The 144,179-nt window shown below is 41.0% G+C and overlaps 3 long non-coding RNA genes across 3 annotated transcripts; 1 reads left to right on the forward strand and 2 right to left on the reverse strand.

Annotated features, from left to right (window-relative positions):
- Window positions 1-246: 246 nt before the first annotated feature.
- On the reverse strand, window positions 247-27,284 carry LOC140706006 (uncharacterized). Its single transcript, XR_013543036.1, has 3 exons — window positions 25,894-27,284; window positions 24,585-24,723; window positions 247-2,056 (listed from the first exon to the last, which is right to left on the reverse strand). It is a non-coding gene; the product is annotated as an uncharacterized LOC140706006 (long non-coding RNA).
- Window positions 27,285-41,670: 14,386 nt separating this feature from the next.
- LOC144587854 (uncharacterized) lies at window positions 41,671-58,525 on the forward strand. Its single transcript, XR_013543038.1, has 2 exons — window positions 41,671-54,305; window positions 54,720-58,525. It is a non-coding gene; the product is annotated as an uncharacterized LOC144587854 (long non-coding RNA).
- On the reverse strand, window positions 43,749-104,429 carry LOC144587855 (uncharacterized). The gene is made up of 2 exons (XR_013543039.1): window positions 88,536-104,429; window positions 43,749-55,489 (listed from the first exon to the last, which is right to left on the reverse strand). It is a non-coding gene; the product is annotated as an uncharacterized LOC144587855 (long non-coding RNA).
- Between the last annotated feature and the right edge of the window lie 39,750 nt (window positions 104,430-144,179).

Genomic DNA, 144,179 nt, shown 5'->3' on the forward strand with positions numbered 1-144,179 from the left:
GGGATGGGGCAGGAAGTACACTCCATTCATTTTCTCCAAACTGTTTTATAAACAATGGTTGTTGTGGGTTTTCGCCATGTTCTGAAGGTAGTTCTTCCTGATATTTCACCAGTCTCTGTGGCCGGAATCTTCAGAGGACTGGAGTAGGAACTCAGTCCGTGCTCTGTTGCTGTTTGTTGGATCGTTGAGTATTTATAGCTGTGGGAACAGCTTTTGTCCTTTTCAGGAGATAGGGTGATCAGCGTGTTTTTGTTGTGGATGCGTTGTTGTGATAAGGGGGAGAGATTATCGGTCACTGTGGTTGATGGGTGTCTTTAGCTGGTCTTTTTTGTGCAATGATCCCTGGTCCTTGTGGCTGGGTAGAGTTCGTTGACCTTCTGCAGGCTGTATTTTTCAGTGCTGGGAGCCAGGTCTTGTTAAGTTTCAGACTTTCTTCTTTTTTGTTGAAGCTCTGCTGATGTTTCTGAATTTCAGTGGCTTCCCTGTGCAGTCTAACATAATGATTGCTGGTGTTGACCAGTACTTCAGTATTTTGAAATAGAATTTTATGTCCAGCTTGTTTTAGGGCATGTTCAGCTACTGCAGATTTTTCTGGTTGTTTTAGTCTTCAGTGTCTCCCATGTTCTTTGATTCTGGTGTGAATGCTGCATTTTGTGGTTACAGTATATACCTGTCCACTACTGCAAAGTATCCGGTATACTCCTGCAGTGGTGAGGGGGTCCCTTTTGTCCTTTGCTGACTGTAACATTTGTTGTATTTTTGTGGTGGGTCTGAATACTGTTTGTAGGTTGTGTTTTCTCAAGTTTCCCCATGCAGTCCATGACCACTTTGATGTATGGTAAAAAGACTATTTGTGGGTGGCTGTTTTTCCTCTTCAGTTTGGTTTTGTTTTCTTGATTTGATGGGTCTTTTGATTTCATTTTTGGAATAGCCATTTGCCTGTAGGGCCCAATTCAGATGGCTGAGTTCAGTGCTGAGAAATTGAGCTTCACAGTTCAGATTTGCACAGTCTACCAGTGTTTTGATTATGCCTCTTTTTTTGTCGTGGCTGGTGGTTGGAGTTTTTGTGTAGATACTGGTCTGTGTGGGTGGGCTTTCTGTAGACCTTGTGTCCCAATAAGAGGACAGTTTTGCGTATGACCATGAAATCTAAGAAAGGGAGTTGGCCCTCTATTTCTTTTTCCACTGTGAATTGTATATTTGGGTGGATGCTGTTAAGATGGTTTAGAAATTCTTCCAGTTTTTCTTCACTGTGGTTCCAAATTGTGAAGGTGTCATCCACATATCAGAACCGGACTGTGGGTGTGAAGGGTGCTGAAGCCAGGGCCTGTTTTTCAAAATGTTCCATGTAGAAGTTTGCTATAACCAGGCTGAGGGGGCTCCCCATGGCCACTCCATCTGTCTGTTCATAGAACTCGTTATCCCACTGAAAGTAGCTGGTCGTTAGGCAGTCTTGGAAAAGGGCCTTGATGTCTTCTGGAAAGGTTTTATAAACCTTTATCACATCCTTCCCTCTTTATAGTCTGTTTTGCTCTACAGAACCTATAGATGGTACCTACCAAAGAAATAAAAATCCTAGGAAAAAACAACCAATACTTAATCCAGTATTTGGAATCCTTTTGCTTGCTAAATCATTTAGATGAAAGTTTCCACAATTGCTTAACATTTGACATGCTGGTTGGGTCTTCTGGGAGCTCAAATGCAAGATGTCTAGAGGACTAAAAGTTCCTCTCCCTGATTTAGTGTATTTCAGTGTTGCAGAGTATATAACTAGGATCACAGTAGAGCCCAGGGGATAGAGGAATAAGAGCAACAAATAAAGGCAAGGAAAAATTTCAACCTTCTGCAATCTGATAGCCTCCAGAGGTGATTGACCACAGCATACACAATCCTGGATCAACATGGCCAACAGTCATTCTGGCTAAGTATGATGGGAATTGTCATTAGGTCCATCTAGAGCATGTTCTTTGTTCTGCTTCTGCAACAGTTCTTGTCCAAGGCTGGGGTGTACTGGATGCTGCTTGCAGACTTCATTAGAAGAAATTCAGAGTTCTTCCTAAGAAGGGGAGAAAATTTTTAGTGGTGGTAGTGGGGAGTTTGCTGTGAACTGTCTTTATTTTAAAATTGTGTCACTGGGAAGCAGGAAATTTGAAATCTGTGTACAGCTAGAGACAGCCTAAGAAGTTTCATTATTAAAATGCTGCTCCTTACTAGTCAGCTGAATGTATGTCTGTGTTTTAATTGCATTATGGGCAAAAAAAAGCCTGAGGCATAATTTATAGATCTCAACCTGAGCATCTGAAATGTTGATGGTGGCGAATGCTGGAGGCATTCAAAACACATGAGGGAAAACAACAAACTTCCCTCTTCCACCCCAGGGTACTGTCTCCAGATTTTTAATAAGACTATGTGCTCCTAAATACTAGCTTACATCTGTGCTGAACTGCTTCTAAACTATGCAGGGGATCTATGTATTTCTAAAATTCTTGTTTCTATATATAGTCATTGAACTAACTTTCATTTAATCTCAAAACATGAACAAGATATGCAATCTAACCAATCTTGGGGTTTGGCAGATATTTTGGATTCCTTAAACATTACATCTGGAACGGAGTGATCCATTTTTAGCTCTGCAGATGTTGTTGGGCTGCAGCTCCCAGCACGGCTAACTGTTGACTATTCTAGCAAGGGCTGGTCAGAGTGTCGCCAAGAACAGCTGGAAGGGTCTGAAATTGCTCAGTCCTCATCAAGAGTTTTGAAAAATTCAAACATACGCAATTTTCCCAACACATTTTTTGAATAATTTGAAATATCCGAACATTTGAACCAACATGAGCCATTCCTTCTTCCAGTTGATATTTATTATTTAATGTCTCTTTGACATGGTATTAATAGTTGTAGTAAGTTACTGACAGGAAGGAGGGTATGTGAGAGCAGAATAGGTGGGATAAAAAGGACTTGTTTATATGTGATAAGGTTTCACATGAAAGAAATTCACCCATTCTAGCTGTTCTGGAAGACGTAATGTCAGTAATCTGTATTGAGGAATAAGGAAGGGATCCTGGTAAAAAACATGTGACATCCTTAGTGTAATAATCACCCATTCTCCCTCCATATAAAGGAATTGTATATAATGAGATCATAACTGATTCACTGTTTTGCTTCCTGGAAGACTATATTTATATACTTCCATTTATAATGTGCATTTGGGGCAACTCCCAGCAATTTCATTGGCATCCATCCCTTCTCTCAAAAGATTTAAAATGTATGTGTTCATTTTGGCATGGCTGACAGAGATAAAACGGAGGGAGGTTGTTCGCCTCTGGAACAATCTCCCTCCGGTATTCATGCGGCCTCTTCACTGGGTATCTTCAAAAACCAACTAAAAACATGGATGTTTGTACAGGCCTTCCCTCCAGTTAATCCTTGATTACCTCTTCTTTCTCTTTTTGCCATCTTGAATAATTTATTAATTTGTTAGCTGATGTTATAATTTTTAGGTATATTTGTATGTTTTTATTTATGTATCTAGAAGCTGCCTAGAGTGGTCGCAAGACCAGATTGGCGGGGTATACGTAAATAAAATAAATAAATAAATAAATAAATAAATAAATAAATAAATAAATAAATAAATAAATAAATAAATAAATAAATAAATAAATAAATAAATAAATAAATAAGGCAATAATATATGATAAATTCTGTCCACTCCTTAATTTTTCTCACTGTTGTTCTTTTCCGTAAACCCAAAAACAAAGCAAAAAAATTATCTCTTTCCCTCTGCACAGCTTTGTTCTACTTCTACCACAGTTCTCATCCCAAATTTTCCTTCTTATTTTTCTTCCCAGTTCTGTGACTGCAAACATATAACCCACAGTCAATAAATAAAAAGCAGAATAATTTTAAATGGCAATCATTATTTTTTTTTTAAATAAAATCAAGACTTCCCTTTCATTCTGCACTTTTAGAAAAGACATTTGATTCTTAAACAACCTGTTCGGAAGGGGGATGAAAATGTTTAGTTCAGAGCAGAAAATGAAAAGTTGATGGTGATGCTGATAAGTCATCTTTGCTAATTTGTTTATTTTCTGAAAGCTGACTCTTACAGTCTCCCTAAATGGAAGTGGGACCAAGGTTGCAACCAGAGGGGGAAATAACCCACATCTTGGACCACTTGTGGCATGGTCTGGTGTGAGATATTTTCCAGTGATCACACGATACACAGTTGATCACATATTAGCCAGGTCCTGCTCTGTGCCCAAGTTGGATCTTTTGGGGCTTCTCTTTTTGAGGGACTGGGATGGAGCAATTCCCATAGGGATGGAAAGTTTGCTTTATGGAAGATCAGTCCTAGCAAAAGGACTCTTTCCAGCATGATCAAACACAATCCTTCCTTTCCAACTGATCTACTCTTGGTTGCATCTGGTGAAACATCAAGAGGCAAAGATGGGGAAATGAATGATAATTTTCCTTTTTTGCTACTAGAAGGAAAAGGTTTTTAATTATTGGTTTTAGGATAGTTGCTAGCTGTTCGATAGTTCTTCCAAACTTTCAGGGCCAAACCAGGGGATACAGCTGCTTCACAAGAAGGGGGTGGTTATTGCTTCAAAAATAAAGTCTTCACATGCTGTGTTTGCACAGTCAATGTGCAAAGTGTGGAGGTGACCTCCTAATGACAACTCACCAAACAAAAGCAAACTAATTTGAAACTTTTCAAACTGCAAAAAAGGAGGATAATCAAACATTTTTTTACTTTGTAAGACAGTTCTGCTCCTCCTAGTGAAGCTGCTGCCTCCTCTGCTTTTTACACGTGGACACCTCCCATGAGAGATAGTGGGGAATTTGTTTGGTTTGAAATTTAATGCTGACTTACCAGATCCATACTTTCCAAACTTACACAAGAACTGATACGAATAATAAGTGAGCATTCACATTTTTTGCAGATTTTGTGATGCAGTTTTACAATTTAAACATGTGCACAGAAGTGTGTATAAATACACAAAATATATAAGAACACGTGTCTACAAGGAAGGACATTAGGGGCATTTTCCTCTTTTGCTTGCAAAAATGTGTTCCTTTGGGAAAGTGTGCATATGAGAGCATATAAAAATATACACCTTAGGAGAAATTCGTATGTAAAATCATATTTAAAAATCTGTTGCAGATACAGCATCATATGAAGTCAAGACTGGAAAAATTAGAAACTAAGTGGGATCAGAATTGTCCATCACTCCTTGCCATTTGTTAAGCATCTTCTGAGGTGATGAAATGGTGGATTGCAAAGTGTACAGGTGTAACTACAAGACTGAGAGAAGACAGCAGGCACAGAGTTATAATAATCATCTTGGAAATGCAGAGCTGGAATCATCAAGTACAGCCTCTGTCAAGAAGGTGCAGTGGGGAAGCAGACTTCCAACTTCTGGCTCCTCAGTCAGATACCATAACCACTGAGCTAGGAGTACAGAAGGTATCCTGTGGGACAAAAGTGTTATGTGTGGCTGCATAAGAGGGTCAACTGACTCTTTTCAGCTTTACATAATTACCGAAAAAGTGTCAGGGAAGTGCATGCTGCATTGTTTCTCTGTGGCACTTCAGACTGTAGGCAGATGTAGGAAGCCTCCTGGTGTATTGTGTTTTCATTCAGCAGTCTTTGTATTTTCAAGGCACCAGCATGCCTTGCCAGGAAGCCACCTGGGTCAGTCTCTTGGCAGCCTGCTTTGTTTGCCTTCCAGATGCTGTAGAAAATACTGAGCCTTCATCAGAAGCGCAGAGTTGGCAATTTTTGATATTGCTGAAACATAATCATGTTTTACTTCTGTAGCAATTAGCATATTATTACCCATAATGTTTAGCATGGCAATTTTGTTGTAAACATTTGTACTAATTCACCATAACCTAATTATTTATGTGATGCATATTTATGGAATGTTTTCCAAGAAGGAATGTTTCCATTTTCTAGCAACATAATCCTTTTTGAGAAAAACCAGATACATCCATAAACATACTTCCTTGTTCTGCCGTCCCATTTCTCTTCTTCCAAATCTCTCTCTGCTGTTTTACCTTCCATATTTCAGTTCAGCCTCATATACAGCTGTTTAACAGTGGTTAAACTGCTATACTGCAGCCAAAACTGTGCTCATGACCCACAGTTCAATCCCAGAGAGTTGGCTCAGGGTTCACTCAGCCTTCCATCCTTCCAAGGTCAGTAAAATGATTACCAAGCTTGCTGGGGTGTGAGGGGGGGAAACAATATGTAGCCTACATAATTCACTTGTAAACTGCCCAGAAAGAGCTTTAAGTGCTATGGGGTGGTATATAAGCAGCATATTTTGCTTCCCCCCCCATTACATTCTTTTGATCCACTGAGCCCCTAAGAAGACAACTTGATGTTTTCCCACAGACATTTGTAGGAGAGGTCAGAGCCATAGGACAGAGACAGTTGTCAATAACTGTGTTGGTAAACTTCATTTGAAAGGTTGTACTGGGCTAGAGATTCCTTTGGAACAAGCCTCTGCTCTCAAAATCAGTTCTTGATATTCAGGGCTAAAGCCATGACCCTACCACACAAACCTGTTGTAAAAACTTGGATGGGGGTGTGTGAGGGGATCCAAAATGAATCACACAGCTGCTTGTAGAGAGCCAGCCTTTAGTAGGAACTGTGTGAGTACAATCATTCATTTTATGTGCAATGATCTGAAAAGGGTATGTGTTTTATGTTCCTGCTACATTGAAATTCTTGCATATTTTGCTTTTTTGAACTATCTGTTATAGCAGAGTGAACAAATTGTGGCCCATGCCCCCATTAGATTCTTCCCCACTAAACACATTTTCCCCAGCACTCCCCTCTAAAAAAGAAAAAGAAAAAGAATCTCTACCCCAAGAAGATTCCAAGAGCAGTGCCTCACATTTTAAAATAAATCTCAGGTCCTCACAGCAATGTTTACATTTAAAACAACAGCAACAATATTGGAAAACAAGAAGTAGATTTTGAAGCACTTCCAGTTTCTCTCGTTTTCCCTCCCTTCTTGCATTTCTTGTGATCTGTGCAACCCATGAAAGATCCAAGAGATAGGAACTTCATCCCTAGACCTGCCAAAGGTGCCCAATGCTGAGCTACATCCAATAGTTAAAATGGCTGAAGAACATGCTCATTAAGAGTTACTTAATGACACTCATATATAATGGGCTTCCTAGAGCAGGATCAAGCAGACCTGGTATTCCCTCACAGAAATTATCCATTCATCATGTAGACCTGAGCATAAAACCTGATAATCCCTATGGTCATCCATTTTATGTTTAATTATCTGAAACGTTGTTTCAGATAAGCATATGTTGTGCTTATGATACGTAATCCAAATTAGGAACCATAGTTGCAGTACAGCGGGTGTTATTGGTAAAGAACACAACGAACAGGACAGACGCTTCAAATGTCTAGTAGTGTAGCTATGATACTGGGTAATGGATCAATAATAATGTCAGTCAGCGCCAACCACATCCATAGATACCATGTCACTAACATAAATTGGAAGCTTCTTGCCTCAGGTTAATAACTGTTTTGAAGAAATTTCCACTAGAACTTTACTTTATCTGAGGAAGCTTAAATCTCCTTTCTCCATGCATTCTGGCAGCCTACTATGGTTTCGTCACAGCTGTTATTTAGAAAGCAAAATACCTAGATTTATTAAATGAAAGTGAATCATTTAACCCTTTTCCATGCACTGAAATATAACAGGAAGAAATATAACAGGAAGAAATATAACACCAAGACTTCCTGCCAAGAAAGATACCGGCAAGATTTCCTGGCTTCCTGTGAAAATTAGATCCTAGTTCATTTCCCCTTTTTTTTCTCCTCTGACCATTGTTCTGTACTGGAAAATGTCAAGATTTTGTGCAGTTAAGTGTCATTTCTGGGGAATCCTACAAATGAAAAAAAAAATTATGTACAAGATTGTGCCAATTGGCATTTCTTGCAATTTTTTTTAAAAGGACCATAAAACAAGAAATTCCACAAGATTTCCCATGAGATTTCTTGGAGAGCAAAATTTCATGGAGAGAAATCTCACTATAAGAAGAAAAGAGTGATCACTCCCCTTGAATTGTCTCTTAGAGTGAGAGTCTGTGAGACACTAGAATCTCCCAGGAAATTCTCTGTTTGCAGTCCAGTGCATCCTGGAGTGCATGGGAGCTGATTGCTATTTTCATGGTTTCCTTCGAAGCATATTTTGCCAGGAGGTGGCTGGACATGAGCATCTGGCCAGTAGGTGGACAGTCTGGTTGGGCTAGGGCAGTGGTCCCCAGCCTTGGGCCTTCAGATCTTCGTGGACTTCAACTCCCAGAAATCCTGGCCAGCAGAGGTGGTGATGAAGGCTTATGGGAGTTGTAGTCCAAGAACATCTGGAGGCCTAAGGTTGGGGACCACTAGGCTAGGGGATAAGCTTTCACTATGGTCCGTAGGCAAGTATATCAGTAGCTCCGCTGCTTCTCTCTAGTAGTCGTTGCTGAGAATTCAGCAAGCCATATTCCTTCCTTTTGTTTTTTGGTAGTCCTATCAAAGGCTTAGTTGGAAAACTTGCCAAGAAAAAAGGGGATTGGGCTGTTTTGTGATGTTATGGAATAATTGAGCACCTCTTTGTTCTCTGTCACCATTTCTTTTATTGCAGTGGAAAGTAGTTCTGCATAAAGGAACAGATTCTTGGTAAGAGATAGGCATGTAGCTCTATCCCCTCAGTGGATCCCCCTCCATTATGAAATTAAGAAATGGTTGACTGACAAGGGTGTATCCTGCTTGAGAGGGACCCACAGAGGGTCAGTGGGATTTCCCTCCCCCAAAGGTCTTGCACTTGATGAGAGTATGCCCAACTCTGGCTCCTAATCCTTGGCTGCAGTCTGGGAATGTGGATATTGGATGATAAGTACATCAGTGGATGCATGGTTCTGCTCCTCATGCTGAATCAATATTATTCTGCAATAACCAATCAAAGTTGTGGCTTTTTAATCATCCATCAATACATTTATCTGTATATGCACTTGTTAAATAGTTTACTGGTGTTGCTTGTTTTTTTGTTTTTTGTTTTGGTGGGGCTGGACAGTAGAGAACAGAACAAGTCATCTCACCTGGGTCCTCATGCCTAGTCTGATGTTTGTTCCCATTTAGGATGCAGAGGGGAAAAAGTATAGTCATGACTTAGACAGGAAGTTAGAAGTTGATTAACTCATGCAAGCTTTTCTCCACTTAACCCTGCATCCTGTCTCTAAACTTGACCCTTTCTCCCAGTGAAGGAAATGGCCAGAGCCTCCTTGACACTGACAGTGTCCAGTCATGCCTGCCAGCATTTCAGAGGAAGGAAAAGAAATGAATTTGTAGGAACAATTGCAACAATAAAACCCCAGCAGTGTTTCTAGCCAGGTGTGCAAAGAGGAAATCCCTCCCCAGGTGACCAGCTAACACACTGAAGCATGACGTTTGATTAGCCCTGTAACATTTTATAAGCTTGCATAGCTGCAAATGTTATTAATGCTCATAAAGTTTACTCAGGCCTTAAAAACTCTACTGGGCCAGTTTGAGTCTCATTGGCTTCCTGGGGAAGTACATTCTCAGGTCGGCTGGGGGGAAAAACAGTGCCACAAAAAGTCATATTTTGGTTTAATATCTTTTAGCTGGACTGGCTTTATTTTCAGACTTATTTTTGTGTTTAATTATGTGATTGGCAGGGAGGTGGAGGTGGTACCTCTTGCTGTATCTTGCTGCTGTTTATATGGTTACTGGATCATGAAAGGAGTGAGTCAAGCATATGGATGGAAAAGAAATTTGTTGCATTTGTATTTCCATATGAAAATATCCACTTCCCATCTCCTGAGTTTGGGCATGAAACAAAGTGGGTCTTGCCTTATAATGCTATATACTTCTGAGGCTTGCAGTGAAGAAAAATGCATGCAGAGCCAGGGATATAACTGAAAATGTGCATGTTTGAAAAAAATGTGCATTAACATGCTTTAGTCAATGCTAGAAATGTGCAAAAAGGCATGGATAAATTTTAAAAATGCATACCTACTTACCCATGTATGTGGAAAGTGGGGGGGGGGGGAAGGGATGGGAGTATTTCAGTCAGATCCAGAACTGAGATGAGAAGATCCTGAGAAACATAATGCAAATGAGCCTGATGGATTTTTCACGTCTTTAGCCAAAGGTCTCCCAATTTTGTTTAGGATGAGGTGTTAGGCAGCATCAGGAGAGACTGTACACATTCAGACCCAGTCTCTGGATGCAGTGATTGGATTGGAGGAGGGTGAAAACCTGAGACTAAATAATGACAAGATGGAAATGTGGACATAGGAACTGGAGAGTATTTCTCTCCTGGATAGCTGCGCATTCCCTAAGATGTTACAGATGCATAGTCTGGGGATGCTTCTGGATTCATCACTGCCATTAGAACCCTAGTGAACGTTGTGGCAAGAAGAAATTATTACCGTCAAGGTGCCAACTAAGCCCTTTAGTGGGGAAGACTAGCCTGACCATTGTTAGCCATGCAATGGTAACCTCACTTCAATGTGTGAAAGGTCCAATTGTGCTTGGTTTGGAAGCTACAGCAGGCGATAGCTGTGAAGCTGAGTGGTGTGTTAAGCTATATACATAGTACACTGGTGCTGAATCAACTGCATTTGCTACCAAATAAGTTCAAGGTCTTAATGCTGACATATAAAGCCCTGAACAATATGGGACCAAGCTTGTTGGTGGATCACCTTCCCTAATACAGGCCTGTGTGATCCCTTCTCTCCCCCACAAAATATCACATGGAGGCGCCACAGCCAATGGCTGGAAAGACAAGGGAGCCATGAGTCAAAAAAGTTTAGAAACTACTGGCTTATGGATTTGAGGCCTGTGATTACCTCACTCTGCCTTTTGTCTGCAGGCATCTTCAGCGCTTATTAGGCTGGCTACTTAGAACCAGCAGCAAAAACAAAGGACAAAGAGAGGGATTCATGTTTGTCAACTCTAGCAATCTCCCTCTCAAAGCTCAATGTATCATCTAAGATGGCAGCCACCCCAGTAACCTAAGGGTAGCAGGAGAGTTATAGAATGAAACTGGAGGTAAAATGCTGCTGCCTCGATTAGTTTGGCCTTGTTCGGTTCTGGGCTTGTTGGTTTGTTTTGTTTTTCCTGTAGCAGTTTCTTGGGGAAGACTATTCCCCGACTGTCAAAATTGAGGGCGTTACAGCACATCTCTTCCCTGCTTCTTTGCAATCCTTATATTAGCATGAATTAATAGCCCCCTATGCCTCACCAAAAGAAGGAATGCGTGCCAGAGTTAATAACGAAGCCAGCCATTCAGTTAACAGCCGGTGGAGAGGTGACTGGAGCTGTCCCTAGCAGCTGCCTGACAGCCCTGCCGGCTGCTGCAGCCTTGTAAAATGAGAAATGCACATGGCACAGCTTTGTGCTATGAGCTGTGAAGGCTCCTGATTCCAAAGCCTGCAATGTGGTCCTAGGGGGGTGCTCCAGTTTATGAAAATAGCCACCTGCTGTGCCCTAGATTACTAAACCTAATGCTGAGTGCTGGAGTCTATATTTCACTTAGCATCTCCTCTCATCTGGGCTAAGCTGCCAAGCTCTCCCTATTTCCCACATGGCATCTCACATGCTTGTAAGAGCAGAGAGCTGGATTCATCAAAGAGAAGGCAGCTTTTCCTTCTGAATGACAATGACTATGGGATGATCCCATTTCCTCTCTATTTGTCTTGGAATAGCCACAAATCTTTCTTGTGACAAATGCATTTAAATGTACAAGAGAGTAGGAGCAAGAGTCACACTGAACAGCAGCATCCGATCACCAAGAGGAATAAAGTCTCCAGTGTAAGACTTTTTAATCTGGAACCTATATATTCTAAAAGCCACATTTACATACATGGTGGTGTTCCAACAAAGAGTTTCATGTGGCTTTTGTTCATGGAAACAACTACGGTTGTTCATATCCTAGTGAATTATCACCAGCGTTATAACATCAGTAGCTGCTAACTGTTCTAAGGTAATTGCTGTTGCTTGTTGACACAGATAAGAAGCTTTTTGAACCTTTAGAGATTAGTGGGCCACACATTTAAAAACCTTATGCATGTTATGCAGATACATATGACACTCCTGCTTGCCTTTAATGGCTTGGCCATTGAGGACGGAAGTATATTGGACACATACATCTAAATATCTGGAAGATGGGTGGATGATGGTGGCCATCCAGATGTTGAAGAACTACAGTTCTTATCCTCTCTAGCTAGCATAGTCAAGGACAATGGAGCGTAGAGGTTGCAGACTAACAACTTCTGGATCACCACAACTGGCCATTCTTGATCTAGAACATGAGCCATACCCATCTTCCAACGCAAAGCTGCAAGAGGTTTTTTACTGGCTTGAGCTCCTCTTGAGAGCCTGGGTGACCAGATGCAAGGGAGGACAGGTTTCATGTAATTTTAATAGAGGACAAGGGCATTTTGGCAGGTGGTAGTTGTCAAGCAGAGGGAGAACAGCTACACCTGCCAAGTTCCCCCTTCTGTGCAACTATTAAAAGGACAGGAGCATCTGTTCATCCTAAAAAAAAAAACACCCAGTAGCAGTAGTTTGGGAGATGGATGGTAGAGGACTGATTTAGGTTCTGAGGAACAGGGCTAATGCTTGTTTTATGACTCATGATGTTTTCTTATATGATTTTTTAAAACAACAACATCTGGATAATGCTGTTCAAGGTATACATTTATAAATAAACAAATAAACTTAGGCCTTCAGTGTTTTCCTTTTCTTCACCTCTGGAAATTGAACTTGAACTTCCTAAACTTCAAGGCACTTGCATACATTACAGTTCTGGAATCCTGCAGAACTGTTGCATTTGATCAGCACTTCTCGAAGTTTTTTCTTCTTTCTGTGTCCACGTGAAAAACATTGCTGTTCATCTCAGTGGACCACTTAATGAAGATGTTTGTCCTACAAGTCAAAGCTTCATTGATGGCACTATAGTCAAAGCCTGTACCGCAGTACCATATGATTATTAAAATACAGGTCCTGAACCAGGCTGCCAAGAAAGACTCTGTTAGCTAAGGGAGGATGATGGCCCAAGCAGCAGCAACCACCACACACATATCCTAATAAGACAACAGCTTGCATATGCTTTTAACTATTAGGTTTTTGGAGGAATATTGGTAGACTACACCAGTACTGTACTATGAAAGTCTCAGACCCTCAGCAGGGACTTTGCTAACCTATTTTTAAATCTAACCCTGATCCAAATGGCTTCAATTTCCATTAAAAACAAAAAATATGACAGGTGTGTAGCTACAGTAAGTACTTATATTCGAGACAGAGGAAAGCAATCTCAGAGAACTTTCCAAGAATTGCAACCCTGTGGTTTTCTGATGTCTGAGCAGTCCCTAACCATCAAGACTTGATAAAGGAAATAACAGTCTCCAGTGAACACGGCAGGAAATCACATTGCAACAAACAGAGATACTGATTGAAGACTTTCCTATAAAGTTAAGACAATTAAGGTGTGGAGTTGCCATTTTAAACATGAAGAAAAGTGATAAATAATACTTATCTAAACTGAAATGAATAAGATAAGCTGAGCAGAACATTGCCGGAGCTTGGAAAGAAGCTAGGCCACTGATTTTCAGAAGCTGATTGCATTGTTGGGAGAGCATTTAAAATCATTATTTATGGTGAGCCTTTGGGATAGCAAAAAGGCCACAGGCCACATACGGGCTATGGCCTACACATAGCCCACTACGTATAACTCTAGATTGATCTGCAATCCCCTGAACTGAGTTTGTGGAACACCAATGCTTAGGGGATTATAACTTGGTGCTATTCACATATGACACAGTGAAAACAAACATATACAAATAGAAGGAATTTTACAAATTGCAAGGTAAACGGAATCGTAAAAATAAAGACATGGAAGACCTCAAGAGATGCCAGTTCTATAATGCAGAATGCAGCTATCGCATCCAGACAGATGGCTATCCAGCTTCTGTTTAAATACTTGCAGCAGAAAGGAACCTGTCATTTCCTGAAACAGTCTATCTCTTATCATTTGGAAGTGTTTTCAGGTATTACACTGAAAATCTGCTTCCCTGCAATTACCACTCTTTGGTTCTAATCCCGCTGTCTAAACAAGAAGATCCTGGACAGCAGCTTTTCAGACATGGGAAGATTGCTAACATGTATACATTTTGTCTTAAAGCACTAAACTGCATTTTAAATGGAAGATTTTCATAATTCCGGAATGAGTTATGCCAGGGCAAGGTAACATGGAACAAGTGATACTTAATCTCATTGCACATGTTGGAGGGTTGGTTTAAATAAAGGAAAGAAAAATAAATGTAACATTTCCATAATTAAATTTGTCTTATTCTGTCTGTGTATATGAATCTGATTTAAATGATTCACACTGAATTCCCAATTTCACCTCTTTCCCCCTTTCAATTTGGGATCCTACTGTTTGACAGAAAAAAAATCTATTTGTGCACTGATTTAGGGTTATAGTTGAAATAAAATTAGTAATGCTAATTGCCGTAATTAGGCTTCTTTAGTCTCCATATGAATTTTACAGCTCTTATCACACACAGGACAGAAGAAAGGCCTTCCCAAGAGACTTAGAATTAACTGGTATAGCAATAAAATCCTTCGCTTATTAACAGGTAAGGCAGCAATGTGCTAACGTAGCATCTCCGTCACCATCTGGTTGGTAGATGACAGTATATTTTCAAAGCAATGGGCTCTGAAATCATAGTAGGTGATGCTCTGCTGTAAGTTTTCAGATATAAAGTAACTGTTGTGATTTAAGAAATTCATCCACCACCACCACTAGAGATGGGCACAAATTGGAAAAACAATTAATCGGGGTGGTTTGTGGTTCATGGCTACCCATGAATCATTTGTGAACCACCTCTGAACCCTGGAAAAATGGTTCATTTTTTCTGGTTTGTGTCTGGAGGGAGGGGAGCCTAATGCCTCTGCCCCCTATGCTGCCCTCCCACCCCCTTCTCACTGTCCAGATTTCCTCCCTACCTGGTCCTTCCCATTCCACCACTTCCTCCTTCTCTTCCTCTGCCACTGCCCTCTTCAGAGATAGCAGTCTGACTTCACTTCCAGGAGCCAGGCCACCTGTTTCTGTGCATGCGCCAGCCTATCAGCTGATAGGTGTGCACATGCACAGAGACAGCCGACTAATCTTCCCTTCCATGAACCAGGTCTCCTGTCTCTGCGCATGTACTGGCCTCTCGGCTTTATTTGGAACAACCCATTCTTAACAGCTGAATGTCTCATGGGGCTTTGGAAACAGAAAGAAAGCTTACTGGACCATATAAACTATGGACATTAAAATCAAGTCAGAATGGTGTTTTGTGATTTCATTTTGTGATTTCATTGTCCTAAAATCATTTCACTCCCTGTCCAGTGGGGTGTGGGGTAGAGGACTGACGTTGGGCAACAATTCTAGAAGTATGTCTTCCCTCCACCCCAAAGCACTGGTTGGTAGAGGTTGGAGGCTCCTGTCCCATTACCTCTTCCTCTGCATGCCGAGTCTGTGCTAAATTAATAGTGAACAGGTCTACTTCATGAGTCACTAAGTTAAAATTGCACCTGAGGTAAAACAGATCACAAGGCTTTCTTTGAGGAAAAATAATGTTGAAAACAAGGCAGTGCTATGGTGAGGTTAAGTGAGGTAGCCAAACAAACAGGTGATGTTGGATGTGATGAAAAGGCAGTGAAACATTTGCTATTTGTCTTATTTTTATTGCATTTTTAATCTGAGAGAATGAGACTAGTTTTTGTTGTTGTTGTTTTTTCCTCAGCAGTTACCAAAATAACCTGGCCAAAACCTGAGGGGACTGCAGGCAACCAAATACCTCGTGCCATCCCACCCCGAAAAGCTTATTAAAATTCATTTTGCCTGTTAATTGTACAATATTTTTTAAAAATAAACAAAAATAAGTAATTGGGGAAGCACAGAACTCCATTAACACCCCAGATAGCTGTCTAACAAGTAATATGGAGTATATATAAAGTTAAAGGTTCCCCTTGACATTTAGTCCAGTCATGTCTGACTCTAGGGCACGTTGCTCATCCCTGTTTCCAAGCCATGGAGCCAGTGTTTGTCTGAAGACAGTTTCCGTGATCACGTGGCCAGCACGACTAGACACGGAACCCCATTACCTTCCCACCAAGGTGGTACCTATTTATCTACTCCCATTTTTACCTGCTTTCAAACTGCTAGGTTGGCAGGAGCTGGGACAAGTGACGGGAGCTCACTCCGTCGCGTGGATTCAATCTTACAACTGCTGGTCTTCTGACCTTGCAGCACAGAGGCTTCTGCGGTTTAGCCCGCAGCCCCATCACGTCCCTAGAGTAATATATAAGAGTAATATAAAAAGTTAAACTTTCATGGTAATGAAGATGAATTTTAAAATATATTGAGAATCAATGCTAAAGGCACCACATTCAGAAGGCATAGGGAACAAAACCCTAATACTGTGTGTGCGAGTTTAATGTTGTGGGCAAAAAATACATGGTTTTTAAGGGGCATATTGAAGCAAGCCATTTACGTATCTCACAATTAATGGACTGGCAAAGACATCACATGCCTGCCTTGCTAGTCATCCATTTTCCCTCACGGGTGAGAAAGACAGAAATAATAGCTTCAGTCAATACTGAATGGTAATTTTAAAAATAATTTTTATTGGATTTCACCTTTGAAAATTTCATGATTCCATAGCAGCTTCACTCATTATTTGTGAATTCTAATTTAAGGCTAGCTGCAGGAGAAACGTAGATAACCTCTACCTGTCGGGGGGGGGGGAGGAGAGAAGGAAAGCAAAGATAAGTTGTTCACTTAAAAAAAAAAACAGGTTAGAGTGTAACGGTCTGCATTGCCAGACAATTTCCATATCACAGAGACAATGAATTAAAGAAATGCAAAGTTAGCAAAGTTTCTGAACGCACGCGCGCGCGCGCGCACACACACACACACACACACACACACACACACACACACACACACACACACACACACACACACACACACACACACACACACACACACCCCGCTACCATGATGACAGAGTCCAAGGAGGAAGCTGCATGAATGAAAAGTTCTTTTAAATATGGGCTTTTTCCTTATGCAATGAATTATTTTTAAACTTTGTGGCAATTCACATGCTAATCAATTTGCATATATTAACCCAAGCCCTCCCCCTGCTTTGCTCTGTACTTTTCCTTTCCATGTCACATTTCATTACGGCTCTTTTGGGACCAAGTAAATCAAGACTCTGGAAGCACTATTAGTTTATCCAATCTATGCTGTGTCTGGTGTTTGTGGTATGTGTATGACTGTGTGTTTAATCACTAGCTGCACATTGGACATGGTATCTCTGAGGTGGTTCACTTCGTCATCTTTCTGCTCCAGGTAGTAAAAGGAGCAGGGGTAAAGAAGGGGAGAAGGGAGGGAAAAGAGAACGCTGAACTAATGTCATGTGAAAGAAATGAGACTGCTGTCTTTAGGCAAAGGGGCACAGGCCAGCAGAAGAGTCAGAAGAAGGGCCAGGAAATCAACCATAGTTATACTTCATGCCTCTGTATTGGAAAGACTGAATGGTGGCATTGGTTGGGGATGAATGTTCAGGTCCAGCCTGACTGAATGCATTTCCTTAAGTGGCAGGACTCCTCATCCACCACTGGCAGAAGCAGTGGTGTAAAAATGAAACAGAAGACAACAGTTTTCAGAGAGATAGGTATGTTTGTTTCTTTTGGCATGTATTACAAAAATAAAAACAAAACTATGCCAACATCTTGCAGGCTAACAGATTTATTTCAGTATGAATTTATTTCAGTATGAATTTATTTCAGTATGAATTTTTGTGGATTACAGACACATGGAATATAATATTCAAGTTACAGTTCACATATACAGCACACACGGTTGTGTGATTGAATAGACAGGGAATGCATTATTACCACTGCGAATGAATTTTCAATGTGACAATACTATTTTCAACATGAACTTTCAGAGTTTTAATTACATAAATATCCTAACAATAGGTAGAATGATTTGCTTGTGTGTCATTTGCCAGACAGTTGGTAAACTTGATGCAAATAACTTTTTTCCCCTCAGGAATTGGTTGGTTATTACAAGATCAGCGTTTTGCCAAAGGAAGCAATTCTTTGATTACATAGAAGGTTGAAGAGAAAACCAATTTATTAATATATATATATTGGGGCAAAAAAAAGCCCCAAGCTCGATTTAAGCGTTTGAGTGCACCCTGGAATTTATGAGTATACATAATGCACTTCAGCCATCTCTTATGAACTCTCCATTTATAATGCCTTCTTTCTACAATAGCCTCTTAGAGATCAGTGGCAGAGTATCCTGGAAGATTGAAATGTTCTGGCAGTGGCATTTGTGTGTTGCTATTTGGGAGGTCAATTTGCACCCATTTATTCTTTTGTGCAAAGATTGCCTTAACTTGTCTGTGCACAATGCAGTACGGCATGTTTGGGAGGGGTTGCTATGTATCACATTAAAAGACAAACAAGTAAATGAGCCCCTAATGTTGTGGATGACATTGTTGGGATTTGTAACAATACTGCCAGATCAGATGTGTGGACACAGTTGGGATCTAGGTTTCTAGGAGAGTCTTATCCCTGCCTCTGTGCCCATGTTTTGTTGTCTATTACATGTAATTTGTTGTTTAAGATAGGGGTTTGTTAATAAGTGAACACAGAACTCCCACACCAAACCTTTGAAGCATTTGTGTCACAGAGTTGTACCTGACTTATATGTGAATGGTCTCAGGTGGGAGAGGTAGGTGAGAATCCATGGTATTTTGCCATCCTCTCTTTTCTATCTTGTAGTAGTTTGTTCTGAGTTCCAAGATTTGCCATACTGATTTCTTATTTCATCTCTTTGAGTTGCTTCTGCAATTTAAGAAATCCCTGCTGAAATGCTATGAATATTGAATCTCTATATGCCAAACAATGAATCTGGCAATTTCTTGTGTGGAACAATGGGTGGAGGGAAAAAGCTGGATGAGACCAAGGATCTTGTTTTCATGAAAAGCCAGGAAATCTCACTGGTACAGGAGGAAGTATCAGTGGGGAGTCTTAGCATAGCGAGAAACAGAAAATCACACAGAAAAGAATATGGTGATGGTTAGTGAACAGATTGGTCCAGAGTGAAGCTATAAGCATCAGGAGCATGGATACTACCATCTGGAGCATAGCAACTGGGTGGAAGTTCATTGTTGCAAGGTACCACAATATTCTGTTTAAAGCCTGCTCTGGACAGCAGCCCAACTTGGCTTGGACATCTTAAAAGGCTACAAAATTATATTCAGGTCCAGATCAGAGCCTAATGTAGAGAAATAAAAAGCTTTATGCCTCCACATTGACAATCATTGGGAAAGGTTTGTTTTTTCAACAGAACTGAATGTTCTCTTCAGACAAGTTTTCTCTTAATGTCTGGCTTCTTGAGAGGGGCTTTAAATGGATGGGTGTACAATTCTGCCTTGACCATGTTTTTGGTGTTGCTTTTGTTTGCCATATTTTAGTTTGGCATTTGTGTGATCCTTTTAGTATTTCTGTACTTACTGAGTTCAGCTTTAAATATTGTCTTTAATAATGTAAGCCACCTTGGGCCCTTTTTAAGAAGAAAGGCAGGGTAAAACATTTTAACTAACTAACTAACTAACTAACTAACTAACTAACTAACTAACTAACTAACTAACTAACTAAATTGATTGATTGATTGATTGATTGATTGATTGATTGATTGATTGATTAATGATTTCAATTCCACAATGTGTTGGTTTTGTTTAGATTATGCACAAGTTTCAGGTGCAAGGTTTTGTGAAAGTAACAATCTAGATGTTTTTAAATAGGTGTATGTTAAAAAAAAACACTAGGCATAATTAAGTGAATATTGCAGGTGCTTCCTGTTCTCAGGAGCAGAAGTGTACCAACTTACACTCAAATACATGGGGATTTCAGAAAAGATTTGTCATTTGTGGGGCAATTTGTATGAAAAGGCCACCATCATAGAGATGCTCTTAAGAGAGTTGCTGGCTACTGTATCCGGCTGGATGCCCCGGTAGACCAATGATGCTACTGGTCGCTCTGTTTTGTCCTCTGCCGGCAGGATGCCAAATTTGGTTGCTAAGTCCTGAAAGAGCTTCAAGAGATTAGCACAATGATTCCCAAACTATGTGCAGTGGAGCCCTGGGAATCCACCAAACCCAGCCAAGAGCACTGAGGAATTGCCTCTTACCCCCTCCCACCTCTCACCATGAAGGAGAGAGTGTGGGTGATGGAGTCCACCAGACCTTTAGTTTGGAAACAGGAACACTTCTAAGCTCCTATCCCAACCAGAATAATGCTCAGTATCCTGCCAACTCTGGGGGCTATGGACACTCTTCCTCACTTTGCCTGTGCCACCAAAGGGAGTGTTATGTGCAGGGACCAAGAAAGGCTTGAAAGGGGCAGAGGAAGGAGGTGGGGAGGAAAGAGGTGGCCTGTGCCAGCCTAATCTTGTGTGTGTTTCCTTGGGAGAAGGTGTGTTCAGAAGGGCTTATTCTCTGGAAAAGATAAGCAGGCTTGCAGGCCTGGAAGAAGAAATGTAGGAAAAAAGAAAGGGAGGGGGATATTATTCTTTGAACTTAATACTCCCAGAACGTGGCTGCGGGTTTCAGGACGTTATGGCCTGCACATCTGGCCATGAATTTAGGAACTTTTAGGTTTCTTTTGCTCCACTATAAGCTCTGTAAGAGCTCCTGCAGAGCTAAATGGTCGCTTTTGCTTGTGTTATTGTAGGGGGTCTAATAAAGATGTCACCCTTGACTTTGGATTGTGCACAAAGACTATGTGCCATTTCCCACCTCTTTTTTGGTGATCTGAAAAGGAACTTTTCCATCACCTGGGTGAGGAAGTGAGAAAAGCCAAGGGATAGGTTTAAAGCAGTCTTAAGCATACTTAATGGAAGTAGCCCCCCCCCTTTCCCGTATTCAGTGGGGCTTTCTTAGTGTACATTTAGAAATGCAGTCTTAATTGCACAGGTGCCTGAGAATATCCATTGAATGCTTTGGTCTTATTTCTTGAGTAAATATGCACAACGTTTTGTTGTATGCAATTCTATGGACATTTTACTCAAAGTAAGACCTACTGGACAGTGTGGAGCTTGTTACGTATCAGTGTTTCCTAACCTCACAGGTGTTCTTGGACTGCAACTCCCAGAAGCCTTCACCACTAGCTGTGCTGGCCAGAGTTTCTGGGAATTGTAGTTCAAGAGCACCTGGATTGCCCAAGGGTGGGAACCACTGGTAGATACTGTACGACTGCTTCCAAGTGGTGGTGATACAATGCATTAATGACTTCCGAAAGATGCTGTCATTAACAGATCTGTTGGGGTCTTACAAATTAAAGTTCATGGCTTACTTTATTGTATTGATCCACCTCATGTTGGGTCTCCCTAACTGCCTTCTACTTTCCTAGCATTGTTGTCTTTTCCTGTGAGTCTTGTTATGTCCAAAGCAAGATATCTTCAGTTTAGTCATTTTAGAGAGCTTTGCTTTCATGTAAATGTGTACAGGATTGCTCTGAAAGGACATTTTCTGGTTGCAAACCTCAAGGTACACTGAAGTCATTCTAATTTTTTTTCCTACTATTTTTCCACAGCTGGCAACTTTCCTGTAAGGTGGATCATTGGAAGAGCTCCCTTCTACCTTACATTAAATGTAAGCTTATGAAAATATTTTTTTTGGAACTAATTGCTGCATTGTTTCTTAACCAGTTAAACATTTATTAAACAAATGTTTTATTTCTATCTTGTTCCATTTTATAATTGTAAATTATTTTCAAGGAGAAAAAAAAGGAACTACTACTCAGACTGGACTCCTCCCCCCCCAAAAAAAAACATACCATATTGTGGAGCCCCAGCCATTGGTCAATACGTCAAGGGAGATGTGGGTCGAAATATTTTGGGAACCACTAGGTTAGTACATTCAAAAGTGCCAGCCCTCTGAATGAAAATCAAACCATCCAGATAATATGTGATTTCCACAGAATTAGCTTTGCACTTCAACTCCCATTTCATGAAAGTACTAAACATTTTAAATGCCACACGTGAGACATAGCACCTCATGGGCATGGCCTTGTCTATATACCAGCTACCCTTAAATTTAAAATCTAATACTGAGAGTGGTATATGACTTCAATTGGTATCCACACCCTAGAAAATGTGGTGGCATTGGTTGGTTACCAAGGCCCCAGTATTTCAGCATGGCCAAGCCCTCCTATTTATGATTTCAGCTTTTAATTGGGTATACAGACAGATACCCAAAATGGATATGCCTATATACCCCAGCTCCTTTGCTCCTTTGTGCAGAACTGCCAGACCTTGAAGCGGCAGCCACACCAGGAGGCAAAATGGCAGCATCTCCTTCTTCCCAGCTGGTCAAGCCTCATGCCCTCTTCTGTGCTGCCTGTCCTCTTCTGGGATTTTTGCTGGTCTTTGGTCTCTCTTGCCACTCTGCTCTGCCACTCCTATCCTCTTTCCCCCTCTTCTCTCACTAGTCTGCCTTTTCATCACTTCTCTCTTCACCGTTCCATCACTGTTTGCTGCCTTGTTGGTTGCCACTTTGCCACTCTGCCACTGCTTCCTCGAACGCCAGCAAAACTACATTAGGCTCCAGCTGGCATCTCTCCCGTGCTATGCTGGGCAGGTGGACCAGAGTGAATCCTCTTCCACTAAGGTCTGCCAGCAAGCAGTATCTCCACCTGGTGATCATGCTGACCAATTGCCTTGTGCCAACACGATCCAGCCTATGCTTGGTTCCCAGTATAACCTGCAGTGCTGATATGTGGAACTGCCATGCCGGGGACATTGTTGACCAGGAGCTCTCAGACCATGCTGCTGCTCTAGAAATAGACTGGGTCCCCAGGTAGGTCTTCATCCCAGCCTTTTTGAAGACATTCTTTGGAGTTACATAGATTTTCTTCTGAGGAATTTTTCTGTGCTTTGGATACTTTTCAGATTTGTCTGAAGCACCCCAATTTGGTTGGGATTGGTGTGAATTCAGTGCACATCCAAATAGTCTCACTGTTGTATAGATAAACTTTAAAAGAGAAGATTGATACATGCTGAAATCTCAGCAATGAAACTCATCCATAGAGGAAAAAAAAAAACAAATTCCGTATGCCTTTGAAACATCATAGCTTTAAATTAACATTCTAATGCAAATCAAGAGACAAATTTACATATCTTGTACTTAATGGACTGGGTCATACTTTTGCAGGTAGATTATGCAATCGTAACAATCTAATACAGAAATAAGCACGCATAAACCATTTTCATGGGTTTAAATTAAACCAATTCTTCATTCCACTATGCCCAATTAATTTGACATGGGATTACTATATACCTGCATATGATTTATGTGCCCACAATTATCACTTGATGACAGCAATGTCAAGGCATGAAAGATCAATCACAGAAATAATGTTACCATATGGTCCACATGCAAGGAATTGAATGAGAGTGTAATTGCCCTTCTCACCTACCACCCCAGCATGCCTGATCCATGTACAACTTTCCCAGGCACCCGTGCTGGGATGTAATATTCAGCTATGCTCTACACATTTTTTTTAAAAAGGCAATACAGTACATAGGGCTATTCTGCATTAAATCCCTAGACAAAATTAGACAGGCCATTCTGAAATCTGCGATTGGATATTGTGTACAGGGACCACATATGAAAGCTATGACCCTGACATCGAAGGAGGGCAGAGGTGACATAGATATAAAAGGACAGGTAGGTAGAAGTGGCCTTATTGCTTTTGGTGCATATGTGGAGGTTAGAGAGAGGTGTCATAAGATTTCTTTGAACATCAGGCTTTCATGTAATGTCATCTTCCAAACACCAAGGACGTGTTCATACATGCATATCTATTTCTTGATTATGGTACATTTCAGTTATAATTTGCATGTGCCAACTGAGCTATTCAAACCTTTATATCGTGAGACAACTCTCATGCTGCTTTTTTAATAATTAGAGAGTTCTCTATAATACTTTGTAAATGGAATAAAAAAAACCACATTCATGAGGATATGAACAAATGCACCGTAATCAAATGTAAAGAAATCAAATGACATACTATGTGTGTGCTGTTGACAACTCACACATGAATGTGTGGACTAACTGAAAGTCAGCATAGATCATAGCAGTTCAAGGACAATCTAGAAAATCTGAGGCAGTCATTTTGCTATTCTTCCATGTGCAAAACTGTACATCTTCTTATGTGTAAGCTAAATGTACCAATCACTTTCAACAACTAACTCACCGGGTCACCCTAAGCTAGAAGGCACTAGATGACACATAAGAACATCAGCTAGTATGTGCATTTCAGATTGCAGCCACAAAACTGAAAGTGACTCATCAACAAAACACTCTCCAAGCTTCCAGTGTGGACTCAATCACACATGTTGTCAAGTCAGTTGTGATTTATGGCAGCCCTTCTTGTGGTTTTTTGAGGTATAAAGTACTCAGAAATTACTTACCAGTGCTCCTTTTGGGGACACCCTGGTACCATGTAGTTTGCCCTAGGCCACACAGGATGGGTCCTTTCCAAGGAAGCACAGTGGAGAATCACACTCCCTACTCCCATCTCCACAGTCAGGTGTTCAAAGCCAGCTGAGCCTGTTATTTGAAAACACATAGTGGATTTGCAGAAAATATTACATGTTACATGTTAAACTACTGTTTGCCCAGAATATGCCTTAGAGCAGTCACTGAACTTCATAGAGTACAGAAAAGAATCCAGTGACCACAGGAAATAATAGGGTGAGGAGGAAAAATAATGAAGGGAAGAATTTAGTTTTCAACAGAATATGAAGGTTCAGAAATTATTGCCTTCTGAGATAAAAATCAGATATACATAGTCTAGTGCTGTTGTCTCCATCTTTGGTATCTAGTCAATCTCTGTTTTCTATCTCTGCACTAAAGCATACACTGCTATTTACATTTTTCCAAATATCAGGACCTTTTATTGAAATTACATAGGAAAGCATTTGCCTTATTTCCCTTTGATCTCTGTTTAATGTAAAATGTGCAGACTCCTACAGCTTTATCGTAGGTACATAATGTTTTGCAGGTGCTTTTATTTAACAAATAACGGTTTGAAAATGCCAGGTTTAAGGGTGTTTTTTTAATTGAATTCTGCTGCAAACCAGATGGAGCTTTGCACACATTGCAGGTTAAAAATGATTTAATAAGGAAGAAATATATTTCTGTGCATATCCAAAGCATGGGGAAATGAAGAGCATGAATAAACGAATATTGGGCTATATAGTTGCTTTATGCAATGAATGAAATGTAAACTTTCTCACCTCTTGGTTAGCAATAAGAATTTCTGTATAAAAGGGCTTCAGAAAGTAATCATCAATGTGTTTAATGGTTATTAATGAATAATAATATACCTTTGGGGAGTATAATTTTTTTAAGGAAAATAATTATTTTAAAAGAAAGAAACTGGTTTACTTTAGACCTTTTACCTCAGCCATTTATATCTTGAATGCTGAGTTTGGTCCAAATTTAACACAGAGTAGCAGCCCAACGCCAGAAAGTTTTGTACCTGGCACAAACATTGGTTGATGGGAATAACACCTCTCTTCATCGTACATTAAGACTTTGCCTTCAGAGCTTAGAAAAGTTACTTCTTTAGACTACCTTCTGGATCCCTCCACCAGGAAGTCTGGCTGCAGTAATTCAAAAGAGTAACATTCCCAAACATGCAGCTTTGTTGCTGACGAAGCAGCAGAACTTAGCTGAAGCTCTTCTCATTCTTGACGCCCCACCCAGAACTCCTACCTTTGCCAAGGCTGACTCGTCAAGGGCAGACTGTCGTCCTGGGTCTGTGGAGGCCAACTGGCTACAAAGGAGTTGCTGAGTGAAGTCCCTCAGCCCCATGGATAAGGCTTATTGCCAGAATTTCAGAACAATACCCCTTCTTCCAGCCAAGAACCATTTATTATTACCCTCAGCATTTTATGTGCTCTGTAGGGAGCAAAAGATGCAAAGTGTGACACACACACACACACACACACACACACACACACACACACACACACACACACACACACATTTTCTTTCTTTCTTTACAGTATGCCCAGGACTCTTCCATCACATCATGTGATAATTAGCACAGCTTGCAGGCAGGGAGAGAGGAGGGGTACATTTGGAAGAAGTGCCAGTTCTGTGCTCCAAACCAAACAGTCATGAATTTCCAGCATTTCCCCCCTCAAAATAAACCGGGCAATTAATTCATAAGGAAAGTTAATTGTTAATTGCTGTTTCTCTCCTTGCTTCCTCTCTCCCTCTGTTTATGTTAAACACTTGGATGCCACAGCGGCTGTTGTGTCTGAATCATAAAACAGCGCCTGTCAGCTTTATTGCCTGCCTGCCTTCCTCTTCCCTTTTTGCCTCTTTTCAGGACTTTTGAGGTCAGAGGTGTTTCCTGGTTCACTCTTTCGTCCCTGAATAAATATTATAAGAGCCAGGGCCTACCCTGATGTAAATCAGCATTGCAGTGTTGATTAATCCCACTTGGGAACTGGTCTGAGGGTGATTTCAGGTGGATGGCTCTGAGTGCTTCCTACTAAAATGCATTGTGTAACTATTCCATTTTTTCTGCCCCTTAATAGATATTTTTGTAGTAAGAAGAGAGTGACAAAACAGAAGGAGAAACACAGAAGGTTACAAGTGAAATAAGTCACTGGTATCTTCTATAAAACTCTGTGAATGTGGCAGAGCTGTTGTATTTGTGTCTTAAGGGACTAGATTCTATATTCTGGACTATATGATCTTTTTGGTCCCTTTCAGTTGTATAGTTCTATGATTCTTGATGAGAATAGCCTTGGCTGGAAGCACATTTTGCAAGCTGCCAAAAAAAAATGAACAGAAACAGATGTCCATGCCTTATGAGGGAGAAAAAGCCTACTGAGAGTAAAGGACTTATGAAGAGTCCTGATGGTTCAGACCAAAGGCCTATCTTGTCCAACATTCTGTTCACATAGCAGCCAGGTACTTCCTTATGGGGCAGACACCAGCAGGATATGAAGGCAATCATACCTTTAACCTCATGTTCTCCAGGAATACAAGAGGAAGAAACTCTAAGGAGCTGTCTTTCTCTACAACAGCAAATTAAATAACTAACAGCTTGCTGCCATTTCATGACTCCCAAAATCTGATGACTGAAACAAATTCCCCACTCTGCTTAATGGTGGGACTGGCTCTTGATAAGCTATATTTCATCTGCATCTTCACTTGCCAAAGTTCCAGAGCCAAACTTAGCGTAAATTAAACTGGCTGTTTTTACAAATAAAGAAGGTAGGCCAAAAATTTTGTCATAACTAAATAAACCAACCATGAGAGAGGTGAGATGTTGAATGTGAGATACAGTTATGATATTCATTAAAGAATGTTGTGGTACTAATGTCGTTAAAACTCTTCAGATTCCGGACTTTTTGAATGTGCATATTAAAGAAAAATGCAACATTATTTTCCAGCAATAATGGGAGAGCGCCAGGTTTGGGGAACAAGAGCAACATGAAGTAGATGATATTCTTCATACCGTTGGGCAGTGAAAATCTGCAGTACTTGTAAGAGAGAAATATGGACATATTAACAAAAGACAGCTACACAGCAATCTAAATGTATCATATTTACAAGGGAGACACAATGTTTTATCTTGTGGGTTCTCTTCCTTCTTACCAAGCTCAGCCCTGGCTCCTCTGCCAGTGCCCATAAAATAATTCAGAGGTCATCAACCCCCAGTCCACGGCCCGGTGCCGGTCCATGGCCTGAGCCAGACCGGGCCACGAAGACAGACCTCCTGCCCCCCGCACATGCTCCCCTCCTCACAGCTGTTTTGCCCACGTGCATGCATGCCAGCGCCAGCCTGCACACTCCCCCACCCCTTCACACATGCCCCCAAGTGCCTGAGTGCCTACGCAAAGGGACGGGTGGGTGCCCCCCACCGCTTCGTGCATGTGCCCAAGAACACGCACACACCCGTGCACACCTGAGGGGTGGCCCACCTTCCTCAGAGGCTCAGCTGGTCCACAGTCCCAAAAAAGTTGGGGAACGCTGAAATAATTTATCCTTCTTCCAATAGTTTAAGAGTTGAGCCAACATTCTCCAAACCACACATTTCCCATTAGATTTAATGTCCATCCATGGTTTATAAAAACCCCTTTCCCAACTTTCAGAAGGGTTGTACAAGAATTTAATAGTTGTCAATTCAACAAAAACCAATTGCAGTCACATGAGAACCACACATGATTTTGGAAAGACTGGAGGATGTATGTAACATTAGGAAAGTTTGCAGAACCAGAATAACTAGCCTTGGATTTTTTGTTTTTGCTTTTGCTTTAAAGAAAACTGCTGAAGCACCAAGAGCTTCTTGTCCGTAAAATGGTTTTACATGATTCCTTGCATAGCTTCATGCTGCAAGAAGATGATTTGCTTGGCTGAAGTGGACAGACATGTTTCTAAAACAGGCATCTTCTTTTACTTAAAAACCGCCTTGATGTCCTCCTCTTCTGTTCCCATCATTTTTCTGTGAAATCCTTTTCAGCAGCATAGAACAAAAGCAAAATGTGACAATGCTGTCATTTCTTCATTAAGGTTGGTTTCTGTGAAGCATGCCGTAATCTAAGGAGCCTCAGAGTAACCAGCCAATGTATTTACAGAGAGCTCCTTGTCAGTGTTATTCTCCATCATCTCTGCAAAAGAACCATGAATGAACCATTAGTCATAACAGCATGCAAAAAGACATATCCAGAGACTCACAAGGTATACCCTTATCAGAAGAAGATGGAATCAATGAAGGCTCTTCCTAGTTTGCTAGATAAGGTCAAAGATGCTGCTTTGCAGATGTCTCAGGCTACAACTTCCATAATCTTCTTCTGCAGAGCAGCACCTCAGTGAAGGCTATCTAAAGTTCTCCGTAACGCTTTCTGTCTGCATGATGCCACTGTGGCACAGATTCTTTCTCAGTTTGGTTGTATTTAAACATGCAACCCTGACCCTACCTAACAAACCAGGAAGTGCCTTCACTGGTACCACCTGTGACAACCCCAGACCTACTGGGATATGCCACAGTTTCACTAAGCTGCCACCAACCATTCCCTGTAAGGAGTCACACAGACCAGGAATGGATTTTTAACAAACAAAGGAATAAGGTTTATTTAAGTAACACACAGGGAAAAATAAAATGATCAAGTGAATAAGATACAGTAACGTGGCTTAGTCTCAATCATACATACAACAGTTTGGTTCACACAGAACACCTTTAAATGAAGCACAGACCCTGAACCTATCAGTTCTGGCTAACCATACAGACACCTGAACCTATCAGGTTGGTACTGACTGACACACAGTAGTACCCTGTCTGACACACAGACTCCCACACCAGCTTCTTCTCTCAGCTCTCCTTCAGCTCTCCTTCTTCTTCTAACTTCTCCACACAAACTCCACATATATATACAGTACAGCCCCTCCTCCTGATGTCCCGCCTTCCACTCCCCATAGGATGGAACTTTCCCTCCAAACCCATGACAGACAGGTAACATCAGTGCTGTATGTAACACCTCCCCTCTTTATAAGTTGTTTTGTAGGGGGAAAGCTAAAGTGCTTTTCTCCAAAAAACAACCTGGATCCAAAACATACAAAAACAGTTATACAATGACATACAATACCATACTTACTCTAGGATAAACCTATCAATTAGGCATTTAAACATTTACCATTTACAATACATCAAGTTACCTTTATTCATACAAACCAAGCATGTTTAATAAACAAGTACATTTAACCTTTGGTCACCAAAATATATACATAGTCCATGTTTCTTTCGCCGTCTTCATTCTTCAGGTCTTCTTGACAAGGCGTCAGCGACACAGTTCACTGACCCTCTGACCACCTTCACTTCAAAGTCATAGTCTTGCAGGTTTAAAGCCCACCTCATAAGTTTACTATTGTGGGTTTTCATTGTCTTTAACCATTGCAGTGGTGAATGGTCAGTGCACAGAATAAAATGTCTTCCCCAGATGTAAGGCTTGGTCTTCTGGATCGCGTAGACTATGGCCAGGCACTCCTTCTCCACGGTTGCCAAATGTCTCTCACCTTTCTGGAGCTTCCTACTCAGGTAGGACACTGGATGCTGGTCACCATTTTCATCCTCCTGGCAAAGAACTGCTCCTACCCCGCTGTTAGACGCATCGGTGTAGATGATGAACTCCCGGTCGAAGTCTGGAGCACGCAGCACTGGATAGTTGATGAGGGCCTCCTTCAACCTCTGGAACGCCTCCTCACAGTCGCTGGTCCACGGGATGCGGTCATCAGTCTTCTTCCTCGTCAGATCGGTCAGCGGAGCCGCAATCTCGCTAAACCTCGGGATAAACTTTCTGTAGTAGCCCACCAACCCAAGAAATGATTTGACTTTTTTCTTGGTGTTGGGTCTGGGCCAATCACGAACAGCTTCTATCTTGGCCTCTAGGGGTTTGATCACTCCTCCCCCTACCATGTGACCCAAGTATTTTATTTCTGGGCTACCCAGCTGACACTTGCTCTCTTTGCAGGGCCTAGGCCAAAGCACTCCCTCCCCTGGGTTAAAGTGCCTCTCCCTGCCTTCCTGGTCATCCCAAGCTTTCTTTCTGACCTTTTGAGCTTGCAGGGTCTCTGCTGCTAGCTCTAGGTTTCTCTTTAGGTCCTTCCTTAAAGAGTCTATATATATCACAGCATCTTGTGGGTCATCCTGGGTGATCTGCTCCCAATTTTGTTTGATCAAATCAAGGGGCCCTTTCACCCTTCTCCCAAACAAGAGTTCAAACGGACTGAACCCGGTACTGGCTTGTGGCACTGATCGATAAGCAAACAAAAGGGATTGCAGCTTCTGGTCCCAATTGTTTGGATTCTCAGCCAAGTAAGCCCTAATCATGCGCATCAGAGTCCCATTGAACTTCTCCGTTAACCCATTTCTTTCAGGGTGATAGGCAGTGGTTTCCTTGGGTTTAATTCCACAGATTTGCCATAACCGTTTCATGAGCTTCGATGTAAACGACGCGCCCAAATCTGTGATTATTTCTGAGGCAAATCCCATCCTGGACATATACCCCACCAAGGCATCTGCCACTGTGTTAGTTTCAATGTTAGTCAAGGGTATGGCTTCAGGGTACCTCGTGGCATGGTCCACAATGGTGAGAATGAACCTGTTCCCCCTCTTTGTGGCCTTGGGCAAAGGTCCCACAATATCCACCCCTATACATTTGAACGGAGTGTCAATCACAGGCAAAGGGCACAACTTTGCTTTGGTCCTGTCACGGTTATTCCCCTGCCTCTGACACACATCACATTGTTTACAGAACTCCTTGATCTGCTTCCCTATTTCAGGCCAGTAAAAATTCTGTGTAATTCTCTGTTGTGTTTTGTTCACCCCTAAGTGCGCAGCAAACATGTCAGAGTGCCCCCTTTTTAAGATCATGGGGCGATACTTTTCAGGTATCACCAGCTGACTTCTGATCCCATCTCCCCCTTTTGAGATATTCCTCAGGGTCTCTCTATATAAAATTCCCTTTTCCTCTCGAAATCTCACTGGGGTTTCAGGTGTTAGCTGGGCGTCTGTCACCTGTTCAAAACACTTTTGGAGAGTGGCGTCTGCCTTCTGCTCCTGGCCAAATCGGCTGTCGGTGGTTAAGGTGTCCACCACAGCTTCGGAATTCCCCTCTGCTTCCGTCTCGGGCTCATCAGTACCCCCCCTGAACTGTCCCCGTGGTGGCTTGTGAACATGTAATCACTAGCACCCGTTTCACATGTTCAGCCAGGTCATTTCCCACGAGCACGGCTGCTGGCAGAGTCGATGAAATCGCTAGCCGCCAAACTCCCCTCCAGCCTTGAAAGTTCACAGGTACCTCAGCTACTGGCAGCGAGATCACCTGTCCCTCAATCCCTGCCACCTTTAGGCTCTCATTTGGGATGATATACTCCCTAGGAATAATATCTGGATGGCACAGGGTCACCTGGGAACAAGTATCCCTCAGCCCCCTATACTGATGGTCAAGTATTCCTACGTCCACCCCTGCGGTCTCAAACAACTGCAAATCTGTTCTCACTAGCAAGCAGCGCTTGACCTCCACAAGAGGACCATTTTCCTCAGCCTGATCAGTAGATGTAACTGTTCCAGATTGAGTAGCCATGGCAACAGGCTCCCTCAGTGACAAGGAGCTTTGCTCTTTCTGGACACAGAACACAGCTTTTGGCTTGGTTCCACTCAAATCATGAGGCATATTTCCTTTTAGCTGCTTTAATTTCTCACACTCTGAGATTAGATGGCCCTTTCCTTGACAGAAATAACATTTTCTGCTGTATTTTGAGTCTTTCTCATCTTGTTTTGGTTTTCCCTCCAAAATCTGAGGTCTTTGTTTCGTGTCTGAGGGCTTCCCTTCACCATGGGCCCCTCCCACTTGCTGGTTTTTCCCTGGTCCCTGAGAGTACTTGCTGTAGGTTTCTTTAGGTTTACCTATAGATTTCCCCTCACCTAAGGGCTTTCTTATTTGGGAAATAAAATCTGCGATTTCGGCCGCCTCTGCCACAGATTTCGGTTTCCTTTCCCTCACCTGGAACTTCAGTTCCCCATGCAGGACTGAATAAAACTGTTCCAGCGCTATCAGGTCTTTGAGCTGCTGGTAGGTCTCTGTCCCCTCCTGAGATAGCCATTTCTCTAGCAGCCTCACCAGTTGGGCCCCCACTTGGGTAAAAGTCTGCTCTGGTTTCTTGGTGAGTGACCTGAATCTCTGCCTCAGCTGTTCCGCATTTATCCCATGTCTGGCAAACACCAGCTTTTTAAACTCTGCGAAATCTCTCAGCAATTCCTCTGGCATCTCTGCATATACTTCTGCCAGGCTGCCACTGATTAAAGATCGCATGATGGTCATCTTCTCAGTTTCCCTTACTGAGAAGTCCACAAACGCTCTTTCCACTAGGGAAAAGAACACCTCAGGGCAATCTCCCTTGTGGTATACAGGGAATTTCTTCAGGTCAGTTTTAGACAATTGGCCTCCCTCAGAATCCCTATTGTTATTATTGTTCTGATTCATCAGTTCCAATTTTCTTAACTCAAACGCCATTTTTTCTTTTTCCAGAGCAATTTTCTCTCTCTCCCTCACCCTCAGTTCATGCTGTTGGACTATGAGCATTTTCCTGAGTTCTGGGTTCTGTTCTCCCGTGCTCTCATCCTGCACTGAGCCAAATTCATCCTCAGAACCTTGGTCCACCTGGGGTTCCCTCACTTCACCCATTTCTGCCATTTGGCTTCGAGTCAAGGGCATAATCCCCCCCCAGATCAGGCTGCTTTCAAAAGTCAAGCCTCAAAATAAAGCGACCACTTTTTTTTCTCTTTTGCCTCAGAACCAGCCTTCTATAGATTGCTGCTGTTCTTCAGCACTAACTTGCAACTGTTGCCAGCCAGAGTCCACCCCCCTCTGCTAGGCCTCTCAGCAGACAAGCTAGATCACTGCTACTTCCCTCAGCTTTGCCTCAGCTTTTTTCCCGCCAAAACAGGTTGCCTCAGAGCTCCCTAATCTAGTCCCACCAATCTGAGGTCACACGTTCTTCCACTAGCCTACCTCCCCGTGAGGTAAGCCTAGAAGATTACCTACGCGCTCTCAGATTGTCCCTGACTAGACCCCCCTTGCTCTGGGCACACTTGCCAAGGCTTTGCTGGACCACTGGACAACTGGACTAGTCGTATCCCACACGCTGGACACCAATCAATGTGACAACCCCAGACCTACTGGGATATGCCACAGTTTCACTAAGCTGCCACCAACCATTCCCTGTAAGGAGCCACACAGACCAGGAATGGATTTTTAACAAACAAAGGAATAAGGTTTATTTAAATAACACACAGGGAAAAATAAAATGATCAAGTGAATAAGATACAGTAACGTGGCTTAGTCTCAATCATACATACAACAGTTTGGTTCACACAGAACACCTTTAAATGAAGCACAGACCCTGAACCTATCAGTTCTGGCTAACCATACAGACACCTGAACCTATCAGGTTGGTACTGACTGACACACAGTAGTACCCTGTCTGACACACAGACTCCCACACCAGCTTCTTCTCTCAGCTCTCCTTCAGCTCCCCTTCTTCTTCTAACTTCTCCACACAAACTCCACATATATATACAGTACAGCCCCTCCTCCTGATGTCCCGCCTTCCACTCCCCATAGGATGGAACTTTCCCTCCAAACCCATGACAGACAGGTAACATCAGTGCTGTATGTAACACCACCTTCTTGTGACATGGCTAATCTGACTATCCATAACTGGCCACTCCATTTATCGGGTTAGTATAGCAAAGAAAAAACAAGGTGCAGTCCTTGTAAAGGTAAAGGTAAAGGTTCCCCTTGACAATTTTTGTCCAGTTGTGTTCGACTCTAGGGGGCAGTGCTCATCCCTGTTTCCAAGCCATAGAGCCAGCATTTGTCCGAAGACAATCTTCCATGGTCACATGGCCAGTGCGACTAACGCTGTTACCTTCCCACCGAAGTGGTCCCTATTTATCTACTTGCATTTGCATGCTTTCGAACCGCTAGGTTGGCGAGAGCTGGGACAAAGCAACGGGACAAAGCAACTCACTCCGTCATGTGGATTCAATCTTACGACTGCTTGGTCTTCTGACCCTGCAGCATAGGCTTCTGCGTTTTAGCCCGCAGCGCCACCACGTCCCTAGTCCTTGTACACAATCCAAAAGGAAGGATCTGTGATGCCTTTATTATAATAATCAGGTGCCATCAATTGAATTCTGACTTATAGCAACCCTTTTCAGGATTTTCCAGGTAGAGGTTTATTGTTCTCTTCATCTGGGGGTGTCCTAGGACTGTGCAACTTGCTCAAGGTCACACAGACTGGCTCTTCTCACAGGAGGCACAGTGGGGAATCAGACTCCCAACCTTTGGCCCTGTAGCCAGATACCTAACTCACTGAGCTATCCAGCTAACTAATTTACAGATAGATGTTGAAAATTCAAGAGGTAAAGGAACACTTATTATCTTATTGCCCTCCTCCAATTCAGATTACTTGTTAGATTAACTGTTGCTATACTTTCAATATTTTCTTGGACTAGAAATTCTAGAAATCCCTAGCCAATATGGCCATGGCTATGATCAAGTTAACTGAGAGTTTTGGGCTAGTTTTAAAAATGAAATTTCCAGACTTTGCTCCCCAATGAGATATTTTGCAATTATTGCCTCTGCATCAAATATCTCCAGACCCAACTCACTTGCTCAGGGCTCCTCTCACACATGGATGTGTAGGGAATATGCATTTCTGAAAGCTGCAACTTCCGACATGGAAATTCTGCTGTCTAATTTGAAATGTGTCACATTTGTTTTCTGGTGAAGGCACTTTCCACATGCGTCAGTGTGCTTTCTTCTTTAATACCACTTCACCTGTTCACAATAAAAGCAGGTTCAAAAGACTTGTTTATATACCTATTAGTGCTAGGTAGGATTGTTCACACTGGAAAAATCCAATAACCCATACTATTAGAGTATTGTTATTTAAGGCTTTAGAAATCACTCAATTGCTTAATGGATATGGTACAGAGTAAGAATGGAAATTGATTTTTCTTTGCAACAGCATCCTTTTATTTTATTTTGAAAATAATTATTTTGTGCTAAATAGATGGATAGTTTTGTATTTAGAGATTAATGGCCATTGAAAATATGGAATTTTATCTACTGACTGTAATTATGTAAAAGAACAGCAATTTTAATCAGTGGCAAGCTTCTCCAACTAAAACATGGTGAATTTGAAGTCAACCAAGTTTTTGCCCATATCCACTTCACACATACATTACAATAGCATCAGTTTTACTGATGTTTTAAGAAGAAACATGACCTTACTGAAGTCCCTATAAAAAGTGAACATTACAGAAACTGACAGGATATAAAGTAGCTTACAATGGTGAGAAAGTGATAATGTAAGAGAAGGAAAACCACAATATTTTTCACAATATTCATTTTTGGCTTTTCACAATATTCATTTTTCTTGGGAAGTCTTCCATGCCTCTGTGTGGCTCTGCACTGTGTTAAGTTGGATTCCACATTGTGGGGGGGATTTCACATTTGTGGAATCTGTCCACATTTGCCATTTATGAACACATTTTCTGAAAACTTTCTCTGTAAATGAATACTTTCAGTGGAAACTGGGCTGGGATGTAGATCTTGATCAACTGCATGTGTTCTAAGGTACGTTTACCTTATGGATCTGCATACAATATGTCCTAGAGCAGATCACAATGTCTCAAAACTTGATGAATGGTCAACTGAAGTTATATTCAACCTTTCTAAGTAAGGGTTAACTAAACATCTATGGAATGGAGTGTGAACACCACACACCCGCTGTTGCTCCTCTGCTCCTGTGAAAAGGGATGAGGAGAATTTCCTCTGTGTGTGGAAGATCTTCTGCAGGAGCCTGACAGTCTGAGTTTTGGCTCATGTGAAGACCCTCCAAGGAACAAAGCAATGGCAGAAGGGATGGGCTAGTACACAGTCCCCGTATTTTCAGTAAACCCTTTACAAAAAAATATCTAGGAAGGACTAAAATGGCAAATGAGGTGGAAGGTATCATAGCTATAGTAGTAATTCTAAACAAAAAAAATGCTGAGTTCAAAAATAAAAAGTGGGATAAGCCACAGGTGATATATTTGATTCGTGGCAGAGAGCACAACTGAAGCAGCAGCTTACTATAGTCAGCAGTGAAACATGGGAATTTCCACTCTAGGAAGATCCGTGTTGAGCTACAACTGCCAGGAATGCAACACACACACACACACACAAATCAATGGTGGAGCCATATTTGGGAGGTTGTGGCCATTTGGGTCACCTCAGAGCAGCAGAATTGTATTGAGAAAAGGTGTAGCAGACGAAGCAGCTCAGTGGGGTTCAGCATGTTTCATAAAAGAAAAGGCTGAAGAGCTGGGGACATTTGCATTTAAAAATGGTATCAACAAACTGCTAGGCTGCTTCAGAATATATCTGCTAGTCTTTAAGGGGACAAAATTTTTCAAAAGGGTGGTGATGCTGTAAGATGTATAAGCCAATGAAAAATGTATGAAATGAAGGACATAAAGAAAGAGATGCCTCCTCTTATAACCCTAAGATTTGAGATTAAGGCTGATCAGAGTTCCCCACCCTACACCAACATCACCACTCTATTCACAGACCATATATTTGAGAACCATTCCATTGAGTTTTGGGGGGTGAGGGTGGGGGAGTAAGCCTGACATTTGCCTCTTTAATCAAACAGGAGCAATTTTGAGTGGTCTGTCCACCATTTTCCTAGCAACCAGGTTGTTGCCTGCCATATGCTTCCACTTGAGGCAGGAGTAGGAACTTGCATACTACCCTCCTCCCAAGTTCCTACATTTCCAGCTCTGCTTTAGATCATCATACATTTTATGATTCATAAATTGGTAGGCTTTTGAATGTAAGTTTGCCTGAATGTAGTTCTATGCTTTCCAAGTAGTAGGAACCCTGGAAAGCATGTAGGATAGAAAGGGGCCTGGAAACTGAAGGCTTGACTAGATCACTCATTTGGAGCAAGCTGGTGCAGGTTAAATAGAGTGAGTTTTCTGGAAAAGAAAGGCAGCAGGAAAAGAGGAACATACAAATACAAGATGGACTGACTCCACTAAGGAAGTCACAGGCTTGAGTTTGCACGAGCGGAGCAGGATTGTCGTGGATAGGTGATTTTGGAGATTGCTCATTCATAGGGTCATCATAAATCAGAGGTGACTTCATGGCACATAACAACAACAAAGGTTAGGAAGAGATCTGTATGCCATGTCAGGTGATCTTTGCATCCACATAGTGTATGCACCTCAAGTGATCATATTTGTTCTCCCTCCTTTTAAAAATGAAAAAAAAAAATCCCTTTCTTTGCTCCCTCCTGTTTTCTCCCACCTCTGGGAGGAAGCTTTCAATGTTCTTTAATTTTCTCTAATCAGTGCTGCCCTGACTGGCTTTAAGATTTGTTTGTTTGCTTGCTTGCTTTTTAAAACTTCTTTCTGCTCTGCAGAGGAAGGAAATTTTTAACTTCCTATTTTCTCAATATCATTAAGTGGCTAAATTGTCTGTTTAAGCCACTAGTGATATTAGAAAATTGAAGCCAGTTCAGAATTAAAGCAAGAAACTCTACTTTGGTTTGATCCCAGTGATCATACTTCCTGGAAATGAACTGTAACAGAGTGATCCCATCCCCCTTTAAAAAAGAGTAGCCCCTGACAGAGACATAGAAGGGTGTGATATGAATACTCTGAGGGCAAGCTAGTTCACTGTAGCATTTACATCATCTGATTGCCAGCAAAAGGAGCAAACCAGCCCATCCCCACAACAGATCAAACAGCAGGCTAAACGCCTGTGTAGTCACCCCCTGAGTCCTCTGTGGAATGACTAAATAACTCACTATATTTAGCCTCGGGGGAAAAAGAAAAAGAAAATAGAGACATGATAGTGGTGTTCTGATACCTAAAATATACAGAAATCTATCATGCAGAAGCAGCAACTGTCTTCTCTGTTAATCCTGGAGGAACAAATGGAAACAATGGGTGGAAAACACAGGAAAGCCCATTTTGGCTAAATATTGGGAGGAACAACTTTAACAACTGCTTGACAATTGAACAGATTGATTTGTAAGATAGTAACTGTTACAAAAGCAGAGCTGGGAGGCCATCTGCTAGAGATGTTGTAGTTGCCTCCACGTGTACTTCCATCTCTGTACTTCAAACTCTTGCAATTCCAATTGACCACTAAACTACAGCTCTTAATTCCAGCTGTGTTCTTTGCGCTTTGGTGAGATTTTCTTTATAGATTTCTCTATTTCAGTTCAATTCGCCAAACCAGCACCTTCAGATCTCTTCACTGGTTCTCAGTCCTTTCTTCTAGATTAAATATTTACTAAGGAAGTGAATAAAACAATTCTTGAAAGGGATCATAACACCTACCAATAACTTGCTAGAGAGTGTTCAGCTACATCCATCTCTTCATCTGAAAACAGATTTTCTCTGCTTCTTCTCATTGCCTCTTTGTAAGGAGAACTGAACAAGCGTTGATTTGACATGCAGAAAAGGATACTTTCAGCCTGTTAAACAAACTATAATAGTGGGAAGAGAAGAAGGAACAAGGGGCCTCCTGCATAAAGGAGACGTTATTGTCACTCAGCCCTTCGAGTTGCTGGAGGAATTAAAGTGCACAGTGGTGGACCACATCAGACTTAATGTTGAACTGATGAGCTGGAGCTACATTCTTAAGAACACATTAGGTAAAGGTAAAGGTTCCCCTTGACATTTTTAGTCCAGTCGTGTCCGACTCTAGGGGGCAGTGCTCATCCTGTTTTTCAAGCCGTAGAGCCAGCGCTTGTCCGAAGACAGTTTCCGTTGTCACGTGACCAGCTTGACTAGGGAATGCCGTTTTACCTTCCCACTGAGATGGTACCTATTTATCTACTTGCATTTACATGCTTTAGAACTGCTAGGTTGGCAAGGAGCTGAGACAAAATGATGGGAGCTCACTCCGTCACGTGGATTCGATCATACGACTGCTGGTCTTCTGACCCTGCAGCACACAAAGGCTTCTGCGGTTTTTGATCTCTCTCTCTCTCTCTCTCTCTCTCTCTCTCTCTCTGTTACACACACACACACACACTCACTCACTCACTTACTCACTCAAATCTTTCTGTTTCTTTACTCTCATTGTTCCACAAATCTAACTTTCTTTCCTGCTTGTATCTTTGAAAATGAAATATTTATTATAATGTCAGTCCATCTACACTGAAAATGTATGCCCATTACATGGCCTTGTTGGGGATGGATGAATCTCCCTGCTGTGCTTACTGCAAAATTCACATTTTTAAAGGACAAGTTCATTCCATTCCTGTATCAGTTTGTGTGTATGTGTTTTTAACAATTCCCCCCTCCAAAAGGTGCCTTTTTTCTATGCAGTTTTTTCCAAATATATCCATTGTTTGCACAGGATCCCTCCCCAAGTATGCATTTTTATATGTAATTATTTTCTGTAATTTGTGCATTGGGTACACATTGGGCAAAATCTTGTTATGTAATAACATGGTCGCAACCTGACATTGTGTCCATGGTAGCCACAATAACATTGAAGTAGAAGTCTTATCCACAAAGCATTTCTGCCGGCACATTGTGCAGTTCCTTGTTGTTGGGTGTAACACCTGGCACATCTCTGCAGACATAACTTTTCATTACACCTGCATGAACAGGATGATGTCCACTGTTTTCAGAGAAACTGCATGAAGAAATGTCAAAAATTAAGGATAATTGCATTCCTCTCTGTTTATTAGTTCAGGAAATATAAAATAGGTTAGTTTGTATCGAGATGCAAACTAAATGCTCCCTAATCCATAACCATTACTATAAAATTTAACTGAATAATCATGTCAACTATAATTTGATAAGGATTTAATAATTCTCTCATACGCTATCATCTCCTATAGATCTACAAGTTCTGTAGCGGTCAAGAAATTATATTCTCACCGATGTAAATTGATGATAGGCATGACCCTTTGTGATCCTTCATCTGTTTTAGGGCTGTTCTTCTCACTGTTTTTCCCTTTCTTCCTTTCCTCATTTCTGTGGTTTCATTCAGACCTGGTAGGTTTGCCCTCAGCTAGAATAGGAGCCGAATGCAATGGAGAGCAGGGGGACTTCAGTTAATTAAGGAGTTGGAAACAGTTCTTTTTTCTCTCCACATTTTTATTATTTTTTGTTAAAAGTCCAGTTCTTCCTATTTTGCTTTCTTAGCTTGCTTGCCTTCTAGCTTGCTCACTTTAAAAAAGAAAACACGTTCTTTTTTCTTTCCAAAAGGAACCACATGAACATCTCACTTTTCTGGACAGATATAGCTAGGCTGAACATGGGAGGACCAAGTGGTACTTCCCTGCCAGCTGTTAATCTTCCTTTGTGCCATGCTGTACCAGAACTGCATGCAAAAGCTGAAGAACGAGAGAGAGAGAGAGAGAGAGAGAGAGAGAGAGAGAGGTGGGGAGGGAGGGAGGGAGGGAGGGAGATGAAAGCTCCAATTCAGCACCAAAAATGTGGCTCGCTATATCAGGAATCAAACTCCTTCATGAAAGAACTCTCTCAGCTTTGTTTTCTCCCATTCATTTTCTTTTTAAATCTCAATTTCTTTCCCTCTAGCAAATGAAGTTGTTTGTGAATTTTGGAAGGTTCTTCCAAACAATTGAAACAAACAAAATCTTTGCCCATTACTAGGTTCAACATTCTATTGCACTGTCATGGACCAGGGTTTAAGGATCAGGATCAGGCTTTAGGAATTATTTATGGTGGCGAAAGAGAATGTCCGAATGAGGCACAAAGGCCAATATCCTGGTGAGTTGCTCCCCTGAGAAAACTGATTTCGGCAGGACAGCTGAGAAGAAGACAATTCCACCTCTCCCAGCAGCATCGTATGTGCTCCCAAAACCTACTCTGGAAGGCTGTCAAACCCCTGGAGCAGGTTTTGGGGCTGCAGGTGTGGACAGGATGAAATTCCCCTCTGTCAAGCTGACAACTGCTCCCATAATGTTGGACTTAGGTGAGTAATGATGGCTGGAGTGCTACCAGGGTGTTCCAGGGGGCATAATGATAGAAGAAAGGGCTAGTTAAAAAAATCCATGCAGCTTATTCCAGATGTAAAAAAGGGAGAGGCTGCAGCGAGCATACTGCCACAAGGCCAGGCAGTCTTTTTCACTTATTTTCAGGGTGATTTTAAAAGCTGTCTGAACATTTAGCAGTGTCATCTCTCAGACTGATTTGCTGCACAGCCCAAGCAGTATTCAGAATTCTCACCCTTAAATTTTAGGTTTGAGGTTTTTAAAAAATCAAAAAAGTAATTACTTGGTAGAATCATTAATTACTGGCTACTGGACAATTCTGAATAGTGTGCGTAGAAAGCCTGAGGCAGCTGTTAAAAGCTGCTTTAATGGTATTGATCTATTTGTGTTTATCATTAAATTTCTCTGCTATTTATGACATTTTATTGAACTTACCACAAGGAAGGGTGGTGGTGGAAGCAGAGCATGGTACCCTTTGCCCTTTGCTCCCAAGAAAGATTTTCTTGTTGGGTTGCTGAAACCTGTGCAAGACAAGGAAAAGGTGTTGGGGCTCAAATCTGTTAAAATAACACTTTTTGCTTCTTCTACACATCTTCATAAACAGGCTCAGGTCTGTCTTTCAGGATGGAGAAAACAATAATAATTAATACTGTACATGGTATGGGAAATGTCACTGGAAGGACAGATCCTGAAGCTGAGGCTCCAATACTTCGGCCATCTCCTGAGAAGAGAAGATTCCCTGGAAAAGACCCTGATGTTGGGAAAGTGTGAAGGCAAGAGGAGAAGGGGACGACCGAGGATGAGATGGTTGGACAGTGTCATTGAAGCTACCAACATGAATTTGACCCAACTCTGGGAGGCAGTGGAAGACAGGAGGGCCTGGCGTGCTCTGGTTCATGGGGTCATGAAGAGTTGGACACGACTTAATGACTAAACAACAACAACAATGGGAAATGTAGGTTTGGGATTATCAAAGTGTCCTTCTGAATGGACTATGATGTGAGGGAGCCATTCCTGAAAATAATTTTTAAGCTGCTGCTGATGCTGTTGTTCAGACACTGAGTCAAGTCTACTCAAATAAATAATGGCATTGTTATATTGTACATATAAGGTCATCCTTCAGGGCAATGGGATTATTTTGTTTTTTGCTTTTGCTTTTTTATATATTCAAGAAAATGAGCAACTTTGCCTAAAGATACACCTAATACAAATTAAACCCATTGGACAAAGTGGCACCTACCTCCAAGTAAATAGGTGTAGGATTGTGGTGAAATAATGGTGTTGGTGCGGCACTCTTTTTGCTGCAGGAAAGACATGCCACATTCTGCAGTGATAGGAGGCTGGGATAAGTGAGTTTTGGGCATATCCTCGGGCTCTATAATTCTTTGAAATCCCAACATATGAATCAGTTGCAGGGTTAAACACTCGTACAACTTTAGGCACCCTCTATCATTTTTTCCCTGACTGGTGCACTCAGAACCTCTCTGTTCAAAAGAAGGTGAGCCATACAGTCCCCTTTGTGCTTGAAATATTAGACAAGCAGTGCAAGGTGCCAGAGAAGGCATGGGCACAAATAGCAGAGAACAGGAATGTGCAGTGGCTATTTTCTCAGCTAGTCAATGGCAGTGCTAGAGGTGGGCACTGAGTTTCTTCACCTCCTCAATCAGTGCTTTCCTAGAAAGTACACCATATGTTCAATAGCCAAGAGCTCAGATGTCCTTTAAAAGCAACAACAACAACAAAAACCGAACACCCAATTTGCAGTTTGTGCTAATCAGAGAAAGCTCTCTCTTTCACATTGTTTGTATTTACTTGGGTTGCTGGTCTTGTCTTAATAAGAAAGGCACATTTCTGTGGTACTGAATGGCAAGGGCAGAATGAATTATGATGGTGAAACAGTGAGATTTTGTAGCAGTAGGGACTCAGCGTACCGTATACCAGGAACAGGGAAGAAGGAGTACCCTTGGAACAGCAACTGGTTCAGAATACCTGTTTCTGGTGTTTCAGACTTAGAATTTTGTATGTATATTTTCTACATATAATTTGAGGCTGTCAAGATCTTTGGCAAACATAGCTACTTGTTTTGTAAAAACCTTGGTGCAAAGGGAACGCTGGTGGTGAGAAGGAGTGAAATACAATGTCATCTGGCACATATTTGTAGATGCACTTATTGTTGATACATTGGTGGCGACTTAGGACTTCAGGAATTGTAAAACTCCAGTAGGCCTCATTCTGGGCCTTTTGAGATGTGCTGACTTTGCTTTAATGCTGAGTAAATTTTTCTGGCCTACCACATGATTGGCCTCTGACGGAGAGGTGGCACAACCAGGTTAGCCACATCCCATTATCTGAGATTTCAGGGCCAAAACCTGAGATCAGGGGGCACGTCTTTGTGATGTCATGAAGGGCAGACCCTGGAGCAGCAGTTGCAAAATGGTGGATGTGTGATGGTCAAATGCACAAGGTGGAGGCACAATGATTAATTTAACGGCCAATGAAGTTGATGCTGTTTATGATTTTACTCTTTGTGGTCTTCAAAGATGAACGAATTAACTTGTACAATTGGAAAGTGCTCTGTGAAGTTTATATTACAAAACCAAATCAAACCACCAACAACTAGTTGTTTTCAGTACAATAAGTAACTGATAAGATAAAAAGGCAGTAGTAAACAATTCAGTGCTTACAGTATGCAAACAGAGAGGACAACATAAAAATGGAAGTGCATTTGATTTCTGCTTGAATTATGTTTACCTATAATGTGAACTAACAAAGAAATACCACATAATAGATATAGAAATCTGTATTAAACAAACCTTGGTGCAAAGGGAACAATATATTGTACAAAAAGAAAAAGCTTTAACAAATTGGTATACAAAGAGAACAGGATTAAGGTTATATTGAGCAGTTTGTTAAATGATAAGCAAGTAGAAGAGAAAAACAAAGATGTCTGTTTCATAAGGATTTAGCCTCATTATTAATAATAACTGAGTTTTGAAAAGAGTATGAAATCATATATATTCTATGGTATTTATGAATGAAAATATGGATATGTATTGTCCCAATGTGTTGTATTGTCAGTGGATTACATCATTCTAGTTCAAGGCAGCGACAATTTTACACCAACCTTGACAGCCAGGAGCTTTGCAAGCCAAATCTTGATGATGCCAGGAGCTTTGCTTCACTCCTTCTGAGAGGAAAGAGTCTTGAGATAAGAGGCTTCCTGACCTTAAACCTGTAGGCTTCTAATTGGTTGAAAAGTATAGACTCTGGTGGAGTTTTGATTAATGATGTTTCACATTACTTAACAGGAACTTGGATGGATATCTATTTAACTTGCTACTGTTATACGCTCTCAATTTGCTTCCAATTTATGAATTAACAGCACCAATTAAATCTTGTAAACTAAAGGCCATAGCTTCCTTTACCAAGTCAATCCATATCATGTTTATCCTCTTCTTCTACTACCTTCCATTTTTCCTAACTTATTTCCCGCAAGTTTTGACTCATTCTGATGGGATCAATTTAAGTCATTTTAGCTTCTAGTGAGAGTTCAGACTTCATTTCGTCTATTACCTACATATTTATCTTTCTGGTGATGCATAGTATCTGTAAAGCTTGAACACCACATTTTGAGTGGATTGATTTTTATCTATTTATCTATATGCTGTCAGTTTTATTGTTTAGCTTTCACATCTATATGAAGTAACTGGAAATAACAGAGTATGGATGATCTTGACCTTGGTCGGTAGTATCACATCCTTATGTTTAAGGATCTTTTCTAGTTCTTCCATAGATGACCTTCCAAATCGTAGTTTTCTCTATTTCTTGGCTGTAAACCTCATTTAGATTAATGCTTGATTCGAGATATATCATTTTGACCAATTATTTGATTCAATTATCATTTGAATCAAGCTGTATATCATTAAAGTTATGTAATTCTTCTAATTCTTCTATTATTTTGTCTTCTTAATGTGTCAACTTTAGTTCTTTTTTTACATTTTCTTCTTTAAATTTCCTCAATAGTCATTTCAGGTCATTCCTATTTTCTACCATTAATATAATGTCATCTGCACATTTTAAATTATTGATGTGGGAATCTAATTCAGTTTTTTGTACTTGTTCTGCATATAGATTGAACATATAAGGAGATAAAATGTTCCCTTATCTAATGATTTTACCCGTTTGAAACCATTCTGTTTCTTTATTCTGTCCTAAGAGTAGTTGCTCAGCCAGAGTACAGGACAATGAAATATTGTGGCACAATGGTCCTTAGTTTTTCACGGTTATATAATCAAAGACTTCAGTGTAATGAGCAAAACACAAACTGATTTCTCCTGAAAATCTTTGATATGGTTTGGTAGCCAACACATATTTGCAACACAATTTCTAGTGCCTCTTTCCTTTCTGACTCTATCTTGAGCATCTAGCATTTAATGTTGCATATACAGTATGGTAAAAATCTTCGTTATGAAATCTTGAGTGTTGCTTTGTTTGAATGGAAAACTGATGCAATAGGCCTCCAGTTACAGCTGTCTGGTGGGTTTCCTTTCTTAGAGGATGGGAATGTATATGTAATGTTTCCAGTCTGTGGACTGCAGTTTTCTTTTCCATATTTGTCAACATAATCTTTTTAGGATTCTGATAGATTCAGTCTCTGTAGCTTGAAACAGCTCTGCTAATATCCAATCTACTCCCTGTGATTTATTTATTTTTGCAAGTGCTTTATGTTCTAAAAATGCAAGTTCTTCCTCGGAATATTAATCTTTCAAGGGATCTACAGTACTATCCTTTATTTTCTTCTATATAGTTCCACTCTATATCTTGTGTTTATTTTGATTTTGATCAAGATATAGCCTTGCTTATCTTTCAGCATCCCTAATCTTGATTTGAAGTTCCCTTTGATTTCTTGAATCTTTTGGAAAATAACTTTTGTAATAAAGGCATGTGTCAGCATGGGTAGATCAGACATCTCAAGGCACAGGCACTGCTGGCATGCTAGCTTTAACTGTGCAAATGCATTTCTGGACTCTGCTTAAACCTTTGCATCCAAGCTCAGTGTTGAGTCCAGGAGAATACTCAAGTTGTGGACCTGATTTTTCCGGGCAAGTGTAACCCCATCCAGTACAGACTGAACCCCTGTCCCCTGATTTGCCTTGTGACTGACCAGGAACACTTCTGCCTTGTCTGGATTAAGTTTCAGTTTGTTAGCCCTCATCCAGTCCATTACTGACAAGGGACACTTGTCTAGGCACAGAACAGCTTCCTTGAAATTAGATGTGAGTTGAGTGTCACCAGCATACTGATGACACTGAATCTCAAAACTCCATACTCTCCCAGGGGTTTTATGTGGATATTGAATAACATAGGGGACAAGGCTGAGCCTGAAGGGACACCACAGGGTACTAAACTGGATAACAACTTCTTAGTTTGGCTATTCAGGAAGGATCGGCATTATTGTAAAATTGTGCCTCTAAGGCCTCCCCCAGAAAGGCACCTCTGAAGGACAGTTTGCCTTATTGCAAGAAGGCGCTCACCACTTCTCTATCCCACTTACCAGTCATCCTCTGGCTACTGTTATAAGCCAGGAAGGGCTTAGGTCCAGCAAACATGTGCTCATTTTTCCAAAGATCCTGTCCACATCCTTAGACAATGCAAACTGTATCCATTCTTGAAGGGCCAGCAGGAGCCAAATGTGGTGAAACACAGGTTTATCACAGAGGGGATCCACTTATCACTCAGTCATGCTGCCCTTCTTCTACTTGGTTTGGGTCATGCCCAGGCAGGTCAGTGCACTAGTGACTGGGATATGCCTCTTGTTTTTCCCAGCACTCTCTGAGTCACCTGTTCCTGGGTGCTTCAGGGAAAACTACACCGGCAGGTTGTTGCGTCTGGTTGCAAACCAACTCTACACAGAAATCTTAAAGAACACCCTAATGCTCTGAAATCTCTGAGCATACAGACACCAAGTTTAATATCTTGAACCCTTCAGGTGTCTGAATGAAACCAGGCTTGTATAAAAACTGTTTACATTTATTTTAAACAGAAAATTGGCAAAACATACCAGCTTAACAAAGAGTTTGTAAATTTCAGTACCAGGATTGATACATAAAAAGTATCATCTTGTGGAACAAAAGCAGTTTCGGAATTTGAGACATTGTAGGGATTTCACCATAGAAAGTAAGAAAATCTATTTAAAGCTGACCATGCTCACAGAGCATAAGCAGATTTCAACATTGTTATTTGCATGATGAAGCATGATCTGAAAATCTTAAGCCATTCTCTTGCACTTTCCTTCCATCTTAGACTTTTACTTTCTAGCATGATTTGCATGTTCCACCAATCACATTGACTCTTTTAATTGCCTTCTGCTGTACCACCCAGAACTTCTTAATTGGCATCTCTGTGCTTATACACTCTATCCTGTTACATGTGCAAGAAATCATGAGGAGAATTATTTCTCCCAGAACATGTCAAGGTCATAGATAGCAGAATTTTATAGCATCAAGATGGCTCTACCCAATTATTAAAACTATGTTTACTTAGCCCATTCAGTTCAACTATTTTTTACAGAATTTAGGAAAGTGATGTTTAACCCAGTTTCTGCTGATTCCATCACACCAAAGTTACACCAAAGGACCTACGTACATCAACTACAGCAGTGGTTCTTAACCTTGGGTTGCTCAAGTGTTTTTGAACTGCAACTCCCAGAAATCCCAGCCAGCACAGCTGGTGGTGAAGGCTTCTGGGAGTTGCAGTCCAAAAACACCTGAGTAACCCAAGGTTAAGAACCACTGAACTACAGCATCTAAGTCAGAGTGTATTCCATCAACTTTATCTGCAATGTGCCGTGCAAAATCATCACAGCTGTGGTCAGCATCCTTTTCCTGTGGCTATCTGTGCAATGGGCTCTTGACTACAAAAAAAGCTCCACTCAATGGCTCTGTTAAGACCCAATGATGACAGAGAAGACTAGCTTCTTTGCTTCCACCACTGTCACCAAGTAGGTTTTCCAATTAGCTCTATCCCATGTTTGATTGGATCCACTCTGAGCTTTCTGCCGTCTTCACTCTTGTCACTGTTCCACTTGTTTCATCATCCCCAGCTCTTTAGCAGTTTGGCTAAACTTCATGAACATGCTTAGAAGCAAATGCATGAACAGGCCTGCCATTTCCTCATTCCAGAGATCAGCCAAGGCCTCAACAGGATCACCTGCCAAAACAGCAGGAAGAGCTCCTCAAGAGTTTTCAGGAAACCATTTGCACCCTCAGTCTCCCAGGGCAGACCATTTTAATTTCCCCTCACCCTGCAGAGGCTTAGAGTTCCAATAAACCCTACCAGACAGTGATCTGTCCATGACAATTGAACTTCTGAGAGTTCCTCCATGCCCAGATCATCTCTATCCTACCCAATGCATCAAACCAGGTCAAGGGTGTGCCCTGCAAAGCAGAATACCACTTATGAAAGCCCCAGCCCTGAAGTTGTCATGATAGACATGAAGCCTGAACCACTCCTGATAAACTGGTCTCTGCATGGATGTTGAAGTCCCCCAGCACATCAACCTGAGGCAACTACAGTACCACACCTGAGACTAGCTCAGACAGCTCAGGCAGGGAGACTGCTGTGCAGTGGGGAGTGCGGTACACATACAGAATCCCTATTCTGTCCCTGGCACATACTCTCAACTTCATGCACTCAAACCTAGCAGTCTGTGGGACAGGGCACCTAGTAAGGGTGACTGAATCTTCATAGACTATTGCAACTTCTTCTCCCTGCCCCCCAGGTCTAGCCTGCTGCTACACAAAGAACCCAGATGGGAAATACTAACTCCTGCAACTTTATCCAGCCAGGTATTAGTAATGCAAACTAGGTCAACATGTTAATCCTGGATCAAATCCAGGATGTTAGCTGCCTTACCTTTCACATTTAGCTCTTCAGTTTATTGGCAATCTGTGAAGAATCTGTAGAAATACCCATGGATAGGGTGCCAAAGGCATAATAAACACATCTTTTGGGTAAAGGCAAAGCACATATTTCAAAGCTTCACACATGGACTTGTGAGAAATCCAGTTTGGTGTATTGAGGGGAAGCAAGTCACCTTTACTGGTGACTGTTTCCTTTACATGCAAAATGTTTTTGCCTTGAGGCTGGATTAGCCCAAGTACCCCATGGGGCAGTTCAAAGGCCCTTAGAAGTGGCCCAGTGTCACATTCCCAAGAATACACAAACTGAGCAGGTGAGTTTAAGTAGGACACAAGGAGTAGAATGGGTGTCATTTTCTATCTTCCAGCAGATCAGAAGAAATGTAGCCTTAAAGGGAATCCCCACTCTGTGTAAGTAGACCTATGAAACTTAACCAAGCCAAGACAGCTAGGGAACTTAACTAGCTTAAGAACAGATGCATTTGTACAGTAGATGATCTTTTACTAAGTCTGTACCTTGCCTAAAAGATGGGGGAGCAGTCTGATTTTACTGTTTAACTTTCAGGACATGTCTTACCTGCTCTGTCTTTAATAAGGTTAACTCATTTTAAACTGTCCACATGGTGTGCATGCATGCAGAGCTCCTCTGGTTCAATCTAAAGCCAAGTGCCTCTTCATTATTGGCCCAGACTACCAGGACACGTGCTTCTTGGGAGGAAAGCGATGACGAACCTTGACAGCATCTTAAAAAGCAGAGACATCACCTTGCCAGCAAAAGTCCGAATAGTCAAAGCTATGATTTTCCCTATAGTGATGTATGGAAGTGAGAGCTGGACCATAAAGAAAGCTGACTGCCAAAGAATTGAAGCGTTTGAATTGTGGTGCTGGAGGAGGCCCTTGAGAGTTCCCTGGACTGCAAGGAGAACAAACCTATCCATTCTAAAGGAAATCAACCCTGAGTGCTCACTGGAAGGACAGATCCTGAAGCTGAGGCTCCAGTACTTTGGCCTTCTCATGAGAAGAGAAGACTCCTTGGAAAAAACCTTGATGTTAGGAAAGTGTGAGGGCAAGAGGAGAAGGTGATGACAGAGGATGAGATGGTTGGACTGTGTCATCAAAGCAACCAACATGAATTTGACACAACTCTGGGAGGCAGTGGAAGATAGGAGAGCCTGCCGTGCTCTGGTCCATGGGGTCACGAAGAGTCGGACACGACTAAACAACTAAACACACACACACACCAAGGCATTTTGTCTATAGAGCATGTGCAGAATGCTCCATTACTGTGAACAACAGAGGGATGGTGGCAATTTCTACCTATAAACATTTCAAAGTGAAAAGACCCTTGGGGCCACTGGGTTCTCCTTCTCCATAACATTGCCTAGCTTAGATCCAGACTCTGAGAAAAAATCTTGACAGAATCTTTCTCCACCTTTGCATTTTGTAGCTTCTGATTGAAATAAAGGACATTTTCACCATGCTAATACTAACTTGGTTCTCAAGAAACATATATAGAAAAATACAAATTTAACTCAACCTTTTTCATTAAAAATGCTGTATTAAATTGCTCCTTTCTGCTAGTTAATTTCCATCTTCATGATATGACTGATTTTAGAACATTAGGTGCTCTCCCTGGCTTGTGTAGGAAAGGTGAAAATGGTGGCAGCTTTCTGGTGACTGGCATTTCCCATTGTTTTCTGCTTAGGGTCATAAAATCCAAGTGGGGGATGTCGATGACTTCCAGGATTAGCCGGGTTTACCTACTTAGAATTGTGAAGCCCCAGGATTGGAGAGAAGCTGTTTCCCTATAATTCAATTAGTTGACACACAAGCATCAGTGATCATTTAGCTGCCCCTCTACAGAACAGACTTGATTAAAGTCCCGAAAGGCAAGAGGTCTGCATGTAGAGCTCAGAGCCCTCCCATCCCCCCTGAATTGATCTCTTTTACAAATAAATATGGCTTAGTTCAAGCCGTTCACTGATGTTTTACCTTTTTATTTCCTCCTCTGCTTGCAAAATATTCTGCCTTTGGAAGATCCATGAGCTCTTGCAATAAAATATTCATTGTTAATCACTTCTATAATTTGAATCAGATTACAGAACTTGAAAACAATTTATGCTACTATCCAGGAGAATTATTGCACTTGTGTGCCATTATTCATTATTGTATTATTTATTGCCAATTCTTTTATCATTTAACTCCAATTGCATATCATGGCTCAGGGAAGTATTTGTGATGCGTTACATCCTGTATTTGGGAATTAATTTTTTGGGGGGAGGGGAGGCAGGAAATGATATGCTAAGAGGTCCATAATATCTGCAAGTGTTATGATGTATGTTCTGTCTTTGTCTAGGGAGCAATAAGATTTCCTTTGTATGCCTTACATTTGCAGATAGCTATGAAAATATTGCTCTCATCATTATGGCCTTGGCCTGATTTTGGATAATACACAGAAGCAGTGACAATGGAAGAATAAGTCCCATTTCTACAAGACACAGCTTTTGGTCTGGCTAGTTTCCATTCCTTTTTTGGGCACTTGCTATTGTTTGGTAATGAGAGATTGTGGGATCCACATCCTGTTAACTGAGCATGGGAATACCTCATTGCTTCATTGCTCTGTGAGCACTTCCACTGTCCACTAAATCTCCTCTGTTGTTGACTTCCATCTTCTCATTTCTCTTTCCTCTCCTACCAGGATCTTTGCTGCCTCTGAGTGACTGCTAAGCTTTTCCTCAGCTACCACCTAATTTCTGACAATTTAATAGCATGTGAAGGGGACATGCTTCTTGGCATGAGGTGCAGAAAGGAGCAGAAGGGCTCCTGGTGAGAAAAAAACCAAGAACCAGAGGAGAAAGTAAGTCTATGAGGCACTGGCGGCACTGGTAGTACCACTACTGACATCCAGCACATTGCATTTTTGTTTTTGTTTTTCGTAAATCATTCCTTGTGGTATTAGTGCTAAATTGAGTGATAAAGGCCATGACTTTCTCCACAGTACAAAGTGGTCGTTGTTGTTTAGTCCTTAAGTCGTGTCCGACTGTTGGTGATCCCGTGGACCAGAGCACGCCAGGCTCTCCTGTCTTCCACTGCCTCCCAGAGTTGCGTCAAATTCATGTTGGTAGCTTCAATGACACTGTCCAACCATCTCATCCTCTGTCGTCCCCTTCTCCTCTTGCCTTCACACTTTCCCAACATCAGGGTCTTTTCTAGGGAGTCTTCTCTTCTCATGGGATGGCCAAAGTATTGGAGCCTCGGCTTCAGGATCTGTCTTTCCGGTGAGCACTCAGGGTTGATTTCCTTTAGAATTGATAGGTTTGTTCTCCTTGCAGTCCAGGGGACTCTCAAGATCCTCCTCCAGCACCACCACAAAGTGGTACCCCCCCAAAAAGAAAGCCCCTGAGATTTTGGGAGGGACAAAACGGTTTGGGAACCTTTTTTTAACACCAAAGCTAGATTTTCAGAATGTCCTTTATATTCTAATTGGATCGAGGCATAAACTTGGTCCTCAAGATGGAATAAATGGTTCACCTGGAAGAGTCCTCAGCAACCTTTCTTTGCACAACCTGACTAAGCTACAAGGAAGAAACCAGCAGTTCTTACACAATTAGAGGAGACATGAGATCCAAGTTCTTTCAAGGGCTCACCCTTCACTTTGGAATATTTTTCTTTTATATATTATGCAAGAAAGGGGGGAAAATATCACGTCATTTGCATTTTTGCTGTTTCCACTTCCTTTTGATGCAAAGGAGCCTGGTGTGCTTTCTTTGTTGCATGCCTGCTTGCTTTGTAATTGTCAACGTGCATGGTCAGGACACGGCATACTGCAATATAAGCAAAGAGAGATCAAAATGATTTCAACCTAAACAACAGAAACAGCATTGTGAAGTAACAGAATACGGATGGGAAACATATACAATGTATTATTTATATTTGCTTGTGACATTTATATGATTTTCAATAACAAAATGTTAGCTGGGCGGCTTGCAATAAAATGTGGGTGGTTCGCAATAAAAACTGGGTGGTTTGCAAGGTTTTAAACTCAGTAAAAACTATAAATATGCATGGCAATTCTTGAAAAATGTTGTAATTGATGCAATGAGCTCATAGTAGCCATGCAGGCATTTACTTAAATGAAACTGAACTTCTCTTGGGGTTGGATTGTTTGTTAGCTGGCCTAGCAGCCTGGCTATCAGAAGAGCAGCTCTCCCCCCAGTGGGCAAAATTGTGCCTGTAGATGTTCGGGTTTAAACAAAGTCTCCTCATTCCATTGAACCACCTATGTTCATTCAAGCAGCTTGCTATGGCTAGTAGTGTTCCTTGCAAAATTTGTTCAAGAAAGCATTGGGAAACTGCAGTTCAGGGTGGAAAATGTCAAATTACATTTCCTTCCTCTTGTGTTTCTGACAACTGGGGGGAAAAATGAATACAGTGCCGCGATCCGGAAGGGACATGTTCAACAGCCTTCTCTCCTTCCCGCCTCCCTATCAGGTATGCAGTGTCCAAGAACTCTCTTGTTCCTCATATGGTCAGGAAGGCAGCCTTTAGATCATGCTAAGGCAATTGCAGATGATGTTCAAGAGGGGAGAACCTTGATGAAACAAGATCTGGATCAGTCCCATGGGCAGCCAAGATTTGTCAGTGAATTTCCAGGTAGGTGTTAAGTCATGCACATTACATTTTCTGGCAGATAGGCTGAACCAAAAAGGTAGAGGTGCAGATCTGAATTCTGCAGAAAACCCAGTTCTCTGTGTTCATAAAAAATAATGAAGCCAAGGCAAATGCTACATACATTTACTTCATGCACTTTGTTTGAAGTAAATGTAATTCTTGTTGTTATTGTTGAATTATGAGACTTTTGATCATGGGGTTGGCTAGAGAAGGAATGGTGATACTTAGGAATGAAAGAGTAGATGTAGAGAAACAATACTGTAATGCTAAGGCACTTCAACATGAATCTGAGAGCATAATGGTAATTGTGTCCATTTTGAAAGCCATGCTTCTTGGCATCTCTTTTCATAAGGGTCACTAAGAACTGATTTGAACCATTTATTTATCTGCTTTCAGGGTCACCATTGAATGCTATTAATGAAAGAGGAAATTCGGGAACCAAAACCTATGGACACACCAGCCAATATAGGTTTTGTGTGCATTGCAGGAACCAATTTCATTCCCTTCTGCCTAGGTCTCCTACCTAGATTTCCTGCAGAAATATCACTTTGAATGTGCTTCATGAAAATACAGTGTTTGTTAGAATGACCAGAATATGAGAAGGGGAAAACACTCTCTTCTTGATAGCTGAAAAGTCGTATTCTTTCCATTTGGGGATGGTGTGGAGAGGACAAATGTCCTCAAATTGATCCACACTTTTCCTAATTGAGACATGCCATGGTGTGTTTTTTTCATCATGCTGTCCTCTAGCCATATTTTTCTTCTCACAAACAGGATGAAGAATGATGGATAGATTCTATACTTCTACTCTTTCAGTGCAGAACAAGTTGTTGCAAGGACTCTACTTGCAGTGACTCTTGATGTGAACATGGACTTGGAGTGTGACACTTAAAACAGCTGTTTTATAGTGCCAGTATAATGCAGTAGCAGCAGACTCTTTCAGAAAGTATGTGCTTAGCATGCTAACGACCCCTGATCCGATCTGTACCATGGGGCCAGGAAGGACTCTCAGACTCTAGAAAGCTAGTGCCAATGGGTGAAAAAAATGGAACTAAATATGGCCTCACTTGGAACAAGGCATCTTTTGTTACATGAGGATGGACGGTATGGGCCATGTCCACATCTCTCAATGTTGTCTTCTGTTTTGTGGCACTCTCTCAATTTCTCTGTAAAGGTAGATTAAATTTCAACATCAAGGTTATTGACAAGGGTTGCTAATTATGGAACAGATCCATTATGTCCAGAAGGTTTTTTTTTAAATCAATCAATTCATATCCCAAATCGTTAATCTGAGCACACAGCTTTTCTTTACCCTGTTGTGCCCTGATTTGTGTATCTTTCCCAGGATGCTGACCTTTCCAGTATGCTTTTTTTTTTTTTTTTGGCTGAAAAGGTTTATAATGATTTCCCCCCTCTCCCCCACCCCTTGGTTACTTGTTGCTTGCCCCTGTGTCTCATTCTCTTGGAAAAGAAATGCACACAACTACCCTCCTTCTCTGAGCTAGGCAAACCATCCTGTTCCCACAGGCATCCTGTGAGAAAGGCAGATCAAACAGAACAATTAATTCAGCAAACAATGCAATTAAGCCATGATCCCAGTCTAGTTTCCAGGCTGAAACAAAACAAATAGCCCTGGCAGCACGGATAAATAAGATCACAGATGGAGGGATTTCACACGCAGCTAACTTTTCCTGCTCTGAGACTTCAAGAACATAAAATGTTGAGCATGAGGCTCCTTTTCCAAATCCTCTCAGCCCTTCGGCGCAGAGTGTGTCAACCTGCTGAGAGACACCATATTGGATTCCGGCACCCCTGGGATCCTCCAACCACCAGCTCCAAGGGGATAATTATGCAAGAAAAACACATGCAAGACAACTGGTGTTATAGCAGCATTTTCAGCATCTCCCACTGGGCTGGCCTCTGTCACTCTCTTGACACACGGTACAAAATGATAAAGCTGTAAAAAAGAAATCTGCTGTATACCCAGTGAGATTTACTTGCTGTTCCAGAAATTTATAGAAATTCCAGTTTCTGGACAAGTCTGAAACTTCTTTCTTCCCCAGTCAATGTATGAGTTGTGTGTAGTATCATAAAGTAAAACATGATGTCACCAGAACTAACCAAATAGGAGCATCCAAAGCAGCTCTGTATCAAATCAGAGCACTGCTCCATCTAGCCCAGTATTGTCATCGGGAACTGATAGCAGTTCCCTTGGGTTTCGTATAGAAATCTTTTCCAGCAGTGTTTGGAGATGCCTGGGATTGAACCTGGGCCTGTCTTTACCATTCTTTACCATTCCGGCTTAGACTTGCCTTATATCCACCATGTTTTTAGTAGAGGTGCTTCCTCAAGTGGTGAGACACATTTACATGTTCTAGCACATGATTTTTTTCCTCAACTCTGTATCTTGCATTTAGTGTTTGGTTTTGGAACTGGTCTTTTGGAAAATAAACATGAATTTAATATATAAGTTTGATTGCTGAGACACATATCTATGCGAAAATCCCATTTCTAGCTTTACCCTTAAGCGAAGTCCTTCAGAAGAGGAAGAGAGAGGGAAAAAGGAGAAGACAAGAAACTGGAGCAGGAGGAAGATCTCATAGTTCACTCCAACATGATGGGTATAATGACTGATTTTGAAATGGCTGAAGATGTGTCTCTACCAAATTTAAATACATTATATACTCATGCCATCACAAACCAGCCTGTCCTTGATTGATGCCTATCCAGCACCTTTTTGGGTTCCTGTCAGGGGTTGCTGAGGGTTTTTTTTGCTTGCAGGTTGGATTGGTCTGCTTTGGTTTGGTTTCAGCATGTGTCATCACTGGAATCAAACCAAAGTAGCTTAAAGATATTGAAAAATATGAAGTTTCCTTGCCACTTGCCTACGGAGAAGAAAGGAGATGAAGTTTTCCATTTCTTTCAAATTGCCGTTACTGTTGTTGTTGTTGTTTTAAAAAATCTTTCAAAGCATTGCTGATACTCTGTGTCAGTTAGCAGCAATTTAAAAGAAATGGAAAGATTTGACTCCTTCCCTTCTGTGGGAAAGTCAGAAGCAAACTTTCAATTTTTCAAGATCATTAAACAGCTTAGGCAAAGCACAAAGGAGAAGACAGGAGGGGGATTCTCCTTCTTCTCTTTAAAGAGATAGATCAGTCTAGATTATGCTAAAGAGGGTCTCTTGAGGTGTGGTGTGCTCAAACCTTGCATGTTAATGCAAGGTACAGCCCCAATGACATAACTCACCTCAAAGCAACCCTCTTTAGTACAATCTAGACCAATCCAGGCTGGGACAATTGGGCAATCTAGTTACATCCTTAGTTGTGTCAACAAGCTTTCTCCTAATAGTGATTCATCATTTACATATCATGCTGTTGACAGTTTTCAGGTTTACACAGAGTTTCATGGTCTATAAATAACTTCATGGTCTATGATTTCTTCAGTACAGGTAGTCCTGCCATCAATGCAGATGGCAAGTATTTTACACTCTTGTGGTGTTCATAGGTGGTGTGACCATTTTTTTCATTTGGCGGGAGGAATCACAAATCTGATAGCTCAGTGTTTGTCAGATTGTTTTCCACTTGTAACCCACTTCAAGATGTGCAATGTCCTTCATACTATAGTTCTCATCTCCTACACAAGCTTGTACACCAGCTACTGAATGTCTGCAGCAAAGTTAAGAAAACACATTTTCCGACCTCTGAACTCCAGCAATAAACAGTATGCACACAGCCTTCTCCATTTTGAATAGCAGCCAGTACTCAGTGTGGCTCCTACAATTAAATTAACTAAAGAAGAGGGCATGGGAAATTTAAGTTCATGGACAATTTCATATCTGTATGTTAAGTGTTTAGGTAACTCTGCTTCTTTTGTTCCACTTTGATTTGTCTGAATCCTGTTGTAGTAATATGGATTTTGTGGGTGGGTGGAGGGAGAATGTTCACTGCCCATCATTCGGTAGCCCTCCAGGTGAATTGAATGTGATGAGTCTAGAAGTCCTGTATTTATAAAGTGACATGAAGAACCATCATTTGGTTGAGATCTTTTTCTAATAAGATTGAAGTGTTGATGCTGGGTAGGAGAACTGATCACATAACTATCCTTTCTTCCTGGGTTACATGACAAACCTATTCTGTAGCTCTAACTGAGCCCTGACTGATTACTCCCAGCTGGCTGCTATTATGGGATCCCATATATCTCTAGTCAGAATATACCTAGAGGATTCAATGCTACAACAACCTGCCAGGTGTGCTTTGATTAACAGGCCAAATTTGTTTCCGGGTTCAGAAAGATTTTCTGCCGTTTTTTCCCAGAGAGCCAAATAAACATAGTCATGCTGATGTCCAGCCTCTGGTGTGAAAGCAACAAGAATAAGGCATCATATAGGAACCCTAAGTATCTAATTCTCATATCGAAAGCCTCTTTTGTTCTGGAAGACCCCAATCTGTCAGATTTCTTTCACTCTTCCTTTATTATTTTTGGCTTCTTTTCAACTTCCTTCCCTCAACCCTTGCCTCTATTTATCCCTTCCTTATGTGTTTTTCACTCTCACCTTCTATGATTTCTGCCCCCAACCTAAACCTGTATTCTCTCATCTTGCCTTCCTTGCACTGCCCTTATTCACTTACACTTTTTTTTTGGTTCCTGCTGTACTTCTACCCTCTTACCATTATATTCCATTTCTATTGTACACTTAAACCCATGCAGAAACAAATTATTTATAAAAGAGTATAATTTATGATGCGTTCTTAATGTCTTGGAAGACACAGATAATTTATTTAATGAGTAAGGACATGATAATTCATAGAAGATGATTCCAGTCAGAAAATTAGTTTCATTAATTTGCTGTAAATTCTTTGCCTTGATTTAGTACAGCAGGAGCTCCTGCAGCCAATGCAAATCACTGCCAGAGTGTTTTTGTCATCCCATAATCAGAGCCCAGGTGCTCTTTTCATCTTGTATCTCACTACCCATCCCCACTTCCTTTACTATAAGCATGTTGTCACGCTGAGGCATCTTGCTGTTCCTTATCTAATGACGTTTAGAAAAGTAAGGGATCACTTTTCATGAGAAGGCTTGGCTTGGCTACAGTGAGGCAACAGAAATATGGGATACTATGACCGAGCAGCTTTCTATATGTAGTAAGGGAAATAGAGGGAGGAGAGATGTCTGTCTAAGAAGAAAGGACTAGAAGCTCCTTACTCTGTGGAGCAGTAGTCTCCAAACTTTTTACAGAGAGGGCCACACCGGATATTTTCAAAGTTTTTGAGGGCTGAAGGAACAGGGATGTGTACGTGCAGGCATGCACGTATATATGGCCACACACACGCCCAGCCCTTGCATGCATGCCCCCTCTGCCCTCCTGCTCCCCACATGCACCCCCTGCCCATCTGTATACATGCATGCACCCCTGCCTGGCCGCACTGACAGATGCCTGCCCATCCCTCCATGCACAAATGGACTAAAGGAAACGGGCTGGACAAAATGGCAATGCAGGCCAGATACGGCCCGTGGGCCATAGTTTGGAGACCCCCTGGTGTATATCAATGCTCTGTGTGCCCAAAATTGTACATTTGCAGCAAATATTGGCATATTCTATAGGCTGAGGGTAGGCAATTTCTGTGACTACCATGCTCCTATGCTTAATACCTCTGCCAGATTTTCCACTAGAGCACATGAAATAATGCTGCTTTCCATTAAAAAGTAGAAGCCAAATTACTCTTTAAAACAAGGCACATCCTCTAAGCGTGCCTTGTTTTAAAGGGACAGTAGCTCCTTACAATGGAAACACTACTTTCCTGTCTGTGGAAAGTTCATAAATAACAATGAACTCTTCTGGGGGTGCAGTGGATAGGAGGAATTTATAGTCCATAGTTCACTTGCTACCCATATGAATGTAAAAGAATTCCATTGGATTCAACTATTGTGGCAAAAACAGTATTTTTGTACCTCCCAATACTGGCTGTGAGATGAACCTTACCAGAGAAATTTACACAATAATGGCTCTTATGTGGTGTTTCTCAGAAAAACAATGTGCACAAAGTAATGTACATGTTTCAATGGGAGCAGCTTAAATGCACACACTTGACAGAAATATGATTAAGTGTGCTTTAGTCAATGGAGAAAAATACACAAATTACATAAAATGTGTAAGCAAACACACAAACGATGAAATATATATAAAGACATTGTGAAATATATGTAAAGACATTTCCATGTGGGAACCCCCCCCCCCCCCCAATATCTCAGAACTACATATGTAGGAAGGATGGGAAGGAAAACCAGATAGAATTAAAAGAATGAATGAAACTGAGACTAAGGGACTGTCTCATATCTCGTTGCTTATGCCTGCCATAGAACTGCATGAATCCATCCTAGAGATATTGATAGTTCTGCCTTCTCTATGGTCCAAGTACTATGGCAGGCTACGTTAAGGCATGGATGGTATCACATTTTATCTGTACTGGACTTTATCCTGGATTTACATATTCTCTTTGTTATCTTACATAAGAATTAGCCTTGAATGGACTGACAGGCAGTGTACACATTTTTCTTGTTTTTTTCTCATTGCAGACTTCAGTGAGAGAGCTACTGGTCTGTGCATACATACCACCAATAAAAACACTGTTATTAACTTTTAACGGGTTTGTTGAAAATGAATTGTGCACAATCTGGCTACAGCTAAATATTATTGGCACAGCATGAGGATCCCTGCATTGGGTGACCCATATGCCAGGTGATGCACGCCCATTTCCACACCCTTGATGTTTATCCAAAGGATGGCAAACAGATTTGGGTATGCCCCTGAGTATATGATGACCAGGAGGGCCAATTGTATCCTTTGTGTGTGTAGCGTTGCAATGACCCTCCCCAGCTGGGCACACCTTCATCAGTTCCCAACTCCTTGATTCTCAGATAGAAGCATCCCAAGTCTGAGACAGGGCTGAATGCCTGTCTCCCTCAGTGAGGATCCAGTCCTATGCAGAAAACCGCCCCCCCACCCCAAATAACCAAAGAAGCTGTGACAGTATTTACAGACCTATATAACCCCACCTGCCCCAACCCCTTTACAATCGAACAACACATATCACATGGGGAAAAAAGGGAGTGAAGTCTCAAGGAAAACTGACCAGGGAGAAGCCAGGGAGCTTCTTCTATGCTTTTTTGACACACCAGATCGAAAACTGCTTTTCTCTGGTCTGCGAGGCAGGATTTACTCCCCAGCCATCCTCTGACCAGCTGAAGTTTCTTCCTGTTTGGCCAGTCCTGAATTCTGCCTGCAAAGAACATCCTGAGCTAAGCTCCCAGAGATCTCTGGAAACATGGACCCTAGCCTTCTCTCCTACTGTACTGGAGAAAGGATATCGTTATGGCTATTCTGACTTTGGTTATAACAGTTCTGAATAATGATATTAATTAGAGATGGGAATGAACTACTGGTTTGGTACAGTTTGTTTACTGACCACACAGCTGATTTGTAGCTCAGCACCTTGCCTCCTTCAGTGAGCACCCACTCAGAAACAGTGCCTGGAGTAAGTGGGGCAGGGAAGCAGAGGAGGTGGGGCACTGAACCACACCAATCCACCAAACTGCTGGTTTGTGCCCATCTCTAAATATTAATCCAATCCTGTTCCTAAGCTTTTTCTATCAATACATTCTATTCGTCCCTCCACTTCATACATACAGTTTATTTCTTTCATACATATTCTTTGTGGTCAAGGAGAAAAGCCAAGGACAACAAGGATACCAAGCATGCTAACTGATGCTAACTGAGATAATCACCACTCACTAAGCAGCAAATTTTTGAATGTTAGCAGATAATTTGCTATAGTTCACAAGATCAAGAGAGAGGGCAAATTCTCTAGTGGGAATGGAAGACGTAACTCTCTCTCTCTCTCTCTCTCTCTCTCTCTCTCTCTCTCTCTCTCTCTGTGTGTGTGTGTGTGTGTGTGTGTGTGTGTGTGTGTGTGTGTGTTTAAAAAAGGGATGTGGGGCAAGATACCACCCCTAGTATCCAGATATATTTTAACCATTTCCCTGCACACAAGAGTTTATTGTAGATAGATACAAAGCAACTATCCTGAGGGTGTGTAGCACAAAGTTTTTCTCAAAAAGTATGAATAGCGCTTGTTGTCAGACAGCCCTAAGTAGTTAGGACTGCCAATCTATAGCTCTGGGAGAGCTAAATTTCTGTTTCACTGCCTCTGCCACCCTGCCACACTTCCCAACAAATTGCTTCCTGGTGGCGGTTAATCTCAGCCAGCAAACCCAAACATTTATATGAACTCGGCTGCAGTTGCTCACATCCCTGATGCCTTCTTTGTTCAGCAAGCGACAAGAGTTGGCAAAGCCCACTTAAATTCATTGTGGTTTCACTGTTCCAGACATAATGAGGTAAAATGAAAACAACTCCTCCCACCACAGCTATGTGAGCTGGGAACTCATAAAGGCTAAAAAGCTTTTAATTATGAGCTTGTTCCGATTATGCCCTGCCTCTCTGTTTCCTCCCAAAGAGCAGACAAGCACTCAGGGGTCAAGCTGAACTTCAATTACTAAACTTCTGGCAGTAGAAGCTTGGAAACCTGGAGAGTTTCTCCTTCCTTAGAGCAGACACCTGGACTGTGTGATCTAGTGCTCCCAAAGGCCCCATTCTCTTGGCTGTAACATTGCTGAAAGCAGAACAAACACATTCCTTTTTCTGAGCCAAAATAAGGCATTATTCTCTCTCTCGTCTCCCCCACCCCCTTCAACTTTCTTCTTCTTCACATGCTCTGCTACAGCTTAGCGCTCCCCTGGCCCCTGTAGCAGCTGCAGGCAAACAGGAATCCTTTCGTAAAATGGAAACCTTTATAACTAGAGCTGCAGACTCCCATTTGCAGTTTCTAGGGAGTCAGGTTTCCTATGTCCTTAAACAAAACCAATGAGTGAGATTTTATTTTCACATTTGTGTTGCAAGCCCACAAACTCAGTCTCTAGCCGTTGCTCAGAAATTGTGAGCCTTGAGAGGTTCTGTGTAAATGTGACTAAGAGGAATAAAGTGCCTGCATTAAGACTGCTAGATCATAAATAGGGGTTGGAAAAGTTTGTCTCTGTTCTTGGACTACAACTCCCCAAATCCCCAGTCAGGAAGAATTATGGGAGTTAAATTCATAAGAATATATTTCCCCCAAGCTCTTGTGCTCAGGCTGTGTTGTCTACCGGAGATAATTTGGCTCGCTGATTTTTCTCTCCTTATTTTGTGACAGGAGTAGTAATTTGCTCGACTGTTTAAGACTTCTGCATCATGTATGCTATTTCATAGTGAAGGAGATTCCTGGCAGTGCTGGAGACAGAGACATGCCTTCCAAGAGTTAAAGGTAAAAGAGCTATCACACTACTCTTGTTCTCTACCTCCTGCTCTCTTAGTAGAACAGGCCCAATTGAGCCCTGAAATTGACTAATTATGGGTAGCATCTGAAAAGAGTGACAATGTTTTCATTTCATGACTTTGTTCCCAGAGTTGCTGGAATGCAGCCTGATTGTTTTGAAAAGACTTGTGGTCATCTAGTCGTTCATGTCCGACTCTTCGTGACCCCATGGTCCAGAGCACGCCAGGCCCTCCTGTCTTCCACTGCCTCCCGTACTTGTGTCAAATTCATCTTGGTTGCTTCGATGACACTGTCCAACCATCTCACCCTCTGTTGTCCCCTTCTCCTCTTGCCATCACACTTTCCTAACATCAAGGTCTTTTCCAAGAAGTCTTCTCTTCTCATGAGATGGCCAAAGTACTGGAGCCTCAGCTTCAGGATCTGTCCTTCCAGTGAGCACTCAGGGTTGATTTCCTTTAGAATGGATAGGTTTGTTCTCCTTGCAGTCCAAGGGACTCAAGAGCCTCTTCCAGCACCACAATTCAAAAGCTTCAATTCTTTGGTGGTCAGCTTTCTTTATGGTCCAGCTCTCACTTCCATACATCACTATAGGAAAAATCATAGCTTTGACTATTCGGACTTTTGTTGGCAAGGTGATGTCTCTGCTTTTTAAGATGCTGTCAAGGTTTGTCATCGCTTTCCTCCCAAGAAGCAGGTGTCTTTTAATTTCGTGGCTGCTGTCTTCATCTGCAGTGATCAGGGAGCCCAAGAAAGTAAAATCTGTCACTGCCTCCATATCTTCCCCTTCTATTTGCCAGGAGGTGATGGGGCCAGTGGCCATGATCTTAGTTTTTTTGATGTTGAGTTTCAGACTGTTTTTTGCACTCTCCTCTTTCAGCCTCATTACAAGGTTCTTTAATTCCTCCTCACTTTCTGCCATCAGAGTGGTATCATCTGCATATTGGAGGTTTTTGATATTTCTTCCGGCAATCTTAATTCTGGCTTGGGATTCCTCCAGTTCAGCCTTCCACACGATGTATTCTGCATATGTTAAATAAGCCGGGGGTTTGAAAAGACTAATGTAAACTAATTCAAGCAGTACTTTTAAACACTTTCATTTTCAGGGCAGTTTCTCTGTAACTCCTCCACCCCACCCCCATCATTTTAACACTCTATAGACACGAAACTTCAAGTATTGATAAAGTCAGAACTGACTTACAGTTACCCTAACTGGGTTTTCAAGATACTGTAAGTACATAATGTATTTATTGTGTGGTTCTACCAGTTGCACGTGTGCATTGCGTGCACACACAGAGTTTCCAAGGAAAAGCCAGGGAATCAAACCCAGATATCCTGAGCTGTAGTCCATTACTCTATCCAGTACACCACACTAGGCATCCTGTCCTTAACAACAGTCTTGTAAAATAATTTAGGCTATGTAATCTTGTCTGTTCCAAATCACTTTCAAGTAAGGGTGCAGTTACATGTGCTAATACTCCAGTTTTTGCATTGGGTTTAGCATATGTGAAATTGATTTTAAAATATCAATCTACATGATGTACATCTAAGAGCATTTTTTTCGGGGCTGGGAATTGTTTTGTTGTTGTTTATTGTTGTTGGAAAGCATTTTTTTTTTTAAAAAAAAATCCCGCTAGGGGCTTGTTTATTGCAAACCAGTTGTGACTGCAATTTAGTTTGAATCATTTTGGCATATATGAACACCTCTGTTGGAATAAATTGTGTGGGGTTTGTCAGGAATTTTATGCCTGGATCACAAATACCCTGCAGTCTGACCTCTTAGTATTTTTTTTCCTGTTTCTACTTTATCACTGCATCACTTAAGTGCTGGAAACTGTTGACCGCTGTCTCACTGGAGATTTATCTTATTGTACCTTATTGGTCCCTTACGATCTAGCACTACGTCATTTCGGAATACATTTTCAAACTAAGTTAAGGGTAACTGGAAACATACCAGAGGAAGAGAACAGGAGAAACAGCAGAACCTGTAGTGGGAGTCCTTGAGGAGTTCCCTCTTCACCTGCCTACATAACTGTGGATGGGAACAGGAGAAGCAGCAGCAGCAGGAGGACCTGTAGCAAGAGTCCCAGGGAAGTCCCTTCCTTGCCCACCTCCTTCAGCATTGATGCCTGCTCCAATGAAGGACTGCTGAGGAAAAGGGGAAGAGAGAGGGTGGCTGGTGATTCCACTGCTAAAAGGCATGAGTGCCAGTGCGCCAGTCTGCTTGTAAATGCAAGGACTTTAAAGCCTATGTAATTACTGGGATTGTTATAGAGCTTAGAACTGAACTAAAAGTTGTCCCAAGAAGATGAACAAATCTATATAAAAACATGTGACTGTAAATTGATTTTAAAAACCTTGACCCATATATTCCAATAGTGTAACTACATCCAAAGTTTCATAGCTGACTTGACTTTATCTTGGATCTGTTACATTCAAAGAAACCAAACACCACATTAGCTTTGACACATCGGCTCATAGTTGTCATTGGTGCTGTTATTAAACAGAAAGAATAGTGGTTACAAATCTGCTTTCCATAGCTCCGAGTTGAAATTCTCCAGAGGTAACATCTTTTTTAATGTTCTGTCTCCCACCATTTTTCTTTCCTTCTTTTTCCTGAAACAAAAGCTGAAATCAGAGATTTTAAATGCAACACCAACTGTAAAATTGTTTCCAGGAAACCACTCCCTGGTTAGCCTTAAATAATCACACATAATTTATCTGCACATTTATATTAGGTACACTTGGGACAGTTCTTTACATTTCAAAAGCAATAGGAAAGAGTGTCAACATTTGAGCCCCCTGAGAAATACCCTGGAGGTCCAAACATTGATTCTTAGTTTGATTTCTTTGTTATGAGAAGGGAAAACAGAAAAGTAAAAAGCTGGCCATATGTTAGTATATTTTCATTCTAGTTTTTTAAAAAATCATACTACCAACAAGTGGATATTTCCTCATAAAAATGTCCAGAGGCTATTTTGTCAGCTTTGAAGAGGAGAACAACGAAGGTTGCAATGAAAGGAGATTTAAAAACAAAAACAAAAATGAACATCCAGGCGTTTCTCTGTCGTACTGTCATCCTCAAACAGTTACCTTCCCACCTTCCCCAAGTTTTCATCATACTTCTCCCCCTCCTTTTAATTAAAAAAAAATGGAGTGTTGGGGGGGGGGGGACTCTCGGCCTTTCAGCTCTGAGGAACATGCAGACAAATAAATTAAAAAGTGGGAGAAGTGGAACTAACCCAATAATCCGTGAAAACCTAATTTCCCTCACCAGCGTTGCTGACGCAAGCGTGTCCCTTCTCTTTTCCCCATCTCCAGTTCTGGGGCAGTGATTGAAGAAATTGGCTAACAAGATCAGAAAATTTAATTACTGTTATGCTTCCCCTTCTCCAGAAATTGGATGTCACAGTTCCTTGTTGCCTGTTTTAGAGATGTGCTAAAACTGATTTTCATAAGGCCTCATTCCTTCTTCTTCTTTCAGCATTGCAAATGAGACTTAAAAGTTCATCCTTTGGGTTATAAAGTAGAGGTGAGGGTGCCAATTCAAGGAAGGACATGGCTTTGACCTCCACAAACATTATTGTTTGATGTCTCTTCTTTTAAATTCCTTAATATAACATATATAGCACAAAAGCACTTAAGCAACATTTGGGCGGTTGGATTGGGGAGCTGGAGTGCCCATAAATTTTATTATAACAAAATTAAGATTGAGATCAGCAGTTGCTATGGAATGGACATATCCCTACTGAGATTTTAAAATCTCATAATAGAAAAATAACTGAGGGAAAATGCTTAAAAAAAGGTCACATGTGGTCAGCCGTTCTGGGGGCTTGAGCAAACATTGCATTTTCTGTATCAGATATTAGTCCGCTACTAATAGCATCTCTAAGATGAGTTCTTGCCCTTGTAAAATCTGAAATACTTCTCTCATAATATGGCATAGTCACATTGTAGGCTGCCCAATCAGTATTTTTGGTTGATAGTGGAAAGGGCTGTTCCTCAGCTGAAGGGGAGAACTTGCCACAGGGTTGCTGTTTTTAGCATTCTTATGCCTTGTTCTGTGTCTGCTCTTCAAAGCTTAAAAAACCCTACATTTTGGACTTGAGCTGCTAGAATTCTCTAGTTGACACATTACTTTTCCAGGTTCTGCTGTTTTCTTTGGCCCTTCTCTGAAAAGAAAATATATCCATACTTAACAAATTTGTGAAAATGTAAGATAATGCAGTGGTAGCATTCTGAAGCACTAGTAGGGCCTGCCTGGCCATTTGTTAAAATAAGGTTGTCTTAAGAAAGTTGCCTTGGGTAGTGGAGAGCTGGGGGCAGTCATAGAGCCCCCACCAGTACCTACTCATTTCACCCAAGGTGACAGCTGCCTAAACTGGAGCATTCTTTCTTCAAATCACTGTGTTCATAGTGTATCTATTTCTCAGCCAGATATTTTAATCATGCTTCCTCTGAGGTCTTGGGTCTATATTGGGTCTATTTTAAAACAAACAAGAGGTAGCTGTGCTATGGAGAGGGTGATTCCAAAAAGGAATCCTCCAATCCTGCTGCTGCATCATCCTCTTCTTCTCCTCCTCTCTCCCAATAGTGTTTTCATGTGACAGTGGCAGAGCGTGGTGAGGAGAAATGGTAGCAGAGCTTGTACTGGCCCTGTGTGCCAGGACAGATTATCTGAACACAAACTGCAGGTGAAAAATGTGACATTTCTTAATGTCTCCCTCATATGTTTACAATAATACCAATTGATGCTAATTTTCAGTTTGCAGGAACATTTTAAATTAGGGTAGAAATCAAACATGATGTCCCTTCATTGTGATACAATTTACCCTACCAGATGTACGTATCCAGCTTCTCACTCAGACAAAACGTACAGTTTTGTCCCTGTTGATCTGGCAGGAACCCTTTGTCATTGGGGCTGAATATACCCTTCTCTGGCGCCTCAATCAATCTCTGTAAGATTCCTTGGAAAGCTACAAGTTGTTCCCCATTGCCTCTGATGGTTTTCCAGCACTTACACAGACTTCCATTAAATGTTTAAATGCCTCTAAGAGAGGCTTTGTTACTGGCAATAAGACATTTAAAGCTAAAAAAAAGATCACTGACGTAGACTACATTCACAGATTCTAGTGTATATAATAGGATTAAATAAGGACCAAGGATTCTTTGCACACTATATATGTGAAGAGTTCACTTTATCCAGAACTTTTGGTATAGCATAGATAAGGGTACAATTGCACTCATTCCCCACGCTAGCAAGGTTATGCTCAAAATCCTCCAAGGTAGGCTTCAGCAGTATGTGGACCAAGAACTCCTTGAAGTACAGTCTGGATTTGAAGGGGCAGAGGAACTAGACACCAAATTGCTAACATGCGCTGGATTATGGAGAAAGCCAGAGAGCTCCAGAAAAATATCTACTTCTGCTTCATTGACTATGCAAAAGCCTTTGACTGTGTGGACCACAGCAAACTATGGCAAGTCCCTAAAGAAATGGGAGTGCCTGACCACCTTATCTATCTCCTGAGAAACCTATACGTGGGACAGGAAGCAACAGTTAGAACTGGATATGGAACAACTGATTGGTTTAAAATTGGGAAAGGAGTACGACAAGGCTGTATATTGTCCCCCTGCTTATTTAACTTATATGCATCATGTGAAACGCTGGACTGGAGGAATCCCAAGCAGGAATTAAGATTGCTGGGAGAAATATCAACAGCCTCTGATATGCAGATGATACCACTCTGATGGCAGAAAGCAAGAAGGAATTAAAGAACCTCTTCAAGAGGGTGAAAGAGGAGAGTGCAAAAAATGGTCTGAAGCTCAACATCAAAAAACCAAGATCATGGCCACTGGTCCCTTCACCTCCTGGGAAATAGAAGGGGAAGATATGGAGGCAGTGACAGATTTCACTTTCTTGGGCTCCCTGATCACTGCAGGTGGGGACAGCAGCCATGAAATTAAAAGACACCTGCTTCTTGGGAGGAAAGCGATGACAAACCTCAACAGCATCTTAAAAAGCAGAGACATCACCTTGCCAACAAAAGTTTGCATAGTCAAAGCTATGGTTTTTCTTGTAGTGATGTATGGAAGTGAGAGCTGGACCATAAAGAAAGCTGACCACTGAAGAATTGATTATTTTGAATAGTGGTGCTGGAGAAGACTCTTCAGAGTTCCCTAGACTGCAAAGAGAACAAATCTATCCATTCTAAAGGAAATCAAACCTGAGTGCTCACTGGAAGGACAGATCCTGAAGCTGAGACTCCAGTACTTTGACCATCTCATGAGAAAAGAAGACTCCCTGGAAAGACCCTGATGTTGGGAAAGTGTGAAGGCAAGAAGAGAAGGGGACGACAGAGGATGAGATGGTTGGACAGTGTCATTGAAGCTACCAACATGAATTTGACCCAACTTTGGGAGGAAGCGGAAGATAGGAGGGCCTGGCGTGTTCTGGTCCATGGAGTCACGAAGTGTCAGACATGACTAAACAACGACATAGATAAGGGTGTGTGTTTTTTGATGTAATTCCACATTACAACAACTATTTGATTTTTGATGACAAGATGTCTGTAGTTGTCAGCATTTGACAGATCATTATTAGTCAGTTGTTGTTCTAGATGTCTGTTAACAATGTAATTGCCACCCTCTTTATCCTTTCTCACTTGGTCCCCACCCCTCCATCATGTACTCTGTGTATACAGACCTGTAGCTTAATTATTATGCTCCATTTGTCTCGGGAAGTGGGTTGTAATCCACGAAAGCTCCCATTGAAATCAATCCATTAATCTTCAAGTGTCACAGCTCTTTTGTTTTGCTTTTTATCTTTGCCCTACAGCCTGACATGGTTACCTCATTGAAAACATAAGCTAAAATATGCTGGCATTTTTGTCCCACCCTTTTGTGTGTCTTTTTGGCACTGCCCTGCCCTATCCTGTGGCCCTCTTCCTGTGCTTCTCTGAAATGGAATACAGCCCTTTATAGCCTTACTTGAGCCTATGACTCAGCCTGTGGGAACAGCAGGGCTAGCTTGAACCACTGACCAAAGGCTATTGCCTCTCTCTTTATATTTTTTTTCCAAGTTTCAGACCAGGGTGTGGCTTAGTCAAAGACAATTAAAATGCATGAGTTGTTATATCTTGTCTCCTTCTTTTCTCCTTCTTTGATGTAAGATTCCAGAGAATACAGCTTTCCCTTCGCAGTTGGGATGTCAGCAGCAGAGCCCCTTGATAAACTAACAGCTTTGCTAGGCACAGCTGAGCCATTGACTGTACCTGGTCATTTATATTCTACCCATGCTGCTTTTCCCTTAACCATAAGCTTCACTTAAAATGCAGCACAGGCTTCACATCAGATAAAGAATAATGATTTATTGAACATATTGGTAAACAGTGCAGATAAGAAAGAAATGCACTTTAGAAATGCAGAAACTGTTATAAGAACATATTCTGAACTTCACCAGTCAGCTTTCATCCACTAGCTTTCTTGCCATAAACAAGAATACTTTTTTTTAAGTGTGTGTGTGCGTGCATGCACACACATTTACCTGGACAAAAAAAGAGCATCTAATATGAACATTTATAATGATAACCTAGGAATGTGTTTGTACTTTTATAAAATATTACTTCACCTTTCCTGTTAAAATGACATCTTTGGCTAGAATCAGCTGAAACATACAGTACTTGTGCATTCATCCCATTTTTCCATGAAGGGGTTCAAGATGATGCACATTGTCCCCTCCACATAATTCATTATCACAATGGCCCAATGAAATAGGTTAAACTTAGAGAGAGTGAGAGAGAAGATATTTAGTAAACTTCATGGCTGAATATAGATTTGATTCCAGTCCTCTGCATTCTCACTCTGAGACTCACCAGCCCTATTCTGACTTAATGCTTGAAACCTTGATGAGTACTAGGTGGGTGGTGGGGACCAAATCATGCAGCTAAATCATACCTAATATCCTCCAGATCACTCAGACCTTTCCATGTTCAGGGCAAAGACCTGCAAAAGACCTTGTAAACATGTCAACTAAATATGTTTATACAGCTCCTTGGATCAGTAGATCTTCTGAATCAGGAATCCTGATCATGAAAGCTCTGAAAGCACATTCGGTTGCAGCTTCTCTGCAGAACTTTGCACTTGACCCTCAAAAGTCAGATATCTGGATGGGCAGATATGGTGGTGGTGGAGTACAAGTGTCTTGGTGAGAGCTCTTCACTACCCATTTAGCCCTCACTATAATTTCATATCTAACACTTGAGTAGGGCTTCATTCTTAACCAGAATACCTTATACTGAATAGGAGGCCATTTGTCCACCTAGTCCTATGCATTCTATTATGATCAGCAATGATTTTTCAAGGCATGGGTTTCTTCCAGTCTTGATGCTGCTGATAATTTTCATAAGAGAAATTCCAGGGACTGAACCTGAGATCTCCCTCATATTGCATAGTGGAGAAACTCTGTTTGGTACTTAAGCTGTGGTCCTGATGTCATCAGGCAGTGGGCAACACTGCTAGCATCATTCATTCTATAGAGGGGTGGAGTGGGGAGTTTTGGTCTCACACCCCTGCACAAGAAACAACATGGAACATTCACCTTTTTCCACCCACCTATTTTAGGAGCTAGCCATGATGCTGAATAGTAATCCCTTGTGCAACACTATAGCATGCGATTAGACCAAAATGTTCTAGAGCAGTAGTTCCCAACTTTGGATCCCCAGAAGTTCTTGAACTACAAGTCCTAGACATACGAGCCAGCACAGCTAATGGTGAAGGCTTTGGGGAATTTTAGTCCCAGAACCTCTGGGGACCTAAGGTTGTGAACCACTGTTTTAGAGCTTACTGAAAACCAGGCAGAGTTAATCATATTGCAATAGCACACCAACTACCAGAAGCAGAGTGGGGAAAGGCAATGCGAACCCGTTTTAAATATCCTAAGGGAAATCACAGATTATGACTAGCATGGCTTTAATGGTAGTGATCATCTACATTTCCATTCCAGTACAAGAATATTAAAAGAGGAAGGGGGAAAATACATGAATTAGTGGCATATCCTAAATTTCTTAAAAGTCTTCGAGAGAAATAAAAAAAGGTTATGAAACAGAAATTCCATTCCCAGCCTCACACTCATACATGTTCGTATTAAATGAAGAATTACTCAGCTGCTCACATTGCAGTAATTGAAAGCAAGGGTGGGCAACCTGGGGCTCTCCAGATGTTGTTGGACTGCAGCAGATATTGTTGTACTTCTTCAGTCACTAGCTTATGAGGAGAACGTACAGACAAGAAGCTATGAATAACAGAATCACACTTCTGCCGGAGTCCAAAGGGTAGCTTCCTTTGGTTAAATGAGGATATTTTAGGCAGCAAAGATTTAGAGAGCAATAGCTAATTTTGCAAACATCATTTAATTAGTCCCGAGTCCTTTCAAGAAACATCAAGATCAATATACAGTTTTGAAACCTTAGGTAAGGTAAGCATATTCATTCTTGAAGGAATGTAGCCTGTCAATTATCTTTCCAGTTCTTTCTGACAAGAACAATATTCTTCAAAAGCTATCGGGAAACAGCTGGGGCACACAACTGCAAATACTACAGCTTTGACCCTATGCTGACTACAGATGAATACACCAGCCTGATGTCATGTAGTTCAGCCTGAAGACAACCCCTCTTGATAAAAGCAATTATTTAGCAGGCATTACACCCAGTGCCAAATGGAGAAAAACAGCAGCTAATAGTAAAAGCATTCAAAAGTCTTTGAGATTATTAAGTGGCAACAACAACCTAACTAAAACCCTACTCATGCAAACATATCAGGAAATCGAATGGCCCATTAACTGCTCATTGGTGGTAATCTGAACATCAACATAAGAAAACCAGAACTTAAAACTGAAAGAAACAACGTAGGCATCCTTCAGTCTTGAGAGACTATGGTATCGTGCTCTGCATGGAGGTCTTGGAACAGTGTCTTGTGTGGCTGAGAAGGCCAATTCGAGAGTGACAATCCCTTCCACACTGGAGACAAATCCAATCTGTCCCCTGTCCAGCTCCCTGGTTTTGCTTGTTTCGGGACTGCCTCTTTGCCTCGGTCTGCTGTACAAGTGTCTCTTCAAATTGGGAGAGGCCATGATGCACCACCTGCCTCCAGGCTGAACGCTCAGACGTCAAGGTTTCCCATCTGTTGAGGTCCATTCCTAAGGCCTTCAGATCCCGCTTGCAGATGTCCTTGTAACGCAGCTGTGGTCTCCCTCGGGGGCGGCTTCCCTGCACTAATTCTCCATACAGGAGATCTTTTGGAATCCGACCATCAGCAATTCTCATGACGTGCCCAAGCCAACGTAGACGGCGCTGTTTCAATATTGTATACATGCTGAAAGTTCCAGCTCGTTCTAGGACTACTCTATTTGGAACTTTGTCCTGCCAGGTGATACCAAAAATGCGTCGGAGACAACGCATATGGAAGGTGTTCAGCTTCCTCTCCTGCCGTGCACAAAGGGTCCAGGACTCGCTGCAGTATAGGAGTGTGCTCAGGACACAGGCTCTATAGACCTGGATTTTGGTGTATGCCGTCAACTTTTTATTAAGCCATACTCTCTTTGTGAGTCTAGAGAACATGGTAGCTGCTTTGCCAATGCGTTTATCCAGCTCGACATCTAGGGAGAGAGTGTCAGAGATTGTTGAGCCAAGGTACACAAATTCATGAACAACCTCCAATTCTTGCATGGAGATAGTAATAGAGGGAGGTGAGTCCACGCCCTGGCACATGACTTGTGTTTTCTTCAGGCTGATAGTTAGTCCAAAGTCTTGGCAGGCCTTGCTAAAATGATTCATGAGTTGTTGGAGGTCTTCAGCAGAGTGGGCAACAATGGCTGCATCATCAGCAAAGAGGAAGTCCCGCATGCATTTCAGTTGGACTTTGGTCTTTGCTCTCAATCTAGTGAGATTAAAGAGCTTTCCATCTGATCTAGTCCGGAGATTCACACCTTCTGTTGCAGTTCCAAAGGCCTGCTTCAGCATGACAGCAAAGAAGATCCCAAACAGGGTCAGCACAAGGACACAGCCTTGTTTTACTCCGCTTCGGATGTCAAAGGGATCTGATGTTGAGCCATCAAAAACTACAGTGCCCTTCATTTCCTCATGAAAGGACCTGATGATATTAAGGAGTTGAGGTGGACATCCAATCTTGGGAAGTATTTTAAAAAGTCCATCCCTGCTAACCAAGTCAAAGGCCTTTGTGAGATCTATGAAGGCCACAAAGAGTGGCTGTTGTTGTTCCCTGCATTTCTCCTGCAAATGTCTGAGGGAAAATATCATGTCGGTGGTGGATCTATTAGATCGAAAACCACACTGTGATTCTGGATACACTCTGTCTGCAAGCACCTGAAGTCTCTGCAGCACAACACGGGCCAGTAGCTTCCCTACAACGCTGAGAAGAGAGATACCACGGTAGTTATTGCAGTCGCCCCTGTCGCCTTTGTTCTTGTACAATGTGGTGATGTTTGCATCCTTCATGTCCTGTGGTACTCCACCTTCTCTCCAGCAAAGACAAAAGACTTCATACAGTTCAGTGGTGATGATCTCTTTACAGCACTTCAAAACTTCAACGGAGATGTTGTCCTTTCCAGGTGCCTTGCCAGAGGCAAGGGAATCCAAGGCCGCTTTTATTTCTGCTAAAGTTGGTTCACTGTCCAGCTCTTCCAAGAGAGGCAGGCACTCAATGTTATTTAGTACCTCTTCCGTTACTACATTCTCTTTAGAATATAGCTCAGAGTAGTGCTGCACCTAGCGTTCCATCTGCTGTGCTCGGTCCTGGATGATCACGCCTGTAGTAGACTTCAAGGGAGCAGATTTCTTCTGTATTGGACCTAAAGCCTGCTTGATACCGTCATACATTCCCTTGATGTTACCTGTGTCCGCTGCTATCTGTATCTGAGAGCAGAGCTGAAGCCAATAATCATTGGAACATCTCCTGGCAGTCTGTTGGACTTGGCTACGAGCAGCTCGAAGAGCCTGCAAGTTGTACTCACTAGGCTTTGTATACTGCTAGAGCTCTCCTCTTATCCTCGATGGCTGGAATCAGCTCCTCCAAATGGGCTTCGAACCAGTCAGCCGTCTTTTTGGTCTTCTTGCCAAATGTGGACAAGGCAGTGTTATAAACAGCGTTCTTGAAGTGTTCCCATCGTTCAGGTGCATTTGCATCAGCCGGGCCTGGAAGGGTTTCCTGAAGCGCTTGGGCAAAATCCTCCACTTTTCTTTGATTGTGAATCTTGTTGATATCTATACATGGTCTTCCTTCCTTTTTAGTGTGATACAATCTCTTTGTTTGCAGTTTTATTCTGCTACACACCAGGGAATGATCAGTTTCACAATCAGCACTCTGGTAACTGCGTGTGATCGTAATACTAGATAGGCTAGAACGTCTAGTGAGGATCAAATCAAGCTGATGCCAATGCTTCGATCTTGGATGTCTCCAGGAAATTTTGTGTTGAGGCTTTGTATTAAAGAATGTGTTGGTGACACAAAGACCATAATAACAGCAAAACTCCAGCAAGCGTTGGCCATTTTCATTCATCTTCCCAATGCCAAAATGGCCTAGACAGGTGGGCCAGGAGTTGTGATCAGTACCAACTCTAGCGTTACAGTCTCCGAGAATGAACAGTGGTTCTCTCTCAGGGACTTTTTTGATAGTAGCTGCCAAATCATCATAGAATTTGTCTTTGACTTCTGTTGTGGATGACAGTGTTGGTGCATATGCACTGATGAGGGTGACCAGGCCCGCTGATGAGTGGAGCTGCAGAGACAGGATTCTTTCACTCCCCACAGTAGGTGGAACAATGGATCTCAGCAGAGTATTTCTGACCACAAAGCCAACACCATATTCCCTGTTCTCATTCAATGGTTTTCCCTGCCAGAAGAATGAGAATTTTTTTTCTTTGACAGATCCCATGTCTGGCAATCTCGTCTCTTGCAGGACAACAATGTCCATCCACAGTCTACTCAGTTCAATGTCGATAACAGCTGTCTTGCGCACGTCATCTATTTCCTGCAGGTTGTGAGAAAAGCTAGGGGTCATTGTCCGAACATTCCAGGTTCCCAACTTTAGGGCAGATGTTTTCTTCTGATTGTTGCATGGTGCAGGGTTATTGATCTGTTTTTCGGCTCTCCCACCATCAGAAGTAGCCCCTGGCATCATGCTCTATGCCAATCAAGCAAAACGTATAACCAGTAACTGCTAGTTCCTGTGTTATTTCGACACTGTATGCAAAGCTGGAGTGTCCTCTCCAGAGCACGACGCCTGGGTACAATAATATGGAGGATAGGGTGTTACCCAAGCAGCAAATCCCCCCTCTCCATGTCACTGAAATAGTCCAATGGAGAGGCAAGAGCCAATACAACTGGTTCCAGCGACGTTGCAGGAGTTGGCAGAACACAGGACTCCGGCTCTGGATTTTGCCTCAAGGTTATCTCCTGAAGTCTTTTCCATCAGTGGATATAGCCACAAGGCAGTGGAGGTTTGAAATCAGAGTTTTCCTTCTCCTAGATGGGCTGCCTTACATGGCTGATGAGTCACACCTACCCGGCCTGCTCCCTAATAGTGCGGAAGTATGATCTTACTCCTGAAACATTCCTGCCCTCAGGTGTATGAAATAGTATTTGGCTATCCTATTTAGCAGATTAGAGTAAAAAAATAGAATGAGAGGATTTCGCACGCCGTCAGGTAGGCGCTTCTGCAGGCACTAATTTATAGCCAAAGCCCCGCCCCCTCAGACCATGTGGTCAAAGGGTCAGCCTACTAGGAAGATGTCACCAATTAAAATGTCCCCCAAGCACAGCTCCCTCCTGCCTCTGTTTTCTCTTCAGGAAAGGGGCTTGGCGCTTCTGCAGGCACTAATTTATAGCCAAAGCCCTGCCCCCTCAGACCATGTGGTCAAAGGGTCAGCCTACCAGGAAGATCTCACCAATTAAAATGTCCCCCAAGCACAGCTCCCTCCTGCCTCTGCTTCCTCTTCAGGAAAGGGGCTTGGCGCTTCTGCAGGCACTAATTTATAGCCGAAGCCCCGCCCCCTCAGACCATGTGGTCAAAGGGTCAGCCTACCAGGAAGATCTCACCAATTAAAATGTCCCCCAAGCACAGCTCCCTCCTGCCTCTGCTTCCTCTTCAGGAAAGAAACAATGAACTGGAGACTAATGGCCTTACAAGACCCATTCAGCATAACCAAATTTGAAAAAGCTATTTGTGGCTGCAAAAATGGCAAGAGAGCAGGTCTGGATTGCATCTGCATAAAACAGATAAAACATACTGATACAAGTGGCACCTTAATTTCCCTAAAAAGATTCAAGGTGTGTCCTTCATCTGGGAAATTAGCAGGCATCTCTGAAGCTTCAAGCAACCCAGAAATGAGTGGAACTAGACCATTATTTTTGTCCTTAATTACCTAGGTGTTACTTTGGATCTATAAGAAATACTGCCAAAATTCAAAAGGTCTGTACAAGAAACCATATTCTTGGAAAGCTATCAGGAACCAGTTAGGGCACAGAACCACAACCTCTAAGAACTACAGCCTTGATTTTATTTTACCTTCAGATGAATACAGCCTGGTTTGATGTAGTTTAGCCCATGCAAAACAGGAGGACGTAGTACTTAACAGAAACTGCAGAATCATTACTGGATGCCTGAATCCCAATCTTTTTGTTAAAATCAATTACTTTGCAGGCATTTCACTCAGTGCCATACAGAGAGAGGTGGCAGCTAATGATGAAAGATTCAAAGCATCTACATCCAGTGCACACCCTCTCTTAGGCTACCATCCCACCCCTCCCAGATTGGAATCCAGAAGAAGGTTTTTCTGTACATCTGTCAATCTTGAAGGGCCAGCAGAAGATGTCAGGGCTATGTTGCAGAAAGAAAACAGTTACCCACCACATCCTACCTTGACTGTTGCTCCTTTGCTATTGGGAAAGTTCTGCCCATGCTCTCTGGAATGACTCTGATAGTTACAATACAAAAAGAGAAAGGACATTTCCAAACCCTACTTTGTGCCATGCTATCTCTAAATTCAAAAGTTTTCCACAGAGCCTGTCCTGCACAATTCTGATCACCAAATGCCACAGTTCAGAGGCTGGTTACAACTAGCCTTCTTGTTTTTGTTTGGATGACAGTGCCATTTATATCAGTGTAGATTAGGCTTTCCAATCTAATTGGATGAGTTTCCACATCTATGCTGCACCGTATCCCTCCTCTGCCTGTGCCGGATCCACCATGGACCTACGGAAGCAAAACACTTAAAGATAGGCACAAATAAGGACCTGACCACTTAAAAGGATATGGAGACCCAAGTTTAAATCTCCAGGATTCAATAACATAATCCCCAACTTTTCCAGATTTGTAGCCTTGCCTGGCTGCTGCTCATGTAATAGGTAATTCTGGCATTCTGTTTTAGCTCCCTAGAAGTGAATTTCCTTGCAAGAAGAAAGAATTAGAACAGTGAGCCTGACTGTCACATTTGTATTTGAAAGATTAAGGCAGAATCTAATGAGCTCATTAATTTCATTTCATTAACCAAACAGCGCGGTGGAGAACTGCAAATATTTAAAGAAGCCCAGCAGGGTCAGAGATGCATTTAATTAATATTGTCACATGACACCGAGAACTCAAAAAGGAAAGAAAATAATACTGTTGATACATTGTTAAAAATAATCTTTATGTCAGAGTGACATCTCCTTTATTGTTCAAAGGTTACATGGTTTGGAAAGGGTTCCTGAGAGTTGGAGAAACCACTGTGACGATGACACACACACCTATTGTTGCGTTTCAAGTTTGAATGATTGCTTTGCATTATGCTCTCTATTTAAAGCAGCTTGTCATTTTGTATTCCACAGGTAATTTTGCTACAATTCTAATGTCTTGCATGGAATCTGGATTCCTATGTAGTCCTTTTCATGCATTCCTCCCTGCATACCAGCAGTCAGTTGGGGACAGAGTAGGGCAATGCTTCCTGATCCGACCTTGATATGATGGGTGATGCCAGTCCATTCCTTCCAAGGCTACATACAGTACTGTAGTAGAGCCAAGGCTCGCAGGGTTGAAGTGCTGGTTCTTTTTTATGGGCAGAGATTGTGACTTCATCTGGCTTTACCATTGGGCTAGGCATGTAAATGAGTTAATATTTTTATGCTAAATGATAAAACAAAAAATAATTTCTTCTTGCCTGTGACACCGTGAGATTTTCTTAATTAGTCACAGTGAGAATTTGGGCATTTGTGAGGCGATTCTTTTGCACATCTGGGTAGATGAAGAAAATGCAAAACTGTAACTGCTGCCTTTAGCATTCACTACTAAAGACTAGAAATGCTGGATGTTTTTATATGTATATTTATGAGCATAAGATTGGCATGATGTGTGTGTGTGTGTGTGTGTGTGTGTGTGTGTGTGTGTGTGTGTGTGTGTGTGTGTGTGTGTGTGTGTGTGTGTGTGTGTGTTTAACAGAGGTAAAAGATACCAGAGATAATTTGTGTGAATCCCAAAAAAACTACTTGGTAATTTATTCTCATGCTGAAGGCAAAATTTCTAATAGGAGCTTGGTTAAGAATTGCCCATAAATGAAACTCTGGCAAAATTTATACATTAAGCTTAACCTCTTTTAGCTGCAAATGTCAAACCAGCTGAGAGGAAAATGGTTTTTTATTATAGTAGTGTGTTGTCAACTGTATTTGTTGCAATGTAAAGTATTTTGGGCTGGCTTAGTAAATTAAATTGAAAATGAAGATGTAGTAACTTTACAAAGTGGTTCCTGATTTTTTTTAATTGTCATTTTTTTAAAAAAAATCCTACTAGTTTTGGTTTCTTGGATCAGTAATGCTACTTGTGATCTGGGCTTCATTTTGAAACTTAGTTATGGAAACAATCACAATAAACACATGCAGTTCAATATGTACTGTTAAATCATGCATTGAGCGTATAGACTATATAAAGGCTATGCATGTCCATGCAGCCAGCATGGAGATATGAAAGGATGTTGGTCACACAGGCAATTTTCACCAATCAAACAGTGGTCTTGATGACATAGGGTACTTATGTTAGAGCATCTGCCATATGGTGGCACTCTTTAGCAGATATCTACATCATATGTGCTGGTGTTAAGGAGAGGGGGGCCAGTAACACATTCTTGATCCCCTTGTTCATGCATGAACAATGCTTGAATAGATTCTTTGTAGTTATGGAAACAAAGTATGTAAGCATGTGCTAGCAGCAATTGTGACAAATGTCAGTGTTAAGGGACTGGAATTTTCAGTAAGGCAGTCACCTGATTGGTTTTTTTTTCCTCTTTTTTTAGTATAGTTGGTAATGGTTTGACCAATCAATAAATTAATTGCATAATTTGCCTATGCTGGATGCCTATGAGAAAAAACAATTTGATGTAAAAAAAAAATCTATTATGTTTTCGGGTGATCCACATATGTGCCACAGCAGGCATAATCAAGGAAGCGGCACTTCCCATTTTCTCCCACTGTGGGAGAGAATGCCTTTTTAAAGATGGTGCCCACAGTATGCAAATCTATATTTAAAACATTTTAAATCATATACTCCATAATTGGGAACATCTTTTGTGTTGATCACTTACATTTACTGGTTAAACATTGTAGCTCTGATTCTCACAGACAGGCAGGCAGGCAGACAGACCAATAATCTGGTCCAACTTGATTATCTTGCTTCACCTTTCGAAAGAAATGTGGGTGTTGTTATGGGTTTTCCAGGCTGTTTGGCCATGTTCTTAAGGTTTTTCTTCCTAACGTTTTGCCAGTCTCTGTGGCCGGCATCTTCAGAGGACAAGAGTCAGAACTCTGTCTGTGCTCCGTCTGTGCTCTGTTCTGACTCCTGTCCTCTGGCCACAAAGACTGAGGAAACATTAGGAAGAAAAACCTTAAGATGGCCAAACAGCCCAGAAAACCCACAACAACCATCGGATCCTGGCCATGAAAGCCTTTGAGAATATAATTGTGAGTGTGTTGTCTCTTTTGTGACCAAAGCACCAAATATATTACAGGCTATACAAAAATCCAAATTCAGGATCAGAATAAACATTCACAGGAAACATTTGTAGATAATCAGACACAGCATATATCACACCAGTTTACACAATACAACATGCCAAGGATTTTTTTTTGAATGGGCTTTGGAGTTTGGGTACAAAGTTATGAGTTTACCCTCCTGAGGAAAACACATTAAGGCACTTTTATATTTTCATGTGAATGTATTTGCAATGTAGCAGCACTGAAGCATTCAGTGTTATGTTTTCTTCCAGATGTATTAGTCTGCACCTCTGGTCATCTGTAGCCAAGACAGTCAGTGGAATTTGTAGTCTAATCTGCATGGAGGTCTGTGCATTGGAAGAGACTGCGGGGGAGAGGGGAGAGGAAGATCTTGTTCTGAAGGCCTATAATTTTATAGAAAAACACACACCACATGGATCTCACAGGAAGGAAATATAAGTACAGTTAAAAGCAAGACTGTTAGGAATGGTGCAATAAACAGTCATTGCAGTACAGCAGCTGCTTAATTACCATCAGATGCTTTATAGGCAGCATAGTACAGGTGGGCTTTCAGGAGAGAGTTTAAATATGCAAACATTTACTGCAGAAATAGATGATCAGCTCAGTGGCTTGATTCAAGCTCTTTCTAGTATTCAGTAAGGAACGAAAATTGTTTCCATACAGACTGTGCTGCTGCTGCTGCTGAAAATTCTGAAACTGGGGGTTCCATTGGAAAGAAAGCTGTTAATTCATTTCTGTAGCCTTTTCCAAACTCAACCTATCAGCCCTGCAGCAAAGCCAGTGAGGAATGATGATGAAAGTTACATCCCCAAAACATATGGAGGCCAAACATTGTCCATCAATCTGGAAGCTGAGTCGTGGCAACTGGACTTCTTTCTCATAAGGTTGAAACTTTTCGCTACTCATCCAAGTAGCTCCTTCAGACTGAAGATGCTACTTGGATGAGTAGCGAAATGTTTCAACCTAATAAGAAAGAAGTCCAGTTGGCATGACTCAGCTTCCAGATAACCTCACCTGGACGACTGAGAAGCTTCACAGATTACCCACCAATGTGCCACTGCTTTAACGCTTTTCTTTTCTGGCCCTCTCAATGAATTCTTTTTCTTTCAAAATAGCTGCGTTTAAAGTCCATCTCTTGTTTTTCCTCTGGATACCTCTCCATTTAATTTTGTTTGGGTTATGGTCTACCCATAAATTAGTATCTATTTCTACTTCTTGTATCTCTAGCTTCAGTTCTGCTGAGGTCCATACCATGTCTATTCTGAACCAGGATTTGTGTCTGTTTGAGTAAAAGGTAAATTGTTGTTTTTCCCCGTTCAATTCTCGCCATATTTTAACCTCAGTTCTTCCACCATCTGAAAAAAATATTTGTGATAGCTTCCTTCTTCTAGTTGTGGTCTTGTTTCCTTTCTTATAATCCAATCTTTCATCTGCTATTGTGTTGAAATCACCCAGTAAACAAACATATTGGGGTTCCTTTTCTGCTATTTGGGCATATAGTTTCTTGTAAAAGTTCTCCAGGTTATTATTGGGTGCGTAGATTGCCACTAATAGTGTTTTTTTTCTGGTTTATTATGGTTTCAACCATTAATATCCTTCCTTCTTTATCTGCATAGACACATTTGCCTTCTCTACTGGGTTTCTTATATATGGCTATCCCTCTCTTTTTCTTGTCCTGGTCAGCTGAGAAGAAGAGTTTTCCCAATTTCTTACATTCTAGTAGTTTATGATATTGTTGTTTAATATATGTCTCTTGAAGGCAGATTATCTAAGCTTTTTCCTTTTGTAATTTAGCAAATATTCTCTTCCTCTTCATTAGAGAGTTAAGTCCGTTTATATTAACTGAGAAAATTCCTACATTTTTCTCCATGTTTATTTATATTTGGGGTTTATTGTCCTGGTTCGTCTCTTCTCTTTCATGGGTGCATCTCGTTCTTGTCCTGTCTCTTCCAGTTCTTTATTTGTATCCCTCTGTTCTTGTTTTTCTCTTTCCTTACTCTGCGGTCTCAAAAAATAGTCATATTCTTCTCTCTCTTTCAGGGTTTCTTATTCTTCTGTTGTCTTAATATATCTTAGAATTTTTTTGCCTTTATCAATGCTATCCAGTCTGAATCTTTTAGTATCCCAATTCATCAATATTCCCTCCAACACTAGCTATCTGAATTTTATTTTGTTCTCATTAAGCTTATTAGTTAAGAATTGATATTGTTTCCTCACATCTCTTATCTTCCATGGTATTTGTTTCATTACTACTATATCTTAACCTTGACATCTCAATGGTTTGTCATTTGTTACTCTTAATATCATATCTCTCATCAATTTTCTCAAAATGTTCACCTGCACATCCTGGGGTGACACTTATTTATAATTCCAAGTTAAGGGGTTATTTGTAGCCCAAATATAGGAGGGTATCCAGATGCAAAAAAAGCAAAAAAAAAAAAAAAAAAACCAAAACCCACCAATAGCCTATAATTAAGGATCTAGATAGTTTCTCGATGTCTTCGAAGTCTTCTAAGATCAGGAACCAACTAGAAACTTCAAAGTTCAATCTTCTGTTGTCTACATGGGCAAGTTTATTTGTAAGCCACTATGTATATTCCAAAATGGACAAAACAACAAGAAAATGGAAAATTCAACAAGCTCTTTAAAAATTAGAGAGTTTCCTTTGCAACTCCTCCTCTCAAGCCATTCCAAGCCCTGTAGTTTGAGAATTGGGAAGATTGCCAATTTAGCAAAAACAGTCAAAACAGTCCTCTCCTCCAATGACAAAAAACCTCACTAGTTTTTAATAAAGGGTACATATCCAGTGAGAAGGCCAATTCGAGAAGGCCAACTCAAATTGGCCTTGTCAGCCACACTAGACGCTGTTCCAAGTCCTCCATACAGAGCACATTATCATAGTCTCTCGAGACTGAAGGATGCCTAACTAACATCCCCAGTGTAGTGTAGTGGATAGAGTGACAGTCTAGGCGTTAGGAGGCCTGGGTTCAAATCTCTGCTCCGCCATGGAAACTCACCGGAGAAGTGGAACTAGTAAAACCACTCCTTAAATATTTCACTTACTTTGAAAGCCCTATTAAGGTCAGTTTCAATTGGATCCAGCTTGACAGTACGCAACATAGATACTGCAAAATACTACAAAATTGTCAGTAATTGAGCTTTTCCAAGACTTGGACCTCCAACCCCCATTATTCCTGATCAGTGATAATGTTGACTGGGGGTGAGGAGAATTATAGATTTACAACATCTAGGATCCCAGATTTGGGGAATGCTGTCTCAGAACATACAGTAAATGTGACTCATTCTCCAGGTTTGCTTGCAGCTGCTGATGTGACTAAGGATGGGAATGGCTAGTAATGCTGTGTCTGACCAGGAGAACTAAATCTATTCTAGCCACAAATAAGAGTGGGTTACAGGATTATAGGAAATGAGTGGGCTTGCATTCTGAAGAAAAACAAATGTTTTAGGGCAAAGAGGTCTTTTTGTGAGGAAGTACTTACCAGATGGCAATAGGTATCTTGGCCAATTAAATGACAGAAACAGAAAGGTAGATAAGAAAGTCTACTCTGAATGGCTATGGTGCTCCTGAGGTAATGTGAGCCTCACATATGTTGTGGGCAAAGAAACAGCTGCAGAAAACAATAGTCTCACTTTCTGCAGAGTAATTCAGGGCAAGATTACATTGCATCCATTCTCAAAGATGGGACTGCATTAGGAAGTAGATCTAGAGCAGGGGTGGGCAAAGTGTGGGGTCTAGGGTCACATGTAACCCTCACAGGAGTTGATGCATCTCCAATCTCTACCAAATATTTTCCCCCTCAACCCCTCTGCAAGCATAGGGGATATTTATACTCTTAGAAGCTCTAGGAGCCTGATTCACTTTTTACATGGGCTACAAGGCCCCGTGCAATGTTTAACACCCCCTACCCACTTTTTTAAAATGGGAAGTAGACTTCCAAGCATTTCTGATTTCACTGGTTTCATTTCTTAGCATTTTGTACAATCTCTCTGTAGCTTCCAAGGACAGAAAACTGTTCCCTTGACCTGTAAAAATCACCTTTCTGTACATTAGAGGGAAAGTAATAGGAGATTTGAGATAAATTGGCTCTTGCAGAGAGCCAGACTTACATGCTCTTCATACTGGGGAAGAGGTGTGACAGAAGAAAGATCTGGACCAAGGACATGGTGGTGTTCCAGAAGAGATGCCACCAAAGCTTGGTCTAGATGAGAGAAATACTCCTCTCACTTTGGTATGCCCATCCTATGTAGGAAGGACAAGTCCTAAACACCTGCATAGAAAGAGCGAAGGCCAAGTATAATGTTTGGTTAAATGTTGTATAAGTACTATATTTGTCTGGTGATGCCACTCCACTTTTAAAATAATTCTCTGTGTGCATTGCTCAGTAATGTTGTGAAGTTTGATACCAAAGCAATGAGAAAATATATTGTGTCTGCTAGGTTAGGAGAAAAAGGTAAAATAATGTTGTTTCCTCTTATCAGAAAACATTTGCTTCTGAAATTTTTGCATTAGCAAAATTGGAATCTGCAAGTCAGGCAAAAATATGTAAACAACAATAAGGATATATAAACATAATTTGCCTATAAAAGGCCTGGTGTAATGTAAACAGGATGCCAATCAGCACAGAGTCAGCTAACCTAGCTGAGCTACTACACAGCCAAGCCCAGCCCAGAGGCTGGGGAAGGAAAAGGATAATGAAACAATATTAGCTGGATACAATAGCTCAAAGACAGCACACAAAAATCATGGATTTCCCTCCATAGATTTAAACTGGCAAATGGCTGCATGGGTTCTTAGAAAACATATTATTTTTCACAATTGTGTTCAAGTATGTTAAAAATCTAAGAAGTGCATTTCTACTTCTATTGATTTTTTACAAAGCTTCATGTTTTCAACAATTTTCAAGTATCTTCATGCATATGAAATACAGAAGCAATGTAAATGAATAAAGCTTGTAGAATTAGACAAGCTGGTGTTGCCTGGAAAATTTTCCCCCTGTTTACTTTACCATAACTCAAAACAATGGTTTATTTTCATCTTATGAAGAAATATGGAACAAGTTTGGAAGCTATATTTCTGTGAACCAGGCAGGAAACAGTAAATGACTTGTACATTTATGACCACATGGACTTTGATATATTTGTCATGATTATTAGGTTCACACTGGTATTTAACTCTTTCATGGATAAATGTTAGCTGTGACAGAACATCACAGTTTCAAACTACCAAAGGGTATTATGAAGTTCTATAGTGCTTTGAGGACTTTGTATGAGCATCACATTTTTGACACTTGGGAAGGCTGCTCTAGGATCAGATCAGTCCATTTTTCATCACAGACCGCACTGTTGCTGTACCCTTTTCTTCGTGCTGAAATTGTTAGGCACCCTCCTGGTGGCACTTCTGCAATGCAGTTTTTCTGCTTTCATAAGAAAATATGGCAGCACTACTGAACTTGGAACAACGACTTTTTCAACTACAATGCCCAGAATTGCTTGGCCCAGTCAGCAAGATCACACCAGCCTTGGGGTTCTGAGAACTGAAGACCCAAAAAGTAAAAGGTCTAGGTTCTGCTGCAGTGTGTAACATGTAGCCTAACATCCCCACTGTATTTGTTCTGAATATGATTTTTTTGTCCTTTGGTTTCTACCTGACATTTCAAGTGATTTTTTTCTGTAAGAACTGACAAAACAACATGTAAGCCACCTGGGATCCTTTTAAAGGAAAATGGCAGGGGAAAATATTTTAAATAAATTAACACATGTAAGAACTGCTGGATAGCTTAGTAGTTTAGGTCTCCGACTGTAGAGCCAGAGGATGGGAGTTTGATTCCCCACTGTGCTTCCTTAATAGGAGTTGGACTTGATGATCCATTGGGTCCCTTCCAGTTGTGCAGTTCTAAGAGGAAGATGACAATGATGACCAATCTGTGAGCTTATTTATTTTATGTGATGTCCCATTTCTTTGAAACAATATATATGAAAGTAGCATCTTCATATAACATCCATTCCCCCCTCCCACAAAGCATGTTTCCAGCCAGGATCCAACATGCTGATCAGTGACCTGGAGATGTACTCAGCGGGAAGCTTCAGTGAATGCTGGGCATGGAGATGTGGTGTTGTGATTCAGAAACAACAACAAAAATTTGTTTGCTTCATAAGAGAGAGCAGCTTGAAAGAGCAGGAAATACCCTCTATGGATTCAAGTTATTTTAACACATCTATATTGGTGCACAGCAGTCAGGTTAGGTGAAAGGTTATCCAAAGAAAGCAGGTGGGTATGCACTTTTCACTCTATAAGAGGCTTCTTGCCGAAGGGTTCCACTCAGGATGTTCACACATAGGTCTGTGCCCATGGCCTCTTCATGCCCAACAAAGGGAAACAAACATTTAACAATCTAAACAAAACGCAGGTGGAAAGTGGGGAAGTCACTCATCCTTGCAGAAAATGTCACAAAAGGAAGGAAAGCTGGAAATAGAAAGGATGATTTCCAACTTTTGAAAGGTAAACGTTTTGTAGACACTGCATGTTTTTAGGGGCTTTGCAGTCATACATGTGGGGCTGAAGGGCAACATTGTTAGGATTTTTTTCACATCAGAAAAAGCCACAATGGGTTACACCATAGTTCTCTTGAGTGGCCACCCACATATTAATGGGAGGCCCTCAAGCAGGGCATGAGGGCAAGTGTGGCCTCCAGCTTGGGCTCCCTCACAAGTGGCTTCCAGAGGCATTCCTGGGGGTAGTGGATCCCTATCATGACTCACAGTGATTGATTCCTTACCTTCCAGGAATATGCCTTGTCACTTTTAAAGCTCTCCAGGTTGGTGGTCCTTGCTGTATCCTGCGTAGTGGATTCAACAATTAAACTACATTCAATGTGAAAAAGTACTTCCTTTTGTTTGCCCTCAGTATTCTCTGGTTGTCAGGTTCTAGTACAGTATTGTGAATGGGGAAGGGAGGGGAAAATTTTGCAATTTGCTTTTTCCATGGCCTGCATACCTTTGTCCTCTCTTACTCAAATTCTTTTTGAGCTAAAAAGCCTACAGCGTGTAACCTTTACTCATATGAGATTTGCTCCAGCCTTTTGATCATGTAGATTGTCATTTTACATGCCTTTTCCAGCTGCATTATTTCTTTTCTGAGATGCACTGGCTAGAAATGTACACAGTATTCCAGACCTAATTCCACCATAAACTTTTACAAAGGTATATTAACTGTTCTGCTTTTTATTCCTTTCTTAATGATCTCTGGGATGGAATTTGACCTTTAAAAAAACCCAGCAGATATATTTGGATCAATGTTTCTATTGAACAGTTTCAAAATCCTTTTCCTGGTCAGGTAGTGCCAGCTTAGTGTCCATCATGTATGTGTGGAAAATCAGGATTTACATGCATGTGTAAAGTCCCACCATCACTCCAGTATGTGTCACTGTACACTTACCTGCATTGAACTGTATTCACCTTTTAAATGTCCATTCCTCTGATTTGGAGAGTTCCTTTTCAAGCTGTGAGTATGCATATGTATGTTTACATGTACTTGGAAAATAATTGCGTACAGATGTATTCCAGTGATTAAAGTGCATGCTTTTCTGCAAAAGTCTTAACGGGTAATCAGCAGGATATCAGAACTAAAGTACATAGAAGGGAGAGGGTATGAGAAGATGCTGCACCCTAACTCCCAAAGGGATTGTCTGGTGTAACTTTTCCATTCCCATCAAGCAATGAAATATGCCGTTGAAGGTATGTAAGAAAATATTAACTTGCATCCAGAATCACTGAAAAACAAAACAGAACACTGGAGTTTGATCAGATATGGTAGTTCTCTCACTTCAGAATTAAGGTGGCCTTTTTAGACACAGGTACACTAACATGAATGAGCATTCCACATTTGTGCAATAGCTATATTCTGTGATTGATTTTTAAAAGAAACCTTATGCATCCCTGAATATTTGAACATTTTCATGCCAAGCCATTCTCATGATATTTAATTTTCTGGTAAGAAAGCAAAACAGATCTGAAAGGGGCAGTAGAGTTTCCATTGAACACCCACTATTTCTGAGCTGGCATGTTTAGAACCACATTATGCAATACTACAAAACCCATTATGAAGTGAGACTGTAAGTAAAATGTAGGAGTGAGCGAAATGTCATGCTTTATTTTGCGGAGATCCTTATTTTTCCATCTCCATCCCCATTGCTGTTCAGGTTCCACTAAGGCTGGACTTCCCCAGCCCAAAACAAAAATAAACTCTATGCATTTTCCAAAATGGACACATTTTAATATATGCATTCCTCAAATACTCCTTTTTTTTTATTCCCACTGACTAGAGCTTGTTTGTGTGCATTTTTCAAATGTACATATTTTTCATAGGCACTTTTCAGATGTAAACAGAATTTCTTCCATGTTAAAATATGTATGCAATTAAATATCTGGGCTCTTTTATTATGGAGATTATGGGTTAATATTGATATGTGGATGTACACTGCCTCTTCCCTTCCCACACAATACCTTCAGTTGATTTCCTTTCAGGTTCATATATTACCACAGATTAAAAATATTTAATACCTTCAACGGCATATTTCAGTGCTTGAGAGGAATGGAAAAATTTCACCAGATTAAATATATTTAATCTGTGGTAAATATATTAATCTGTGGTAATTCTACCACAGATTAAACATATTTTACCACAGAATGAAAGTAACTTTGGGGTGGAATCAAGCTGGCTACACTGAAAGTAAAACAAACATTTTTACTTTCTCCCTGAAGAATATATAGTATCTGTAGACCACACTTTGTGGTGCTATTAAGTAAAATACTGCAGTTCAAAGCAGGAGTAAGGTATGCAAACTGAACTACTGTTGTGTGTTTGCTCAAGCACACAAGTAGTTTAGGTCCACTTGTCTAGAGAGCCTGGATTCTTGTGATACTTCTAAACTGGTGACTTGAGAGAGCATTTAAGATCAAGTAAATTCAGCATCAAGGTGCCCCACACTAAAGACACTAAGCTAGATGGAATATTGCTCTGTTAATTTTCACCTGACAGCACTGGGTTTATGTTTTTGATGCTGCTGTATGCAGTGGCGACTAGTAAAGGAGAGTGATGTGTTCTGCCAGTTTGGCCTGAGCATGTTGATCTGGGAAACAAAACAAAAAAGTTGGTGGATGCTGGAAAATGTGTTTTAATACAGGTTAATAATTTGCATTGGGGTTTCCATTAAAATGTTTTAACATTGCCTTTGTAAGGGGAACTTACACCCCCTATTAGATAAGACTACCGTGAGCTGGAAACATATCTCTTTGTGGCAAATGATGAGTAGAAGCCTTTCGTGATGAAGACAACACAAAACAGCATAAGTATTTGTAAGGAGTTATGGAACAGTATTAAGCCTGATGGCTCAATGGTTTTGCTCTATTTCTACATATTGAGGATGTACCTCTTTTCTTTCATGCTGTACAAGAATAAGAAGATGGCATCTCTTGCCCCTTCTACTTAGACCAATCCGCCTGTATGTCTGATGGCTGAGATGAGCATGTGGTCATCTGTCCAACTTGAACAGTGGGTTCTCCCCTAGGACCTGATTCTCTGATGGCATCTGTCTTTTGGGACTTACTTCTGAGGCAAGCTACACCTGTGCACCCATGGGAGCCTGGCGAGGAGGGAAACCAAGTCTGTGTGCCTCTCAGTTTCTCTCTCCCAATCTTTCTCAGTCTCTTTCTTTCTGAGGAACACATAGATCTCCTCAGCAGCTCAGAGCAATAGCTTCCCTCAGCCCTTCCTTTTCTGGTAAATGATGTCTTCATTTAGCAATAATATTTATCCTCTTATTTATTATTTATTAAATGTTTAATAATTAAGCATGGTAAATCATTAAATCAAACACTCTGGATCAACAAGACATTTGAAAAGGCAGAATCCCAGGGTCAGGGTCAAGCTTGGCAAGAGATCTAGAGAACGGGAGTAACAGAATGTCTGGCAGGGAATTAAAATTTTCATGGCTGGCACACTGTGTTAAAATATATATTTGTCTCCCTGTGTGTCTACCCTGGCAGCCCTTTGTAGGGGCACACCTTTTTTGAATTAATGAACTCTCAGGGGATTCCAGTTTCCATACATCTCTCTGAGCTCCGTAGATTAACAGAGGATAATAGAACTTTCCATATTCAGTGCTGGTTATTAATGTTATGTTATGTTTGCCATCAGCTAGAAACGTGGGAAAGGCTAAAAATATGGAAACTTGTTAGAATTACAGAAAAAAAGTATTAATATTCTTTTGTTGTGTTTTTTAATGCTCTTTCAATAAAGTTATTTTTTTAAAAAAAGATAATGAGTCTAAATTTATATAAGCCTATACACATGCACACATGACACTGTAAGCTAAAATAAATATTTGGAAGAAGGATGCAAAATTCTATCTCATTTCTAAAGTCAGTTTTGTTGCTTATTTGCATATGTAAACTTTATGGAATGTTCGGATGTCATTTCAATTCATTTTGTATTAATAAAGATGAAAGGCACCGTGGAACATTTTCCTCTTGCAAAATTTAATTCAAAAGTTTTGTTTTGTAAAAAAAAGAATATTGAAGAAAGACAGGGGGGAAATCAAGTCATTTGAAATGTGGTGTTGGTAGAGATAGAAAAGACAGCAGAAAAGTGGGTGTTCAATCAAGTCAACTCTCACCCAAGCAAAAATGAGTAACCTGAATCTGTTGTATCATGCACATATAATATAAATGCAAACATTTTAAATGATTGAACTATTTGCATATCATAGATTTCTGACCAATTAGAATGTGTATGGAGTCATGATTTCTGTGTTCTAATCTATGGGCACAACTGGGGCCTATGACTTGCCAGTGGTTCAAGGATCATCCTGTGTGTATGTCGGGGGGGGGGGCTCGCAGAGGAAAGCAGAATTCCTTGGCACTCAGGTTAGCATACATTAGTCAGTATTTGTAAGACTAGGCTGCTAGGTTATACAGTAATAAACCTCTCTTCCATAGGTCCTCCATAAATAATGCAGACCCTATAGATTTTGAAGGAGTCTAGGATTCACCCCAGCAGACATTTCTTCCCATATAGAAGACTTTTATTTGCTTTAGATACTTCTGAACATTTTGAAATATAATTCATCTGGGTACCCTTGTATACATGTTTCATCCCTCTTCTGGGCAGAAGAATAAGTTATAATTCATGGTGAATTAGTTCTATCTTCAGACTCTGTACCCCAACTATTTTTGAGCAGAAAATTGAATCTGCCAAGATAATACTCTTTTATATGCTTTTATTTCATATATATTTAATAGGCAAGAAAATGATCACTCCAAAAATATAAAAGCTTTTAATCATAAAGAATGCAACCAGAAGAAGATACTTTAGCTACTTTCTAAGGTCTAAAGAATATTATTCCGAGCCTTAAGCAGTTATAACAATTTGATGCACGTACATTCTAAAATAAAAATCTCCTACCCAAAGAATTAAACCAGCCAGCTTAAGTTTCTTTCATTGGTGACCATGTTGCTTCTTTTCCCCTTTGTCTCTCATCTACTTTGTCAAAAATGGGCTGTAGTTATTTGATTTTCTTCTGTCAATAAACTGAATCTTATTTATTTGCAAGACTAGCTTGTTTCTGTCAACATCATATGATTGTTGACATTAAGATCCTTGTGTAGCAGGAATTTCTAAACAAAACTTTATTTATTAACACTTATTTATTTATTTATTCAACTTATATGCCGCCCACTCTACCCAGGGCAGCTTACAACAATTAAAATACAATTAAAATACAATAAAAAGATAAAACAATTGAAATACAATTAAAATAGATACTCTAAAAATTGCCATCAGGACCCACAGTTGATATTATTTCAATTAAAAGCCTTCTGGAACAGGAAGGTTTTGACCTGGTGCCGAAATGTCATTAGCATCGGCGCCAGACAAATCTCAGTCGGGAGGGCATTCCATAGTCTGGGGGCAGCTGCCGAAAAAGCCCTTTGTCTACAAGCCATCCCTCTTACCTCCTTGAGAGATGGCTCTTTCAAAAGGGCCTCATGGCTAGATCTTAACCGCTTAGTAGGCTCATATGGAAGGAGGCGGTCCTTCAGGTATCCAGGGCCCAAGCCGTTTAGGGCTTTATATGTCAAAACAAGCACTTTGAATTGGGCCCGGGCAGCAACTGGTAACCAATGTAATTTAATCAGAATTGGCTTAATATTTCTCGTAGCGGCCCCACCACTCACCAGCCGCACAGCTCGATTCTTGACCAGTTGCAATCGCCGGACTGTCTTCAAAGGCAGCCCCACGTAGAGACAGGAACGCCAACCATATCAGACAGATAATCTCCCAGAGCATTCAGGAAACCATCCGGATCCATTAGTCTCCGAGGGTGGATCATCTTAATAGATCCCTCACCCTTGCAGAGGGAAGAAGAAGCTAATAGACTAAACTTGACCAGGAAGTGATCCGATAATGGGGTCACAATCAGCCCCTCCACATCCAAACCACCATCTTCCAGTCCCATTGAGAAAACCAGGTTCAAGGTATGGCCCTTCTCATGTGTCGGACTGATGATATATTGATACAGCCCTATGGTTGTCATGGCAGCCATGAAGTCCTGAGCTGCCCCGGTCAAGGCAGCCTTGGCATGGATGCTGAGGTCCCCTAGCACCAACAGCCTGGGAGTCCTCAACACCAGGTCCGAGACTACCTCCATCAGCCCAGGCAGGGAGACTGTTGGCACGCAGCAGGGTGGGTAGTACACCAACAGAATCCCTAATCTGTCTCGTAAGCCCAACACACAAAACAGGCCCTCAAGACCTCCTCTCAAAGGGATAGGAAGCCTGGTCAAGGAGATAGAACTCCTGTAGACTATAGCAACCCCCCCTCCCCGACCCTCCGAGCGTCATTAGTGCTAGACTGAGTACCTAGGCAGACAAAACTGGGAGAGGGGGACACCACCCTCCTCTCCACCCAGGTCTCAGTAATGCACGCCAGGTCAGCACCCTCATCCAGAATTACATCGTGGATGAGGGCAGCCTTATTTTGTACTGAGCTGGCATTCATCAACAGCACAGTGTGGCTCAAGAGTTTGCTGATATGGTCACCCGATACCATCTGGTTGGGGGTAGGACTAGAAGAGGGGATAGATGTAAGATATCTATCCTCTCTTCTCCTATGTGGGCATGTTCTACACCCACCGCCATTCCTTCCCCTACCCAGCACCTCCTCAATGGCTGCCCCCTCCAACACCCTCCCCATTTCCTGTTCCCTCAGATCCACTGTGGGTCTCGATGCAATCTGATGGCAATTATTAATAACAACTAAACAATAACAACACACCCTTCTAAAGCCCCTTCTCCCCTCTGAGCCAGGTGGCTGATGTTGAGGATGGGGTGGGGCAGCCAGAAGCAGCAAGGGCCCAGTCCTGCAAGGCCAAAGGAGTCCAGGCCAAACTCCGCCCAGGATACTGTCTCTCACCCAGTGCCTGAGGGATGGCAGATGACAAAGAAGACTCCCCCAAAGGCAGGAATGCTGGTCCATCTTTCATGGACATCTTTCATGGTTTTCCATGAGACTGTTCCAAAAGACTGTTAATCACAATCTTTTTATCCTGTCTGAAAAAGGCACCCCAAACCTTGGTTGATTGTCTTGCTGTACCAGTGTTATTCTCAGAGAAAGAAGAAGAAGCAGTTTATCTTGCTATCAGGGCAGAATTAAAAACATATAAACATATTATATTTTATTGCCAGCTACCATCTAAGCAAAATAATGAAAAAAACTCTACAAGTACCGTATATATTCTCTAGGTTTTGCTGCTGTCTTGAGCAGTTTTTGGAGCATGTTTACATCCAAAAAAGTTAACTTTGACTTCTTCCCAAGTAGTTTAGATACTAGCATGTTTATGTTTGACATATGTTGTAAAAAGGAGCTTGCTTTCAGTACTTCTAATAGTAAGAAAAACTGTGTTTTCTCTCATGGTGACACTAAAACAATTAGTAAACTTCATACATGTTCTCAGAAGACAGCAGAACTTTTAACGGCACAGAAGCAGCTAAAATGGCTCAGAGATTCAGGATCAAAAACATTCTGTAATCTTGACTGTGGGCAAAAGCCAAGCTGCTTGGGGGAGGGGGGGGAGCAATTTTGAATAAACAGAATCTCATTATCTTTGACAAGACCAAAAAGTTAAAAAGAAAGAAAGAAAGAAAAAGGAGGAGGAGAAAATGGTGTTGACTCTTAAGCAAATGCAAGGGATAACATTCAGAAAATTGTTTCTTCTGATGACAGGGCTTCCCCTCACCCCAGTAGAGGAGCCTCTCTCTAGGAGAAAATTGCATTATTTAGATTGGAGATTGGGAACATGCCCCTGTCCAGGTGCTTTACACCACAGATCCCACAATCCCTTACTACTGACCTTGTTTGTCTTGGCGTGGGGTCAACTCCAGAGGCTTTATATGGCTATTGCCTCTCCAAAAGCTTGAGTCAGATTGGATACGAAACTTCGAAGAGCACTCTGTCTGGGAAAAACAAAACTTGGAGCTAAAGACAACAAGTTACACAGAGCCTCTTCTCTAGCTGCTTCAAATCCTCCTCTTCATTAGCAGAGTAAAGATGCAGATGTAAGAAAATGCAGAGAGAATTCTGATACAACCTCTATCATAGTATATTAGCCTTGGTTAGACATAAATACATGGCAACATAAACATTGCCATAGACTTCTCAGAGCAACATTATATTCACATTCAAGTAAAGCAAATGACTACCAGACTCACAACTGAGTGGCAAAATGGTGCTCTCATGCACTTGCTTATATACTGAGAGCAGCCTGTCACTGTACACATGGCAGCCGAACATGTTTAACAAGCATTACCTAAGCTTGTCCTATCTGTATACTATCAGTCATCCATTGGCTTGACGTTACAGGAAGGATTTTGCATTCTCTACTACAATATTACATTTAACCCCTTGTTCACTTAAAGGAACAAATTCTGACAGTTTGCAGAGACTTCTGCAGGTTGAAGTCCAAAACATCTGGAGGGTCAGACAAATCCCAATCCTGCTCAACAGGATATTCTCTCTTTCAAAACAATAAAATATTTAGATGTGACTCATCTGACGTTATGCTTCCTGGGGATACAAGAGTACACCACTGTATGATCTGGAGGAATGATTGTGTTTAATTGGTATATAAAGTTTTTTCACCATATTCACTGCTATTAGTATGTCAGAGATAGTCAACAGAGTCCTAATATTGTTAAATCTAGATTCAGAGATAGAACACAATCCTGTTATGAGAAAATAAACAATACTGTAATGTAAAGGGAATGGATGGGATATATTTTAGCAATAGATGTGTGTACAAATAAAATAAGGGACAAATGTACCACTGGAGGATCTCATTTTCTATATTACTGGTTTGCACCGCTTTTTAAAAAACCCTGAAGATTCTGGGATGATAGAACAAAGTATTGCCCTCACTCATGATGATGCCACTTGGTAGCATTTGAAGCCAGGAGGGAAGAGGTTTTATTAAAAAAAATTGCTTCAACAGAGGAAAAACTGAAAAAGTTACTACAATCCTGGATGGAGGATTCTTGGCATCATGATGAAAAAAATTTACTTTTCAAAGTGCCATCCGTGAGCCCCTGTTCCACTGAAGACATTTTAACAACAGCTACAGACTCAGCTTTTGAAGTGTACAATAATATACACCATATTTAGTGTCAGGAAAGGAGCACAAGGCAGTAGAAAAGAGCTAGATGCTGGATATTTTATGGTTTCCCCCTATCTTTGGCAAAATGGCAAAATCAATGGAAGAGAGTTGTAACATTCTCATCAAACATGGAGTTCAACTTACAGGCAACTTACAGGGAGCACTCAGGATTTTGAGTCATCATGGGCAGGGCAAGAGCAGACCATGATTTCCTCTTCTTCACACATGATAGAACCATCAGCACAGTGCAGAAGTACACTTAGCTAGCTGTAGGTGAGCAAGTGCCCACTGTATCTACTAACGATGCAGAGATTAGGGCTTTGTGAGGTAATGGCAGAAGTGTTTATGATGCACTGACACAGCCTATGACAAGTACCTATAAGCTTGCATGACAAGTCTTAGCAGTAACTCTTACTTCCTGGTAGCATACTGGCTCCATTTCTGTGGATTCCTGCCTGTCTAGCAACTATCACACAGAAATGCACTCAAGGTATTAGGTTTACCTCTAAAATAATGGGCCACGATGGTGTTCAGTAATGAATTACTGGAGGACATTCATCAGCAATCTGATACCTGTTTGTTGGCTTGTCCAATTGAATGAAAGGCCATCATGTAATATTTACCCATCAGCTGGGATCAGAGATGGTCAGTCCCTGTTAGTGGATATAAAAACATGCCTTTTCTACAATCCTTGCTAGAGATGGGGACAATTTGGTGAGTCATCCTGCTTCGTGAATCGTCAAAAGTTGATGACTCACAAAGCACAAAGTTGCCCCCATGAATCGACGAATAACGAATTTATTCATCAATTTGTGGGGGGTTGGTTAAAAAAACACCCCAAATACCCTGTCAACCTTAAGTGATGTCACCAACTGAAAATGAGTAATTCTCACCGGACAAGACAGTGTGCTGGATGACTCGGCTCGATCTACTAGTTTCAAATAGGGGATTAGGTCCTGGCAGATGGCCTCCACTTTAGTTTTAAAAAATGCTTCAAATTGGTCAGGTGAGATACTAGGGGGAGGCCAATCACTGTGCCCAATTCCAGATAGATTGCATACTATGCGAAATAATTCCTCCTGCTGATTGGAAGCTTTGCTTATCCAGACAGCGAGGTAAGCGTTCTTTGCAGACTTTATCTTAGAAAGGTAAAGGTTAGATCCTAACAGCTTTTAGGTTATTTCCCACTGGGTTCTGCCTCCAAATGCTCTCCAGTCTTCTCCTGTTCTGCTTCATAGCTCTCAGCTGCTGGTGAAATGAGGGTGCTGGTCAAGCTCTGCAGCAAGAGGATGTTTAGGAGCGATTGTGTCTACAGCCCCGATGGTGGCAGCAGACCAGCCATCAACCAGAGCCTCAACAGGAGTGCCAGCCAAATCAATCGGTATCCCTCTCATGGAATCCTCGAATCCTATGGGATCAAATAGCCTGTGAGTGCGGATCAATAAAACAGATCCCTGCTCCCTGTGGGGGGGGGGGGGAGAGAGCCACTGTGAGGTTGTATTTTATTAGGTGGTAATCCGACCATGACAAGGGAACAGACACAGGGTTAGTCACCATCAGACCACACACTCTCTGCTCAGAAGAGAACACCAGGTCTAGCATATGACCACTCACATGAGTGGGGACGTTAACATGTTGGGACATGTCTAAGGAAGCCATGGTTTCCAAGAACATAAGAGTTGGACCAGAAACCTCCACCTCCATATGGATGTTGAAATCACCCAAGACAAGTAGCCTTGGGGATCCCAACAAAGCTGCGGAGACTAAGTCCGCCAGCTCCAGTAAGGAAACGGCTGGATCGCGGGGAGCATGGTATGCCAGTAAGATCCCGATACGATCCCTGGCCCCAATCGACACATGGAAGGCCTCCAGACTGGGTGTTGCCACAGCAATGAGCCTAAAAATCTCCAGAGTGTTTCTATCACCAATGGCTACATCCCCCTGCCCCCCCAGTCTACCCTGGTGTTGGACAGCATAACTGGGAGGACAGACAAAGGACAGAGGAATAACCCCATCACTGCCCATCCAAGTTTCAGTTATGCATGCCAGATCTGCATCCTCATTGAGAATAAGATCATAGATCAGCTGGGACTTATTGGATACAGATCTAGCATTCAACAATGTCAGGATATTGTAATTTTTATAGGCCTGAATCTGTATAAAATGTGTTATTAATGAACTGCCATTATGAACAGATGTGTGACTGCTGAGTCACTGTGACTGATGAAGAGATGATGCAATGTCTGAAGATGAGATGACACCCAGGTGCAGAAGATGATGTAATGTGTCCTGTGATTGGACTGAAGAAGCCTTGTATATGTATATAAGAGAACAGTGTGTTCATAGATTTCTGTTCTCTCTCTATCATTTGCTACTATCCTCTATGCCGGATTGTCTAATGATTTCCTGCCATGCTGAAGTGCTGTCAGCCTGTATATATTTGTAAATATTGTAAAATACACCCGTCTTGCTAAAGAAGAAGAACGTGTCAGTGTCTTCAATTAACTCTGTGTATTTTCCTGTCACCAAATCCTGACAAACAACACCAGTTTTAGAGCAGAGGGCCGACTGAGCGGGCTACCTCAAGCCTAACAGGTGGTCACAGAACCAGAGCAGTGGGCAGCCTTCAAACATTTGTCCACTGTTCTTCTGGAACAAGTGGCTACTGTGCAGTGCCATATCTCCCTCTACCCATAATCACCCGAAAAGTTAAAGGACCCTGGCTGGGGGGGGGGGGGAAGCCTTCCTCTCCAGTCCAGAAAAGAAAAAGACCATGTAGGTCTAATGTTGAGTGCCTCCACCTTCTAAACTAGAGGATTGTGCTTCAACTTTAATGTCCCTCCCCCATTTCATGGCCATGGCTCACTTGAAATTTGAGAAATGTTTAGGCATTAGGGAAAGAAGATCATTTTTATTTCCCCAGGATGGTTGCTTAAGACTCACATTTCAAGTATTTTCGATACCATTCTGCAATTGCAAATTCCCATGATGGTCCGCATGCCTAATTTTAAAAAGCTAGAAAAAGTATAAAAGAAAAGAAAAATAATGATTTTTAAGTAGCTTAGCACTTCTGATCATTTTAAACTGTTCCTGGTCTTTTCAGGATTGAAATTTTGTTGGCATTTTTGTTTTCAGTTGTTATTGTTACTAATTTTAGAAACACTTATAAGCTGCCCTGGACTTTTATTTGAGAGCGGGGATGGAAATATTTGAAATAAAGAGCTCTAACTCCCTTGATGATAGGGTAATTGTTGAAATGACAGTGTTTTTTGACAGAAGCATTAGAAACTGCAATGCATCCTACGTGTAGAATGTCACAGAAATGTAAATGTTGGCTGCACATTATTGTCTGCATTTCCGCATAGGTGATATGTAATATACAAAGCAGCCCTAAACTGTATTTTTCAATGGCCCAGTATGTGGTGCTCAGAACTTTATTTGTGAGTCTGAAAAGTCCCTCAGATCAGGCAGCAAAGTGGATGCTCCTGCTGAAGCATTACCCTGTTTTCTTCTCATTTAAAATAATTAAATCAGTTGGTATGATGTGCGGGAGGGGGAATAAAACACCTTCCAACAATGGGAAGAAAATGTCAGACAGTTCTCCTTGGGTGGGCTCCTTGCTCCTTTTGCCTCTCCACACAATGCAGCCTTTGAAAAATCACCCTTTTTTGTTTTATTTATGAATAAATAATTGCCTTTGCGAAGAATACATCAAATTGCTCTCAGTGAGGTGACACTTTAAGTGAGCTTGTTACTTCTGCCTTTATCCAGCTTTGATTGATGTTTGTGAGAGCTAGCAGCTCCTTCTTCCATTCTCTCCTCACATTGTTCTCCACAGTCACTGGCTGCCATCTCCAACTTTCTTTCAATTTCTTGCTTTCGGCCAGAGTTCAGACCACACATGTGAACTATCTGGAACGTGAGCCAAGGGCTGGGACAGAATATGGAACTGTTTTCATGCTGGCTTGAGTAGAGATGGGAAAAGACATTTTTTTATAGACTACGATGCCAGGAATACTCCAGACATCAGGGCCAGGTTTTTGGACCATGTGTAGTCCTCCCCCCCCCCCCCCGAATCTCTGGTCTCAGGACCATATTCCATAGCAGATCTTTTTGTTCCTTTGAATGGAAGTTCCTTGGTCTCTCTCTCCTGCTGCACTCCTAAACAGCGGCAAAAAACCCTTACTGACAAATGCAGAGCATGGGGAGATCCTAAGACGGAAAACACCATATCCAAAGCTTTACTTGAACTAGCAAAGCAAAAGGGAGGAAGAAGTGGTATCATCTTGTTTTCCTTTTAGTTTGTTCTTCTTTCATAGTTTCTTTTATTATTAATTTAATAATAATAATCTTTGAACTGCAGAGCTGGAAGGGACTCTATGAATCTTTGAGTAGAGCCCCAGTCAAGGAGGCACAGTGGGAAATCGAACTCCCAACCCCTGAATCCACAGCCAGTTACCTAAAACACTGAGCTATACATGGGAAAGTGAGTTACATCAGTCCCATCTCCTTCACCTTTCCTCCTGCCGTCCTGAAATTGCCAGGCATGCCCTACTATGCTATACTTGGAAAACTTCCTTTCTTTTTGCTGTCTGACACAGGAATCTAGGAAGCTGTCTCATATGGACTCTTGATCCGGCTAAACCAGTCAACTGTGACTGGCAAAAGGCTCTTTGGGGTTTCAGGTAGGACTCTCACTTATCCCTTTCTAGAGATGCTGGATATTCCCTGGTGGTATCCTATTCAAGCAGTAACCAAAACTGATTTTGCTTAGCTTCCGAAATTCAATGTGTTCTAAGTCTTACAGTGATATTACACCAGAGAAGCATAGGATGTAGATCCAGCTTGTATAAGACTTTCTGTCTGGACTGTCTCTTTCTCTAAGTGTGTCCATGGTGAGAGGATCTGCAGTTTGTTGTTGTCCCTGAAAAGCCTTTCCAGGGGGCATAGGCTTGCAGCATCACCAAGGAGTGAATTCTATTGAATATAGTGGGGAATTCTAGTTAGTAAGTATGCATATGCCCAGTGTGGTGTAGTGGGTAGAGTGACGGACTAGGACTAAAGAGGTGTGGACTCAAATTCCCACTCAAGGATGGAAACTCACTGGGGGAGCAAAATTGATAAAACCACTCCTTAAATATCTGATTTACCTTGAGAGCCCTATTAAGGTCACTATAAGTTGATTCTGACTTGATGGCACATCATGACAGCATTAAAAGTATGCATGGCACTGTGCTGACAATCTCCCCACCTTGATATTTGTGTCCACAATTTATTAATTCTTTCTTGCATTTATATTCTGCTTTTCCTCCAAAGAGCTTGAGGCAGTGTACACAGTTTTTCTCCTCCCTATTTTATTCTCAGAGTAACACCAGCCCAAATCCTCTTCCTTGGTGGAAGCAGCCAGATTGTAACTTCCAGTCTGTTCCTCTCCAGTAAACAAAGAGTCCCTGTTGTAATTCTTTGGGGATACATGCACACCCTGGCTCGGTGCATGCACACGTGCACTCCAAGAATTGCACCAGGGATTGTGCAATGCCAGTTATCTGCCACACCTGGTATTATCTACGAGTTTAAGGTATTGGAATAGGGTGTTGATACAGTATTGTCAATATTGCAACTTTACCACCTGGCTGCTCTAAGAACAAAGCATTCAGATCAAATTACCGGTAGATATTAGAAAATCAATAAATGGAACAAGGAATTCCTTAAAGGCTTATTGTGTACCATTGTCATAGTGGTAGCTTTTTGCCTCCCATTATTAGTAAATCCCTTTGTTTTCTTTTGTGAGTGGTCCTGGACCATAAACATGTGCTGCCTTTGCAAATTTGATTTTTTTGGAGACAAACTCAAACTTGACTCTCTTGAACACGAATGTGATTTCAGCTGCAGTAACATGTACTTTGGCCAAGGTACGTGTATTGTAATTTTTTTTCTTGCCAAGAGAAAACCAGAAACACTCCAGAGTTACATTTCCTTCATTACAGTGCACTTAAGCATGTTGCTGCTGCAGTCTGAAATCATTTCACAATTCAGTGTTTTTAATTTACATTCAGTGTGCTTAATTGACGGTGGACTGAAAACAAAAGAATAAGTTTTGGCCTCACTGTCTAATTAACAACCGTGTACAGTAGTCATGTGATGGAACAAACGGGATGCTCAACCTGATCAAATACACCCTTGGTTTGAATTGTATGTTTAGTCACAGCACTTGTTATCAGACACTTAATCCAGGTTTAATGGTCTTGGTCTCACACCCACTAGTTTTCCCCATGAGCAGATAGGTCCAAAAATAACATGGAAGAGCAGGACGGCTGGCGGGGGGGGGGGGGGCAATGAAATGAAAGATTTCTGTTCTTTCATTTGTTTGTTTGTGTATTTGCTGAATTTTTAGCCTACTATTCCAGCAAAAAGGCTCTTAAGGGAATGAAATGGAAGATACTTGGCACAGTATTGTTCATCTCTCTCTCTCTCTCTCTCAAGAATCTTCTTGTCATAGCATGCGCAGCTGACATCTTTTGTTTTCTTCTCCCTATATTCCTATCCTGTCCTTCTTACTTGCAGCTACTAGAATATGCCAATGGATGTGGATATCATTATTAAAGCTGAACAGTCACTGCAGTGGGGTAGGTTTGGAGAGTCAGGTCTCCTAGACTGGAATACTTGTAAATGATTGTAACTTTTTTTAATGAAAAGAGATCATTATTACTAGTGGGAAGCAATCTGTGAAAGTGTGTGTCTGATACAACGTGCTAATGTTTAAGGTGCCAGATAACTTTATGATTTTCACAGTTCAAATGTGCTTTTTCTGAGATAGCACCTAAGGAACATAATTTGCTGTAATTATATATATATATATTGAATTGATGCACTGTGAACAGCAGGTGGAAAGGTGATTAAAACTAGTGAGAGATATTCGCTAACATTATGGAATACAAGGAGATATTTTGGGTTTGATAACATGGTGTGGACTGGGGATTTGGACTAGTGATGAAGGAACACTACTGGAGAATAGTGACCTAAATGAAAGTTAAAAGCTGAAATAAAGAATCAGCTCTAGTTCTGACCCAAGGGATCCTACTTCCTTTGATGTGCTTCCTATTGCCCCAAGTTCTGATTGTAATCAGGGAATTACAATGAGTTTGTAGAAGAAGCCAAGCTATCTAACCCACTTGTGGGATAATGCTTTCATAAGAAGCAGGTCTTACTCATTGAGTGGAACAGTTCCAGTATAAAAATCTTACATATAAAAAGCATGGATTTATGTGTTCACTAAGAGTTAATCAATGAAAAAACAGTTGCCCCTTATTGGAAGGAACTAGCTGATTAGAAACTTGATGAATGGGGCATTTTTTTCATAACCATAATTAAAACACTACCTGTTTTTCTTCTATAACTGATTTCAATGCTTTAGCAGAAAGTTTAGTCATCTACAAAAAAATCCTCTCCCCATTCCTACTTATTCACTTATAGGTTCAGAACATTGCTGGTGCTCCAATCTCCGTTCTGTCCATTTGAGAGAATGACTAAAAGCAAGATTTAGAAATAAGTTCTGTGTTATCAAGGAGCTTATTTGTACTTACTTTCTAGAATTCTTAGATTTTAGGGGCAAAACCTTTTGTACTATCTTATTCTTGCACAAATCATCCTCTCTGTCACACACACACACACACATCTGGAAATAAATGCAAATATGTGTGTCTTTTATGCAGATTGATGCATAAATCGAACAAGTTTATGATTGGATACATTTGAAACTGTTATGGAGTTGAAATAGAATGATTTGTTAGTTTGAATCTTATTCTCTGGACCTAGAGAAAGCAAATTTGTTTTATCAGCTCTGTGATAGACCTCAGAAATACTTGAAAATGGCCCTCATATCTCCTCATCTAGTCTGTCCTTCAGTTGAAAAGGATCTAGCTCTTTTGAGGTTTCCTCAAAGGACAGAGATTTCCAAATCCTTCACCACCTTCATTGAATGCATTCCAGTTCGTTCATCTCTTTCTTAAACTACAAGGCCTAGAAGTAGCAAAGTATTTCAGATGATGTATGTAGTGTAGAGGAGGGTAGCGTTCTCACAGTCTGGATGCTATCATTCTGTTGATAGGGCCTAGAATTGCATCAGCTTTTTGAGTCACATCATTGCACAGCTGAGTCATGTTCAACATGTCTAGTAAAACCCCTACAGCTTTTTCATTTTTGTTTCATCATTCATTTTGTATTGGTGCAAATAAAGTTACCGAAACTCAGATATTTGTGTTTCTCTCTGATGAAATTTATTTCCTTATTTTTGCTGTAGTCCCCTATATTTGTTCTGTAGACCTAGAGTCACTCAGCCATTGTTGAAACTCTTATAAAAAAAGGAATCATTGTAGACTCATTTCACCTGCTTGAACACATCTTCAAAGTTAAGGGTTTACAGGATAGGTAACAAGGCTTCTTCCCTATCCCCACCCATTCCAAGCCTTGTCTACTTAGAAATTAAATATTGTCTCCCTGACTCCTTGCAAATTTCCTGTGCATAGTTCCCCTACCACCACAACCCCTCCCCCAAAAGTGTTTTCCCTCTCCCCACAGCATATGAAATAAAATAAAATAAAGAGTTGTTCCTCAAGGCAAATTCCTTTTTGTCATTACATATAATCTGCAAGTTAAATAAAGCAAATCAAATGTTTCTTCTTCCCTTCTTGCACAATGGAGCAGCAACAGTATAAACCTACTCCAAGCATCAGTACAAAGCTGAAAGCAAAGGAGCAACTTCCCAACACAACACCCCTCACTAGCAAATTGGCCTGGGACAGAACGCCTTTTCTGAGTCCCTGATGAATGAGCTTTCCATAAGGGTCCATTAACTGCGCTTGACCATCTTTCCCAGTAAGCTGATTGGGAGTAGTGAAGACCTGGTGTGGCAGTGTTCCACATCTCATGCTTATCTTGAACCTTGTTAGTGGCTTTGGAATCCACTTAATAGATCCCAGTTTTATTAATTCATCCAAGTCATTTATCAAATCCTGGACAGAACTATACAGTATACTATCTGGCACCTCTGTCAAGGTTGATGAGAAGTTCTTTAGTGATGCAAAACTGTGCAAGTTGTAGTCCAAAACAGTAACTTTTCCCTCTCTGTTACATCTGCTCCTTAATCTAACATACCGATAATTTCATTAGAGAGGAGATAAGGTGAATTTGACAAAACTTTTCTTGAGACAGCCATGCTAACTTTGGGATCATATAATTTTCTCCTTAAACGTTCACACACTGTGCTTAGTGATTTGATCTGGAATCCTTCTATGTATGGATGCCATGTGGATGGGTTGTTAGTAGACATGGGGACAAATATAAAAATGAATCGGCTTTTTCGACAAAAATAGCCAATTTATTAAATATTTGTCCCTTCATATTCATGGGTTCCAGATACCCCTACAAATATGAAGGGATGAATATTTACCCGTTGTTATTCATCCTTTGTACTACATTAAAAAAAAACCCACCATTCTGCCTACCAGTTGCCAATCAGCTGATTGGTAGCGATAGGCAGCTACCCGCCCCACAGCTACCCAACCCCACAGCCTACCCCACCCCTTCCGCTACCTACCATAGCCCCCACCCCATCCCCAACAACACCCCCTTACCTTAATCACTGCTGCCGAGGTCTCCTTCCGGCCTCCCAGCCATGGCATGTAAAAAGGAGACTGTCTGCCCTTTGCAAGGATGCGGGCTACAGCTTTGTTTAGGGTAGGGAAGCTGCAGCCGCCATCTTTGCAAAGGGCAACCAGTCTCCTTTTTACATGCTGTGGCTGGGAGGCTGGAAGGAAACCTTGGAAGCAGCATTTTGTGTATTTGAGCTGATAATGGGAGAAATATAGTGATGTTACCTTTCACAGACACCACTGTGAAAAAAAATCAGAAATGCCACTTTTACGTTATTTAAATGTGTTTCTCCTCTGCTTTTACAAGCAACGATATTATGCTCAGAGGTGAGTAGAATTTGTTAATTTTTTTCATTGCACTGTCTTTTGAATACACAATATGTCTGCTTCAAGTCCCTGGATATTTACAAAGGACCTGTAAAGTGCAATGAAATCTAAAAATGCATATCGATAGGGATGCAAATACCAGATGTGCTAGTTAAAATACAAATATAGTGCTGCAGAGGGAAGAATTTTGATGTTACAAACTCTAGAACAGGGGTCTCCAAACTATGGCCCGCAGGCCACATCCAGTCTGCTTAGCCTTTTTATCTGGCCTGGGCATAGAACGAGGAGGGAGGGGGGCCCCAAGTGATCCCCCACCCCTGCTATCTTTGCAAAGACAACGGGGGTGTGGGATCGCTTGGGTCCCCCTTTTTCAGCTCTCAAAAATGTGTAAAATATATGATACGGCCCTCATACTGAAAAGTCTGGAGACCCCTGCTCTAGAAAAAGCAATGTATTTCTTGGATATACTGGCTTATGTTTAGGCTAAGTACCATACTTTAATACCAGTGTAGTTACTGATATGGATTATTCCTGATTAGATTGTCTCTGTGTGTCACTGCTGCAAGCTATTGAGAAAACACAAGTGGAGGCAGAATAGGACCTGAGTGACAAATTAGAAAAGTTAAGATCTTGGCAGTGGCATTAGAGGTGTGGGTGAAGGCATATATCAATGGTGATTCTATCTGCTCCATGCATTATACTCCTTGGTTTAAATCTAGTGCTTTAATGTATGTACATTACTAAGTATTGTACTGAATTGAAAATCCTTTAATCTAATATGGTTCTTTATATTGTATGATATAAAAATAGCAATACAAGCTTTAAGACCTGTAGATATCTCAAGCATTTGGGTGGGTGAGTAGTAAAAAGAGAGGGGGGAAGAAATCTAATGCATGTCCCCAGGACTGCATAGAGTCCTCTCTTGTGATGTTGCAATTAGGAATATCAGGACATCAGTCTCCATTAGGGTTGAGGTGTGATGGGATGGGAAAGATGCCAGCTTCTCTGAAGCTCCAGCACTCCTACTTCCAGAATCATTGCTTTCCTACCACAGTGGGTTTGTGCCCATCTCTACTGATAATTAATGGAGTTCTAAGTATTTGGATTTTAGCAGGAAGGCTGTTATATCCTGATTTCTCCCTTAAAAATCAGTGGGACAAACAAGAGTTTTTATTCTGCTTCTATTATATGTAAGTGTGCATGCATCTGTCCACGCCTAGAGTGGTCTACTGACTAGATAGGCGGGATATAAATAAATAAATAAATAAATAAATAAATAAATAAATAAATAAATAAATAAATAAATAAATAAATAAATAAATAAATGTATGCATGTCTTTTAATCATTAATTTATGCATTTTTATTTTAGGCCAAATGGTCAGTCTCCTGCTTATTGCTTATGAATATGTCCTCTTTAAAATGGTTAACTTAAGCTTCCAAAACCAACCCCCCCCCAAAAAAAACAAAAAAAAACCCCATTCATTAAATAGTTATAAATTCAGTGGTTTAGGGAGTTTACACAGCGTTTGGAATTACAAAGGAAGGAAACGAAGCAAGCTCTTTAAGGTTCCATCTTTGCAGACTGCAATAAACAAGTACTTGTCATGTAGGTCTGGATCTGATATTGCCCTTATGCAGAAGGTCTAGGAAGGGCCACTGGTTTGTATGCTTTACTTTTTTAAAAAAAAAGTGAAACATTGACCTTTTGCTTACAAGTACAGATGACCACACAACCAAACAGGAAACACACAGATTTACAGAAACTCTTACTAATATCAGGTAGACTGAAACACCATAATCTAACAATAAGAAAGCTCCTTAATGCTTATGTTGCTCCTTTTCTTTTAAAAAAGAAAAAGAGATGAACAACCCAGACATATAGCACTCACTCACACATGTAATTGTATCTTTGAGAATTGATTGTTGTGTAGCTAAGATTACAGTCCTAAGTACTATCAGTATGAAGTAAGCCTCACTTAAAGAAAGTAGGGCTTACTTCTAAGTAAACATGCACACACCTGCTCTCTCTATTATTCTAGACTTTAGGCACTGCTCTTCAGAGTCAGAGAAAGGACAGCCTTTTGCCCATAGGGGATGTTACTGAACTACAACTGCCATCTCCCCAAGCCAGCAGTGACAATTACGATGGATTATAGAGGTTGTAGCCAATAATATCCGCAGTGGCACATACTCCCCACCTTTGCATTATAACATGTGGCAACCTCAAGAGTTTCATGGCCAGGGCATTCAGATGTGGAGACATTCTCTTTCATACAGCAGTGGAAGGCTTAGGTTATTTTGAATAGTCAAGTCCTGCAGCCATTAATTGCCCTGCCAACTCAGCAATGGATAATGGTCAAAATGGAGGCATGAGTTCTGGTCTTTTACCCAAATCGTCCCACTTGGTGTTTGTCTGTTTCCTCTATTTATCTCCAGGGCTGCTCGGTGATCCCTGTCTCAGAGACTATGGATCTTGGTGTTTTAGTGGATGATCGGCTGTCGCTTTGTTCATTTGTGAATGCGACAGCCAAGACATGTAATTTCCATTTGGCTAATATTCGCCCTATTCGTGGCTTCCTGATTCCTGAGACTACAAAACGTCTTGTTCATGCCCTGGTGGTTTCACGTCTGGATTATTGTAATAGCCTGTTAGCTGGTCTCTCTTCTTCTGCACTTCGTCCTTTCATCTTGGTGCTGTAGCATGGTGTGAGTAGTACTAAACTTGCCAATCTATTCTCACATCTCCCAGCATTGCAGGAAATTGCACGGTTACCCATCAGATCAAGAACATATTATAAGGTACTTGTTCTGACATTTCAAGCATTACATTTCTCTTGCCCTAGCTATTTAGTAGAACCGGTGGGGTGGCATATTCCTCGTAGGAGGACTTGATCTGTGGATTCTGGTCTCTTACTAGTCCCTTGGACCAAGGTGGCTAACTCCAGACTTAAGAGCATTTTCTCATCCCCAAATTATGGAATTCCCTTCTGCAATACCTTTGTGTGGAACTAGAGTTGGACAAATTCAAACAAGACCTAAAAACCTACTTGTTTAACTTGGAACCATAGGGGTTGACCATGGAAATAGGCAATTATTGAGACAGAATTACCACACTTCAATTATTATATTGTTATTATAGTTATTTTGATTGTTGTTATTGACTTATGGAATGATAATTGTTTACAGTATGTTTTTATCATTGTACCGTGTTTCCCAGAAAATAAGACAGGGTCTTATATTCATTTTTTGCTCCAAAAATACATTAGGGCTTATTTTCAGAGGATGTTTTATTTTTTTCATGTACAACAATCTACATTTATTCAAATGCAGTCATGTCATCTTCTTCTGGCTGCAGCACAATGGTGGAGGGCAGGGTTTCACTTAGCTGGGGCTTATTTTTGAGGTAGGGCTTCTATTACGAGCATGCTGAAAAATCATACTAGGGCTTATTTTCAGGTTAGGTCTTATTTTGGGGGGGAAAAGGTAATTATGTTATGGTTGTGTTTTAACTGTTTTTGACTTTTGGAATGCGCTCTGGTATAGAGTGCAATAAAATTGTTGTTGTTATTGTTATTGTTACTATTACTATTAGAGACTTAGAAGTGTTCTGTCAGCAACCCAACAATTTAGATATGGGAAAATTAACAGAAAAGAATTAGCAACTGAATTTTTCTTACTGTTATCCATACCCATTTCAGGAAGAACTCACCAGCTGTTAACTAGCTGATAATATTTTTGTACTAAGTTTGCCACCTTTGTGTCCAGCCCATGAGGATAGGCTACCACACTAGAAGCAGGTAAAATTTTGTTCCTGCTCCCAAGCTAGGAATATTTTATGGGATTTCAAGTAATCTGGCTGTGACATCTGACAAGAAGCACAAACAGGAGCTGGAAAGAAGGGAATCTTGGATCAACTGAAGTGAGATGTTTTGGCTCTGGGTGAATCATGTAATCTTGGGTTTGTTGCATTCAATATCACCAGAATTTCAGTTTTGATAATTGATGTCTCTGTGATCAGCACTTGAAGTAATAGTTACTGGGCCATTCTCAGTTTTATGATGATGATGATGATACTAAAAGTCCATTACCAATGTACTTGTCACCTTCCCCACCCCTCCACCATGTATTTTGGTGGACATGAGGTCTAACTATTATACTCGTATCTGTTTGAAGGAAGCAATTGTGACTGATGGAAGCGCATACTAAAATAAATGGGTTAGTATTTACGGTGCCACAACTTTTTGGTTTTAAATTTATTTATTTTTTTGTTATACTCATTGAAATAGACTGACGCAGCAACTTCACTGAAAGAGACTCTAGTCTGACAGAAAAAGTTTGCCCCTTGATTATTCATTTTGGTATTGTTGATGGATGTGTGTACATTTTTAATTAGCCTTGTACATTTGTTAACTGAAGTGGATTGACAGTATTAGCAGCTGAAAAATGCCAAAGTTGAAGAGACCAGATATATTCTCAGATTCATTCAAATGGATCAAGGTTTCCCATACTGTTTTTTGAAGAATGCTTTGTGTGGTTAATTAAGAGCATTCCACAAGGCAAAAGCCAGAATTTTAGGCACAGCTGTGTATAAAAAGTTCCACTTTTGAACTGTGTCACATGTTCATGGGAACATCTTGCCAACAATGAATGCATTGAAGAATGTAGCAAACAGGCTCCTGTACACCAAAACATCCCACAGACAATGTTCCCTCTGTGGTCCAGGCTATTGACATGACCTAAACTCTGCTCCTCGTCCTCAGTGTTTGTTTACATCAATAGTCCTCAAAGCACGAGGTGGGTTTCCATAAGGAGGTGGTGTAGGCAGTTGCTAGGGAAAATGAGAGCAGTGGGGTCAAGAATAAAGAGAGAAAGGGGGATGTGAAGGGACTGAACTAAAGAAACAATAGGAAAATCTATTTTCGCAGGCAATCAAATGGTGCTTAAAGTTGTCATTTAGGGCCCATTTGTTTTAGAACCCCCAAGGAGGGTGGCTTAACATGCCCATCATGCAATTCGTGAAGGGTATGTCTGCATCTAGTGTTTTTCCACATCAGGATGCCTGGTGCAGGGGAGAAACAAAACTCAGTATATTTCAACACCATCTTCATCTCAGCGCTGTAAGAATTACAGCAGTTAAGATAAAGAATACATATATCCTGCTTTCTTTTGACTGAGATTTACTTTGGGAAGCTGTGCTTTTCTCTGAATTACTAGCACTGAGTTCTAAGTTCATGGCCCTCCTGGCTGGCAGGTTCTGGGAACTGTAACTTTAAAATATTCTGTAGTCCCCAAATTATGATCCTAATTTTATTTTAGAGGCAATTCTGTGGGAATCAAAATTGACAACAGGCAGCCATCAGAATGACTTCTGCTGCGGTGGCAAATGACAGGAAATTACACACACACATGCATATACATAAACGCTTTACAAAAAGGGAAAAAAGAAAACAGAAATCCAGTGTTCTTGCCTTACCTGCCACCATACCAAAAAGATTCAAAAAGCTCATGTCCTCAGTCAAAAAAACTCCCCCTCCACTCACCACCTGCAGATTTACAAGAGTGAATTGGGGAGTCCATTTTCATTCAGGCCTGATTCTACTGCATGCACCATAGCTTATTGGTACAGTTGCCACATCTCTCAGATGGCTGAATCATATACATGGCTGAAAATCTCATTGCTCCTTCCACCACCACCTTCTTTCATTTTTCTTGCATCTGTGTTGTGCTGATTTGGAAAAAAAATTATGTGTTCTGGAAATAGTAACACCACGTATGACAGCATTCCAGGTGGAAGCACAGGCCTTTAATGTCTTGTATAGTAAACATTGTCTGCATGCTCTGTACCTCAGAAACTCTTCAAAGAGATGTCATAAGTCAGAATTGCTTTGACTTTTCTTTGCTGTAGTTTTAGAAGAGGTAGCCACGTTAGTCTGTACATTCTGTTTCCATATGTCTGATGAAGTGGATGTGTCCACAAAAGTTGGCATTAAAATATCATAGTTAGTCTTTAAGGTGCGATGTGTTCTTGTCTTTTTGTTTTCTTTTGTTTTGATTTGATTCTTTGGATTTTGCCTGATATTCGTTTATTTGCTGGAGCAAGGAGAACTCATCAGTCAACTGGATACTATGGCAAATGGAATCTGCTTTGAAAAAAGAAAGGAGACAGTGATTACAATTACAAAGAACTGACATCCGTAGTGAGGTAATTCAAATATATACTATTCTTTAAAAGACAAGAGCAATTGGCACTTGTTTTCTTTTCTGTGAGATGTTATTCATCAGTCTTAAGCTAAAATCCTAGCAATCATACCACAGTGAATGCCTCATTTTTATTGGTTAGAGAAGTTCTAATAACCCTTGATATTTGATTTTGCATTTTCATTTTTTTTGGGGGGGGCAGGGTAATTTCCAGGTCAAATGTTACATATTCTAATCCACTGGTTCTTAACCTTGGGTTACTCAGGAGTTTTGGACTGCAATTCCCAGAAGCCTTCACCACCAACTGTGCTGGCTGGGGTTTCTGGGAGTTGCAGTTCAAAAACATCCGAGTAACAAAGGTTAAGAACCACTGTTCTAATCGGAACTACAGCATGGAACTCTTTTTCTGGACAATACTTCTCAGAATACTTCAGCTAACTTAGCCACTGACCATTCTTGTTGGAAGCATTCTGGAAGCATTTGTCCAATCAATCAATCAATCAATCAATCAATCAATCAATCAATCAATCAATCAATCAATCAATCAATCAATCAATCGTACGCACGTAAGTAAATTTCCCAAACTCTGACCATGACTAGCGAGACCAGCTAGTCTTCATTCACGACAACACATTTTCTTACAATGGCTAAAAAGAATTTGTACTTCATATTCTGTTACATCTGTGGTTGCACGATATGAACTCCTCAGGCAGTAACAAATACAGAATGCTGGTAAAGCTAAACATTTTGCTTTTCCATACAGTATCAACTCTTTGGCTGGATAGCTCAGTTGGTTTGGTAGAAGTGGCAAGTTCAGTTTCCCAGCGTGCAACCCAGAAGAAGAGCTACTCTTTGTACACTTGGGAGAGCGAGTTTCAGGGCACCCCCAGAAGAAAGGTATGGTAAGCCATTTCTGAGTACTCTATACCTAAAAAACTCTCTAAAGGGTTCTCATAAGTCAGAATTAACTTGCAATATTATTTATTATTATTATTATTATTATTATTATTATTATTATTATTATTATTATTATTATTATTATTATTATTATTATTATTATTATTATTATTATTATTATTATTATTATTAACCACGCTCTGTTTCATGTTAATCAAAATATTCTTGATTTCTGCTCAAGAAAGGCTTGATTACTTTCATCAGCTAGCACCAGAACTGATTAAAGACTATAAATAAATAAATGGCTAATAGAATAACTCCTGCATTTCAGATGCAACTTTCCTGGGCTTCCTTTCCTACTGGACCCCAGGGGACCCTGGTTAGCCAAGTCATTCTGAAAATGAAAAGGATTTCTTAATCATGGTGTTGACTGAATTGCTAAAAGCACAGTCTTGGGAATATGACAGACATTTGCAAAGCCACAATATGGTATGCTGCTCTGGCCCTGATAATCTTGATCACAAGGGACCCCAAGGTGATGAATGTAGGAAGCACGGTCCTCTATAGTTTCTTTCCTTTGTTCAAAAGCCTAGGCTGATCTTCTTAAATGTTTCAATAATTTAATTAGCATTGAAATTCGTTTGATTAACTGGAACTATGGTGTCAGAGGAAAGCTTTACAGATACCATGGACTGCCGCCTAGAGTGGTCTGGTAGTCCAGATAGGTGGGGTATAAATAAATAAATAAATAAATAAATAAATAAATAAATAAATAAATAAATAAATAAATAAATAAATAAATAAATAAATAAATAAATAAATACTAGAAAGCCAAATGAATGAGTGCTAGACAAAATCAAGCTCTAAATCTTCCTGGAAGTGAAAATGAGGTTATCATGCTTTGGACATATCATGGCAAGGCAAGAGTCACTGAAAAAAGACTGGAAAAAGAATAGTAAAAACAAGGAAGACCAAATGTGGGACTGATGGTCTCAATAAAGGAGGCAATGGCCTTTAGTTTGCAAAACCTCAGCAGGGCTGTTCATGATATGGCCTTTTGAATATCATTAATTAATAGGGTTACTGTAAGTCAGAACCAACTTGACAGCATATAGCAACAAAAAAAAAAACCCTTTGTAACTGAAAAATGATCCTAGGTTTCCTCTTAGAACAGGGATCAGTAACTTGTGTCCTTCCTGATGTCAGACTTCAACTCCCAGTGTACTTCACCACTTGCTATTCTGTTGAAGGATAATGACCAGGCTACAATCTCATTCTACATTCAGCTGTCATTATTGTAGGAGTTTATTTCAGTGGAGAATGACACCACTTATTGAGTTCTATATGCAAAGGAGCAAGGCCTTTAGATTCATAATGGAGAACATGTACCCTCAATGTGTTAGTGCACTGAATCTCCCATTGGTTCTCGCTGTTGTCTGCTCTGGCTAAGGCTGACAATGTTAGCCTATATGGAAGTTGGTGTTTGAAATGATCAGACAAGGACCATCTTCAAATAATGTTTCCAAGCTCTGAGAACAACCAATAAGACACAAGGCTCATCACTTATCATGATGCACTTTCTTACATTGGCTCAAAGTAGTTTGTGCTTCACATTCCGATTACATATCAAGTTGCATGGTATGTGTTCCTCAGACAGTATTGAGTGTGTAGGGAAGGACAGTTAGTGACTGGGGTTGTGGAATACCTTTCCACAACATTTTGAGGTTAGGGCCCTCCCTGTCCTGGTCCACAGACCATCTCTGGTGTGAAGTATAGTTAACCAAAATATGGAGAAAAAGAGTGAACTACATATTTGAAATGGGAAAGATGGACTACATGGTCAAGATAGAGGAAGTGCAGAGCAGGACTGAAATCAGTCCCTTGTCGAGTTAATATTGGAGCATACTATATATAAAGGAATTGTGCTAGAGAACTGTAAGCTGTCACTAACTAATGGCATATAGCTATTCCGCCAAGTTTCTCTACTTACAACAGATGGGAGCTGCACTTCCACAGCCTCTAGAGGACCACACATTCCCCACACCTGCTTTAAATTAATCTGCCACGGTGTGGTATGGTGTGGTACAGCCTGTGTTTGTAATAAGAAGTGACATCTTAACTGGTCAAAATAATGGATGCTCTGTCTAAGTTTCTACCATGTGAAAAGAACCAGTTTTATTCTGGCAGAGACCTATGATTTTGTTATAGTGATATTTTGTGCTATTACTGATGTGCAGAGAGAAGATAAATGTTGTCAGATCTTAGTGTGCCTATCATGCGTCTCACATTTTGAGGTTCAGAGAAAATAGGTTTGGAAGCCTTATACTTAACAGCATGATGCTTCATGTTTGATTGCTACAGATTTAATCAGATTTCCAAATATATATGCATAGGATTACCAGATTACAGCCTGATCCTATCCATATTTATTTATTTTATTTATTTATTTATTGGACTTATATACCGCCCCATAGCGCTACAAGCACTCTCCGGGCGGTTTACAATTTTAATTATAAAGGCTACACATTGCCCCCCCAGCAAGCTGGGTACTCATTTTACCGACCTCGGAAGGATGGAAGGCTGAGTCAACCTTGAGCCGGCTACCTGGGATTTGAACCCCAGGTCGTGAGCACAGTTTTAGCTGCAGTACAGCGTTTTAACCACTGCGCCACGAGTTGAGTTACTTGAGTTTATTGCTGATTTTACTACGGAATGCACAAAGTCCAGTGTAACAAATGGACCAGAATCCTGTTCATCAAAATACAATATGATGTTACACTATTGTAAATATGCTGGCCTTTCAGCTCCAAAAACAAGGATTGTGGAAATTGATTGCACAATCGTTCACACAGTTCTTGTTTCAGCTAATTATGCCATGTGCTACCCGAAGTGCTTCATGGATAGCACTTCTGCCTTGGAGCAGTTGTATAGCTACTCAACAAAAATTGCAGCCAGTACTGATTACACCACACTTCTCTTTCTTCTTGTTTGTCTCCTGCTCCTAAACATCATAATAGCTCTTTCGACTTGAGTTACAGTCGCTTTAAACAGTGATGCTAGACAGTTTTCCATCTTCTTCAGACAATAAGTTCCTCTACCTCCTGCACTTCTTTTCTTATTTATTTTAGCTTGAACAACATATTATGCAATAACTGAACTGTTCATCTCTCATTGGTGACTGAAGCATACTAACTTTTAGAATTTTATGTGTTTTGCAATTACTTAGTCTTTATTCATTAACTTTAGGACTTATTTGTTGATCAAAATCTCAATCAAGAAATTCTTAAAATCTGGTAAATAATTCATATTTCAAAACGCATCCATCTCTTTTCATAGTTTCTTCTGTTAAAGTCACAATTCCATGCCATACAGTAGAACAGAGAATACATAGCATCATACAATGGGCACTGTAAAAGCTATTTATTGTTTTTTGTTGCATAATATATTATTTGCTCTGGCCTATCCCTATTCTGCCCCATCATGGATTGTTGCCTTGCCATGGCGAAGGGGCATGAGTAATTCAGAGAAACTATGGGATATGCCATGCAGGGACACCCAAAACGGACAGGTCATAGTGGAGAGTTTTGACTAAACACAATCCACCGGGAGCAGGAACTGGCAAGCCACTTCAGTATCTTTACCAAGAAAACTCCATGGATAGAAACAAAAGACTAAAAGATATGATGCTGGAAGGTGAGCTCCTCAGGTCAGAAGGCGTCCAACATGCTACTGAGGAAGAGCGCGGGACAAGTGCAAGTAGCTCCAGAGCTGATTAAGTAGTTGAGTCAAAGCCGAAAGGATGCATAGCTGTGGACGCGCCTGGAAGTGAAAGGAAAGTCCGATGCTGCAAAAAAAAAAAAAAAATACTGCATAGGAACCTGGAATGTAAGATCTATGAACCTTGGTAAGCTGGATGTGGTCAAACAAGAGATGGCAAGAATAAACATTGACGTCCTGGGCGTCAGGGAACTAAAATGGACAGGAATGGGCAAATTCAATTCAGACGATTACCATATCTACTATTGTAGGCAAGAATTCCCTTAGAAGAAATGGAGTAGCCCTCATAGTCAACAAAAGAATGGGAAAAGCTCTACTGGGATACAATCTCAAAAAAGATAGAATGATTTCAATATGAATCCAAGGCAGATCTTTCAACATCACAGTAATCCAAGTTTATGCACCAACCACCGATGCTGAAGAGGCTGAAACTGATCAATTCTGTGAAGAGTTACAACACCTTTTAGAACTGACACCAAAGAAAGATGTTCTTCTCATTCTAGGGGACAGGAATGCTAAAGTAGGGAGTCAAGAGATAAAAGGAACAAGAGATAAGTTTGGCCTTGGAGTTCAAAGTGACGCAGCGCAAAGGCTAATAGAGTTTTCTCAAGAGAACAAGCTGGTCATCACAAACATCTTCATTGACAATGATGCCATTATTTGAATCAGCATGTGCTTCTCTAAAGCTATTCCCAAAGCACCAACTCAAACACAGTGGCAAGAGTACATATTCTTATTCATGTCTCTGTCACTTGTCATCTGATCTTCAGTTCTTATTTCTGCTACAGTTTGCCAAGTATTCAAGTATTTCTTGCATCTAACACTTTTCCCTATTAACGCTTTATTAGTTTTCCATGTCCGTTTCACCCCGACTGCCCTGCCCCCAAGACTCTCTGCTAGTAAACAAAGCAAGCATACATATTCACTTTCATATCATGGCACCTTTCCCTGAGAAACTGTCTAGAGAAATCCTCCAGTGAATCCAAATGATATATCTCCTGCTTTTTGCTTTGCACTACTTGTAAACTCCTACATATATTATTTTTAACAAAACCTGAAACAAATTGCTCATTAAGCTTATTGTTCTGCAATCAGTACAGGTTTTGGCTTTTTCCTTTTTAAATGACGCAATTAAGTTCAATTCTAGAATTATTTCTGTTCTGTAGATTTGATTGGAAAACTTCACTAAAATATCTTAAGTCATGATCTTTAACCAGTTTTAATACTTCTGTGAAAATATAATCAAGTTCTAAGCTCTGCTGTTTTTTGTTTTTGCTTTTTGGTTAGTCATGTAACATTTTGGATTTGTGTTCTTCTAGACCTGTAATGACATCTGGTACAATAAATGTTGGTGGTCTATTATTGTTAAACGAATCTTTAATATGTTCACTACATATTGTGATTTACTTTTGACACCAAGTTTCAGAGAATTACTGCTATTTTATCAGTAGTTGGCATTGTAACTTTTAAAACATGCCTGCTACTTCATTGATCTTTTATGCACATGAAAAGACTCGTGACTCTTTTCTAAATTTTTACATTTCTAAACATTTTAACCATATTTTCCTTCTCTAATTTTGTTTCAGAGTATCTTGTCTAATTCTCCATGTTTGATAGTATATTTTTGCATTTTTCTCTCTTTTCCATTAGTTATAATGTCTGAAATTCTTTTCCAAAGCTATGCATGCATAACCAGAACTAACGGAAACAGCAGAAAAAATCTTGGCCAGGCAGAAATAACATCCATGAAGCATTTCGGCAGGTATGTTACAAAAATGTTATATGAACTGCAAGATCAACTACACAATCAAACTATATGCCCACCACACTTCCACTTTATATATTGCCAATTTGAACAGGATTTCAGCCAGAATTTTTCCATTCATGTCTCTTTTTCCCTCTTAACCTATGAGCTTTTGAATTTGTTGATGATCACATCTACTAATACACTGTTCAGTTTAGAGCAAGGCTGCATGATCTAAGGACCAAATTCCAGTCTGATCAGCAGTCTGAGAATTACAATTCCTAAAATAGCCCCCTAACACTGGCAAAGAAAAAGGCGATGACTGTTGAAAAAAACAGCAGTAGAATTCCCAGCCTCTTTTCTGGCTTATATGTTGCTTATTTATACCAACTCTACTTAGTTTATATTTATTTATTTAATTAAATAATTTAGTTAATATTGGTTTTTAGCAACAATTTTAGTGTAAAATCATTTTTTACTGTAATGGCCCTGACTGATCCGTAGACTCTTTGACTGGATCGAATCCTTCCAGGGTTATTTGCAATTGGAAACTAGATACTATTCTGTCTAACTGAAGAGTTCCAGATTCAGTTAGGTCTAATAAGGTAATATATATTTACTTTTATGCACACACATATATATAATTTGCATAAAAAGTATTACTGAAATCAATAGGTAAATGCTAAATACTGTACATGTAAACAAGGTGGATTAAGTATAAAGTAAGTGCAGATAAATGGGAAAGTGGCTGGGAGACACTGTGATGTGCATTTTTGGTTGGGTTTTTCAAAAAATTATAATGGGGGGGATTTCGGAGGGCAGCAAAAATTGCCTTGGGACCTCACGTGGCCCATGGGGCATCTGATACACACTCCTTTTTTCTTTTTTTCTTTTTAAAATGTCCTCTCCAGTCAATTCTGACTTATGGCAACCATTTTCAGAGTTTTCTAGGTAGGCGGTATTCAAAAGAGGGTTACCATTCCCTTTTTCAGTGGGAATTCTGGGACTACGCAGTTTTCCCAAGGCTACACAGTCTGGTTTTACTCGGAGACACAGTGGGGAATTGGACTCCCAACGTCTGGCTCTGCAGCCGCATGCCAAACTTACTGAGCTATGCAACCAGCTCCTGATTTAAATTACTATATAGAATTTATACCTGCATTCCCTGAGTGTGCACTTTGACTGATACTTTCATGAATCTCTTCCTTATCAATAGTCTAAAACAGCTGAATTACTTAATTTATGTGCTTTTCCTGGTTTTCCTGCTTTGTATTTTCCTTAATTTGATGCAAAGTACATCAAGTTATAGGATTATTGTTCCAGTACAAATTTCTGCCAGTTTAGCACTGCTTTGATATTTTTGCTTAACTAGGATGTGATTTATTTTGGTCCTTACAGAACTGCTGTTAAATTTATCTTGTATGAATTTTCATCTATAAATCTTCTTTGTGTTGATCTGAATGTGGTGCTTGTAGCTACAATCTCTTCTTTTACCCAAAATTGCTTCATTTATTCTCCATGTTAATTTCATGTTCCTAGTCTGTATTTTCTAATAGCATCTCCACAGACACCTTTCCGTGTCTCCTTTCCCTCCTTTCCCTGTCTTAGTATTAAAATCCCTTAGTATTATGAAAGGAAAGTGTTGCTTTGTTATGTGTTTTATAACAACTCTGAGTTCCTCACAGAATTTTCTTATGCCTACTTCACCTTTCTCAGCAGTTAGGGCATATACTTCTATGATGTTGATTATAAGCATGGCTCTGCTTGAATCTTTAGTTACAATGATTAGTGGTTTTCAGTTACCTTCCGCATTATAGTACCATGGCCAATTGTGAAAGCAACCATCATGTTTGCTATTTTCCATACTGATGCTCAATCAGCATCCTTTGTCTTTTGTCTGCATTTGGTACTGGCATTGCTGCTCCTCATGGTCAAGTAGATATTAGAGACAGTTTAGTTCCTCAGTCTCTGCACACCTCCCAAACAAGGTCAACCACCTGAATCCAGGATTCATTATCTACCATATGATACTTGGTGTAGCTGAGGTATGTGGTAGTACTGCTTACCAATACTGGTCCAAAAGGTCACCCTCTCTGTATAGACTGTTCCATGCAGGCACTACACATGTACTGTATTGTTGTACTTCTTTAATTACTGTAATAGTTATTTCATTATTTTTGGAAGCTGCACTCAAAATATTGGGCAGGATCCAATGAAATCCATTGAAAGTAGGAGGGGTGATCTCTCCTTTCCACTGAACACCTCCTGGATCCCCACAGCCTGCTTGAAAGGACATAAAAATGCTCGTTGGAGACAGCTTTAGAGGCACAGGGGGAACTAAGTTCTGGTGCTGATCTAAGATGCAGGAAAGGGTGGTGTATAAAAACACTCGTAGCTTCCCATGGGTAAGAAATTGCTTGGTTTACATTTTCAATAGGAATTTACCAAAATTGTATTCCCAAACATAAACTTGAAGGGAACAATTACATTTTATTCTTCTATAAAATTCTCAATTCAGTTTGTAAAAGCAGAAACAAACAAAATTGTGTACATTTTAAAAAGTGTACTCCAATATACATACATTTGAATAGCATGTACACAAACGTGCATATTCATTTTATTTATTTGTCTTATTTATAGGTCACCTTTCTCCCAATAAGGGGACTGAAGGTGGCTCACAGTGCGGTCAAAGTAGAAGTAAAAGCACAATAAATCATACATTTAAAAAACAATAAAACTATACTGAATGATTAAAAAAACCCCAAAGCACTTGAAAATCAGCCAAAAAACCCAAAACATTCAGGGACTCAGTTATGATTGTTAAAAGCCTGCTTTAAAAATAAATAACTAAGATGCTCTATTCATAGGGAGGGAATCCTATGCAAAAGTCGGTACTTTTGAAAAAAAAATTGACATCAAAGTGTGTGAATTAGAAAAGAAAAGCGAATAGTTTTCACTAGGCACAAAGACATTTTTTAAAAAAATCATAATCTAGTGGAGTATCAAAAGAGGCTGAGGTTACTTGTAAAAGTGGAAAAAGACGAACCTGAGTGAAATTGAACTTGATAGCCATGGCCATCCTTATTTAGCAAGAACAAGCAAGATCACATAATAATATTAGTTGAGAATAGCATTATCCAGATCGCAGCCTGTAGTAGTCCGTCAAGTAGCTCTTTTGATCAGATCCGCTGGCTCTGCTGCAAAGCCACAACTAGACTCTTTGTTTCGTGGCCTGAACGCAAACTCGGTTAATCATCACGAAGGCCCAGTGCCTGGAATCTCAGCCTCACTAGAACAGCCCACTTTCATCTCCCTCTTTTTTGCTCATGCCTTGCCTGTGTCTGCTGCTCATTTTTCTTTGTAGGCTCTAATATGTGTTTAACATGTATCTTAATTATTTGATTACAATGGTGTAATTATATAATTGTAACGTATTGTGTGTGCTGGCAGGAAGGAGCCTGGAGACGCTCACAGAGTGACGCTGGGTAAACAGGATAATAACAACATCGAGAGGGAAAATAAATGCAATAAGGGAGGCTAATTTAGAAGCATTTAAGGAAATGGATGTTTCAGGGGGAAAAGAAAAGTGGCAGCAAGGCTTTTCCTTGTCTCTCACACCCTTCAGCTTAAGTTGCCAAAATAAGACATGAGGAACTTCGACCACTTCTGAAGTGTGTCAAGGTGAAGGGCCAGATGCCTCTATTGCTTTTGCTTTCAGGGTTCTGGGAATGTCTTGGGTATAACCATCCTCATGCCTTACAGAAGGCACAGTCACATGAAGCCATATTGGATTTTCCCCCTTGAACATGAAAAGGTACAGGGAGCTTTAAAGATCCCGTTGTGACTTTAAGCAGCTCATAATTATCCTATACGCAGTTAGAGTGTATCTTCCAAGCCCTTCATTTTTCCATCAATTTATGTCTATGGAGGAGATTTTCTCTATTATTATGAGATGGACCTCTCTATATTAGATGGTTACACAAAAATTTTCATTGGATGACAATAGCATCCCTTTGCTTATTTCCTTACCAGAGCAAAGTGACATGAACTAAGCTATTATTTCAGAAGTAGTATCTTGTGGGTATCAATAGAGTTAAGATTCTTATCAAAGCAAGGCATATCTGTCATTTGCCTGACCCTTCTGATCACCCTGTGTGGGGTGGTAGAGGATCATTACTAGATATCTTATCTAGCTTTATTATTTTCACTTCTGAAGGGCTAACAAGAGTGTTATCAGGATGTTTACAATCAAAACACAGGTGGCTCAAGTGATAAAAGGGAGGTCTGATCTCCAAGGATAGGAAGACAATATGCTGCCTTGAGGAAGAAGAGACGGTTCTTATTATTGAAAGTGGTTTGGCAGGCTGGGAATGGGCAAACAAGCCCGGGCAATTGTTCATATGGGAAGCTCAGGAGGAGCGAGAAAGACAAAATGAAAAGGCGATCATATCAAACCACACGCTCCGCTGAAAGAGAAATTTGTTTCAATAAATCTTTTATGAGTTTTTTTTTCTCCCTTCCCCTTTCACACTTGAAGATGAAATATAGACTGTTGCCAGTGACGGAAGGGTCAGGAGCATTTCTGCAAGTAAGCAGGAACTCCAGGGAGTCTGGGGGCAAGATGTGCACAAAGGCAATTTAAGGAACTGTGTTGAGTTTAAAGACTATTGTTGCTTAGGCAGCTAAACAGAGCTCAGAGAGACCTTGTCTGAACTGGGCCTCACTGCATTTTGTGGATGATAACTCTGTGGTGCAGTATTACGAAGCAAAAGTTTGAGGTACAGCCCATAGTGTCCAGACAGTGGTCTGGAAGCTTGGACTATAAAGGCACCCCTTTTTATGTTATGTCAACGTGTTAACCTAGATATATTGTTATTTATGCATATTGTAGAAATATGTTGAAAGAATATCATAGGACACCAGAAGGCACTTTCAAAGCCCATGATATGTGTGTTCTCCCTTATGTTGCTTTCAGTGTTCCCTCAAGCTTCTTCTCAGGTCTTTTTCAAATTCTGCTCCCACATAACATTGCTGAAGCGAACTTCATTGTTTCCTTCTGCCTAAAGAGATGTTTCCAAGGGTCACTATGAATGGGTATTCAAATGAATGCTTCATCATGGATAGAGGTAATTGAAAACCTCTGAAACAGAAGTATAAGACACTCTCCCAAGACTTTTTCACGTGTATTGCTGTGAACCCAGCTGTCGCCCATCTTGTGTTTGTGCATCTGGATTTTGCTGCTTAAAAAATATAGAAGTTTACATTTCTCCCTGTTGAAACTCCTTTGGTTCATGTTAGCCCAGTTATCAGATCAAACACTCTGATTATTACTTCTCACTGCAATGATGAAGAATCCTTGATGGGTACGGCTTGTCAATCAACTACAAATTCATTTAACAGCAGCATTGGCTAACCCACATTTTGCCAGCTTGGCTATAAAAATATCAGGAGGAATTCTATCAACTTAATTCCAACTTAGGCAACGTCTACATTGGCTCTTTTGGAACAGGATGGTGCCGTCTGAATAGGGTCACTTGAGGTCAGGGAGAAAGAGCTTTATGCTCAATTGACCCTTCAGCTGCTTTTGCTGTCAATCGAACAATTCCTCTGCTCCTCTGTGGACGGGCAGAGGAAATGAAATAATAATTTTTGCCCATGCTAGACCATTGCTGATGCACTGAATCAATTAGATTATTTTTTTTAAAAAAAAAATGGCTTGTGTGTAGTGCCAATTGAGAAGCTGCCTGCAACTGCCCTTTCAATCAGCACTCCACACAAAGGAAAGAAAATAATAATAATAATAATTTAAGAGATTCAGTGCAACAGCAATGTTTAGCAGAGGGGGGGGGGAATCACTTCTGAATCTCTTCAGAGGAGCAAGGGAGGTGTTCAATTCACCAATATCCTTAAATGGCTTGCTTATTAAGCCACTTCATGATATTAGAAATTGAAACCAGAAGGAGCCTTGGCGACTTTGAGAGTTGTAAGTCTTCATTTTAGCTATCATACACACAGGAATAAATTAAAACTGGAGTGCATCAACCTGCACCAAAAAAGTAGATTCCCCTGTCGGGGCTGAAAAAGGTGCAGGTTGGAATGCTCTGGGAGCAAATAGGTCCATTCTAGCAATTATGTTGTGTGATTGCCAGAAAAAAAGAGCAAACCAATCTGTCTCCACTACACAACAAACAGTAGGGCAAATGCCTGTCTGAATGAGCCTTATTGTGACCTTTCCAAGAAGTTTCTAGCATCAGCATAGCATGTTTTGCCAGCACCCGGGGCAAGTATTGTGCCCCCCCAAATCTGTGGACCTGCACCCCTCCTCCTCCCTCTGTTCCTGACAGGATTGCCCATGAGGCACCCTCTTCCTCCTCCATCATCATCCCTGCTTCCCCCATCTCCTCCTTGCCTACTTTGCACTGGGCTCAGCCAGGGCAAGCAGGGGTCCTCACTGTGCTTCCACCTTCCACTGCTGTGCTGGCATCGCTGCCTCCTACAGCACCCTCATGGCTGCACTCTGCTCCTGCCACCGGCCCAGCAGGAAGACACTGCCAGCCCAGAAGAGGCACAGCAGCACCCCCCCCCCGATGCCAGCAGCCTGGTCCACATGGTTCTAGCTGCCCAACAGCAGCAGCAGTAGCAGCCACACCCCCTCCATCAGCTCTAAGGGCCATTGGATCAAGGCTAACGTCACACTCTCCTTGGCAGGGCAGTCATGTACTCCATTGTCTGGTGCCGTACACTTGTGCTGGGCCAGGAGTAGCTGGCTCACCCTGCCCACCAGACAGCCTCAGCAGGCAGGGAGTCAGTGGGGGGTGACAGCGGGCAGAAGGGAGGAAGAGAGAGAGAGAGGAGGGATGGATGGAGCCACCCAGGCCAGCCCAGTGGCAAGATGAAGCATAGGGGGTGTAAAAAGAAGTGGCACCCCTAAGAAGCTGGCACCCTGGGGTGATTACCCCTATGGGACCGCCACACTATGCCACTGTTTTCTAAGTATATAGTACTCAGGAGTGGTTTACCATTCCCTTCTTGTGAGGACATTCTGACTTGCCCAGCACTAGATAGACTGACCTTTCTCCTACAAAGCACAGTGGGGAATGAAACACTCGATCCTGATCTGCGCAGTCAGGCGCTCCCACCCACTGAGCTACCAGCTAGCTAACTCTGCCACCCTCTTCCCTTGCAATATTTTGTTGCAACCCTTCTGACAAAATTTGCAAAATTCCTAGCAAATGTCAGCTTCCCAACCCTTGTAAAGTGTAACCCATCAGTTGTCAGGAGCCCTTCTTTGTGGAAGCACAGAATATAGTCCAAGAAGCCAACCTTTCTTGATGACACTATCTGAGAAAGCAATAGTTTGCTCCCATTATTTTTGCTTCCCTTCCTGGGGCAACAACTATCAACAGTGGTTGTTGTGGGGTTTTTGGGGCTCTTGGCCGTGTTCTGAATGCTGTTCTACCTAATGTTTCGCCAGTCTCTGTGGCTGGAATCTTCAGAGGACAGGAGTAGCACTCTGTGCTCTGGTGCAGTTTGTTTGGGAGATGACACGGCCAAAGAGCCCAAAAACCCCACAACAACCATTAGATCCCGGCCATGAAAGCCTTTGCAAACTATCAACAAGATGAAATGATGGAAAAAAACTTGTACCCCAGTGTTCTTTGCAATATACTGAGGGCTTGGCTGGCAGCATCAATTTGTTCCCATGTTGATCAAATAGGTGGGATGGCAAGCCTTATTGCAGTCTAAAACGGTGTGAATTTAGTGCCATTTTAAACTTGTGTCATATGAAGTGATGAAAGCCATTTCTCGCTCCACCCGCTTTTTTCCAGATGTGTAGTTGCGGCCCAAGTGTGGATAGGCCAGCCTCAAGCTGTTGTACACTGCCTTCTAGTAGGGCAACCAGCTTGTACTTGCTGCAGGTATAGATTGACATCTTCAGGAAGAAAGAATTAGGAAAAGCTATGTAGTTCAGGATTACACAAATGCAAGAGTAAGGTGACTGAACCACTAAAAAAACAATCAAACAAATTGCAATCTTTCATGGGTAAAATCTTAATTCTTCAGTCTGGGCACCACCCCTTCATGGATAGAGTAGAAAAATAGTAGGTAAGAGTCCCAAAAATTTATGGCAGATGTCCATGTTGTGTCTGCTTGTATGAAGCGAGTTCAGAGTTAGGTTGCAGAGTCAGCTGGGTAAGTGGGTTGAAGCAACATCTCTTGCAGCATGGTTGGAATTTTTGCATCCCAAACTCCAAACAATGAGTGTTGTGAGTTTTTCGGGCTCTTTGTCCATTTTCTGAAGGTTGTTCTTCCAGTGCTTTGCCAGTTTCTGTGGCTAGCATCCAAACAATGGCTTTGCTAATTTCTATGTGACTGTCCCCACCTCCACACTATCACATGGCTTGCTCCTGAAACATGAGGTTTCCATGAAGGGGGCTGGGGGGGACGACAATACAGAGACAACAAACTTTGTCAGAAGGTTGTGGTTATAATTTAGTTTATTCAGCAGGTAGAAGGAACCAATTAGAGCCAAATTAGCCAAATTAATAGTTTCAGTTCAGGCAAGATGACAACATGCCACAGGTGTCACAAGTCACTGCAAGTCCTGTTCCAGGAGGCTTTTAATTGAAATAATATCAGCCGTGGGTCCAATGGCAATTTTTAGAGTTTATATTTTAATTGCATTTTAATTGTTTTGACTTTTTATTGTATTTTAAATGTTGTAAGCCACCCAGAGACCTTTGGGTAGTGTGGGCGGCATATAAATTAATCAAACAAACAAACAAACAAACAAACAAATAAATAAATAAATAAATAATAAAAGCTCCTTCAGCATTCATCTCCTGTGCAAATATTGGAACAATATTCCTGGCCATCCCTTCAAAATGCTTATACAAAATACCCATTCACTCATCCTGTTTGTGACTTCTTGTTCATGAGTAGGAGGAAGGACTTCTATGATATGTCATTATTATTTTTTTTGCAACCTATATTTGAGTTTATGGGTGGGTTTGAACATGTTTATGAGTAATCTGGCCTTTCTTACCGGATTACTCATAAACAATAATCTGGTGAGAAAGGCCAGATTACTTACAAAAATGTTTGAACTTGCTTATGGGTTCAAATGTAGGTTGAAGAGAAAATGTGAAATGTCATGGAAATCCTACCCCTACTTAACGAGTTTACAAAGATTCTGAGCTACAGACTTGGTACCTGTTTGCTCCTCCTTTAACCAAATCAATGACTCACTTCCTCTCAACTGTATCTGCTTCCCATAACATTATGTGTTTGGAGCAGAGCACATGAACATGCAGATAAAATTCCCAATAGTTCAGACAAATAACCAGCCTAAAACCGACAGACAGAGCCTCACCCTTTCTGGTTTCTTCCACAAATTCAACAAAATGCTCCTGTTAATTCAGCCTGTTATGTGTTTGAATTCACAGGGACTCTAAATACATATAATGCTCTGGTGCAGTGGTTCCCAGCCTTAGATCCCCAGATGTTCTTGGATTAAAACTCCCAGAAATCTTCACCACTAGCTATGCTGATCAGGATTTCTGGGTATTGTAGTCCAAGAATATCTGGGGACCCAAGGTTGGGAATCAGTGCTCTGATATATCAGGACAGATATTGGTGTTTGTTCATATACCCATCTGTGGATTATTAATGCTTTCTAAACAGCTCTTCTGGTGGAGATGGCGGCCGCTGACACACAGCTGACACTGGCACTGCAATAATTAAATAATTCTTTACACAGCAGAAATTTTGTTGTGCTTTTCTGTTTTTTTAGCCTCTGCTGCTTCTAACTGATTGATTTATTTGTTGTTTCTGATTTGAGGTATATAGATTTTATTTATGTTTTATTGCATACTGCCCAGGGAGCTATTTTTATAAGGTTACTAGTAAATCTTTAAAATAAATTGATAGCTAAAAAATGAACAAGTACAGCAGTACTCTAGGCATGTCTCACATTATTGTGAAAGATATTAAAGTAAGTTGATCAATTTCAGTGGGGTGTGCAGCCAATCATCTGATGAGACGGCCATGCACAACTTGCATTTACGCCACCAAAATTTAGCAGTAAACCCAAAAAAGCCCTTAAAACAGGTAGGAAATGCTTATTTATCGGGGTTTCTGGATTTACAGCAGACCGTGGAAGCCTATTGATAGCCTGCAATTTGTACATGCATTATTGGCTTCTACATACTTTAATTAAAGCTGGTGGGATAGTTCAGTGGTTAGGTAACTGTCTGAAGAGCAGAGGTTAAGAGATTGATTCCCCACTGTCCCTCTTGTGCACAGAATCAGCCTGTGTGGCCTTGGGCAAGGTGCAAAGTCCTAGGATACCACCAGAATAAGGGAAGTGTAAATCACTGAATATGCTCTGCCTACGGAATTCCTGAAAAAGTTCACTATAAGTCAGAATTGACTTGATGGTGCATTACTGCTGCTACTACTACTACTATTCAGAAACACCAAGCACAGTCAATCAATAAAAACATTGACTGGTATTATATAACAGATACAAAAGTTTTAACCAAAAAGCTAAGTACAGTATCTGTTAAATATCAGTACAGTATGCATGCTGTACCGATATTGCCGTTTTTTGTAGGTCTGGTGGTATTATTTCTGAGATCTGCAACTGTTTATATCAATGTGAAATTTCTTGATATTGCTCCCAGAGCCCCAATGACTATGGGGACCACAGAAGTGCGTTTCAATCCTATCCACACCTATTGAGAAGGAAGACCCACTGAGTTCAATATAGCATTCTCTCAGGTAGGTGGGATGGGATTCCAGCTTCAAGCTTTTCATTCACCAGTACTACGTATATCCATGTGTAGCTCCATAAGATCAATTTTGTGGATAATTATCCTCCATATTGTTCCAGTTACTTGCTCCATGCGATCCATGTGAGAAATCTATGGATTGGTACTAGTCCAAACAGCAAAGCAGAGTCATACTTAGTGGCATAACAACCATGACAGAGGAAGTAACAGTACTCAAGAGAGATCCATATTTGCACATAGCCCTCCAACCACTAGCAGGTTGCATCTCTCATGAGGTTTAGTCTGCGTGGAATACTGAGAATTTCAACTCAAGAAAATTTGGAGGGTCACATCCCATACTCTGTTGTGGGTTAGCTCTCCTATATTTACAAATCTTGTTTTGTGCTGCTGTTAAGGGAACTTGGTCTTGAAGCAGCATTTGAAATACTGTTGTGGTTGGTAAAGGGAGTTGCTGCATGGTCCTTGGTATAAATGAACAGCTTTTGCATTTGTATTTCAGTCCAAAATGTTTTATTGCTTCCTCTTCAGTCTTCTGGGAGCTGTTGTCCAACATCTTGGGACATAACTTTGAGCACCTCTGAGTGTAATAATGTTATAATATAAAATACAAAATCCTGTTCATGTCACCATTTTGGAGGCTCCCTCTTTAGCAGGCTGTGAGCTTTTAGTTCTGCTTTTACACAGTAAAGCAATTAACTTTAGCCTGACTGTTTTACATAGATTTGTGCCACTCTCATGGCTTACTTCCCAATTGTTCCTTTTAAAAGTTAGTGAGTCTCAAACCTATGCACTGGATTGTGTAACATGAACTGGCCTGGCAGCTTCTGCACAGGATTCAAATAGAGAATTCCCAACAAATCCAAGAAAAAAGTTGCTGTTTGAAAAAGGGGTGTCTGAGGGTAGAAAGATCAGTGTGATGTGCTGAAAATCTTATTTTGTCATCTGTGAATGGACTAGATACTGCCTGAAGCCATGACTGGTCAACTCCACATTCCTTTTGTAGTCAATGTCACCAAGACTTTCCCACCTTCAACTTGCTTGAATCAATTCCATTATAATCAATCGTTTCTCATTGCTCGTCTGTGGAAAACAAGCAGGTAGAACTGTTGTGCTGCTTATTGAACATAATCTGTGACTATAGCAACACATGGTTCTTTTAAATTGAAACTGTTTAGCTGCCAGTCCACAAAGCATCTTCATACTTGACCGCAGGCACATTTCTTATCATACCGCCCTGACCTTCATTTCCTGTTCTCATATATATTTAATAATTTCTTCTTTTTCTATGGTATGCAGAAATCATATTTAGCAAAAGAAAGAAAGTTCGTTCCTTGCAGGCTCACCCTTAATTAACCACCACTGCGTTACTTTCTATTACTTATCCATTTGGAATCTAAACAGAGACAACCAGAAAGCCCTTGGAACATCTCTTGCCTACATCAACAGCCAGCCAGCCAGCCAGCCATGACCAGATAAGAAGAAATGGAATTCCTTATCTCTCATTAAAAAAAAAATGCAAAAGGTCAAGGTTAGTAGGAAAAGAGACAGCAAAAACAAAAACAAAAAAAATCAAATCACTATGGCAACAAAATGGTGCATCCTGGGAAGTCAGGAGAAGATGGGCTTTTTCTGTTCTTGCAGCAATTTTTCCGCTTCGTTACCCACTTGATCAAGTATCTCTACATTGGGCTGAGTGTATATCTGTGTCATGGAGCACTGCAGATGATTCAAATACACATTGACCTTTTCAGTGAGATTTGGAGTTCCTTGTGGGAGTTTCAGCATCTTCCCCTCTTTTCCTTTCCTTCTCATCTCCTATTCACATGACCTCACTCTCCCTTGACCTTCTCATCAAACAGGGTGTAACTAACTGTTGAGCTGTGAAGGGTGTGTTAAAACTGGGTGGGGGGAACCACTTCAGCACTAGTGTGGCTGTCAAGACCCAAGCTGCCATGGCTGTAATTCTGTGAGGAAGATTAATGAATGTTCTACTAGAAAAATAAAATAAAATAAAAATGGAATGAGGATAAAAAGGGAGAGAGACAGGCAGATTGACTTGGCTTTGATTCCTTTTTAATTTCCTATAGACGAGCAGGTCTGCCTCACATAGTAATTGGCAAAAAGCTTATACTTGAGTAGTTCTACTTTGACAGAAGGAAAGGAGAGGATTAGTGAAAGGGGTGTGTGTGGAAAAGGAGAGTGGAAAAATAAAAATGAATATTTTCACTAGGATTTAAACATAGTGTTGTTTTTTTTAATGCCTTGTGGCTAATACAGGATACAAATATGAAGCCCAAAAGAGTACTTCAGAGTCTTTATATATTTGACTGGCTTTCCTCATGGAAAAAATATTTGTAGCCAAAATGTAGGAAAAATCTCTACAGTCTTAATTTCTCCTCATTCTGGTCTTATAATACTCTGGATGAAACTCTTCTCATGCAGCAGATTCTTCCGCTTGAGGGGGGTTCACTTCCTAGGGTCAGCACAGAATGTCATGCCCTGTAAGCAAGCTATTTGGGGGAGAATGCCATCTAATCTTTGCCTAGAGGCACAATGCCACATTAATTCATCCCTGTGTTCATGCATTCATGACACTTCTCTCCCATTATAGGATGACTAGTCAACTTTGAACAACAGACTTTCTAGTGAAATAATCCCATGCACATTACATGTGAAGTGGCCATGTACTAGAAGAAAGTAGTATGGAAATGAATAAATATTTGCATACCAAAAAGTCCAGTTTTGCTTGAATTTATGTGAGTGTTCCAGGTCTGAACAGATATCTAATATAGAATGGTGGATGAGGAGGTGGACATATTTGAAGTGCCCTCCCCTGTCAGTTTCTGCGCACTTGTGTGCTCAGAGCTAAGGTGCATGTATGCAGCTTGCTCTGGGAAGTAAAATGTCATTCCAGGTAAAGCTTGCAGAGAGCCACATATCCTGCATTTGGAGAGTTGCTAATGCAGAACTCTGTGGATAAAATAACACATTTTTGTTCTGTACAGCACTCACTCTCTCTCTCTCTCTCTCTCTCTCTCTCTCTCTCTCTCTCTCACACACACACACACACACACACACACACACACACACACACACACACACACACACACAATCTGTTTCCACTTGGTGGAATTCTGGGGGCAATGCACAAGGGTTAAGTCCTCCATAGTTTTGTATCTACTACAATACTTACCATGTTAAAGACTACAGATGTGTGGTGTGTAGTCCAAAGCTGCATACCTTCTGTTGTTCTACATGCCCTGGACAGTCTTCAAGACAAATTAAATTTGTGCCTCAGAATGCTCATATTAAAGGACAAACAGGGCCATGTCTTTAAAAATTGTGGCAAAATTATCTGTTTTTGGAAACCTAAGTTCATTTAGACAATCATATTTCCAAATGCATTTTTAAATGCATTTGAAACATGCTCTAGTCCAAGAGGGCCATCCAGTTTCCTGGGAACATATGAGTCTGGGGTCAATGTAAGGGAGCTAGGGTCTTCACACTACCTGCAGGCCATACTTGCAGTTACTGGAAAAATGAGTTTAGGCAAGGTGTACAATATTTTAAATGGTGCATTAATGTGAATGATGCTATTCAGTGTGGTGTAGTGCACAGAGTGACAGACTAATACTCGGGAGACTGGGGTTTGGACCCCTGATCAGCCAAGGAAACTCACTAGTCAGTGGATGTGGTGGAATTGATAAAACATTCTTTGAGCATCTTTATTATCGTGAAAGAGCTGTCATTGACCTGGAACTCAGTAGACTGCAGATGTACATTGTTGCCCTGCAAGGGATGAAATTGCCAGACTCAGGATCTGTCAAAGAAAAAAACTTCACATTCTTCTGGCAAGGAAAACCATTGAATGAGACCAGGGAATATGGTGTTGGCTTTGCAGTCAGAATTACTCTGCTGAGATCCATTGTTCCACCTACTGTGGGGAGTGAAAGAATCCTGTCTCTGCAGCTCCACTCATCAGTGGGACGGATCATTCTCATTAGTGAATATGTATCAACACTATCATCCACAACAGAAGTGAAAGAGAAATTCTACGATGATCTGGCAGCTACTATCAAAAAAGTCCCTGAGAGAGCACCATTGTTCATTCTCGGAGACTTTAAGTTGGTGCTGATCACAATTCTTGGCCCAGTTGCCTAGGCCATTTTGGCATTGGGAAGATGAACAAAAATGGCCAACGCTTGCTGGCGTTTTGCTGTTATTATGGTCTTTGTGTCAGCAACACATTCCTTAATATGAAGATTCAACTCAGAGTTTACTGGAGACATCCAAGATCGAAGCATTGGCATCAGCTCAATTTGATCCTCACTAGACATTCTAGCCTTCCTAGTATTATGATCACATGCAGTTACCAGAGTGCTGATTATGATACTTATCACTCCATTGTGTCTAGTAGAGTAAAACTGTGAACAAAGAGATTGTATCACACGAAAAAGGAAGGAAGACCACATATTGACATCAGCAAGACACGCGATCAAAGAAAAGTGGAGGAATTTGCCCAAGCGCTTGAGGAAACTCTTCCAGGCCCAGCTGATGCAAATGCACCTGAATGATGGGAACATTTCAAGAATGCTGTTTATAACACCGGCCTGTCCACCTTTGGCAAGAAGACCAAAAAGATGGAAGACTGGTTCGCAGCCCACTTGGAGGAACTGATGCCAGCCACTGAGGATAAGAGGAGAGCTCTAGCAGCATACAAAGCCTGTCCTAGTGAGTACAACTTGCAGGCTCTTCGATTTGCTCATAGCTAAGTCCAACAGGCTGCCAGGAAATGTTTCAATGATTACTGGCTTCAGCTCTGGTCTCAGATACAGATAGCAACAGACACAGGTAACATCAAAGGAATGTATGACGGTATCAAGCAGGCTTTAGGTCCAATACAGAAAAAAAATCTGCTCCTTTGAAGTCTGCTAGAGGCATGATCGTCTAGGACCGAGCACAGCAGATGGACTGCTGGGTGCAGCATTACTCTGAGCTATATTCCAGACAGAATGTAGTAGCTGAAGAAGTGTTAAAAAAACATTGAGTGTCTATCTGTCTTGGAAGATTTGGACAGCGAACCAACTTTAGCAGAAATAAAAGTGGCTTTAGATTCTCTTGCCTCCAGCAAGGCACCTGGAAAGGATAACATCCCTGTTGAACTGCTATAAAGAGATCATCACCACAGGACATGAAGGATGCAAACATTGTCACAATGTATAAGAACAAAGGAGACGGCGCGACTGTAATAACTACCGTGGCATCTCTCTTCTCAGCATTGTAGGGAAGCTGCCTGCCTGTGTTGTACTGAAGAGACTACAGGTACTTGCAGACAGAGTCTATCCAGAATCACAGTGTAGATTTTGAGCTAATAGATCCATCACTGACATGGTGTTCTCCCTCAAACAGTTGCAGGAGAAATTAATATATCTCACAAAGGCCTTTGATTTGGTTAGCAGGGATGCCTTTTTTAAAATACTTCCCAAGATTGGATGTCCACCTCAACTCATTAACATCATCAGGTCCTTTCATGGGGGAATGAAGGGCACTGTAGTTTTTGATGGCTCAACATCAGATCCCTTTGACATCTGAAGCAGAGTAAAGCAGAGCTGTGTCCTCGCGCCAACCCTTTTTGGGATCTTTTTTGCTGTCATGCTGAAGCATGCCTTTGGAAGAGCAACAGAAAGTGTCTGTCTCCAGACTAGATCAGATGGAAAGCTCTTTAATCTCTCTAGATTGAGAGCAAAGATCAAAGTCCAACTGAAATGCATGCGGGACTTCCTCTTCGCAGATGATGCAGCCATTGTTGCCCACTCTGCTGAAGACCTCCAAGAACTCATGAATCATTTTAGCAAGGCCTGTCAAGATTTTGGACTAACAATCAGCCTGAAGAAAACACAAGTCATGGGTCAGGGCATGGACTCACCTCCCTCTATTACCATCTCCACGCAAGAATTGGAGGTTGTTCATGAATATTGTGTACATTGGCTCAACGATCTCTGACACTCTCTCCCTAGATGTTGAGCTGGATAAACTCATTGGCAAAGCAGCTACCATGTTCTCAAGTCTCACAAAGAGAGTATGGCTCAATAAGAAGCTGATGACACATACCAAGATCCAGGTCTATAGAACCTGTAACCTGAGCACACTCCTGCACTGCAGTGAGTCCTGGACCCTTTGTGCATGGCAAGAGAGGAAGCTGAACATGTTCCATATGCGTTGTCTCCGACGCATTTTTGGTATCACCTGACAGGACAAAGTTCCAAATAGAGTAGTCCTAGAATGAGCTGGAATTTTTAGCATATATACATTACTGAAACAGTGACATCTACGTTGGCTTGGGCACGTCGTGAGAATGGCTGATGGTCAAATTCCAAAAGATCTCCTGTATGGAGAATTAGTGCAGGGAAACCACCCCAGGGGGAGACCACAGCTGCAATAAAAGCATATCTGCAAGTGGGATCTGAAGGCCTTAGGAATGGACCTCAACAGATGAGAAACCCTGACATCTGAGCGTTCAGCCTGGAGGCAGGTGGTGCATCATGGCCTCTCCCAATTTGAAGAGTCCCTTGTCCAGCAGGCCGAGGTAAAGAGGCAGTCTCGGAAGCAGCAAAATCAGGAAGGTGGACAGGGGACAGATTGTCTTCAGTGTGGAAGGCATTGTCACTCTCAAATTGGCTTTCTCAGCCACACTAGACACTGTTCCTCCATACAGAGCACGTTTCCATAGTCTCTCGAGACTGAAGAATGCCTAACCTATCCTGAAAGACACCTTAGGGTCTCAATAAATCATTTCCAATTTGATGGTAAGTAAAATGATAGGAACATTTGGAAAAGAAGAAATGGGTTATCCTTATCTCATTAAAAAAAGAGATACAACTGGATAGGAGGCTCACAAAAAAGACGAATTCTGCTAGTATCCTGTTGCCTAAAGGTAGATCCCAAGGGAGCTTGTTTAAACATCTCCCCACTCCCAGTAGCTACTCATTGTGTGGCCGTTCTTACACCAGTTGTGAGACTGACCATGTAATGGGGGTACCTTCCTGAAAGCTTCCTTTCCTCTCTACATTCAGGCATCAGGATACTAGCTTTTGACTTTATAGATATTCCATTCTCTGTTAATGATCTTTCTGTATTTTATTCCCACTATATTGACTTTACTGCATAGCCCCATAGCATTTTCCATGATCTGCCTGTCGATGTTACATTGCTTCCTTAAGAGAAACATGCATGGAGGAAAGAAAATTGTGCTTCGGAGCTGAAACTGGAGGCTCACTGAAATCTAATCTTATCTCATCTTGCTCTCTCTCTTTCTCTGCAGTGTTTTTCACAGGTCAGAAATCAATTAAGAGCATATTTCACCGCAAACACTTTAAACAATGTAATATTTCATTAAATATTACTGCAAGCTCCATCAGATTTGTAGTCCAAGTGTGAATTACAAAATTACACTGTTTCTTTTAATAAGTTTCTCTACGCTTACAGGCACTCTGGTGTAGGATGCTCACTGTGTAGCTAATCCCAGGGAGAATATGTTTATTAAAACTAATATTCATTTGAGTTTATATACCTCTCTAATTTATAATGGATATTTTTCCATATAATATCCACTTCCTTGGGAGACCACATATTAACAGAAAACTGGAATGAATGGATAAAATAATTCCTCTGAGCTATGGTTCATCAGGAGCAGTCGTATGGTGGGGATTTTTAAAATGCAACCACACATCATAGCTGTGCCTTGAATGAGAGTTAAAAAATAATACAGAGTTTAACCATCTCAATATAGCCTATTCATACCAGTGTTATCTCCACTACAAGCAGGTCTTTTATGGAACAAATGGATCATGCTCATTCAAAAGTATGCAAACTTCAAATTACAACAACTCACAAATATATTGTTGCTAGGAAAATTCACCTTACATACATATACACACCATCTTCAACTATTCTGAGGACTGAAGATAACCTAAGAGGGAACAAACATTCCAGAAGGATGTGGCCAATGATATCAGCATCCCTATTTATCACCAAAAAACTGTTTTTTTTTTCAACTGTGCAACCTCTTGCTCCACTGCACTACTAGTCAAGAGGTGATCCCTGACTTTATGCAAATTTGATATGATTTGAAATGTGAAATGATGTGGATGCACCAAAAACTAACATCACCAGGGATGTTTCATACAGTCATCACATATGTGCATCTACTGTATGTGTTCTGATATCATATGCTTAGAAGATATATAACAAAGGACAATTGGCCAGCCTTCAGAAATTAAATGTTTTGGAGCCAAATGAATACCAACATCTAGATAAGGCAATTAATTGTTTTTAGACACACACACACAATATGCACATTTAAGGAACACTTACTGTGTTTCCCCGAAAATAAGACAGGGTCTTATATTAATTTTTGCTCCAAAAACGCAATACGACTTATTTTCAGGTGATATTTAATTTTTTTCATGTACAACAATCTACATTTATTCAAATACAGTCATGTCATCTTCTTCTGGTTGCTGCACAATGGTGGAGGGCGGGGTTTCACTTAACTGGGGCTTATTTTTGGGGTAGGGCTTACATTACAAGCATCCTGAAAAATCATACTAGGACTTATTTTCAGGGCAACAGGGTACAATGATCTTCCAGGTGAATTCTGTCTCCCAGACTGAAACACCTGGTGCTTATGGCACTTCAGCCATTCATATGTTTACATACCTGAGAATGAGCTTCACATGGGTATAAATGTGTGTCCGTGCAGATTATTCTATTACACAATAAAAAATCAGGATCTCTTCTTTCACAGAGGATCACTCCATGGCTATACTAGCACCCTTGTAGTTTGCTTCCTTTTGTGTACTGAGCACATGGACAATGTGTGCATAGGTGTGTGCAAGCCATTGGGCACATCACTGAAAGCAGTAGTAGCTTATGCACTTGTGCAACTGTGTGTGCATTCCTTGAATCCATGAGTGGACCCGCTATGAAACCAATTAAACTTACATTTCAGGGCCCTTGATCCTGGAAGGTCCAAGAAGCAGCTTTTGTCCACTTTTTTTAAAATGTGGTAATCTGTCATGGAACAACCCCATAGAAGATAACAGTGGTTACCCAGACCTATTTGTTGGTTGCAAAGGGATCCCCATAACAGTTTGTACTTCAGGGCCCCCAAAATGTAGGTTCACCACTGCCTGAACCTACCCCTTGTCTTAGCAGATCTTGAACTATTTTTTAAGACAGACTAGTACAGTGGTGCCTCGCAAGATGAATGTAATTTGTTCCATGAGTAGCGCCATCTTGTGAAATTTTCATCTTGCCAAAAGTGGTTCCCCATAGGAATGCATTGAATGCATTCCTATGGGAACCTGACCAGATGAAAATAATTCATTTGTCTTGCGAGGCATCAGTCTTGGGAAAACCATTCATCTTGCGAAGCATGGCCATAGAAGAAGCTGTCTTGCGAGGCACCATAGTGATCACGAAAACCATTTGTCTTGCGGGTTTTTCATCCCGCGAGGCGTTCGTCTTGTGAAACACCACTGTATAGGCATTGTCCACATACTATACAGGTTGTTAAGGCTGAGAGGTGTTGAATGCCAATTTATAGCTGGACTGTAGATGTTAATGTTTTTAATCACAGTGCTACACCAATATACAGTGGTGCCTCGATTGACGACATTAATTCATTCCTGCAAAATCGCTGTAGAGCAAAAACGTTGTCAGATGAAATAAAAAAAATCCATTAAAACACATTAAAAACCAGTTAATGTGTTCCAATGGGCGAAATACCTAATTGTCCAGCAAAGATCCCCCACACGGCGGCCATTTTCGGGTGCCTGTCTTGCGAAAAATGCCTCCTAAAAACAGCAGGGAGCCATTTTGAGCAGCCGGTGGCCATTTTGAAAACCTGATGATCAGCTGTTTTGATCGTCGTAATGCGAAGAATTGGTTCCTGAAGCAGGGAACCGATCGTCGCAAAGCGAAAAAAACCCATTAAAACATTGTTTTGCGATCGTAATTGCGATAGCAAAAACATCATCGTGAAGTGGATTTGTCATTATATGGGGTAATCGTTAAGCGGGGCATGACTGTACATATAATGAGGCAGGGAAGAAATATATATGAATCCAGGGTTCCATGAGTTTAGAGTAATTCCAAGAATGTAGCGATATGCTTTCCACTTAAATTGATAGAAAACTGACAGAAAATTCAGATACAGTGTACACTACTCAGACTTTAATAAAATTGGAAAAGGAATGAAAAGCAACAGCCGAAACTCTGGGCTTAAGAAAAAGCTTAACCCATGTGTATGAGAAACAGGAGCTGGGAAAATATACTGACTGACTGTGTGAGACATGATCAGCCAAAGATAAAGGTTCCAATGCAGCAGAGATTGCTGATCAACTGTAGGAAAACTGAATGATACAGAATAGCTGAACCTTAAGAAATGCTCCTGGAAACAAAGATGGACTTGCTGGAACACGAGAAAGAAAGGACATGGGAAGAAATAGAGTCTGCGAAGAAAATATGGAGAGCCATTGTGTCCTTTATGATGAATAATAGCTATCTGAACAAGGGTCAACTAGACATTAAACAAAATGCACATTTCCTCTGATTAACCTGTTTTACAATGGAAGTTCCTTACAGATACATTTCTCAGACTTACAATTAAACTCATGCTTACCTTCCAATAACCAATGGCAAAGCAAAGCATGCTATGTACAAAATATGCACCATTGACCCCATAATAATTGCCTTACTGGGTTCAGCTATGAAGGCCTACCTAGTCCATTTCTAGCAATAACCCTTGCTCCAGATGAACGAAGGATACTCCCTCGTCAGATTAGATATTTGTAGATTAATTCTTGTCATGCTGATGCTACTGTTGCTGTTGATGCAAGATGACTGATAAGAAAGCAAAGTTTTCTCACAGTTTTCAGGTACCACTAGGAATTTTGCAAACAACTACTGTACAGTATAAAAGAATTATGGTAGGGGTGCATCGTTACAAGTCCAGAGATCCCAGTCCTGCTATCCTGTTGCCAAACAAAGGACCGGTATTAAGACAGTGCAGTGCCTTTCTAAAAGTGAGAGGGCCGAGCAAAGGTCAAAGCATGTAATCATCTTCATTAATGCACTTTTTGAAATTGTCCTTATGGCAAGAGGAGTAAAGGTTCGTGCTTAGTATGAGTTTCTACTGGCCATCTGGTTGTTGTCATTTGTTAGAGAAACATTCTCCACTTCCTGTTTCAAGAGGGTTGGTGCCAAAATCCATACAACAGGTTCATCCCATAGAACTCAATGGCCTACATCTGCAAGTTACATGTATGTCTCTTGTCATAATCCTGACTGTACAGTGGTGCCTTGACTTACGACTGTCCCTGTTTATGACCAATTAGACTTACGAACAGCTCCAGTCGCAAAATATTGCTTGACTTGCTACCGGAGATTTGACTTTACGACCGGGAAAAAAAAAACACAAGGAAGGCGGGGAAAACAGGAAATTTGAACTGCTTTCAGTTAACCGTTGGTCAGTAAAGAGGCTGCTTGTCTATACCTTGTTCACCCCAGCAGTTAGGGAGTGTGGATACAGAGAGAGACTTCGGACTGCCTGGTACTGTACTGCCTGGTACTGCCTGGTACTGTATTGTACAGTACTGTTTTTTTTCTTTTTTTTTTTAAATTGCTTTTTGGATTTCTTACTTTCTTTTTTAAAACAGAGAGGCTACCTGTTCTGGGTGAGTACACTGTATTTACTGAACCGTACAGGGTTTTTGCAGCTTGGGTTTGAAGTAGGTGGTGTTGGGGTTATGTTTCTGTGCTCTGATGGGTCTTGCAGTGTGGACTGTAATATTAAATTAAAATTAAATGTGAAAATTAGACTGTAATTTAAAATTTTAAAATTTATTTATTTATTTTTGCATTCTGTGGCTCCTAGAGTTTGTGTAGTGTGGCCTCTCTTTTTTTTTAAAATGTGTGGGTTTAAAATGTAACTCCCAAGTCTTTTTGTTTAAGAATCACAACATTTTCTGTGAGGGGCTGCTATGGTGGCTGGCTTGGTGTAAAATGGTGTTGGTGGGCAGGTTTAAAATAAGGTGTTTGGTTTAAAAATATGTTTTGTTTAAAAGGTGCTTGGTTTGGTTTAAAAGGTGTTTGGTTTAAAAGGTGTTTTAGACTCAAACCTCTCCCCCCCCCCGCCCACTGTCTTCTCTCTCTCTCTCTCTGTCCTTTCTTTTTGTGTTTAACAGCACAAACCTTTGTCTGAGGGGTCTGTGTTCCCCAGTGATGACCTTCTTTCTTTCCTCTTTTCCCAATTGTTCTCTCTCTCTCTCCCTCCCTCCTCCCCTCCCTCCTTTCCTGTCCTTTTTTTAACCTAAGTTATCTCAGGTTAAAAGGAGAAAAATTCTCTCCCTAGTGATAGAGGACGAATTAACTGCTTTTGCATTCATTCCTATGAGAACGAATGCTTTGACTTACATCTACATACAACCAAAAAACAGCCAGAACGGATTAATCAGGTTTCAATGCATTTCAATGGGAAATGCTGATTCGACTTACAACTATTTTGACTTACGACCATCTTCTGGAATGGTTTATGGTCATAAGTCGAGGCACCACCATACTACAAATGTCTTCTTTTTGCTACAGATTCCTCAATTGGAGAGGAACATATCACATTGGTGAAAATTAGAACTGTGGCCAAGATGATCCAACAGAAAGTCAAGGCAAGGGATGAGGTTGGAGAATGGTGGTTAGAATATACCAGGGATATAATTCAGCAGGAATAATTATAGATAAAAGCATTCATGTAAATAGTTAGTCAGTGCTTTTGTGTAGAAGGACAAAATCTATGACGACTCTTGGAATACAACTGGTCCTTTTTGGGCCAGTGGCTAAGATTACAGAACATCATCTGTCCTAAAACCTAATTGAACTATCTGGATATGTTGTTTGTATAAACCAGCATCTCCATATGGGTCATGTTTCCAAAGATGCCCCAGTTCTCAAGATGGCAATGTCAAAAAGTGCTGTCATTACAGGAATCAGAGTGGGTATATCCACCAGTAACAGCAGACACAGTGCTCATTTGTTCCTTCCTGTTAAGCCATCTTTCAACCACTGTTCTTCTAAAGTGTAGCAGGCAGTTGTCTGTGGACCACTGAATAAGCATAGGCCAGTCTTTATCCTCCAATTTCTGGTTTGCTGACTCACTGTCCCTATGCAAAATGGGGATTACTTGCAGCAAGTCAATCCTTGATGCTATCCCTTTACCTTCTTCATAAGCAAAATCATTAGCATACAGGAACAAAGGGGATAATAGAGGAGGAC

This window comes from Pogona vitticeps, chromosome 3 (genome assembly GCF_051106095.1).
Source record: "Pogona vitticeps strain Pit_001003342236 chromosome 3, PviZW2.1, whole genome shotgun sequence".
NCBI classification, from domain to species: domain Eukaryota; kingdom Metazoa; phylum Chordata; class Lepidosauria; order Squamata; family Agamidae; genus Pogona; species Pogona vitticeps.